Raw genomic sequence first — 123,989 nt, 5'->3', positions numbered from 1 at the left:
CACCAACCCATTGCCTTCTTCCCTTCCTCTGGCTCCGCAATGATTTGTACCCGTCAAGTTTTAGCAAGTTCTTGTCCACTAGAATTGAAGTTCCGTAATAATTGTCGACTGTCAAGTTCTTTTCATCTTCAACATCATTTCTAATACCAAAAGATGAGAACCGAATTTACATCTAAGGAATGAAGGGTGTTGATGATTTTCATAATGTTGTGATTCATTGATTTTTTGGGTGGGGACCAAAATATCTGTGTTGCTTTCGAAAGCAACCACGATTTATGTCCTTTGTCACCGGAAAATAGCCAGATCTATTAACCTGCAAACATGCCTTATTAAGGACCACAACTCAATGTGGTTGTCTCTTTAGAAAATTCACAATGTCCTGTTCTTGTCATCCTTTCAAATAATTAATATCAAGTGGGGAAACTGGAAGCATCATTCTTTCATAGTGAAACTGTGAGAGCTGAGAGGTCTATTACCTTTTCTTGACTCTTAACTAGAAAGAACATGATTGGTAACTCAATCCTTAATACTTTAGATTAGAAAGTGCTGACTTTCATAACACAAAATAAATGAGAGAGAGAAAGAGAGACCTTTTTTTTTATACCTAATATATTAAAGTTAGGAGTGAAAATATTGATTGTGAAGTGGCAACAAGTTTTTATGAATAAAAAATTGAACACTCAAAATGATGATGAGAGAAAATGGTGAATAGGGGCAAAAAGTCGTTATTTTTTTCTTAAATTTTTAAAGTTGGGGTGGGGAAAGATAAAGAAATTGTTTAGAAAAATAATAAAAGTAAGCAATTCAAACGAATAAAATTAAGATTCAGGGTTCACTTTGAAAAGGTAATAGTATTTGGAGAATCAAAGATTTTAATCAAATACATGAAGGAATGAATTTTTTTTTTTTTAAAGTATAAGATAGAAATTTTACTCTACTCTAGTCTAATCTAAGTGTATATGTATGTAAAATTCCCCTTTAGAGACCTGAACCCTGACTCTTGTCCCTACACTCCACAAGCACTTATACTTGTGGAGCGACCATCGCGCCAAGGGTGCATGATGGTATAAATATAAATTTATACTTGCGAACACAAATTTATTGAAACTTAAAAAACAGCCATGAGTAATTACATTTTCACACACACATATATATATATATATATATATAAAAGATTGTGGGAATATTTTAAATAAAGTGTGACGAGTGAAGGTACGATATATTTATTATAAAGTAGATAGATATGCTAATGTTTTAGCAATAGATCAGTAGCTCAAATAAACAAGCATGTATTTTTTACCCTTGAGCGGTTGTGCCCTTTTTGTAGTTTTTTTTTTTTTGCAAATAAAAATAAATAAAATTAAAGAAACTGAATCAAAAGCATCAAAATTAGAGGGTGTATTTTGTAATCTAACAAAAAATAATAATAAATGTGGGGCCAGAGAACTTATGACCCGGCCCACTTTCCACTAAGGCCCAGGGCCCGTGCTGAGGAGGGTACTTGTCGAGGACGAGTAGGAAAAGACCAAATAGCCTAGAGACGCAACCGAGGATGACCCTATCCTCGGCATCCCAAGACTTCGAAGGGAAGAGTGACATATCATCAAAGGCAGCCTCCAAAAGGCCCCTAGGAGAAGAGGAGAGTAGAATGGGACCCACGTGGGGGTACGATGTGGAGGTGGTTCAAGGTAAATACGTCCCCTCCGCATTGAATGCATCCACAAACGTCCTAACCATATTAATGAGAAAAGACGCCTGAACAGTGTGGCTTCGATTATTGCAACTAACAAAAAGCAAGGGGAGGCAGTTGACGGGACAGGTACTCGAATAGGCACCTGCCTGATCAACAGGTGGAGGGCTAGGATCAGCCAAGAAGGGTTATATAATGTGAAGACTAATGCGCCAAAAAGGGGCTGGGAAAAAAGGCCAAGAGCCAGAGCCTCCCAGACCGTATCGAGGAGAATGAATCCTCGAGCGAACATGGCTTACTTTTGTATGAACACCACGACTAACCACTGTCCGGTGACCAAGGCCTAGCCTTTCAAACCCACGCTCTACAAATTATATTGTTTGGGCCGTTTTACATGCGAACCCAATATCATTTTGTGGTCGTTACAAATTGAGTCCTTACAATTGGCGCCGTCTGTGGGAAAGACTTGTGTGTTGGCACAGGCGGTAGGTTAAGGAAGTCCCCTTGTCACTTCCAGTAACCCGTTGTAGTGCTTCAACACAAAGTTCCATTAGGGGCTACGCTCTGAAGCGTCAGTAGCGCGGATGGTTCTAGGGGCTTGGCCGAGGGGCTAATCCCCCCAAACCAATGGCCCACGGCTTAGCCGAGGGGCTAATCCCCCCCACTTTAAATCTAAGTTTTGGACAGAACCAAGGTATTGCATGGTCCTCAGACTCAAACCTATGGGGAAACCAAATACTTAAAGGAAATCTGGATACCAAGTTGGACCTAACAACACACGGGACATCTCGGATGATGCCTATATCTCCACTGAAGGAGGTTCAGACACGAGTTCAATGCTTTATAGGTGCGGGTGAGCTAGCATTCCGAAACATGATTCTAAATATATCATATGCATAACTATATATACTTATTAAGATAACTAGTTCAAAAGTCATAAGGTTCGTAACAATAGTAAGTATCGATGAGGGCAACTAACATGTAATCAAAAGGAAAGAGGAAGAAAATAATTTCATATATGTGTTCAACAGGTTCAACTGCAAGCAAACTATAAAGTTTCCAAAATAAAAGAGAAACTAGTTAATCATTAAACTAAAAAATAAATGCGGAGGCTGGCCGGGGTTTCTACTTTTTCAATTCTTTGTCGGCCACATCCTGGGAAGGTAGAACAAGACTAGCTTCGACGCCCTGGAGGACAGTCCCTTCTGAGGAAGGCTGAACAAGATCGGTGTCAGTGCTCTTGGGGACCTTGACAAGGAGAATTGCCTGCAGGGGCTGAGCAAGAATGGCTGGCTCCTCGGCAACAGGAATTTGAGCTCCAACCGCAGGCTCGACAACCTCCTTGGGCATCTCGAGATTAATACCTCCAGGCGCTTCTATCGCATCATGAGGCTCTTCCCCTTCAAGCGACTCGCCAAGAGGGACGTTGATCTGTGCAGCTTCTGACTGAGTAACCCCTGCCTCGTGTTGATCGCTCATAGCCTCGGAGCTGGCGGAGGCGGCCTCACGGATGGCAGGAGGGTAAAATATGCTCTTCGCCTTCCACAAATCAGACGACGCATCCACCCCAGCCTGTTTTAAGGCCTCTTCCCAAACCTGGGAGCAGTATAGCCTGCACACTCCGGGAATTTGGGCTTTAAGGGAGGCTTGGGTTTCAGCTACCCCCGTATTGTAACCCTCATCCTCGGCCTTATCCCTAGCAGTTTCAGCCTCGTTTCTGGCAAACTCAGCCTCCTGCTTGGCCCTCATGGCTTCATCCCGGGCAAACTTCGCCACGCCCTTAGCATTCTCTGCCATGATCAGTTTTTTCTTCAAATTATTGATCTGCTCCTTGGCTATCTGCAATTGATCCTCAGCTTCGAGTAGACGTTTTATCTATTCCTCAGTCTATTTTTGGGTGCCATTTAAACCCGCCGAGTCACTATCCCTCTCTTGGATAGCCTCCTTTAAGGCTTCCTTAGCCTTTGCGAGGTAGTCCTCGGAAGCTTTAAGGGTCCGCGCGGCGTCTATGCGTTTGGTATGTTCATTCTCGGCGGCCTTACTCTGCTTGTTAACCTCCTCTTCCATCCTATAGGTAGTCTGGAAAGCCTGTCAAGTGAGATAAATGCACCGTGAGTGAAAGTTCGGGAGCAAGAGTTAATAAAATTTTTGGGTTTCCAGAATCTTACCATGCCCAAATATCTCTTTGCACTGAGGAAAACCTCTTACATCCTCATGTTCTTTAACTCGTCCACATCGGTGGGAAGCAGCATGGTTCTCCCTAATGCATCGGCCACATAACCGCCCTCGCCATCTCCAAGGTCCCTCATGGACGCGGTTTCCAACAGTGGCCCCCCGTGGAGCATTGGGGCGGGAAGCCAGGCGCTTGGCAAGGATTGGGCTTCGATCCCCTTCCCCTTACTTTGGGCGAATTGGGTTTCGGTTTCTTTACCCTTACTTTGGTGCCCAATCTTTAATTGTTTCACACGTGGGGCTTCATCCCTCTCCTTAGAAGATTGGGATCTTCCCTCGTCCATAGGTTCCTTACCCTTGGGACTCCTCTTTCTCTTTGAGTCAGTGGGCTCCAGCCAAGGAGGCAGAGCTGATTGAGGAGGAGCAGGAAGTTTGGGGCGGGGAGATTGTGGCTGCGACTTGGTGGAGGATGACCTGGTCTGGATGGTCTAGGGCTGAAGTGGTGGAGGTGGAACACTGGACTGCGGTGTTCCTTGCGCACCCTTCCTCGGTTGACCCTCGAGGAGGTCGAGTAAGCTAGTCGGGGGCTTTCTCTTAAGTCCCATCTCGGCTCAAGAGGATGTACCTACTGACAATAGCTCCGCTTCGGACAAGTCTGGGTCCCCTAAATCGCCAGAAGGATCCTCGGATGGGTCAGCTTGATCAAATGCCCCAAAACCCTCCTCGGACGGATCCAAATTATCTTCATCCTTCGCTGCCCGATGAAGCAACGAAGAGCCCACCAATAGGATGCCCTCTGGGACAGGAGATCCTTCGGAGATCAAAAACCCTTGTTCAACTACGGTAATTTTTGGAAGCCGAGGACGGTTAGCGCTAATCACGTGCTTTGGGTCGGCAAACGATTTCTGAAGAGGAGCGTACCCTAAGATTTTGTGAGCGGCTCTGACTTGACCATCATTGTCATTTACAAAAACTGCAGCTTGAAGAACAGTCTCCAAGTCCACTCGGTTAACTAGGTGAAAGTGCCGATGAAAGGCGTTGGGATCTGTAAGAAAAAGACATGCACATGGTTAGTAACCGAACCACATCAAATTGAAATGGCGCAAAGGATCAGCGCCCTTCCACTCTCTATACCCCACCTGGTTCTCCCTCCACCATTGGGCATGGAACGCCGTCGTGCCATTCCCCAGATACAATAAGAAAGTCTTTGTTCAACCCCTTACTGGAGTCGGAGAGGCACTGAATTAGCCGAACCCTTTCGTCTCTGGTCTTCATATAATAGATCTTGCCCTTTCATTTTTGGAGATTGTAGCACCAATTCTCATCATGATGGGTTAGTCTTAACCCCATTTTCTCATTTAGGGCATCCACACAACCCAGAATCCTAAACATATTGGCAGCGCACTAGGTGGGAGCTAACCGGAAATGCCTAAGGTAATTCTTCATTACTGGCCCCATGGGGATTCTCATACCCCCCTCTACGAAGGCGAGAACAGGGATTACCACCTCGCCTGTATTTCTCAGAATATGCCACTCCCCCATCTTACAGTGCCTCAAACTCACGTTGGGGGGAATTCTATAATCGGCGATGAACTTTTCCATCGCCTCTTCGGTCTCAATCAATTTCCTCAGTCTCATTTTAACCATCTCTAAGAACTACTAAACAGACTCAACCAACTACAGGAGAAGGAAGGGAACAAGAGAAAAATAAACCCAAAAAAGAAAAAGCACGAGTTAATGAAGGCAGAGAACTTACAAAAAAGAGGAATAGTGCCTCGGACAGGCTTTTTGTGCTGGAGGTAGACTTGAGTTAGGACGAAAGTTCAGATGAACCCAAGGTATATGCGCTAGAACTCTTAAGTGCAAAATTGAAGAGACAAATCAGTTCCAAAAATCATTTATGCCTCCCATCGAAAGTAACTGCACGAATTTTCCCGCCCATAAAGGCAAGGAAATCTCCACTGTTAGATCTCCATCACGCTGTTGAACGTGGGAAGCATAGAGCCGCCTGCATTTAATAAGGACACGTTTCACCTTCCAAAGGCTCTAAGAACGTGTCTCGGGCAGGCGAAAAGTCTCGAGAACCGATAGGTGACAAGGATTGACAAGCATTGACAGACGTCTGATGTCATCAAAACCCTCCTATCCGTCCGAGGAGCCGGATAGCAGGATTTTGAGGGGCTATTGTAGGGCCAGAGAACTTACGACCCGACCCATTTTCCACTAGGGCCCAGGGCCCGTGTCGAGGAGGGTAGTTGCCGAGGACGAGTAGGAAAAGACCAAATAGCCTAGAGACGCAGCCGAGGATGACCCTGTCCTCGACATCCCAAGACTTCGAAGGGAAGAGTGACATATCATCAAAGGCAGCCTCCAAAAGGCCCCTAGGAGAAGAGGCGAGTAAAATGGGACCCACGTGGGGATATGGTGTGGAGGTGGTTCAAGGTAAATACGTCCCCTCTGCATTGAATGCGTCCACAAACGTCCTAACCATATTAATGAGAAAAGACGCCTGAACAGTGTGGCTTCGGTTATTGCAACTAACAAAAAGCAAGGGGAGGCGACTGACGGGACAGGTACTCGAATAGGCACCTGCTTGATCAACAGGTGGAGGGCCAGGATCAACCAAGAAGGGCTATATAATGTGAAGACTGATGCGCCGAAAGGGGGCTGGGAAAAAAGGCTAAGAGCCAGAGCCTCCCAGACCGTATCGAGGAGAATGACTCCTCGAGCGAACATGTCTTACTTTTGTATGAACACCACGACTAACCACCGTCCGGTGACCAAGGCCTAGCTTTTCAAACCCACGCTCTACAAATTATATTGTTTGGGCCGTTTTACATACGAATCCAATATCATTTTGTGGTCGTTACAAATTGAGTCTTTATAATAAATTATACATTTTTCTTGTAAATAAAGAGGAATCTTAGAAGCAGCTATAAAATTGTTAAAAAATGTGAAGCGGCAGAGAAAAGAGTAAAATGCCTATTGGTTTTATGAAAAGGTTCACTTTTTTTTTTGGTGAAGAAATGAAAAGGTTCACTTAAAGAATGGAAAGGCATTCAGCAAGAAATAAATAAATAAAGAATGGAAAGGAAAACTTAGGGAAAAAAAAAAAAGGCAATGTACATCGAGAATATGGAAGAGTTGATCCTTTATTTATTTATTTATTATTATTCAAAGTAGATCTTATTCCCAAATCAGGGCAGAGGTTCAGCCAATTGTACACTGAAGGAAAACGACTTGGAGGTGTACTCTTTCTTGTCATTTTTAAAAAGTAAACAAGCTCAAAAAGACATTAAAGAGCCATTAATATCTTATAACAAAATTATTGGAAAGTCAAAATCAAGTATTTTGGGCGGAATATTGTAGAAAATAGAATTTATTTGTAATATGAGTACTGTTCAAAGTTATTTGAAAAATTGAAAAGAAGTAAATTTTGGCAACCCTGTTACCAAAATTCTAACAAAAAAAGGATGAGCGAGGAGAGAGAAATGATGTGATAGTGGAGTGAGAAAAGAATTGAATTTCGGTAATGAGGTTACCGAAATTCCTTTTACCCGAATTCGATTACCCAGATTAATGAAGTGCTCGAAAGAGAAGTGCATGAGTAGTACTGTACAAGAGCAGCAATATTGGAATTTACATATGTATATATATATATATATATATATATATATATATAATTATAGTGAATTTTGTTGACCTTGCCAGCATTTTTAGAAATGAGGTGCAGGGGTCCCACCAAAGTGAGTGTTGAGGAGCAAAGTACCACTTTCTTTTTTTTTTTTTTTTTCCTCTTATTTTCGGCAACTTGGTTGCCACAAATTTTTTTTTTTCATCCCATTTTTTTTCTCTCTCCCCTTAAATTTTGGCAACTTGGTTGCCACAATCCTTATTTTCTCCCTCCTCACTCCTCTTGAATTTCGGCAACTTGGTTGTGACAATTGGTTTTTTCTTGAGCACTTCTCCTTTGGGCACTTCATGGACATCAATTTAGGTAGTAGAAATCGGGCAGAAGGAATTTCGGTATCCTCATTACCGAAATTCAATTCTTTTCTCACTCCATTGTCACATCATTTCTCTCTCATCTCTCATCTCTCATTCTTTTTTGTTAGAATTTCGGCAACGGAGTTGATGAAATTTGCTTTTCTCCTCAATTTCCCAAATAACTTTGAACAATACTCATATTACAAATAAACTCAATTTTCTGCAATATTCAGCCAAAAGACTCCAAAATCAAGAGGTTGGAAAATTATAGCATAATAGAGAAAGGTTGTTTAGTTTTCTAGATTTTTTTTTTTTTTTTTGAGAAAGTAGATTGTGATATTGTTTACTAAAAAAAAGGAAAATGTTAAAGTTATTACTGATTTTATTATAAAATAACGTACAAATTGACATTGTAATGATTTTTATTGGTATCAAGAAAACCACATATTATATAAATTTCTTAATTATATTTTGTCTAAAAATTATATCACCAATTTGTAAGGCCAATTTAATAAGATTGTAAGTATTCTAGTATCTTAAAAAAAAGGTCCATATGGCTCGTTTGGTAATGTTGTTTTAGTAACGCTGTTTGTATTTTTTGGAAATATGTGTGAGTGAAAAAGTGTATAGAAATACGTGTAATGTTTTTTTTTTTAAATACGTGTAATATTATTTAAAAACTGAAAAATTGTTGTTTAAAATGCTATACCAAATGGCCCCTAAGAACGCATGGGATGTATAGTTCATTTTAAAAAGAACATAGTTGAAGACAATCTCAAAGGATTAATTTGCAAAAACAATAAAGATTTTCTGTTTTGGCCTGATAAAACAAAATTGAACTTTTTTCTAAAAAATGAATGAAAAACAAAACCCATACCAAGGCAAAGTTCACAACATAATGTGTCACGTGATAATAGAAAGTTGGAAAATGCTGAGACCACCAAAAATGGCAAGTTGTAATTGGTGAAGGTATGTCCCCACATGACCTACAAACACTCCTTCACCAGTCACAACTCGCCATGTGGTGAGTTGTGGCACAAAATTGTGCCATTTTTGGTGATCCTAACATAACTCTAGAAAGTTTCGCATGAAAGAAAAGACGTCTGAGCAGAAACTAGTTAGTGCACTTATTGTAAGTGCAACAAGCCAACAAGTCCTTCATAGTAAATGAATGCCTTATCCCATGAAGCTCTCTTGGTTTTTTTTTTTTTTTTTTTTTTGGTAAACTGGAGAATGCATTCAACTAGGAAACAAAAGGAGCTACATTAGGAGCAGGACAAAGCCTAAAATGATAAAGACCATACAGATCCGAAAGAAAAAAGTTTTTCCTTTCCTTTTCTCTCTTGGTTTATCTCATGGTATTTCAATGAGGAAAATTTATCTTACATCGATGTGCAAGCAAACAATGTCTCACAGTTGGTGGAGACCATACACTCAAGAGACTTCATTCACATGTTATGTGTAGGGACTCTGACCTCCCAACATTGTAGATATATTAAGGCCTAATTCAAATTGAACTTAAGGAAAATAAAACTTGGCTCCCCTCCCTCCAAAATTTTGCCCCCTCTTCACCGATCAGTCCAATCGACTCCACAAATCAGCCCCAAAAGTATCACAAATTAGCTCAAACAACCACATATTAGCCCAAACAAGCACAATCCACAGATGATCAGCTCTAAAAATTTAACAAAAAAAAAAAAAAATTGACAACCAATTATTAGCCCATATTAAAAAAAAAAAAAAAAAAATTCAAGTGGTACCTGATTGGGCAATTGAGTCGGCGAACGCATGGGTGTAATTTGTCAAAAAGAAAAGAAAAAAAAGAAAGAAAGAAGAAATATCTAAGTAAGAAAAGAGAGATGACGAATGAGAGCCACGTCAAGAAAAGCTTTTAAGTTGATAATTTGGGCAACAAAAAAAGAGCTTTTTGGGGTACTCCAAGAGAGAGAGAGAGAGAGAGTGTGGCTGTATCTGTAACTTGCTATAAAAAGCGAACGTAATCTTCGGCATGTGAGCTCAGAAATAACTTTCCCACCCACACCCACACCCTGTTAGAAAGAAAGAAAGAAAGAGAAGAAGATAAGACTAAACAACACAAGGCCTCTTTGTATTCAGGTTCTCTCTCAGTTTCTTTAGCTCTAATTCTCATTCAGAATGTTAATTAGAACAAATCAAAAAAAAAAATTTGTTAATTAGAAATTATTATTATTATAAATATATATATATATATATATATATTTGCATGCATGTTTACGTTTCAGAGGCTCAATTCCTTCCATTTGTTTTGTTTTCATCTTTTTTCTGATCCGTTAATTTCTCTCACGTTTTGACTTAGTTCTCTGCTTCTTTACCATCACCAAACAAAAACTAAACGAGGTAATAATATTAAGGAAATGTTTTTTCTTTTATTTATTTTTATTAAATAAAATAGTTCTTCTCTCTCTCTCTGTTTGGTTACCAGAGAGTGAATATTGAACTATGTTGTGTTGAGGTTTTTGTTTTTTTATTTCTTTTCGAATTTTGTATTTTGTGAGACTCTGGAAATTATAGATCGATTTTTTTTACAGGGACTGTAATTAAGAGTTGAGCTGTCTACTAGACATGTTTATTAGGAAAAGTAATAACATTTTTATACTTTCTGGTTCTGCACCAATTTCTTTTCAATATATATATATATATATTAATTGTTACGTTTAGGACTCTCTGATACAGAGCCAAAAGCAAAATCTCTTTCTATAATTTTTTATTTTTTAAGTTTTATTCGTGCACAAAGCTATTTAGGGAGTCTAGTAAAGGTAATTGGTAGACAACCTTATTGTTTTTGGAGAGACTTATTCTCGGACTCGTGACATCTTGCTTTGGGTGGAAGGCACTTGCCATAACACTAAAGTTCGAACTTTTGTACTTATCAAGAAAAATAAAATAAAAAATAAAAAAAATAAAAAAAAATCTTATTAATTTATTATCATATTAAAAAGAAGAAGAAAAAGAACTAACAATGTTAAGAATCGTGTCAACAGAAGTTCAGCAAATTCAATTATGAAAGCATAAAGCAAGAAAATAAGATTGTAAATGTATAATTTTTCCTTCTGATTACAAGTTATAACTCTGTTATTTAGTGATAGACAAATGGGGTCAAGGCTTCTAACAATCGCTTCTCCTAGACCCTGCAAAAAGTGGGAGCTTTGTGCATTGTGTATGACCTTTTAACTCACTTCTCCTAGATTGTAATCTTTTTTATACTCTGTTCAGATCAACAACCTAGAGATGGCATCAGTGCATGCTAGCTTGACATCAGTTGTGTGCCAAAATGGCAACCATGCTTCTCCAGCAAAGTTCCCCAGTACTGCCTTCTTGCCTGGGTTTGAAGCCGTTGGGCGTGTCTCAAGTGCATCGTCTAAGAAGGAAATGTTTGCTGCTGCGGCTGTTAGCTCGGGCACTAGAGCCACATTAACCTTTGATCCCCCGACAACTGATTCGGATAAAACCAAACAAAGGAAGCATACAATTGATCCTGCTTCTCCTGATTTTCTGCCACTTCCATCCTTTGAACAATGCTTTCCAAAGAGCACAAAAGAATATAAGTACATCTCTTGGTCTTCTTCCATTGTGTTTTATGATTAATTTTGTTTTCATTTTGAGAAGTTTGGTTCCCTAAATCTTGTCTGCACTCAGATATGTTTTGTGTTTTGTTTGCAATGAATTGATGCATGATCTGCCATACAGGGAAGTTACTCATGAACAATCCGGTCATGTACTCAAAGTTCCCTTTCGAAGAGTCCACCTGGCTGGGGATGAACCAAACTTTGACACCTACGACACCAGTGGTCCTCAAAACATCAACCCTCGCATTGGTATGCATATTGAGTTTTAACTTCTATATATCCATTCTTTGAAGTCTTTGGTTCTGTTTTTCATTTATTTTTTGGTTGTTAATGAGGGCTTTAAAAAAATTCTTACATCTTCCATCTTCATATGGACCCTAGTATCTTCCAAGTAATCAATGCTATTTTATTCTGTTGAATCCAGTTGGTACGGTTCAGTCAAAATTACCTGAAGTCTTCAAATGTTCTTTGATAACTTTCTTCTATTGACAATAGCTTTGGAAAACATTAAACTGTGAGGAACAGTACCATATCAACTTTTTCAGATGTTCATAGTTTTATCTTCTTTGTATGGATATTTCCTGACTTCTGTCGGAAATGGATTGAAACAATCCAGATTGATAATTTCAATGAAGTAGTTCACTTTATTAATTTTTGTGTCAGTTCAGTGTCTTCTAATTCAGCCTTTTAGGTGTTAATTATCATTCATTACTTGGCTACTTTTGAATTGACATTGCTAGTTAAACAGGACTTCCAAAACTGCGCAAGGACTGGATTGACGGGCGTGAGAAATTAGGTGCTCCTAGATACACGCAGATGTACTATGCTAAGCAGGGAATTATAACTGAGGAAATGTTGTACTGTGCCACTCGCGAGAGGCTTGACCCAGAATTTGTGAGGTCAGAGGTTGCTCGTGGGCGGGCAATCATTCCTTCCAATAAGAAGCACCTGGAGCTGGAGCCAATGATAGTTGGAAGAAATTTTTTGGTCAAAGTGAATGCAAATATTGGAAATTCTGCTGTTGCAAGCTCCATCGAAGAAGAAGTTTATAAGGTTCAATGGGCAACCATGTGGGGTGGTGACACTGTCATGGATCTCTCTACAGGTCGCCACATCCATGAGACCCGCGAGTGGATCCTACGTAATTCTGCTGTACCAGTAGGGACTGTACCCATCTATCAAGCACTTGAAAAGGTGGATGGGATTGCAGAAAATCTTAACTGGGAAGTTTTCAGGGACACCCTGATTGAACAAGCTGAGCAGGGTGTGGATTACTTCACTATCCATGCTGGGGTTCTACTACGATACATCCCACTAACAGCAAAGCGCATGACAGGAATTGTTTCACGTGGAGGATCCATTCATGCAAAGTGGTGCTTAGCTTACCATAAGGAAAATTTTGCTTATGAGCACTGGGATGACATACTTGACATCTGTAATCAGTATGATGTAGCCCTGTCAATAGGAGATGGGCTGAGACCTGGGTCCATTTATGATGCCAACGACACTGCTCAGTTTGCAGAGCTGCTAACTCAGGGAGAACTGACCCGCAGAGCATGGGAGAAGGATGTCCAGGTAATGACATTTCAAAATTTTACTGTGGCCTAGTGCATATAAAAATATAACAATATGAGGAAACTTTGCTGCATGTTAAGCTATATGTTGCCCCCGTGATGTTTACATTTACCTAGTAATCGTACTTCTTTCAAGTGCTATCCTTAAGTATAATCAGGTCTGTACACTATCCCCGTTATATTGTGTTTTTCATAGAGTGTAGTGTTCTCCAGGGCCTACTTTTTTATGAGCATTATAAAATCAGGTAGACACAGACTACAAGTCCATTGAATTATACTGCTAATTAATGGGGATAGTGTAGCACCTGTAATTAAACTTGGTTGAATTAGCCATGGAGGCATTAATTAATGGAGTTACTAGTTTAATTTGACTTTTTTTAAAAAAACTGTGAAACTAAACATTTTTTTTAAAGAAGTGTACAGTGATTCAATGTATTTATCGCAACTGCTTTCCTCCCCCCTCCCTCCCCCCCACCCCAGTAATTGCTTTTGATTTAACATTATATCATTATGACCTAAAATATGACATTATGCACTTTCAGGTCATGAATGAAGGGCCTGGACATATTCCAATGCACAAGATTCCTGAGAACATGCAAAAACAACTGGAATGGTGTAATGAAGCACCGTTCTACACCCTTGGTCCTTTAACAACTGATATTGCTCCTGGATATGATCACATCACCTCTGCAATTGGTGCTGCCAATATTGGGGCTCTAGGCACTGCTCTTCTATGTTATGTAACTCCAAAAGAACACCTTGGGTTGCCAAATCGGGATGATGTAAAGGCTGGAGTTATAGCATATAAGATAGCTGCTCATGCAGCTGATTTAGCCAAAGGTCACCCATACGCTCAAGCCTGGGATGACGCATTAAGCAAGGCAAGATTTGAGTTCCGGTGGATGGACCAGTTTGCTTTGTCATTGGACCCTATGACTGCCATGTCCTTCCATGATGAAACCCTGCCAGCAGAAGGTGCTAAGGTGGCCCATTTTTGCTCTATGTGTGGACCTAAATTCTGCTCAATGAAGATAACTGAGGATGTGAGGAAGTATGCTGAGGAGCATGGCTATGGAAGTGCTGAGGAAGCTGTGCAGCATGGGATGGATGCTATGAGTGCTGAGTTTCTGGCTGCTAGGAAAACTGTCAGTGGAGAACAACATGGTGAAATAGGGGGGGAAATCTACTTGCCTGCAAGTTATGTAAGCTCCACAGAGAGGTGAAGGTCAGTGCATTTTGCAATATTGATATATTATCCTTTATGAAATGCATTCTCTTGGCTTTGTTTTGTCCGAGTATGATCCACACTGTTCAATATATGGATAGTGACCTAGAAATTGCAGCCTCCTAATATTACTAAACTAAGATAAAAACATGTAAATACACTTGAACTTTAAGACTTCATAGATTTATTATCTGGATGCCAAAATGATGAACACATGATCATATAGGGATCTTAAACACCCTCCCAGGTGGTAGCTGATAGGGATTGCTGAATATGATGCCTCTTTCCTTACAACAGAGTGCAATTAGAGCATGACTATTTTTCTCCTCATGCTAGAAACGAGGATGGTTATAGATGTCATACTATAACTTTATATTAGGAAAAGCAAGATCTGGCCAAATGTTCATTAATTTACAGTAGACATGCTATGATGTGTTTTATGTGAAGTTAGAACCATATCAAATGAACTTTAACCATGTTCATTCTTCATATAACCATAGTGAGTTGAATATGCTAATATTTCTCACAAATCATCTCTAGATTTATTTATTTTTCGTTGCAAGTTAAAAATGAACAATGTCTTACGGCATGTATTTGGCAGGATCATATAAATGAGGAGAATCAGTTTGGAAATCATGAAGACTTGGTGCATGTTTGACTTATCAAGAACACTATTGGGAAGTTCAAAGTTTAGTTTATTAAAGCTTTGAAGACATATCTATCTTTATTCTGTTTGTTTCGTGTGCCCCAGTAATAAAATGCCTTTGTTTCATGTTTAATTTTACATCATGATTTCTTTTGCTGTCGAATTAACATAAGAGATGCACCAGGGGTGCCTTTATCTGCTTGAGCTCTAGCTTTTTGGCTAGGCTTTCAGCGGGTCAGGCTGAGATAGTCCCTTTGAACCTGAACAGGATAATGCCTGCGTAGGGAGCGTGCATTTTCTTTTCCTGTTTTTTTCTGTGCTTGCACAGGGCGGAAGCTTCTATTCATGGTTCGGGCTAGCTGATCCATGTGAGGCAGATTCAATGTCATGGCCAGGTTAATTAGTCATGTGGCTGGGAAGTAGCTGAAACTGTCTGTTCTGTCTTTTTCCTGTGCTTTATTATGAAGTCACATTGATTCTACTGGCCATATATACCTGAATGTTGCTCGACCTCTGAAAATATAAAATACACATTACCATGTAAAACCTAATAATATACTATGGAATGGTAATAAAATATTCGTACTTAAATATGATTGTAGAATGCTATTATGCTAATGAGGGCAACATTAGAGCATTAACATCGGCTTAGATAAAGTTTTGGGCTAATTTGATCTTAAGAAGCTTTTTTTCTCTTTATTTAAATTTTAGAATCAACCTTAAAAGAACTTTATTCAATCTGGGTCAAATGGCCAATGTAAACACTTTGAATATCTGGTGAAATATCCTTCATCCAGACTCATCCAGACTAAAAGAGGAGAAGAAGATCTAGCTCATCTATCTAATGCATGGGCTACTCTTCCCCTGTCTACCAACATGGGTGAAAGATGTCTGCTGAAAAGCTTTAACACAAGTCTGTGTCTTCAATGGTATGACTGAAGTGGGAAACTTGAGAACTACTTCCCCTAAATTCCATGATAATGATCTCCAAATCACCTTCAAAAAACACGTTGTCGATCACCAGCTCCTGTGCAAATTCCACGGGTCATCTACTCATCTTGCAGCCAAAGCCTTTTACCATCTCTACCATTTGATCTTAAGAAGTTATTTTGCATTTTTCGTACTCACTTTCAAATGCATCTCACATTGGATTATTTATGTATCTTTTTTTTGATTCCTGCATTCTATTAATTTAAAAAAAAAAAAAAAAAAAAAATTCTCTTTTTCTTCTCTCTCCTTCACCGCGTCAATACAATCCATTTCTCCCCATTTCTTCCTCCCTTTTTCATTCTCACTACCAACTCATTGATCCAACTTAGAATTGTCCCCAATTGGCGCTGTAGAGCACCATTGAAGGCCAAGTTGAGCACTGCCATCGTACACCATCACCATCACAAAACCTTAACTCAGCCACTTAAGTCATCCCACCTCAAGATCCAGTTGTTCACGAAATCCACGTTGAAAACAAATTTGCGACGCCTCGTGGAGAGAGAGGGAGATCAAAAGAGGGTGAGGCTCAAGGATGGAGGGAAAAAATCTTAAAATATTTCATTGTCTAGACATGTTTAGTGGCTAGTCCATTGCTAATGCTCTTACTAGCAATATGAATACTATTATGCTAACTGGGTTAAATTATTGAATTACATAAATGAATCATGGTAGGTACAAATTTAAAAAACCTCATAATTTAGCCAACACACCTTTTCTAATTTTTGCAAGAACTCGGGGGAAAAATCATTTATAATTCTATAGTTACAACAATAGAGAAAGAGGATTCAAACCTTGGTTCTCCTCATAAATGTTACTGAACTGTAAGATTCTTGGCTTAAAAAATACCTTTTTGGTATGATGGTTTCTTTAAAAACCCCCCTAAAAAATCTAACCATAAAGTTGGTATCTAGTAGACATGTTAATGCCATGAAAGGTAACTTTAATGCCTAAAAGTTTCATTGACTTTTTAGTTGTTACTTGTTATAAACTTAGCAACTAGGAACAAGACCAAAATCTAATTGAGTCGTCAATTGGTTTAAGCCTAAACTAGATTTCACTAGCAAACCAGATAAACGTAGAAAAACTCCGTTCTTATAACTCAAAACTCTTAACTCATATCTCATATCTAATTCTCTATTTCTCTCTTAACTAACTCCCAATTTGTTTGGCTAAAAAGTTGACTTCAAATTTCATCACCAAACTCGACGTTAACTTTAACAGGTGGAGCTCACATGTCAAATTGGATCAAAAGCTTCAGACTTTCCAACCTTATTACATTTTCTTATCTGTGTGAACTCTCTCCCCCACTCCTCTTTTTTTCTCTCCCACATTCCTCTTCCTCCTCTTTCATTTCTCTCAAAACCCAGTCATCAGAAAAAGATATACTTCAAATTCCTGGGTGTAAGTAGGCGAAGAAGAAGAAATTAAAAAATGAAAGGCAAAGAAGAAATAAGGGTGTCAATAGGCAAAGAAGATGAAAGAAGAAAGAAGAAAGAAAAAGAGTTAAGGCCAACTGAAAGAATCGTTAGGAGTAAGTGTAGTTTTTTGGTAACTCGTAACTCATCATTTAAAAAAAAAAAAAAAAATTGTTCTTAGTTTCCACAACTCAAACTCAGTTTTTTGAGTATTAAGATATGGAAACCAAACCAAACAAAGCAATTTCAGGTGTGACCCACACAATTTAGAAAATGAGTTATGAAAACCAAGTATTGGGTGATGGAAACTAGCAAACCAAACATAGCCTTAATTTTCTAATGGTGGACTGCAGAAGCAAAGAGAGACAACTGGGAGATAGAAACAGAGAGCAGTGAAATGCAAAGAAAGTGAACTATTGTAGTATACTATCCAACAAAGAAGAGAAATTTAAGAGCAACCATACAACCACAAAGAACTTAAATGACACGAAGAGAGACATTTTCTTGGAAGAGGATATATTAAAGGATACATGGAGAGCAGCAAAGCAGCATCCAAGATTGGTTACTACTCCTTGGGCAGTCTGGAATCACAGGAACCGGGTTTTTTTTAATGATAAAATACAAATATAGGAAAAGTGTGCTCAACACAAGCAAAATTCTTTTTTACAGATACACTACAGCCTTTCAAGATCTAAAGTTAAAGTTAAGTCGAGCTAACCTGAGTAGAAAAGAGAAACACCAAAGAATATGCAAAGGGAACCAAGATGGTGCATAATACTACTTGTAGAAGGGGTGTGGAGCAAAAACAGAAAATTGGGAAGGATATACGATGGTGGCAAAGTCAAGGGAAGGAAAGAAAATTTGTGTTGGATCATTTAGTGAAACGGTGCAGGAATTATTGGTGGTGAGATGTTTAGCAATCAGAGAAGCTCTACTGAAAGCAATTCACCTAAACATCAATTCAACTTCATCTTGATTGAACAAGGAATAGAACAAATGATTAAAGGCAACAGATGCATCAAATGGAAAGCAGAGTCCTTCGTTGAAAACGTTCAAAGAATCTTGGCACGGAAGATCAGTGCTTCTATTTATGCCGCTCATCAAGCCGTGCTGCAAGAATCCCAACAATTAGCCAATCTTGCCTAGTTTCATGAACATATATTGGGTTTGTACTCAGTAATGACTATAGTGGTGGTTAGAACTTAATGTTATTATCTTCCCTTGAACCTTTTCTTTTTGTTGTATGAAAGTTTTTTTTTTTAAGACAATCCGTTATGAATGAAAAAGTCTAAAGATACGACAAAATCTTGCAACATTTTCACAACATCTTTGTTTTTTGTTGTGGTGAATCCCAGTATAATTTTTTCTTTTTTTTTAATTACATTTTATTTTTATCTATAATAGATTGACGCCTCACTTGTAATGAAAATGTTTTGTGAAATTTTGTCATGGTTGTAGAACAACTCTTATCAAACATATATACATCCAAATTCTACATAAAATCAGAATATACTTGATCCCCAAGGAAGTCCGAACCATATTACCTGACAGCATGTCCAAAATCCATTAGCAAAGATATCCAGGAGTTCATAAAAATGACAAGTTGCCGATAGCTAGGGAAGTGAACATAGTGAACCAGAGTGGAGAACTCACACAACTTAGGCAAATAAAGCTTTGGTACCTTTTGACATAACTAACAGAATTCATAAACCAAAATCACTTTGAAACCTCATGCGTGACATAGCATGAATTTCGTTTGCTATATCAATATTTTCCACCATTAAATGATGATAGGACCTTTCATTTCCATGTAAATATCTTGCGGGGATGATTTAGCAATATTTTGTTCATTAATTAATAATGATTCTTTCATATCCATGTAAAGATCATTTCCTTCACGAGTATACTCCGCCAAATACAGATACATCTCCATGATCTCTGACAATGTTGTTAATCAATTTTAAAATGAGTACTATTTTATTATCCACTCCAACTCCAGCTTGCCATTTAACTTTTTGGATTCAAGAAATCTTTCATCTAGCTAGAAGTAATGACAACATAGAGAATGTGATAAGAGATTTTCCTGCAACCTGATCCTATAACCTTTGGATTGAAAACATCAAACTTCTAGAAGGAGAGGGTGGGCAGGGGGGGAGGCGTTACAAAGACTCTGATACGGGGTATTATATGGAGTATTCATTACAGTGAAACAACAATGTGCAACCCTAATAAGGTACAGAAAAAATTCACAAAAGGTAAGAACCACAAAATCCAAACCAGAACAATAGCCCAAGAGTGTACCCGTAGATTATATATCCTACCAAGGGAGGAGAGTTGAGCCAGGAAGCAACATTCTGGAGATACAGCAAGGTACAAGATCCAAATAGACACAATTGTATTAAAGGAATGTGGAAATTAATACAAAAATCATGCACAGAAAATTTACCAAAATCAGCCAGCAATATGATAACTGATAAGATGGCAACTGCAACATAAAGGGCAGAATCCCCCTTCAGGGTTAGCCGGATTGATATGGGATTGGTCCTAGGTCAATCAAGGAATAAGCGGGTCATGCATTAGTATTTTCATCTGCCTCTGTTCCTGTATGCCAAATTGATAAAAGAAATATAATCAGTGGAAGAATAGCATGAATAATAGATCCACTACCAGTCTTATAACTCTTATAAGAAACAGCAAAGGAAATTCCCAGGTTACATTACTCATACTCAGCTAGAATGAAGTACCAATCCATGACCGCCATAGAAGCAAACCGGAAAAAATTACCTTGCTAAGACTAACAAATATTAACAAACATGGGTGTAACAAAAAGGCACCACCAAAAAAAACCTTTCTCAGAGGCCTGGCAAGAGTAACACGAAAATGGATGCACATTGCCAAGAGTGAAACTAGATAGACTCTCCAATGAGAATGCCCATTTGTGGCAGCAAAAAGCATAGTGGCAATCCTCAACAAAGCATAATTAAGAGTGTATAAACTTCAATCATATAACAATATCTGGCATTTGCTCAAGTAGCATAGGTTATTAATCCATAACCACCAACATCATCCAATATATACAATTCCCTTATTCATGTTATCCAATGGTCATCCACTATGAAGCCATATTTCAAGCCCGAAGCTACAGATATCACTCTCAAACTTAAAATTACACCACATCTTCTTCTTACTTGAGAAAAAGAAAAACAGCTTGAATACAATGTTGGTCTTTAAAGTTTAGTCCATGATCGATTTTAGTATATACATGGAGTTTAAAGTGATATGTCTAAACTAAAACCTGATTCGTCATCACTTCATTAGACATATTATGGACTAAAAATGATTACTTTAACTTCTTTGTATCACTGATATGATAAGTGGCACTGATATGATCATGACTAAAAATCACTAATGAACTAAAGATTAGGAACTACATTGTATTTTCACACCCAAAAATACAAGTACATAAATGACTAACCTTGTCCTTCTTCTCCTTCTCCTTCTCCTTCATACTCTTCTTGTTCTTCTTCTTCTTCTTCCTCATCATCATCATCATAGGCACTATTATTAACACCATATCTGGCATTCAAATACTCCACCGCCGCAGGCGTCAACACAAGCTTATCCGCATTCAAAATGTCGAACAAATTCAAAGTCCTCGGCGTCAACATCTTCAGCGTCCCGATATTCCGGCTCGAAAGCCTCACATTATCCGAAACCTCCTCTTCTCCCATCAAAAACAGCGACTTCTCCTTCGGATCAAGCCCCCACCTCCTCATTGCCGCAATAAACTCCTTCGTCTTCGGCTTCCCCTCGAACTTGTTCATGAAATCCTCCACCACAATCGTGTTGATTAAAGCGCTTGCGATCGCGGTCGATATCGCTAACCTCTTCTCCTTCCTGTTGATTTTGATGGTCCAGTCTCTGGGCTTAGGCCCAAATACCACGCCTCCGCCGGGCCTGAGCGGGGTCCGGGTCGAACCGCGGCGGGCCCGGCCCGTCTTTTTTTGTGGGTAGGGCTTTTTGCCGCCGCCTCGGACTTCGGCGCGGGTGAGGGTGGAGGCGGTGCCGCGGCGCTTGTTCTGGAGGTCAGTGATGATGCCTCGGTGAACGACGGCGCGGGCGGTGTCGGGTGGGGCGGCCTTGATTTCGAGTTGGGTCTCTCCGATTTTGTCGCCGGTGAAGGAGAGGACTGGGATGGTGGCGAGCTCAGAGGTGACTGAGAGGGGTTTGGTTTGGGTTTTGAGGGAATTGGGTCTGAAGGTTAAAGAAGAAGAAGAAGAAAGTTTTGGAAGGAAGATGGAGGAGGAGAAGAATGAGAGAGATGAGGGTGGTATTGTGGTTGTGAACGTTGCCATTTTTACAGAGACAGAGAGTGGGAGTGAGAGTTGAGCTGGGACTGACTGTTATCCACTCGTGACTCGTGACTTGTCTATCTTCCGTTGGGTTTAAGAAGCTTTTCCCTGGAAATGATAAATCAAAATAAAAATGGAACTGATAAAAAAAAAAATGAAAAATTACATTTTTAAACTCTAAAATTTAATGGTTTAATAATAAATTAAACCTTATGTTTTCAAAGCAATAAATTATATTTTCAATTTATATTAAAATTCTAGATCTAATTTCATTATCTTAAATAGATTAAAATTAAATTAAACTTGTTACTTTTGGAATTATAAAGTTTAATTACACCTTAACTTATAAAGTTTAAAATTTAAATTTTTTTTAAATAATTGTAATAATATTTTTTTTGAGAAACTAATAATAATTATTATATTATAGCATAAATTTTTTACTTTTTATTTATTTATTCTAATATTACCATATAACCTTTTCAAAAATCCGTATATATTTTTAGGGAAAACACACAAAACCCTCATAGAACTCTTTGATATTTTGAGTGTAACAACTAATTCCTTTAATTAAAAATAATAATAATAATATTAATTAAACACGAAACAACTAGCGTAGTATTGTTTTATGTGTGATAAATTTTTAATTGTGTAAGGCAACCCCTTGGCATTGGTTTTTTTTGTAAAAAATTGTATATTTGTATGAACACATTCATACTACAACCACTATTTATTTTCACAAATGTTTAACAGTTTTGTACATAAAACAATACATTCAAAAGTTCAAAGGGTTTCGTATTTTAACCACCTCACACACACGAAAGTCATACCACTACTTTGTTCACAGGGTTTACCAAACCTCCCTACTTCCATTATTATCATTGTGAGACTACCATTTATAATATGATTAGTGCAACTTCTTATTCTTCTATCCAATGTGAGATTTTAAAATCAATAAGAAACTCTCTAAAAATTTCATATCATGAAAGGTTCTTTATCTTTCCATCACTAACAGCGTCTTTATAAGATTATCCTAATTTATTCCCTACCATGAACAACAACCTAACAACCTCATATGCATCTATCTCATATTTGATAACAATACAATTTTAGCGATTGCAACCACATTCAAGGACACATTCAATTTTAGTTATTGATCTATTGGCTTCTTACATTTTGGTTGTCTACATAAAGGGGGGCAAGGGCTCACTTGTACAAGTGATAGAATATGTATCAATGCGTAGTGTTGTAGAGAATAACACATAAAGAAACATCTCTCCCTCTTTCTCATCAATTTCATCAAAGCATTTATGTTGTGGATATTATGTTTTTTTTTTTTTTTTTTTGTGTGTAAAAACACCATCATTCAAGTCTAAATTCGTGAGAGATTTTTTTATACACTTTTGATCTGTAGAGTGTGATCTACATAGTGTCTCAACATTAAAGCCTCAATCATTGCATGCATTCAACCTTTGTTTTAGCATGTTATGTATGCTTCATTTAATTTGATCTAGTCTGGTCCACTTCAGATCCAATTCAATCCTTCTATTTGGGGTGTAAACAATGTAATATTAATCTTGTTTTTTAAATGCAAGTAATCTTAATTATATGTAATTCAAATAGTATAAGCCTAATTATTTTATTATTATTATAGGATTTAGTCTATTAAATAATGTTAGGTTTGTTCTAATTCAAAGATTTTAATAGTAAAAATGTAATTATTAAGGACTTTTCATTGTAAATGTAGGATTATTAGGCCGAATCACTTTAAATGTTTGTATTCTCATTATTTTTATTATAATTATTATTATTATTATTACTATTATTGTTGTTGTAAGAACCAAGTACAAGAACTCTGGGCCTTAGGTCCCTTGGGCTCACAATTTATTTGTAGTGGGTTTAAGGATTTCCTACAACGGGTCGTTCTCGGCAGAGAGACTCAAAGCAGCATTCAGTTGAAAGGCCCTCTCCTTGACTATTTTCTCTCCATTTTTCTGAACCCCCTCTTCTCCCAACTTTCTTCTATTTATAGTCAAGGCTAGTGGGGAGATCATGATTACAATCACCGTTAGTGCTACTAAGGGTCCAGTATTATCTGGTTAAAGTGGCCGTTTAGGTGGAAGGGCGGTGCAGCATTTATGATCTTGGAACTTGTTTCCACTTGCGCCGATTATGTTCGGCAACTCGCGTCCCCGTTCATATCGTGTCCTTCCCGGTCATGACTCAAGCGCTCTTCCGAGAAGGAATAACCGGAAAAACTCCGGGAACATTGTGCTCAAAACCTGTTTTTACCTTAAGGCAGTTTCAAGAAGGGTCCGGGCCCAAGGACAGTACGGGCTTTGGAAGCTCGGCACCGGGCCTGCATCCAGGGCCGGTATGGGCTTGGGCCCGGGGCCCAGACGGATCTGGGCCCAAGGGAAGTATGGACTTTGGGAGCTCGGTGCCGTACAATAGCCCCCCCTTGATTCATACTCGGTTGCCGAGGAGAATCAAGGTGCTGTCTAGGGCCTTTTGATCCCAGGAGTCTTCTAGCCTTGGGCTTCTGGCTGTCACTTCTAATTAACATTCATCTCAAAAGACGCGCCGTTTCGCGGCGCCAGGCTCAGTCATCATTATTGCCTGACGGTTCGCAAACCGAAGCGGCGCGCACGTCAGTTACGCTTGGCATTCGTTGGGTCGCTCGTAGGCTGTGCCCATTTATTGCTTGATAAAGCGTTTCCTCTCCCCCCGTTTCTTTTGGCTCTATAAATAGTCCTTCTCCACACATCATTCCATTTTTCCTTCGCCTCTGATCTTTAGCGTTTACTCTCTGCCGACCATAGTTCTGTGTGCTTGCTCGCTCAGCGCTCTTTTCCTCCTTAGAACCCACAGTAAGTCTTCCTTCCCCTTCCTTTTCCTTCAGCTTTGCTTTTTTGAGTTTATTCTTATAGTTTTAGGCTTTATAGATGGGTTATTCTTACCTCCTAGATACCCCGGCTGCGTTGGCCACCTTTAGGAGTAAATTTAGCATTCCCAGTGACGTGGACGTGGCCTACTGTCACGAGAGTGATATGGAATTCCACCGAGGGCAGGGTACAGCCTTCTTTCCTTTGATGTCCATCTTAGAAGGTGGGGTTAGGTTCCCGGTAGATCCCCTCCTGATAAACACACTCATCTACTATGGGTTGTGCCCCGACCAGCTTCCCCCCAATTTTTACCGGGTAGTTAGTTGTGTTAGCCAATTGAACCGAACCTTTAACTTACAATTAGACCAACATGATATTAACCAAATGTACAGCCTCTGTGGGAGCAAGTCCACAAATTATTATTTAAAGACGAGGGATGCTCGGGTACGGCTGATATCTTGCCTACCCGATTCGAACAGGAACTCCGCCGGGGAGTTCGTCAGGGTGCGCGGCAATTGGTTTGCCGGGGAGATCCCTTGCCCTCTCACACGCCGTGAAGTGGGTTCGTACCCTCCCCTTCTTATAGTTGTTTGAGTAAAAAAAAATTTGTTTGTTAAAGGCTAACGCGTTATCTGTTCTTTCGCAGACGGCAAAGTTTTTGCTCAGGATCTCAGAGCAGTCCACGTCAGGGACCTAAACTTCGTCCTTCGTTCCGAGATCTTTGTGCATTGGGACGGGCAACTCCGGGCCTCCCACTTGATCCTTGGCGTGGAACCGGTTTACTCTACCTGGCAGCCTTTCAAGCAGGCGTTGATAGTAGACAGCCCCCTGCTATCGTACATAGACGTCCGGTACGTGAACTTCTTGCCGCCGAAGCTTACAACCGGGGAAGCGAGGGAATTTGGTCGGCGGTTCACTACCGCGGACGAACTAGCCCCCCTACGAGACGATTCCGCGGAACAGGTATCCCGGCGCCTTAGAGAGAGAGCTCACGAAGCCATACAACAAGGGGACCAAGCCCAAGAGCAGCCCCATCCCGAGGATCGACCTGCCGAGCACCATCAGCAAGTGACAGACGCGGCTAACCTGCTAGCTGAAGCGATCCAGCCCGGAGTAAGAATGGTGGCAAGGAGAGCAATGACCCTTGACAGGTTCGTGCCTGGTGCCCGGCCGACCAACCAGCCCCCGCCTACTCAGGGTCGGGGTCCAGTTTCTCAACCTCCTCCCCCCTCGCAGTCCGGACGTGCCCGGAAGAAACAGAAAGTTACCGAGCAACATTCCACGGGTCCGGGGGACGCCGTAGTTCAGACTCCTCCCCGTCCAACCGGCGGGATCGTTATCCGCGAGCCGCCAACCGAGGCTGGCACGGGGGGCGCGTCTTCCTCCCAAGTGGCTCCAGCTTGGGAGCCTAAGTTCCTTTTGGACGGCAAGCCATTGCCCTCAACCGCCTCCATCCGGATGTGGGATAAGGGCGAGGGCGGTCGTATCGCCCATACTTTGGCTGGAGCTCTCCAACTCCCCGAGGACGTGCATGCTTTCGAGGATGGGTCCGAGGAGTCTGTGGGGCGCCGGTTAGAGTGGCACGCCATTGCGGTAATTCTTTTATCTCTTCACTTTCGTATATATATATATAGATTTCCCCGGATTTCCTTGTTAACCCCCGTGCTTGCTAGGCCGCTCAACTGGCTCATATCGTGGCTGCCCGGGCTCGGGAGCTTGATGAGGAGAATGAGCGTGAGAAGGAGGCGCGGGAGACAGCAATGAAAACTGCTAAGGAAAAGGCGAAGATTGCTGATTCTGCCGAGAAGAAGGCTGCAGCCGCGGAGAAGTTCCGAGCATCGGCTGAAAAAAGGTGTGCCGAACTCCTGGCCCGGCAAAATGAGACAGAACTTAAGCTGGCCGAAGCCCTCAGCCTCAACACTTCTCATGCTGATGAGATAGCCGATCTCAGGGCCGGCTTGGCGGCCGCGGAGCAGAAGTGGTACGATGTAGGTTTCGCAGATGCCGAGAACTCTGCAGAGCCGGTGGTTACTGGGGCTCGGCGTATGGGTTTTGAGGCCGGATGGTTTGCTGCTCTTCAGGCACTGGGAGTTCCTGAGGATTCACCGCTGAGGGACCCCAGCCAAGTCCCATTCCCGAACCCTGAACCTGCCGGCCAGGATGCCCCGGCCGCTCTTGACGAGGAGGAGACGGCTAGTATGAGGGAGTTGGTTGAACAAATCGACTCCCATGCTGAGCCCGAGGAACTGGAGGCGACGAGCATACCTACCGTGCAGGAACTTCTTGACGAGGCCCGGCCTCTCACCCTGACCATCCAGCAGGAAGTGCCCCCGCCGACTCAACCCCTTAGTTGACTTTATTTTCTTTTTATTTCATTTTTTATTTGCCTATGTCACCGGGATGTGGTGACCGAACCGTTGCACTATTTTATTGGTTTTATTTTGCCCATGTCACCGGGATGTGGTGATTGAACAATTTGTTTTTACTTGTTTAATTGGTAGTCCGTTCCCTTTTCCTGTTTCAATTTGTTGAGTGAAATTACTTCCGTTTGTGCTTTGCTTGAATTATACCTGTGCTATGGCCGTTTGACAGAATGTTACCCCGGAGAGCCTGTAGTTTTGAGAGCGCTATTTGGACTTAATTTTTGTAAAAAGGCATAGGTTTTTATTAGGTTTTGGTTTGACCGAGAATGGAGTTTTCGTTATCCGAGTATTTGTTTTCAAGGTCTTCGTTTGTCCGAGTATTCGATTTTAACCGGGAACTAGTTTTGTATATTTAATTCGCAAGTTTCACACATGCTCGGTGATTTTGACTGGGCCGAGGGTCAGGTGTATGCCCTTAAGATTTATTCGTCAGATTTTCACATGCTCGGCGATATTGATCTAGCCGAGAGTCAGGTTTCTGTTCTTAGGATCTTGTTCGTAAGGTTTTCACCTGCTCGGCGATATTGACCGAGCCGAGAGTCAGGTTTCTGTCCTTAGGATCTTGTTTGCAAGGTTTTCACCTGCTCGGCGATATTGATCGAGCCGAGTGTCAGGTTTCTGTCCTTAGGATTTTGTTTGTAAGGTTTTCACCTGCTCGGCGATATTGATCGAGCCGAGTGTCAGGTTTCTGTCCTTAGTATTTTGTTTGTAAGGTTTTCACCTGCTCGGCGATATTGATCGAGCCGAGTGTCAGGTTTCTGTCCTTAGTATTTTGTTTGTAAGGTTTTCACCTGCTCGGCGATATTGATCGAGCCGAGTGTCAGGTTTCTGTCCTTAGTATTTTGTTTGTAAGGTTTTCACCTGCTCGGCGATATTGATCGAGCCGAGTGTCAGGTTTCTGTCCTTAGTATTTTGTTTGTAAGGTTTTCACCTGCTCGGCGATATTGATCGAGCCGAGTGTCAGGTTTCTGTCCTTAGTATTTTGTTTGTAAGGTTTTCACCTGCTCGGCGATATTGATCGAGCCGAGTGTCAGGTTTCTGTCCTTAGGATCTTGTTCGGTTTTCACATGCTCGGCGATTCTCTTAATGCGCGGCTACTGGTTCAAAAACAGCAATGACAAAAAGGTTCATCATACTCTTAATCTTCACAGAATACAAGTTTTGACTTACATCGAGGGTTACGCGTAGAATTTCTTCAGGTTGTTGGCGTTCCATGATCGGGGGAGCGGCCTCTCGTCCAGGTCCTCCAAGTAGTAAGCTCCTGCCCCTGCGATGGCTGTGACTCTGTATGGTCCCTCCCAACTTTGAGCAAGCTTCCCTGCAGCCACGTCCCGCATGTTCCCTACTACCCTTCTTAACACCAATTCCCCAGCGCTGAATTCCCTGGTCCTCACATTTCGGTTGTACCTTTGCGCCAGCTTCTGTTGATACTCGGCAAGACGTACGGTCGCGGCCTCCCTGCATTCTTCTAGCCAGTCCAACTGCTCCATCATAAGGTCGGCGTTCTGCACGGGGTCGAACCCGGCAACCCGCGCGCTGCACAAGCTCACCTCGGTTGGTATTACCGCTTCTGCTCCGTATGCCAGAGAAAATGGGGTTTCCCCCGTGGATCTCCTGGGGGTCGTTCGGTAGGCCCACAAAACACTGGGTAGCTCTTCTGCCCACCTTCCTTTCGCTCCATCCAACCTTCTCTTGAGCCCGTTCAAAATAGTCTTGTTCACTGCTTCAGCTTGGCCGTTGCTCTGGGGGTATGCCGGGGTCGAATACTTGTTCTTGATGCCGAGCTCGCTGCAAAATGTCCGAAAAGCGTTGCTGTCGAACTGTAGCCCGTTGTCTGTCACTAGGGAATTCGGCACCCCAAACCTTGTAACTATGTTTTTCCACACAAATTTTTTCACGTCGGTATCCCGGATATTGGCTAAGGCTTCAGCTTCAGCCCACTTTGTGAAGTAATCTACGGCCACCAGAACAAAACGGCGGTTCCCCGTTGCTCGGGGAAATGGCCCGAGGATGTCGAGCCCCCATTGTGCAAATGGCCACGGACTGCTGACAGGGTTTAGATGTCCGGCAGGCTGATGGATCATTGGGGCGTGCCTTTGACATTGTTCGCAACTTCGAACATATTCGGCGGCGTCCTTCTGCATCTGTGGCCACCAAAACCCCTGCGTCATTGCTCTGTGTGCTAAAGATCGTCCCCCGGCATGCCCGCCGCATACTCCTTCATGCAGCTCGGTTAGAAGTTCCTGGATTTTTTCAGGATGCAGGCACAAGAGGTAAGGGCCAGCGAAGGACCTTCTGTACAACTTTCGGTCCGAAGACAACCAATACCTGGGAGCCATTCGTCGAATCTTATTGGCCTCGGCCTCATCCTCTGGAACTTTATCTTCGGAAAGAAAGTCTATGATTGGATTCATCCAGCATGATCCGGGCACCGCCACTTGCGCAACCCCTACTCCAGCTTGGTCGAGGGCAGTCTTCACACAGATGCTCGGTTCCCTTACCAGTTCAATCGTGATAAGCCTTGGTGTGTCCTCGGTAGCCGATGAGGCTAAAGTGGCAAGAGAGTCAGCATGCTTGTTTTGCGACCGGGCTACCTGGGATATTTTTACCGTTCCAAACCGACCGATAATCTGCTTTGCCGTACTCAGATAAGCTTTCATCCGGGGATCCCGAGCCTCGAAGTCACCAGTGATCTGATATACAACCAGCCGAGAGTCCGAGTAGACTTCCACGTCCCTGGCGCCCAGATGCAATACTGCCCTCAGTCCGGCCAACAAGGCCTCATATTCGGCTTCGTTGTTCGAGGCTTTGAACCCCAATCTGAAGGAATGTTCCAGTCGCATACCCTCAGGGGTGATTATGACAATACCGGCCCCGGCCCCCATAGCGTTTGCTGCGCCGTCCACAAATAACCTCCATGGGCGAATCTCCGCACTACAGATTACCTGGCCTTCGTTCTTAGGTGTAAATTCGGCGATGAAATCAGCGAGAATCTGCCCTTTCACCGAGCTTTTAGGTCGGTATCTTATGTCGAACGATCCCAACCGAGTTCCCCATTTAGCAATCCGTCCTGTGAAATCGGACCTCTTCAACAGTGACTGTAATGGATGCTCGGTGAGGACGAACACTGTGTGTGCCTGGAAGTAGTGTGGTAACTTCCTCGTGGCGTGTACCAAGGCCAAAACCAACTTTTCAAGCGGCAGGTACCTTGTCTCGGCATCGACCAAAGTTTTGCTTACGTAATACACCGGTATTTGCACTCCCCGGTCCCTTAGTAATACAGCGCTTACGGCATGATTGGTTACTGCAAGGTACATAAACAGATCCTCCCCGGGCTCTGGGGCCGTCAACCTCGGCGCCTTTGCCAAATACTCCTTTAGTTCTCGAAAAGCTTCATCGCAGCTCTCGTCCCACTGAAACCCCTTCCACTTCTTCAAAAGTTGATAGAATGGCCGGCAGCGATCGGCAAATTTGGAGATGAACCGGTTCAGGGCGGCCAACATCCCGGTGAGCACCTGCACCTCCTTAGGGTTGCTCGGGGGTTTTAGGCGATTGATTGCCTCTATTTGATCGGGGTTAGCCTCTATTCCCCGAATGGAGATCAGATAGCCTAGGAACTTGCCAGCCCCCACGCCGAAAGTGCACTTTTCGGCATTGAGGCGCAGCCCGTGTCGTCGTAGTATCTCGAATATTCCCCGAAGGTCTTCAATATGCTGCGACTCTTTTCTGCTCTTTACTACCATGTCGTCGATATAAACCTCAACCGTGCAGCCAATTTTTTCCCGGAACATCCTTGTCATCATACGCTGGTAAGTGGCCCCGGCATTCTTCAATCCAAACGGCATGACCTCATAGTGATAGTTCGCGTTCGGGGATATAAATGCTGTCTTCTCTCGGTCCTCGGGTGCTAAGGCAATCTGGTGATACCCTTGAAAGGCGTCCAGGAAACTCATTCTCGGGTGCCCGTACGTGGCATCCACCAACTGATCAATCTTGGGCATCGGGAACGGATCCTTGGGACATGCTCTGTTTAAATCGGTGAAGTCCACACAGACTCTCCATTTACCGCTCTTCTTCTTTACTACGACAGTGTTTGCTAGCCATCTTGGGAAGAATATTTCTTTTATGACCCCGGCTTCTTTCAGTCGCTGGACCTCCAGGTTTACTGCATCGACGTGCTCCTTTGATGCTCTTCTCGGCTTCTGCTTTTTCGGAGGAAATGATGGGTCCACATTGAGTTTGTGAACAATGAACTCGGGGTCTACGCCGGGAACTTCATACGGGTTCCATGCGAAGACATCTATGCTCTGCAACAGGAACAACAACACCTCTACCCTTTCCCGGTCACCCATGCTTGTACCTATCTGGAAGAATTTGTCACTATCTGGGAGAATTCTTACCTTCAGCACCTCCTCGGCAACGTCCGCCCCCTTTTCCTGGGGTATCTGTAATTGCTATGCTGTCTCCTTCTCGGCGTGCTCAGCTTGGCCGAGCTGTTCCTTTTCCCACTGGACCGCGGCTACGAGGCATTGCTTCGCCACCTTCTGACTCCCCCTTACCTCTGCAACCCCGTACTCAGTAGGAAATTTTACTTTTACGTGAAGGGTGGACGGAACAGCCCCCATGGCGTGAATCCACGGCCTCCCCAGGATCGCGGTGTAGGGTGCGAACGATCGGACTACTATGAACGTAACCACAACTTCCTTGCCCTCCATGTCCACTGGGAGTGAGATTTGCCCCTCGGGAATCACAATTCTCCCGTCAAACGAGACCAATGGCGTGTTATACGTCGCCAAATCCTGGGTTTTTAACCCGAGCCCTTCGAAGAGATCCGGGTACATGACGTCAGCCCCGCTACCCTGATCAATCATCACCCTCTTCACCAAGAATCCGCCTATCCGGGCTGTGACCACCAAAGCGTCGTCGTGAGGTTGGATGGTTCCTTCGAAATCATCTTCTCCGAACGAGATGTCCGGTCGTCCAACTCTCTTTTGTTTCTTGGATGATTCTCCCCCCGCGCAAGCCATTGTCATCACCATCTTCGCCGCTGCTGTCCCTCTCGGTGCGGCATGAATGACGTTGATCACTCCTCGGGGTGGTGGGGGGGGATTCCTTCTCTGTGGGACGCCCTGCTCGGTCTCCCGGTCAGCGGAATCTGCTACAAACTCTTTCAGGTGCCCTGCCTTCACTAACTGCCCGAGATGATCTCTCAATACCCTACACTGCTCGGTGGTGTGCCCCTTGTCTCTGTGATAAGTGCAGTACAGGCTTTGGTTCCTCCGAGATGGATCGCCCCCCATTTTGTTCGGCCATCTGAAGAATGGCTCGTTCCTTATCCGTTCCAGTATCTTGTGCACGGGCTCTTTAAATAACACATTAACCCCTTCGAACTGCACCTCTGGTTCCTGCATTCTGAAGTCCCTTTTCGGCTTTGGCGGCAAGATGTTTTGCCGAGATCTCCCCGAAAAAGGAGCTTTCCCCCTGCTTTGCAGCTGGTCATCCTCCAAGCGTTTGTACTCCTCTATGCGTCTCATCAGTTGCCTCATGTTCTCCGGGGGTCTTCTTGTCAACGACTCCCGTAGTTCAGAATCCTCGGGGAGCCCCATCCTGAAGGTGCTAGCCGCAATCTTCTCGTTTCCCTCACCAATCTCATTGTAGAGTTCCCAGTATCGGCTGGCATAACTCCGAAGGGTTTCCCCGACCCTCATTTTCATGGAAAGCAACGCGTCGACCGGTTGTTGCACTCGGCTGCATGTTACGAACCTGCTGCCGAACTCCTGAATCAGTTCGGCGAAGCTGTGTATAGAACCTTTCTGCAACCCATTGAACCACCTCAGTGCGGTAGAGCCGAGACTGGAAGGGAATACTTTACACATCAATGCGTCGTTGTGCGCATGCAACGACATCATGTGGATGTAATGACTGACATGCTCCACGGGGTCTGTCCTCCCCTCATAGGAATTGAATGGTGGGCGCGCGAATCTGCTCGGCATGGGTGCCCGTTCAATCTCATCCGAGAATGGAGACCGGGCCGCCATCCGCAAGGCCCTGCTCATGGCATCCATTGCGGCGTTGTGGTGCTGCTGCTCCTCTGGCGACTCTGACCCTTGGTTATCATACCCATGTGACCGGGAACGGTCCCGTCTACGACGAATATCCCGGGGGTGACGACGTGACTCTTGAGAATGGGATCGGTCTCGGCGTTGTTGCGTGACAGGTCGGCTGGAACCTTCCTCGCCACGGTTCCTCCTATGTTGGGGGTTGTGGTACCTTTCCTGGCGCCGACCCCTTGCCTCCAGCTCCAAGTCCATTACCAATCTGCGCAACCGCTCCAGCTCCCGGTCTCTATCATCAGGTTGCCGATGTGCTGAGACGTTTGAAATCGTCCGGTGCGTTTGGTCCGATCCTTCTCCCAGTCCGGACCCTTCCTCTCCTCTTGAATGCTCCCTATCCTCCAGCCGCTTCTGCCTTCTCTCCCTCCACGTCGATCCCCGGGAAGATCCTGCGGAATTGCTCGGAACGTGCCCTCTTGAACGCTCCTCAGACATCTTCTTGCTTGAGTCTCACTCGAACCACAGCTTCGTAGGATGGCCCCACGGTGGGCGCCAATTGTAAGAACCAAGTACAAGAACTCTGGGCCTTAGGTCCCTTGGGCTCACAATTTATTTGTAGTGGGTTTAAGGATTTCCTACAACGGGTCGTTCTCGGCAGAGAGACTCAAAGCAGCATTCAGTTGAAAGGCCCTCTCCTTGACTATTTTCTCTCCATTTTTCTGAACCCCCTCTTCTCCCAACTTTCTTCTATTTATAGTCAAGGCTAGTGGGGAGATCATGATTACAATCACCGTTAGTGCTACTAAGGGTCCAGTATTATCTGGTTAAAGTGGCCGTTTAGGTGGAAGGGCGGTGCAGCATTTATGATCTTGGAACTTGTTTCCACTTGCGCCGATTATGTTCGGCAACTCGCGTCCCCGTTCATATCGTGTCCTTCCCGGTCATGACTCAAGCGCTCTTCCGAGAAGGAATAACCGGAAAAACTCCGGGAACATTGTGCTCAAAACCTGTTTTTACCTTAAGGCAGTTTCAAGAAGGGTCCGGGCCCAAGGACAGTACGGGCTTTGGAAGCTCGGCACCGGGCCTGCATCCAGGGCCGGTATGGGCTTGGGCCCGGGGCCCAGACGGATCTGGGCCCAAGGGAAGTATGGACTTTGGGAGCTCGGTGCCGTACAGTTGTTGTTTTTTTTTTTAATGGGAATTGTTGTTGTTGTTGTTGTCGTCATATATATTAAGATTGAGACAATGAGAACTCAAAAAAAAATTATGTGTGTGTGTGTGTGAGAGAGAGAGAGAGAGATTGAGACCATGAGGAAATTGATAAAAGTATAAAACCCGTCCCCTTGCCACCCCCAAAGATTTATTAATGGATTAAACCCATTGATATAGAACTCAAAGATTAGAAGTATGGCAATAATATTATATCTAATTTGATTACTTGATTTTATAATTAAGTCACTAGAATTACATCTATAATAGGTAATGAACTTGTTCGCATTTAAAGGGATTGGAATGCGGAATGGCTTATAGGTGGAGTGGAATCTGTTTGAAGGGAAATGTTAAGAGCAATGACTTATTCAAGCTAAGCAGTAAGCACCCTATAAGAAGAAGAAGAACGAGGAATTAGGAAGGGAGCCTAAAAGAGAATTTGAGAAAAAAAAAATGCATCAACTTTCATAATGACCTTTGTTAACTACTACTTTTAACTAACCAGCCATTTTCCAACAAACTCTTCTTAGTCTTGTCTTGTAGGAGCTCTTGAACTTTATAAATTCACATGCTTTATCTTCTGCACATGTATCATGTATGGATGTGTTGTTGGGCTGAATGTTGGGCTTGATGCAGTTTAGGCTCATTACATAATAATACCAAAAAAAAAAAAAAAGTGGTTTTCTTCTTATTTTAGTCACATAAAGAAAGATCAATCAATCGTTGCTCACATTTTTCTCATAAAAAAAAAAAAAAATCGTTGCTCATTTCGCAGTTGACAATTGTCCTTTTTATTACACATTTATTTCGATTGATAAGAGGGGATAGGCTTGGGGCAATGGCCGATACTACGTTGTTTTTGGCATCTTTTTTGATACTTTTGGTGATCATTTCCTCCTTTAACCCACAGGAACCGACCAACTAACTAACTAACTATAACTACTGCGTCTCATCTAATATGTATATGTTGTAGAAATTTCTTTATATGACACCAATTTCATTTTATTATTATCTCTGTAACTGTTAATTTTGTTGTCATGTACCCTTTTTGATTGAGTGATTTTATTTATAAAAAGAATGATCCAAGTTAGTTTACTAAACTACACTAAACAATTTACTTTCTGGGAAGTTCCTCTTTATTTATTCTATGGGTTTATTGTTGAAAAACAATATTAATCTGCTTTTGGGATGTGAAGTGTAGACAGTATTTTTAAACTAAAATCTTTTACTAATATATTGTATACAACTTTCTATATATTGTTTCATCATAATGATAAGACTCTATTCAAGTTCTACTGTTTATTGTTTTTCAACCTGATTTTGACAAAAACTCGATAACAAATAGACTAGTATAAGTTTTCTGGTTTTTATTTTTATTAAGATGTGATAGATTTGAACATATGGCATCCAACAAGTATAAGATTTTAGTATAAAAATATTGTCATTTTTAATAAGTATCAACAAGTATCAGAGTTCAAGTGAATCTGCCAAGATCAGTAGCAAGAGCAGAAGCGAAGTCAAGAATGCAGAGGATCAAAACACTGAACATACAGATGCTAATTCTGTAACAGAGCATAAACGGCAGGTCAATGCAAGAGGAAAATAATACACATACGACTTGTAGCTTAATGTGTATGGATATTTACTTAAGTGTTAGTACGTGAGAGTGTTAGTTAGTTTTTGTAGCTTGCACGTGTGTTAGTTTGTTAATTCTGTTAGTCTATTAGTTTGTGTGTTCACACCTGTACAGATCAATATATATACAGCTCATGTAATCAATTCAATTCATTAATGGAAATACAGATTTTCTATTCTTCAATTCGTAATATGGTATCAGAGCAAATTCCCAAATTCCTGTAGGGTTTTGCATTTTCTTTCTCTCTCAAATTTTCCCAAGAAAATCTCTCTGTTCTTGAGAAATTTAATTCTTAGGAATCTTATTCTTCATTCTCGCCATCTATGGCTTCTGCTACGAATGAAAATGGTTCAACAGATGCTTCCACACCTGTGAATCCATCTCCTTCATCTTCACAAGAATCTCCAATGGATGACCCTCTGTTCTTGCATCACGCAGAGAATCCAAGCTTAGTTCTTGTCACACAACCATTGATAGGTGGTGAAAATTACTCAGCCTGGGCTCGTGCAGTGAGAAAAGCTTTACTTACCAAGAATAAGCTAGGGTTCATTGATGGAACCTTGACTCTCTCATCACCATTGGTATCAACTCCTTCGAATGTGCAGGCCTGGATAAGATGTGACAACATGGTTGGGACATGGTTAACCAATTCAGTCTCACCAAAGCTCCAAGCAAGCATCATTTATGAAGATACTGCCTTAGAAATCTGGAATGATTTGAAGAATCGATTTGCCCAAACAAATGGACCTAGAGTTTTCAATCTTCAAAAGGACATAGCAGAGCTTCATCAAGGAGAAATGTCTATCACTGACTTCTTCACTCAGTTGAAGGTATTTTGGGATCAATTACAAAACCTTAGTCCATTTCCTTCTTGCACTTGTGGTAAATGTATTTGCAATATTAACAAGAGGCTTACTGATCTGCAAGTAAGAGAATCTGTCATGAAATTTTTAATGGGATTGAATGATTCTTTCTCCCAAGTTCGATCTCAAGTCTTGCTTATGGATCCTATTCCATCTCTTAGCAAAGTCTACTCATTGCTAATCCAAGAGGAGACTCAAAGATCAGTACCTAACACATCCTTTGCTAAGGTTGATTCCACTGCTTTGGCTGCTAAGTTGTCCAATGAACATCTTGATTCATTTCTTGGTAATGCTGGTAAAGGGAAGGAAAGACCAACTTGCACACATTGTGGCAAAACTGGTCACATAGTGAAGAAATGCTATAAAAAGCATGGCTTTCCACCAGGTTTTAAGTTCAAGAATAAGCCATTTATGGCTCATCAAGTATCTTCAGATGCATCACCCATTGCTGCTTCACCAATGCACCATCAGACTGCCTTTACTCCGGAGCAGTATCAACAGCTTTTTGCACTATTTGGAGCTTCTGCTTCATCCATTATACCTTCTGCTTCAGTCAAAGAAGTTTCCATGGCCAATATAGCATCATCTTCTACACCTGCTAGTGCTCCAATGTCAGGTATTGACCTCTCTCACAGTGTTTTCTCTGCACAAGTAGTAAATAGAAGAGTTTATGATAAGTGGACATGGGTTTTGGATACTGGAGCTACAGACCACTTTGTTTGTTCAGTTGATCTATTGACTTCAATTACTGCTACTATACAGTCTTTGGTTCACTTGCCTAATGGGGAATCAGCTCAAGTCACTCATATAGGCACTGTTGTCCTTTCCCCTTCACTCACCCTCACTAATGTTCTTCGTGTTCCTTCATTTAGCTTCAATCTGCTCTCTGTCAGTACACTCACTTTATCCCAGCCTTATTGCCTTGTTTTCCTTTCAACTTATTGTTTTATCCAGGACCTTTTACCTTGGAAAACGATTGGGATGGGCAAGGCTGTTGATGGGCTGTACTTGCTGCAGTGTGATAGTCTACAACACATTTCTCACTCTTCACTTGCTGATTACTTAAGCAATCACAAGTTCAATGATTCTTTTCTTCCTTTCTCTGCAACCACCACTGCAAGTTCTGCATCTTCTTTTCTTTGGCATGCAAGACTAGGACATCCTTCAGATATGAAGCTTAAAGTTTTAGGTTCCAATATTCCATCTTTGCAATCCTTTTGTAATAAGACTTGTCAAGTTTGTCCTATGGCCAAGCTTAAAAGATTACCTTTTCCTTTCAACAATAACATTTGTGCTTGTCCTTTTGATTTAGTTCATATGGATGTTTGGGGACCTTATTTTATCCCTACTTTGGATGGCTATAAATATTTTTTGACCATTGTGGATGATGCTACCCGAGCCACTTGGCTTTTCTTAATGAAATCCAAATCTGATGTTAGGCCCCTCTTTCAATCCTTTTATACTATGGTTGCTACACAATTTGGTCAACATATTAAATCCATTAGGACTGACAATGCCAAAGAATTTGCCATGACTGATTTTCTCAATTCCCATGGCATTATCCATCAAACAAGCTGTGTTTATACTCCACAACAAAACTCTGTTGTGGAGAGAAAACACCAACACTTACTTTCCATTGCTAGGGCTTTACAAATTCAATCTCAAGTTCCTTTGCAATTTTGGGGTGATTGTGTCTTGACTGCTGCCTATCTAATCAATAGACTTCCTTCCCCCTTATTGAATGACAAAACACCCTTTGAGCTTCTATTTCATAAGCCTCCTGAGTATGCTCACCTCAAAGTCTTTGGTTGCCTGTGTTTTGCCTCTACTATTGCTCATCATAGAAGTAAATTCTCCCCAAGGGCAAGAAAATGTATCTTCCTTGGCTACCCATGTAATGTCAAAGGTTATAAGCTCTATGATCTTGCCACTCATGCTGTTTTTGTCTCTAGGGATGTTGTTTTCCATGAGTCTATCTTCCCTTATGTTCATTCCTCCAATGCATCTATTCCTCTGACTTCATTACCTTTACCATGTGTTTCTCCTATTTCTCACTTACATGATGATCCTTTTCTGTCCAAAACTCTTGCCCTAACTCCTCAATCTATCATCCAAGTACATCATACTATTGATGATGATCTACTTGATGAAGTTCCAGACACATCTCTTGATCCTATTGCAGCTCCTGTCCCTCTTAGAAGGTCCACTAGATCTATTACAAAACCTTCTTATTTACAGGACTTCCATTGCAATTATGCTACTTCTGCCCAGCCTTTATCTTCTTCCCAATTAGGTACTGCTCATCCCCTTTCTTCTCATGTCTCATATCACCATCTTTCTTCCTCATATAAAACCTATTGTTGTGCCATTTCTTCCCTTGTTGAGCCTCAATTTTACCATCAAGCCGTGTCTGATCCCCAATGGCAGGCTGCCATGGCTGCTGAAATAGCAGCTCTTGAAGCTAATAACACCTAGACATTGGCACCCTTGCCTGCTGGTAAGAGCTCCATTGGCTGCAAATGGGTCTACAAAATCAAGTATAAAGCTGATGGTTCTATTGAGAGATATAAAGCCAGATTAGTGGCTAAGGGTTTCACACAAAAGGAGGGCATTGATTACTTTGAAACCTTTTCCCCTGTGGCTAAAATGGTCTCTGTCAAGATTGTTCTTGCTGTTGCTGCCATTAAGGGTTGGTTTCTTAGCCAATTGGATGTAAATAATGCTTTTCTTCATGGTGACTTGGATGAAGAAGTGTATATGGCTCTTCCACAGGGGTTTCACAGCCAGGGGGAGGTTGTTTGTAAGCTCAATAAGTCTATCTATGGCCTCAAGCAAGCTTCTAGGCAATGGTTTGCCAAATTCTCAAGCACCTTGATTCAGCTTGGTTTCATCCAATCCAAAGCTGATTATTCCTTGTTTACCAGAAGACATGATGACATCTTCATGATCCTTTTGGTCTATGTAGATGATGTTCTAATAGCTTGCAATGACAAGGCTGAAGTGGACAAATTTAAAGTCATGCTGGATGATAAGTTCAAGCTTAAGGATTTGGGTGATTTGAAATATTTCCTTGGTTTGGAGGTTGCAAGATCAGACAAAGGTATTGCTCTCTGTCAAAGGAAGTACACCCTTGAACTAATCAGTGATGCTGGATTGCTTGGCTGTAAGTGTGCTAAGACTCCCATGGAGCATAACTTAAAGCTGAGCAAGTTTGAAGGAGAAGAGCTTAAGGATCCTAGTCATTATAGAAGGCTTGTGGGTAGGCTCTTGTACTTAACAATCACAAGACCTGACATCACTTTTGCTGTCCATAAACTCAGTCAGTTCATGTCCAAACCAAGAAGACCACATCTGAGTGCAACACAAAGAGTGTTGCAGTATTTGAAAGGTGAACCAGGCAAAGGACTCATGTTCTCTTCTAGCACAGATCTGCACCTGAAAGGATTTGCTGATGCAGATTGGGCTGCATGTCCTGACACTAGAAGATCAGTGACTGGCTATAGCATCTTCATTGGTGATTCTTTAGTGTCTTGGAAGTCCAAGAAGCAATCCACAGTATCAAGATCCTCAGCTGAAGCTGAGTACAGATCCATGGCAGTAGCAACATGTGAGTTAGTGTGGATTCTATACTTTCTCAAGGACATTGGAGTGAATCATGAGAAGGAGGCTCTGCTGTTTTGTGACAGTCAAGCTGCTTTGCATATTGGCTCCAATCCAGTCTTCCATGAGAGGACAAAGCATATAGAAATAGATTGTCATGTGGTTAGGGATAAGGTGTTAGAAAAGGTGATTAAGTTGAATCATGTTAGATCAAACTGTCAGTTAGCTGACCTGCTTACCAAAGCTTTGAATTACAATCAATTCTCAACTCTTACTTGTAAAATGGGAATGCTTAATATACATGCCCCTACTGCTCTTGAGGGGGAGTATCAGAGTTCAAGTGAATCTGCCAAGATCAGTAGCAAGAGCAGAAGCGAAGTCAAGAATGCAGAGGATCAAAACACTGAACATACAGATGCTAATTCTGTAACAGAGCATAAACGGCAGGTCAATGCAAGAGGAAAATAATACACATACGACTTGTAGCTTAATGTGTATGGATATTTACTTAAGTGTTAGTACGTGAGAGTGTTAGTTAGTTTTTGTAGCTTGCACGTGTGTTAGTTTGTTAATTCTGTTAGTCTGTTAGTTTGTGTGTTCACACCTGTACAGATCAATATATATACAGCTCATGTAATCAATTCAATTCATTAATGGAAATACAGATTTTCTATTCTTCAATTCGTAATAACAAGGGAAGAAAAGGATTGGGATTTTCGGTTTGCCAAATTATTTTATTTGAAAGGTAAGTGTACCACATGGTTCACCAGGGTATGTAGTAGCGTATGATGTTAACTCTAAGCTCATATATAGAGTTGGACAATGGGAATATTATGTTGTCTTCATCCAAGTCTATCATCATTAGTTATGCTTTCAAGTGATTTATTGTTTTTCTTTATGTTTAAGTTTTGAAATCACTGTGTGAACATCTTAGTGCTGTTGATAGCAGGTGGTTGCAGTCAAAACAGTTCCCAGTCTCAAACTTAATTCTCATATCCTTCAGGTACTTTACTTACTTGCAGAAAGTCTCTTTGGTAAGTAATGAGAGTTTTATTATCAAATTAATGAAAAAATTTATAACTTCCAATATTCTTGGAGCTTCCCTTGGGACTTGGGAGCTCTTCGAAATAAAATAGCTGCTAAATTACCATTTTATTTGTAAAAGTATGGTGTTAATAACATTCTTTTTACCTATTTCATTGTGAATTTTAGACATAAGTACTGATTCAGCACTTTGCTTTGGGTGGAAGTCAAAATGATTTAAGTTTTGGCTTTCACATGGCCATTGCAGGAATCAATCATTAAACAAGTTAACAATGACCCTAATGCTGGATAGGAAGCTGCCATGAATCCTCGATTATCTAATTATACAATGAGTCTACAAATGGCAGAAACATTTTATGATTACCTTTTTTCCCTTTTACTTGCTTGACACATCAAGTGATGGTTTTGTTATATGCTTTCTGTAAGCAAGTGCTTCTTCTGATGCACAGGTTGGGCAATTTAAGCACCTTCTTGGAGTCAAACCAACACCTCGAAAGGATTTGATGAGTATCCCTCTTATAACTCATCCAAAATCATTTAAGTTGCCAAGTGGTTTTGATGCAAGAACTGCTTGGCCAGAGTGTAGCACAATTGAAAGAATACTAGGTTAGTTACTTGCTTGGTTTATACTTTGTCATTAAAAGATACTTTCAGAATTCCTGATGGTAAGCTTTTTTATGTGTCAAATGCTGGCCCAATTTCACTACTGGAGACCAGGTAATTCTATATCTATACCTTGCATTATCTCCTTATAGAGAAGAATTCTAAAAATTCTTAGAACTTCTTGGTTTTGATGATTCAGGGTCACTGTGGTTCTTGTTGGGCGTTTGGTGCTGTGGAAGCACTATCAGATCGTTTTTAAATCTATTTTGGCATGGTAACTGAATTGTCATTTATGAAAAGAATTGAATTATCTTGCCCAATATAAATGCATATCTCAATATATTTTTTTATTGGGGGGCATTTTATTCCCTATTTTGTTTATTGCAGAACATATCTCTGTTTGTAAATGATCTTGTAGCATGTTGTGGCTTTATGTGTGGTGCTGGTTGTGATGAGGGGCATTCAATTTATGCATGGCAATACTTGGTCCACCATGATGTTGTCACTGAAGAGGTAACAAGTTTTTTCTTTTGCCTGTAACTATGATTCTGTAGGATATCTCTCTCTCTCTCTCTCTCTCTCTCTCTCACACACACAATTTTGCCGGATCAATTTTCTCTGTTACATTGGCATTGTGTGTGTGTGTTTTTTTTTTTTTTTTTTGGTATTGTATGCTTAAAATGAACTCATTTTTCATCTGGCAGTGTGACCCATACTTCGATGATACTGGTTGTTCCCACCCTGGATGTGAGCCTGCATATCCTACTCCCAAGTGCGTTAAAAAGTGTGTAAATAAGAACTAGCTTTGGAAGAAGTCTAAGCACTATGCTGTTAGTGCATATAGAATCAGTTCTGATCCATACAGTATTATGGCAGAAATTTATAAGAACGGACCAATTGAGGTCTCCTTCACTATTTATGAGGTAAACTAAAGTTTCTTGGCTTCTTGCTTTATGCTTTCATAATTAAATTTGCTGAACTTCTTTCGACATAAGTCTTAATTGTTAGTTGTTTCTCTTCTCCTTTTTAATATGATAATAAGATAAATTTATCTTTAATTTTGTTGATAAGAATAACAAGAGAATTTTATTAGACAAACAATATGCAAGTGTATCAAGACATAGCTACAAAGAGTCATATCAAAGCTTATGGAGTTTAAGAGAAAACAATGGCCCAGTTGCCAGAACTACTCTAGTATTACTAATTCATATAGGGCCTGGATTTCTATCTCATTCCACATATGGTTTATGCCAGCTGACCATGCCACTTTCATGCGCACCATAGTGAACTCCTATGCAGAATATTTTTATCCTAAGCAGACTTCACATTCCAATCACCCACACCTCTGGAATAAGGGCTCTTTCTCACAACGCTGACTAAAACAAAGTTTGAGAAAGTACATTCAAAGATCACCTGATCCCTACCGTATCTCCCCTGCAAATGCATTGCATGTTATGTCCGCCTAATCTATCTGGCCATATTAAATATTACTAGTTTGATGGGCCTGTTGGGTTCAGCCAGTAGTGCCGCCAGAATCTGGATTGTCCCCATCTTAAAGGCAGGATGAGTGGTGCATTGTGGAGTGTTAGTAAAGAAAGCAAGCGTAGCTGGAGCTCGGGCATTGTAATATTTGTAAATGCATTTATTACAAACCCTTTCATGCACCATGAAGCTAGCTTGTTCAAACAGTTGAGCGAATGTTCCACAATCCCCTTCTAGCACTATTGTCCCTGACAAACATGAAAAGACATATTGCATATAATTATATATCCTAGAGTTAACACCTATACTGCTACTCATAGCAGAAACGAATTTGAATTTCAGCCAAGCTTGTAAACTAACATGAGTAAGATAATATATCAATCACACACATGCACAACATAAGAATTTATATTTTTTATTTTTAATGTGGAAAACCCAAACCCAAAAAAATAAATAAAAACCACAGTTCCTAGTCGGCTAGTCCACACAAAGAGATGCACTATAAATTCCAACTAAAATCCCATGAGTCCCTAATCGTTTCACCAGCTATCCACGTCCTCCCTGAATATCCAGACCCTCTGTAAATCCTCACACAACACAAGCTAAACCTGAGCTCTGTCTACAAAATGTTACAGATGAAAGATTGAAACTACCAATACCAATCATTCACGGATCAGAGGTTGAAAGTTTCTCTAGAAACTGCACAATATAGAACCTATAATGTTATCAAACTCACATGGTCACATTAAAGTGTTTAGGATGTGGGTTTGGACCTCTCAAAGGTTTTCTTGCTCAAAGAATCATGAAGAATACAAATAACTAGTACGGACACAGAATTCTCACAAAACATAGACATTGAATCTAAAGATTACTCTAAAAGAAATAGATTGCTCACAAAGGAATTATAGGCTTTTGAAGAACTGGGCACTCTTGCTTTTTTGTGCAAAAGGGTGCTTAGATAGAAGCTAAAACGTGTGGCACACGCTCCTAGAAAAAACAATGATTTGTCTTTCTAATAGACCAGTTTTGCAAAATGAGCCTTCTCGATCAGTCAATTGAAGAAGTCATTCAATTGACTGAGTTTTCAAAGGCAATCAAGCCCGTAAAGTTGGCTCACTTGAACTACAAGGAAGATTGTAGGAACGACTAGAATGAGTTTCTCTCATAAGAAGGTTGTCATAATTTATTTGAACAACCAAGGTGAAAACTCAATTTCAATTGTTTTGCAAAATGTAAAGGTTAGGGCTTTCAATAACTTGTTTTGTGAAAAATGTAGGACCAAAAATAGAGAATAAACCCTAAGGTGTGGTTTTTAGTAACTAGATCACTTACCATTTGATGTAGCTTTGAGTGACACCTTAAACTAATAATCAAAAAGGATTTCAAACTATTGCCACTTTTTAGAGGATGCCACATCGGTTGTCAATTGAACTTGGAAGAAAAAAATTTAAATTCTTTCCCACCTTTTCTTCTATCTATTCTTCTGAGCATTGCTGATGGCCTTGCTGATGGCCTTGCTGCAGGCATGAGCTATAACATGTCACCATACCACTTACCTTTTTAAGGTTAGCTCCTTTTGTCTTATTTTGTGACCTCCCCTTAAACTAAAATCGAAGAAGTATTTCAAAATCTGGGAGCTCATGCATTTCATTATCTGTTTGGACTGTCTCGAACATAATGATTTAAGGTTGTTTTATCCACAACCCTTGTTCTTTGAACGTTTTGCATTTTACTACGAATCAAAAAACATATTTTGTTATTTTTGAGTTAAGTAATATACTTATTTGATCATTATAGTTCATTCAAACAAATGAGCATCAGAATATCTAGTCATAGCCTTTATTCTTTCAGCATTCTACATTTTTACAACCACTTGCACGGAAATGTCCTTTTTTTTTAGTGTTTAGAGATGAACTTATCTGATCATTGTAGGTTCCGTCAACCATTTTACAGGATTTTGCTCACTACAAATCTGGAGTTTACAAACACGTTGCTGGTGATGTAATGGGAGATCATGCTGCAAAGTTAATTGGGTGGGGAACAAGTGATTCTGGGGAGGACTATTAGGTATATTGATATTTCCTAGTTACCACCTTCAAATTTTATAATTACAAAGATTTGGGAAGATCATATGCTATTTTTCTCTGCTGCAGCTTCTTGCGAATCAGTGAAATTGAGGCTGGGGTGATGTATGTTTCCACCAAATTGTTCTCTTGAAATTGCGCCTTCTCAAATTCTCACTTAGTAATTGATTTTGATGGCAGGATGATTACTTCATGATCAAAAGAGGGATAAACGAGTGTGGTATCAAAGACAATGTGCTTGCAGGTTTGCCTTCAACCAAAAATCTTGTTAGAGAGTTTGCAATTGTGGATGCTGTTGCAGATGTGTCAGTTTGACAGTAAATTATTCATCCCATGAGAACTTTTATTCATGAAAGTTGTGAGCTGGAAGTGGTAAAATATGGATAACTAGGCCATCCAGGCATCAAATGTTACCAACTGAATGCTAGTTGTGTGTGAGTACCAATGAGACTAATTGATTCTGTACAAATAATCTTGTTGAGACTGGAGCATTGGATCTATATGTACAAAAGAATAAGGTCCTATTGATGCAATCATGATATTTGCAAAAGCAAAGAATCGTTTTGTGTCCTGGGTTGGGATTGCTTATGCGTTTCAACGCTGGGACACCATTATTCAAGTTCAAATTTTGAGATATTATAAGATCTTGCCAGCGGTATAAGTGTATAACACTACTACGGGATATCATTAGAAGAGAAATTAAAGAAACCAACTTCTATCAATGTAGTAAATTTGGGAGGATTGTGGAATTGTATGACATTGACAAAGTGATTGTTTAGGGATTAGGATTCGGTGCAATATCCCTTTACTCCATTCCCCTCTCACAAAAAGTTTTTACCACTCTTATTTTTTTAACTTTTTCTCACTATTTTTATTTAATGTTAAGATTGAAAGTTGCTTTTTTTTTTCAACTCTCAATATTAGCCATTAAAAGCTATTGCATCAGATGCAATATCACCTGATCTCAATCCAATGTTTAGGATTTTTTTTTTCAAGTTTTGTTTTTTTTAAATAATTTTTTTTTCAGTTAAATTACATATTATACCTTCTAATTGTGTCTAAAATTTAATGTGATCATGTAACTTTAATTTCCATTCACTTTAATTTTCCAACTTTTAACTTTACTTAAATTAGTCTTTTCATCCACATTCGTGAGGGAATTGCCATTAATAAGTATCTTATAACAATGTCATTTTTCTTTTCTATAAAATTTTTAAATAAAAATAAAAAAGCTAATAAAAAATACCATTTAAAAAAAATTTTTTAAAAAAAAATATATATATATATATATATATTTTAAAGATCTTCTCCTCTAATTAATATATATAGTAAATTTCTTAAGGTTCAGTGCTCTATGGATTGGACTAAGGCTTTGCCTTCTTGAACTCCATACTCAATATTTCTATAAAAAGAATAAAATAAAATAATCCAAAATTTCAACGGCCAACAACAAAAGGGTTGTTACATACGTGTGAATCCACACATTGCTCAAAATGCATTGAACTAACTATTGGGGACATTTTTTATGGGCCCAAAATACGAGAACAAGCCAAATCTCCCTTTGGGTTCTTTCGAAATGATTATTTGTGAAGAGTCAAGCCCAAAATTCACAATGTATAGCAAACAAAGGCTAATGGTGCTTTGACAAGAGAAAAATCAAAATGTCAATAACAAAAAATGCAGAGAAATGCATAAAAACATAACAAGTCCGAAATTTCGACCCACAGTCAGCGAGAAGAGGAAATTAAGAGAGGTTGTGAGGACGAGAGGGAAGGTTCTCCTGTACCCTTATTTCCACCCTCAAGCTTTAGAATTATGAGAATATTTCTTGACTAAGTGGGCTTTTGCTCTCAAGTTTCAGCTATATGGGAAAAACACGGTTGGCCTGTTTTAAATCTGATTTTGAAATTTTATATTGAGTTTTGGGTGCTCTTAATGACTGGTTTTTGGTCAATAGAAAAGATTTTGGACCCCAAGGTGTTAAGCAAATAGTAATTTTTAGGTTTGCTTTTGTTTGGATAAAATGAAGGCTTACTTTTATCATCATTAAGGGAAAGGTTTGACCAAACCCCCATTAGCTCCCCCTTTTTAGTTGTTTCATATCATTGGGAGGCTCACCTATGTGAAGGCTAGTAGCTGGAGTTGGCCGATGAGAGCCACAATCAACCAGAGAATAGAAGCTCTTTTAAGGTGAAAATTTTGGGTGCAAGACCTCCTCTATGAGCTTGAGGTGCTACCAGTGTCCCTTACCCACTTGTAGCACACATGGCCTAAGCTTATGCAAAAGGTCCAAAAGAAACTAACACATACCCTCCAAACCACACTTACTCAATTTCTCCAACATGTTGCATGGGCTTAGATCGTGCTTAAAAGAATATAATACATGAATTGAGCCCACAAGGAAGTCGGCTTTTGTTGAATCAGGCTTGTAAAAAAGTGTCACGAAAATGAGTATCAATACTTACTAATCATTTACAAACTCTTCTTAGTTTAATCTTTGTCTTGTATTAGCTCTACCAAGACTCATAAAGCTCAATTACAAACAACAGTGATGTTTATGGTCCATTTAAAATTATCCGAAAAATCTTAGTACGTGCTCTTGATCCTTATTGACACACGTGAATGGATATGTTGTTGGGCTGGCTGTTGGGCTAGGATAGGATAACATAAGATGAAGTATGAGCTCATTACATAATAGTCAGTCGAAATGTCGATTTCCTTCTTCTTTAGTCACACGCATCAAATATCGATAATAGGAGACGCAACCAATAGTTGATCATTTCGAAATTAGCACGCCACCCAACAACCTTTCCCTTATCTTGTTCCTTCTTCAAAGTTAAAAAGTTCATTCTCGATCAACACGAGGGAGAAGAGGCTGGGGACAATGGCCAATACTCCGTTTTACTGTGCATCTCTTTTGTTACTTTTGGGTGCCATTTCAGCCTTTCACCAACAGGTATTAACTAAACTAACTACCTACTTCATATATGTTTCATATGACACCAATTTCACTTTTATTGTTATCTCTGTTTGTAACTGTTAGTTTTATTGTAATAACAACCTTAAATTCAGCTAGATGTTATACCCTTTTTGATTCAGTGATTTATTTTAAAAAAGAATGATCCAAAGTTCCTATTCATGACCTCTTACTATTACTAAACTAAACAATTTACTCTCTGGGATTTTTTTTTTTTAATGGGTATATTGTTGTGAACAATATTGATCTGCTATTGGGATGAGAAGTGTATAAATATTTTATACAAAATAATGATAATACTGTATTCAAGTTCTAATTTTTATAGTTTTAGCCTGATTTTCACAAAAAACTTGCTATCATAAAGACTAGTATAAGATTTTTTTTTTTGATTGATATGATAGATTTGACCCTATGGCATCTGGCAAGTATAAGATTTCAGTATTCAAAATAGTCGTCTCTTAAGGAAGAAAAGGATCGTGATTTTTGGTTTGCCAAATTTTTTAATTTGTAAACAAAGTGTACTACATCGTTCACCAGGTTCTAGTTTATTATGTTAACTCTTAACTTTGAGCTCATATATAGAGTTGGACAATGGGAACCTTATGTTGTCTTCATCCAAGTCTATCATCATTAGTTCTACTTTCAAGTGAATTTTTTGTTTCTCTTAATGTTTTAAGGTTTGAAATCTCTATGTGAACATCTTATCGTTGTTGTCTGCAGGTAGTTGCAGTCAAACCAGTTCCCAGTCTCAAACTTAACTCTCATATCCTTCAGGTACTTTCCTTACTTGTTGAAAGACTCTCTCTCTGGTAAGTAATGAGAATTTTATTACCAAATTAATGGAAACTTTTATAACTTCCAATATCCTTGGAATGGATATTCGGAGCTTCCTTTGGGAGCTCTTCAAAATAAAATAACTGCCATATTACCATTTTACTTGTGAAGGTATGGTGTAAATAACATTCTTTTTACCTATTTCATTGTGAATTTTTTTACATAAGTACTGCTTCAGCACTTTGCTTTGGGTGGAAGTCAAAATTATTTAAGTTTTGGTTCTCACATGGCCATTGCAGGAGTCAATCACTAAACAGGTAAACGATGACCCTAATGCTGGATGGGAAGCTACCATGAATCCTCGATTCGCTAATTATACCGTGAGTATTCAATTGGCAGTAACATCTTATGATTACTTCTTACCCCTTTTACATGCTTGACAAGATGCTTCTTATTATGCACAGGTTGGGCAATTTAAGCACATTCTTGGAGTCAAACCAACACCTCAAAAGGATTTGGAGAGTATCCCTCTTATAACTCATCCAAAATTATCTAAGTTGCCAACTAGTTTTGATGCAAGAACTGCTTGGCCACAGTGTAGCACAATTGGAAGAATTCTAGGTAAGTTGCTTGATTGGTTTATATTTTTTCATTAAAAGATTCTTTCAGAAGTCCTAATGGTTAGCTTGTTTATATGTCAAATGCTGGACCCAATTTCACTATTGAAGATCAGGTAATTCTACTTCTATACCTCATATTATCTCCTGATAGAGAAGAGTTATAAAAACTCTCAAAACTTCTTGGTTTTGATGTTTCAGGGTCACTGTGGTTCTTGTTGGGCGTTTGGTGCTGTTGAAGCACTATCAGATCGTTTTTGCATCCATTTTGGCATGGTAACTGAATTGTCATATAGGAAACAGATTGCATTGTCTTGAACAATATTAATGCATATCCTTTTTTTTTTTTTTTTTGGTTGGGGGCATTTTATTCCCTATATGATTTATTGCAGAACATATCTCTCTCTGCTAACGATCTCGTAGCATGCTGTGGCTTTATGTGTGGCTCTGGTTGTGATGGGGGGTATCCAATTTATGCATGGCGATACTTTGTCCACCATGGTGTTGTCACTGAAGAGGTAACAACTCGCTCTCCCTCTCTCTCAATTTTGCGTGATCAAGTTGCTCTGTTACATTGGTGTTGCATTTTTCTTTTTTTGGGTGGTGTATGCTTAATGAACTCTTTTTTCATTTGGCAGTGTGACCCATACTTTGATGATATTGGCTGTTCCCACCCTGGTTGTGAGCCTGCATATCCTACTCCCAAGTGCGTTAGGAAGTGTGTAAACAAGAACCAGCTATGGAGGAATTCAAAGCACTATGGTGTTAGTGCATATAGAATCAGTTCTGATCCAGACAGTATCATGGCAGAAATTTATAAGAATGGACCAGTTGAGGTCGCCTTCACCGTTTATGAGGTAAACGAAAGTTTCTTGGCTTCTTGATTTATGCTTTTATAATTGAATTTGCTGAATTTCCTTCGACATGATTTATTAATATCATTAGTTCTTTTTCTTCTTCTTTTTAATATTTTTTTTGATAAGTAATGGATTTTTTATTGCTATAAAACAATAGTCACCCAAGTATACAGCTGGGGACTATATTAATAAGGGAAATTTTCTTTTTTTTTTCTTCATAAGTATAATAACAAGAAAATTTAATTAGACAAAAAATTGTTATGCAAGTGGATCAAGACATAGATACAACAGTCATATCAAAGCTGATGGAGTTTAAGAGAAAACAATCCATCCAGTGGCCAGAACTATACTAGTATTACCAATTTCTGTGGGGCCTGGATTTCTCTGTTATTCCATATTTAATTTATGCTGGCTGACCATGCCACTTTCATATGCACCAAAGCGAACTCCTATTCAGAATACTTCTATCCTAAGCAGACTCCACATTCCAATCACCCACACCTCTGGAATAAGGGCTCTTTCCCACAATGACCAAATTTTGAGAAAGTACATTCAAAGATCACTTGATCTCTACCGTATTTCCCTTGTAGATGCATTGCATGTTATGTCCACCTAAGCTGCCTGGCCTCTTTCATCAGTTTGGTTGGCATCTTCAAATATGACTTGTTGAAGGGAGATCCAGCAGAACCCCGGTTTTATTTTGCAATTTTTGGTCCTTGATTAATTTTGATTTGGTTGGTCTTTACTCTCATCAGTCAACTGTGGGATGCAATCTGCCCGCCATTGGATTTCACTAATGTGATGGGACCGTAGGGTTCAGGTGGCAAAGCCACCAGAATCTTGATTGTCCCCATCTAAAGGCAGGATGAGTGGTACATTGTGGAGTGTTAGTAAAGAAAGCAAGCATAGCTGGAGCTTGGGCATTGTAATTTCTAGGTTTTAACTCTAGCTTGTTCAAACAGTTGAGTAAATGATCCACAGTCTCCTAAGACCTTCTAGCACTATTTCCCTTGATAAACATGAAAAGGTGTGGTGCGTGTAAACATATATCCCTAGAGTTAACACCTATGCTGTTACTCATAGTGGAAATGAATTTAGAGTTCAACCAAGCTTGTAAATTAACATAACAAGATAATTAATCAATCACACACAGATGCTTGGCATAAGATTTTTAATGTGGAAAACCCAACCCGAAAAAGGCCACAGGACCTAGTCTGCACAAAGAGATAATGATGCAGGACAACCAGACTCCCGCATCCGATAAACTATAAACAAAGATTACATTTAGTTACCAACAATGAGTTTCCAACTCAAATCCATGAGTCCCCAATTGTCAAACTGACTATCCGCGTCCTCCTTGAATATCCAGGCCCTCTGTAAATCTTCATGCAATACAAGCTAAAACCTGAGCTTTTTCTTCAACATGTGTATTCTTCAATACCAACCTTTTATAGATGAAAGATTGAAACTACCAATACCAATCTTTCCCAGGCCAAAGGTTGAAAATTTCTCTGGAAAGCACACAATATAAAGTCTATAGTGTTATCAAACTCACTGTAACAAAGTGTTAAAGGATGCAGTTTGGACCTCTCAGAGGTTTTCTTTTTTTTCTTTTTTTTAATCGTGAAAAATACAAAGAAATGGAGAGAACACAAAGAATTCTCACAAAACATAGACTTTGAATCAAAAGATAACTCAAAAAAGAGAGATTGCTCCCAAAGGAATTTTTGGCTTTTGAAGAACTGATCACGCTTGTTTTTTCTAGCAGAAGGGTCCTTATATAGAGGGAAAAATTTGTTGCTCAAGCACCTAGAGAAAACAAGGATTCCTAATTCTAATAGACAAAATTTGCAAAAAAAGCCTTCCTGATAAATCGCTTGAAGAGGTCATTCAATTGTCCGAGATTTCAAAGGCTGTCAAGCCCATAAAGTTGCCTCATTTGATCTACAAGGAAGATTGTTTGAATGACTAAAATGTGTTTTCTCTTATAAGGTCATTAGAATTTATTCGAGCAACCAATGCAAAACTCAATTTTTAATTGTTTTGCAAAATGTAAAGGTTAGGGCTTTTGAAAACTTGTTTTGTGAAAAATGTGGGACTATAAACAAAGAATAAACCCTAAGATGTGGTTTTTGATGATCACTTACCATTTGAAGTAGCTTTGATTGACACCTTAAACTAAAACTGAAAAAGGATTTCAGACCCTTGCCACTTTGTAGAGGATGCCAACTGGGTCGTCAATTCCTTTTCTTCTATCTATTCTTCAGAGCATTGCAGATGGCCTTGTTGCGGACATGAGCTATAACATGTCACTGTACACTTACCTTTCTAACTTTAAGGTTAGCTTGTGAGCTCCCCTTAAACTAAAAACGAAGAAGGATTTCAAACCCTTGGCGCTCATGCGTTGCATTATCCAAATGATTGAAAAAATGACATTTTGTTATTATCAAGTTAAATAATATACTCACTTGGTCATTATAGTTCTTTCAACAAAATGAGTATCAGATTAATTTATTCATAGCCTTTATTCTTTTGTCATTTTACATTTTTACAACCATTTGCAAGGAAATGACTTCTTCTTCTTCTTCTTAGGTTTTGTTCCCTTTCTTTTTTCTGTTAGATATGAACTTATCTGATCATTGTAGTTTCTGTTAACCATTTTACAGGATTTTGCTCACTACAAATCTGGGGTTTACAAACATGTTACTGGTGATGTAATGGGAGGTCATGCTGTAAAGCTAATTGGGTGGGGGACAAGTGATTCTGGGGAGGACTATTGGGTATGTTGATATTTTCTTGTTATTGCCTTAAAATTTTATAGTTACAAGATTTGGGAAGATAATATGCCGTTTTTCTCTGTTGCAGCTTCTTGCGAATCAGTGGAATAGAGGCTGGGGTGATGTATGTTTCCACCAAATTGTTCTCCACTTTAAAATTGTACCTTCCCAAATTCTAATTTAGTACTTGATTTTGATGACAGGATGGTTACTTCATGATCAGAAGAGGGACAAATGAGTGTGGTATTGAAGACGATGTGGTTGCAGGGTTGCCTTCAACCAAAAATCTTGTAAGAGAGGTTGCAATTGCTGATACTGCTGCAGATGCGTCAGTTTGACTGTAAATTATTCATCATATAAGGAGTTTTATTTATGACTTTTGTGACTGGAAGTGGTAAAATATAGGTAACTATGCCATCAAGGCATGGAATGGTACCAACCAAATGTTGGTTGTGTCGTGTGTGAGTACCGATGAGACTATAATTGATTCTGTACAATAACTCTTATTGAGATTGGGGTATTGGATCCATCTATACAAAAGAATAAGGTCCTATTGATGCAATCATGATATTAGCAAAATCCGTGTAAATTCTCAAAATTTATGGCATTTTTCACATGAACTCCCAATTAACTTATACCTTCACTAGTTTCTCAAAAAAAAAAACCTTATACCTTCACTCTGCCTAACTAACTTACACCTTCTCTTTATGAATACCCTCTCAGACCTCAGACATACAAGCTTCAGTCCACAAAAAGTGTAAAGAAAAGCTTGTAAAGCAATAGCCCCCAAACACCCCACCACACCCCCCCCCCCCCCCCCCCAAAAGAAAAAAAATCCTTTAAAGCAAAGCCAAAACATCAAGCCTGGAACTAAAATATGAAAACTCAAGACCTCTTGTAGCTCAACTAGTTGACACTTATTAATGTTTCCAATAAAAATATTTAAGATTCAAATATCTCTTCTACGAATTATTGAACTATAAAAAAGTAGCAATTGTGAGCATCCACTAGCTTGGACTCTCCACAAGGTAAGATCTGCCATTAGTTTGTCTCTTCGTTTTATTTCACTTCCTCAGCTCTCTTTTATACAATAGGACGGTCATCCTAGTTATAATCTAAGAAAAGTTACATGACATTGACACCTAATTACATTCCTAAAAAATGTAAAATTATATAGAAAAGCACAATCTTGAACCCCAGCTCTAAGATCAAAGCTAAGTTACTAGATGAGAATGTCCTAGGCACCCATTTCACTTAACCTAAATTGATCTTTTAGATATTTAATGGTCTTTTATATACAATCCATTCAACATGTGATTTTAACCATAATAAACATAAATTTAGTAAAATTTAAAAATAAAAAATAAAAATAAAAAACCACAAAACTTGTTTGATGAATAAATTTTGTTTAAGCAAATTGATGATAGATTAATTTTTCACATTTATATAATTATTGGAAAGTATTATCATACTTTTTTATGTTAATTCATGCATTTTATATTTGGTTTTTAATTAATTAATTTTGTGCATAAAATAAATTATAATGCATGAATATGTCTTTTGTGGGATAATTAAATTAGTTCTAGCAATATTTATTAAAAAAGGCACTAGCAAATTTGTGTAAAGAAGAAGGCTAATAAACTAAATTTGGGTGAATTATGAGTTTGGTCCCTCATATTTGCACCATGAGTCAATTTGGTTTTTAACGTTTCAAATGTATCAATTTAATCTTTTCTTTTCTTTTTAATGGGAGAGTCCTCAACATTTTAATATTGTTTCAAAATAGTCTCTAACTCTCTGCTATTAAGTAGTGGATGAAAAATGATAACATTAAGTAGTGGATGAAAAATGATAACATGGTTATTAAATTTTTTTTTTTTACCAATTAGAAGTGTGCTGACACATGTCCTTAATTAAAAACAAAAACAAAAAACATGCAACCCAGAAATGGTAAAACAAACGGAAAAGGCAAAGCTACAGAGGTCGTGTCTTACAAAAAGCAAGCTATAGATTTGAATTAATAAAATAAAATTTAAATATTTATATATATATATATATATATAAATCCTTCAATTAAAATTGCATCAACAGTCTTTGAATTATTTCAAATCTTCATAAAGAAACTACTTAGAAAAGGAAACAGCCCCATCAAAAAAAAAAAAGAAGAAAAGGAAACAGCAAAGTTGGAAATTTTTTCTCTTGAGAGCAATGCCGCCGGACAAAAACCCAATTTGAAATTACTTAAATCTCCATCTCTCTCTTTTTCAAGTTTTTCTCCCCAATGTGTTCAAAAAAAAAAAATTTACATACCAAGATTCAGTTTCCAAATTAATCTTCTCTCTCAATCTCAAGTGATACATCTTGTATTTAGTTTGCTGAACGTGTCCTTTTATTTAACACGTGCCAATTCAATTGGAAAAAAATAAAATTTAATAACTCCATTATCCATAGTCATTATTTTTCATCCCCTACTTAACAGCAGACACTATTTTGATATAATACTAAAATGTTAGGAACTAAACTGACACATTTAAAACTTTAGAAATCAAATTAACATGTAATGCAAACGTTAGAGACCAAACTTGTAATTTACTCACTAAATTTTGACGAGGGCAATAATGAAGCAAATAAGATCAATCCAATTAAATTTAAGTCAATTGGAATAGCGAATCAAAGTAAATTCGCACTAAATCCAAGTACAGTGCAAGATAAGATTTCAGCATGTACAAGCTTTACTATTTTTCATCATCTTTCACATTCTCTTCTTTTTTTCTTTTTTTCTTTTTCCTTTCTTTGAGTCTGGTTATTCCTTATCCTGGGTTTGGGTTCCATTTGTGTATAGAGTATATATGTAATAAACAATTTTAAAAAAAAAATCAGGCCAGGTAGGGTTCAAGTACCCGCAGGTCAACGAGTCTGTGTATGGAATGGGGCAGGTGGGGTTCGAGTATAAGGTCGGGCTCATTTTAGGTTTAGGTCGATCAGACCCACACCCGGCCTGTGGCCGTCCCTAAAACACAAGTGTAGATGGTAGCTCATGAGTTGGCTAGATGGTCTTGAGAACTTTTGTTATTTTGGTAGTTTTGGCATGGGTCACCTACACGCTCTGTAATTCAGGTATCGTTAACGAGGCTGGGCCTTTTGATCCTCTGTATTCCTGCTTCTTTGGGCAATAACAGTTTTCCAAATTATCAAAAAAAATAAAAATAAATCTCAAAATTTGAAAGGTTGTGGTCCACTAGTGCACCCTGATAACGGGCTCGCCCGCAGCTTATCTTTGCCAAGAACGATAATAGTTTTCCAGATAATCAAAAAAATAAAGAATCTCAAAATTTGAAAGGTTGAGGTGCACTAGTGCACCCTGATAATTGGTGCGCTGCAGCTTATCTTTGCCGAGAACGATAATTTTTGCCTTATCAAATGAAAGTAATAGTTAACTCACAGAGATGGCATTCTCTTCCATTTCCCAAATTCCACCATAAATTCAGCACATTTTGCTCACGTTTGGTTGTTCGCATGTTATGCTTAGTACCACTATATGTAATCACATCAGTTTTAACAAGATTATTTTAAGTACAACTCTGTCCAACAATAATTCATGAATTGAATATTAAAGCCCATTTGCATTAGTTCATAACTTGAAATTTCCAGCCATGCAGCAAAAGAAATATATTACAAGGGAAAAAGACAATGAATTTTGCATTGCACAACTAGAACAAAGAACGACAATGTACAGCAGCAAATTCCTAGCATCAGCAGTACAGCTTTTCCATCCTCTCACTAGGCCAGGTCACAAGCTTTCCTTCAGGCACAAAGTTACAGGGCTCCAAGGAACACTAATGGGGTAGTTAGACAGTATGCACATACTATACAAAATCCCTAGGCTGGTTAGTCATCATCTGATAAACAAACAATGTCAGGGCTTCCACCTGTACGGACAGCATTGACCCGTGTACTACTTGTGCCGAATTCTGAGATGTTTAGGGAGTCAAAGTTTGAGCATAACTCAGGTTGTCGGCGCAACTTTACACCAGATTGACTGTCAACGTCCATAAGCAACTCCAGAGCAGATGGCAACCCACCAGAAGTTTCAAGCCGCTGGCCCCTACTGTAAGGACCAGGTTGGTATGTAGGTGCTGCTGCTCGGGGTTGCTGATGGGAAAGTGAGGTAGACATTGCAGTGGAGTTGCAAGGTGCCTGCTGACTAGGCAGCCCACGCTGAAGAGAAGGGAGACTGATTGGAGACACGGATGTAGGTCTAAAAGGCTGCAGGTGTGGAGCTGGGGCACGAATTTCACTGCCAACCTGGAGATTTCCTGTGGGAGGGGAGATGGGGCTGATGTTGGGAGGTCTTGTTGGAATACTCGGGAAAACTGAAGATGAATGGTTAAAAGTCTGCACAGTTGGGTTTGTAATATGAGGACTAGCTGCAGGTGGTATGGTCTGAAGGCTAGTTGCAGGTGGTATGGTCTGAAGGCTAGCTGCAGGTAAACTGGTATTCTGCAGACTAGCTCCAGACGGGCTGGCTGAAGATGGACTGGCCATAAGAGGTCTTTGTGCATTTTGCTGCATCGATAGCTGAAACAGCTGCTGCACGAAACTTAAATTCACATCTGCTAGGAAAAATAAGAAATAGAGCATGATGAGAGAAAACTGGCATATAAGTAATTTCAATATGCATTCAGCATATTTTGTATGTGCATGCATAATAAATATACATGAGTTCACATCCAATGAGAGGAAAGTAAATATACAGGGAAACTTGAGATGCATGCACATACATATACACACAGCTCAAGCACTTGAGTAAATATGACCCTCTTTAGCCATTTTATGATGAAATTTGTAACCGGATATTCCATAATGTTTGATTGCCTTTGCAGGGAAGGGGGGCAATAATACAAAGGTATAATTGTCATCTGCCAATTAAACACTCATGTAGTCTCTACCTCTCTCTTTCGATATCCTGAATTCTCTCAACCACTTCCATAGTCCTCATAATTCATCTCTCTCTCTCTCTCTCTCTCTCTCTCTCTCTCCCCCCTCAAAATTTTCTTCTACATTTTTTGTACTAATTTCATATTTTTGTTTCCACTCTCTCTTCCAAAACACATCAATGCCAAAACTATCAATCAAAACTATGAGAGTGCACACTTTCTTAAACTATTAAATAGGGATGGGGGTGCAAAGTATTATACAGGTAATAGTTTATAGAGGGGGTAAGTGTGCACTCATAGTTTAGGGGGGACAAGGGTTACGCGGATAATAGTTTAAGAGGGCTCAGTGTGCATTCTCATAGTTTAGTAAGTGTAAAAAGGGGTATAGTTTAAGGGGGTAAAGTATAATTTCTCCCAATTTCTAATTTTGACCTTATTTCCTCTCATATGAGGCCGTTAATATATTTAATGAACTATATTGTTATGAAAGCTCACTACCATAAGTGGGAAAGAAAAATGAGGTGCCATCAACCTTGATAGGGTCTGAACTATCATTGATTATCTCTTAACTACATTTGTATCAAGGAAAATCCTGCTGTACCTCCCTTTGACTAAGAGCTGGCAACATATGCCAACAGTCTCAGTACAAATAAGTTATGGTTGGTTTCTGAGACTGACTCAATTTCTTTGGACTCAATGAGCTATTGTTTATTAAATAGACATCTCTTCGATTTAATAAAATGTTCTGGCACCTTTCATTATTTCCAAATTATTAATTATTAGAACAAATTACGTGAAAATTTATGTGTCCAAAATTAACCTCAGCCAGTACTGAGTCTACACTTATAATAGAGATCAGCTTTGTATTGCCAGAAGTCAACCCATTATGACACAATCTATGTGAAAGAAGTGTCAACCTTGAACGGTTGAACCTCAGAGCATGAATCCACATTTGGATTGTGGATGCAGAAACAAACTCACTACCCTATTTTATAGGTTATCACTAATAAAAATTCATATTCACTGAACCATTTATTTTTTGTTTATAAGCATCAAATTCATTGAAACCATAAGTGCCCATTTGGAACAACTTTTTGAAAATGGGGTTGTTTGTAAAAACTATAACTAGAAAAAAGTGAAGTTTAAAATGTTGTAGTTTGAAAAGACAGACACTAAGTGTACCATATTTTATATGAATACTGTTGGAAATTACCTTGATTTCCTATTTAGATTTGATATATTGGTGTATGAGGAAAAAGTTTCCCGCATTGAAGAAGTAGTTGGGTATTCCTTGTTTACCAAGGAATAAAATTGGAACTTTATAAAAAAAGGCGTTGTAAAAGGTTTGGTGTGTTTAGCCCCAAGTGGGAGCTCTATCCAAAGCAGTCCTCTTGTGTGAAGAATGGTGCGTTAGTGCTTTTGCAGTTGAAAGATACCCATATGTTTGAGTTATTGAGTTTTTTTCCCCCCTTTTTGTATGAGCGTGCAACAGGTATTGAGTATATTGGGGCTTTGGGATTATGAGTTTGTGTGGGAGGTTTGTGAGTTTCTGTGTGCTTCTGAGAGTTGTGTTTACGATTGTGTTTGTTAGAGTCTAGTTTGTGAGGTTTAAATGAGTGGTTGTAATCCAAATTGTTGATAGTGGATGTTGGTTGGCATTATCCGGATGTTGGCTTAAAGTTAGCTGACCCACAATCAATATTTTCAACCTTTTTTTCAATTGTTAGTGTGAACATGCTTTTGCAAGCCCCAAATCCCAACAGATTAGTAGAGTTTTCATTGTTTCAACAAACACAAGCAAGCAGGGATATCAATTGACCCAATTTCCAACATTCAGCCAAAATTTTCCAATGGTTCTAATCAAACAGTCAAACCAAGCTAATGTAGGTAGGACAAATTGAGTAACACCAAATCAGGTCTGGCAATTCCTGGACAAGTTGGATATGAAAAATTAGGGTTAGGGTTGGGTGGGAAAAGGCTGGAAATAGTAAGCATATAGCGTTTCTAATGATGAAAAGGAATAGTAGAATTTGGTGATGAAATAAAAGGGAAAACCAAGATCTGGGTTTTGCTATTCTAGGGCTGTAAACAGTAACCATGAACAATAATTGGGCTGTTTGTGAGTTATTTGGGACTATTTGATGGATGCGTGGTTTAGGATTCTGAAGTTTTGAATTTTAAGCTCTAAAGGTGACAAATTGTGTGGTTGCAAGGTTTCAGATTGCTGGAAATTTAAGAAGAAAAAAAAAAAAAAAAGAGAATAAATAAACTTCAACCTAGGATTTCCTTCGCATCAAACCTTGAAGAAGGTTGGATCACACAAACCTCAAAAAACCTTTATAGCTTTAGAAACTCTAGAAAACTTATTCTTTTTGCCCCCCTAATAAAAAGTAATACATCCAAATAAATAGCCTTGTCCAGAAACTAGAAGATTGCATAATTGCCCTCACAAAGCTTGCGTCACAAGCATCCTACACAAGTTATATCTTCTATTCAAAATTGTTTACATAAAGCTTTAAACATAATCATGATTTGCAACTGCTACCCTATGTTGAAAATCAAACAACAAAAAGTAATCAATTTTTAACCCAAAAAAAAAAAAAAAAATTTTGATGAAAGCCATATACATTATAGATTCACCAAATATAAAAACCTTTTGAACAAGGTCATTTGTCTGACAACTAATTTGAGCAGTGAACTAAAGAAAAGCACTAAAAATTCAAAAGCTGTTGAGATGTCACATACCTCGCGGCATTCCTGATGGACCAGGTACCCTAAGATCCATGCATTTAGACCTAAAAGCCTCGGCCAAGATCTTATTCATTAGAACTTTGTTACGATTTGCATCCAGTTCCTTCTTTTTAAGCAGAAATTCAGATTCCATCTCCTGAATTTTCATGTCATACTTCCTACGAATTTGGGCAGTAAGCTCCTCAATCTCCTTCTCACAATCAGACTTGAGCTGCAACTTCTGCTCCAAGGAAAAACAAAGGCAGTTAGATAATAAAAAGTGTAATTATAACTAACCAAGCAACTAAATAAATTGGAAACTGACTGCATCTTTATGGGAGTTCTCGGCTTGGTCTGTTTCTTTACGTATTCTTTCGAACTCATATTGAAGTGGGTCAGGATACAAAAGCAAAGACATGCTGGATGCCACAGGGGCTGCATTTGGAATAGGAGGATTACTAATTTCTGTAGTGGGCATCATCCTGGTGTCTGATAAATGTGTTCCCAAGCCAACCATAGGTGCATCAATGGGCAAATGTGATGCATAAGATGTTGAAGGTTGCGAAACAGCTTGATTTGAAAGCTCAACAGGATTCTCAACTGCTTGTGTAGGAGTCTGAGCAAGTTGGTTGGATGTATGGCCTCCAGAGCTTAGCTGAGGTTCGATTCCACCAGTTGAAGGTAAATCAACATTATTGCCAGTGTGTGAATCTGCAGGTGATAACAGCTGTATTTGCGTCAAAGGCTCTGTTGTGGCCGCTTCATGATTCAATCGATTGGAAGGCACAGCTTCATCTTGATTAGATACTGAAGATTCAACTTGATGTGAAGTATTCTGCATCTCATTAGCTGGTGCATCTCTAACTGGAAAACGGGCAGATGTGGAGATTGGTGTGCCTTCATCTTGGAGTGCCTGGAAACAGATTCATCAATAAGAATTGGATAGCTAAGGACAATCTCTATTTTTAATTTTTCAACAGATATTATCGATGCAGAAAATGGACCAAAAACATGGGCAAGATGATATCACAAGAAGAGTCAAACAAGAGTGCTGCAACACACCTCTAAATATATTCAGAAACAATCCTCTGGAATTTCCAACACAGAATACATAGTCCACTACTAAGGAAATCACAATATTAAATTGGTTTGATATAATGCCATATGATACCAACAGTGTGATTATGATACAGATTGACACTAAAATACACTACCTGTTCAAATGGCAAAGGACTTCCTTGATCCAAGGTTGTCATGGGCTGCACTGAAGGTGAATTTACCAGAGAGAGCATCTGAGAATGAGAGTTTTGATTGATAGTATTATCCACTCCATCCTGCTGGTCAACTCTAATAAAATGATCTGAGGCCACAGCATATGATCCATCATTGTGGTTGTTGGTGTTATTAAACTCCACCACTTTACTGGCAGCACTTTCCAATTGAACTTCTCCATTAGGCATGCTTGATGAAGCTCTGTCAAGAATTTGTTCATCAGATGAAAGCGGAGTCACAGAAAGAAAATTCTCCAGACCATCATTGGAACTAACAGTCTCAGGAACTCCAAATGGAACCCCTTCAGTTGGTAGACTGGATCCATCAACAGAGACAACATTTTGCAGACCATCATTGGAATTGTGAGTTTCAGGAACTTTCAACAGAACCTCTGTGCCAGGCACACTTAATGTAGCCTCATCAGGAATCTGCTCAGTAGAAGACAAATTCAACGAGAGTACCTTCTCTGGAAACTCAGTTGAACTATCACGAATTCCCATTGGAACTTCTCCATGAGGCACACTTAATGTGTCTCTCCCTTCTTCAGATGAAGATGGGACCACTTTCTTGGTACCATCACTGGAACTGACAGTTTCAGGCACTTCCAGTAGAACCTCATCATCTGGCTTACTAGAAGTGGCTCCATCACAATTACACTCTTTGGTACAAGGATTAATAGAGCCAATTTTCACTTGAACATCACCTGAAGTGCCAGTTCCATTGCAGTTCACAAATCCAGTAACTGAGACACTCTCAGAACTGATGGTATTTGATTCATCATTCGCAGTATCAGGCCTATGCAGGGAAGCCAGTGTTTCAACGGCACCACTGCATGCAACAGCTTTGTCAGGCACATTTTCTGGTAATTCAATAAATCCCAATCCATGGCCTGGTAAACTAGGTGCAGTTTCGCGAGGAATACACTCTTCTGATAGATGACCAGAAACAGGTGCAACATTCTTAGGACCAGCATGAACTGTAACTTGTTCAGTTGTCTGCAAGCATTTCACTCCACACTCAGGCCCATTTGAACATGTCTTGCCCATTAATTCAACTTGAGCCCAGGACTTTACATCTTCCACCCAGCGGGCCTCCCTCTCAGCCAACTTGTTTCTTGCAGCTTGATGCATATCCTCTAGAGTTTTTAGGCGCATTTCTAGCTGCTGTGCCAGTACTTCAAGTTTGTTTACATATTCGTTATCCAGTCTCTTAAGCTTATCTGCTCTCAAAGAAATATTACTTTGCAAACAAGTACGGAATATAGTTGATTCCATTCTGTGCTTTTTCTCAAGAAGTGACTTTTCTTCCTCATAAGTTCGCTTAATCTCATTCTTTTCTTCCTCTTGCTTCTGACTAACTTTCATCAACTGCTTGTTACACTTCTTCTGAATTGCTTTGATACTTTTTGTGACATCTTTCAGTGCTAATCTAAATTCAGGCACTGATCCTAGCTGGGAAAGGACCTGTTTATCAGAGAATTCTTGATGCAATGACAGAGTTTCAACCTCTCCATTCACCTTTTGTGGGCTAGATGTCATTGAACGTGAAAGCCTTGCACGTGAATGGTCATCTGTAACACCTTTACTTGACAATTCGCAAACATTTGGATAATCTGAAACTTTGAAAATCCCTGTACGGCATAAAAACATTTTCTTCAGGCACCGCAACAATGAGTAAACATAGTCCACCTCTTCTTTCTTGCAGTCAAAATTTAGATGCTGTTTCGCAAGTGCAAGCGACTCTTTGTGGTCAATTTTGTGCTTTAACAATGAAGCTGCAGTCCAACACTGAAATTTAAACAGTACAACAGTGGTCATTAGAAGCGCCAAAGTAGTATTATAAAAAGGGAAAATAAAAAATAATTGCATGCATGCAGGCAAACGCCAAGTGGAATTGTAAAATATATAATGACATCTTTAAATATTGCTATTTTTATTATCGAGATACACACACAGGCATGTATCGCACCCAAGCAAAACCAAAGGGAACCCCCACATAATTAAAAAGTATCAACAGTGGGTTTTCTATGTCTAACCAGCCACGTCACATTTTTAGATTGTGCTTTAGTTTTAGTTGAGTGCAACAATAAGCAGCAAGTGATGCAGCCATTTTAATTTAATTTGTTACTATTTCGCAAATTCATCTATTCATTCAATGTTGTCAATACATACCATCAAGTACAAATATCCCCTGAAACATAACGAATAAAATACTGGCCAGTACCGATTGTACCAGTGATTTGTAAGGTGTTTCAGCCAGTACAAGAAGAAAAAAAAATAGTTATAAAATATGCTAGTTGGCTAATATATAGGGGTTATAAAATGTGGATTTAGTTTCTATGCTTATAAAAATATAAGTAAATAAATACACACAAAATAGTGGTAACCCTGAAATGGTACAAGGATATTAACCAGTACCAAAATATTTCGTTCCCTCTAACCAAACTACTAGTACAGAGTCACTAAAGTATTGAGTCTATTGACAACTTAGGATTTATTTTACGGTGCCCATGTGTGAAGTACAATTGATGTAAAAGTTGTGAGGTTTTAAAGGTCTAGTTATTTGTCCTACAGAACTAAAACAGTTTTTGATTTGGATGTCATTTAAGCTATGGTTAATTTTGTATTTAGCAGAAAAACTGTACTTTCTACAATCCCTTCAAATTAAGGATATTTTGGTAATTTAGTTGAGTTTAGAATTTTAACTTTGCCTATGTCGGCATTTAGTGCCATATATTTTGTTCACGGTCAATCCCTAAGAAACTTTGGGAGAGGGTGATTGAACATAGGTTGAGACCATAACAACAATGTTGGAGAATCAATTTGATTTTATGCAAAGGTGATCAACCACGGAATCTATTTTCTTCGTAAAAGCCTAATAGAAAAATACAGAGACCCACAAAGATCTTCGTATGGTATTTATTGACCTCGAGAAAGCATATGGAATCCCTAGTGAGGTTATGTGGTGGGTTTTGGAAAAGAAAGAAGTTCCTCTAAAGATATTAAGTTGATTTTAAGGATATATATATATATATATATATATATATATATATATATAACGGAGTTGTAACTAGTCCATATCTCTTCGCAATAGTGATGGATGAGCTCACTGAATCAATTCAAGAGAGAGTCCCTTGATGTATGCTTTTTACAAATGATATAATTTTAAAGGATGAAACTAGATATGAAGTTAAGGGCAAGTTAGAAATTTGGCAGGCTGCTTTAGAATCTAGAGTCTTTCGGGACTAAAATGGAATACATAGAATGTAAGTTTAGTAAAGATAGAAACAAAGATGAAGAGCTTTAAGACTTAATGGCCAAGAGATACCAAAGAGCTAGAGCTTTTGATATCTTGGATCAATTATTCCTAAAGATGGAGAAATTGAAGAGGATGTGAATCATAGGATAAGAGCAAGGTGGATGAAGTGGAGAAATGCATAAGAAATATTATGTGATCATAAAATATTTGTTAAGTTAAAGGGAAAAATATATAACAGTGCGACGCCCAAGGGAGATTTCTTTGTGTGGACTGCAGCATGGAGGAGGATTCAAACAAATGATAACCTTAGAAAAGGGGTACCAAGTTAATGGATTGGTGCAGTAAGGATTAGGGAGCGGAGGTATCATCTTTTACTGCATTGTGAAATTATTCATGCACTGGGGCTAGGATTCAGTCTCTTTGGAGTAAGTAAATTGTGAGTTTACTGGTGCACTGGGGCTATGTTTCAGTCTCTTTGGAGTAAGTAAATTGGGTGATGCGGAGTAGAGTGACAGATTTACTAATTGGTTAGTGGAATTGGTTAGGTGAAAAGTTTCAGTTTTTTGTTGAGAGAAACTGGAGAGACAAATTGTTTCCCTTTCCTGGGGAACCACCAGCTCCCACACTGAACCTCCTCCGCTGCTGGCTGGCAGCAACCTTTGGAGGTCCATATTGGTAGTAGAGGTGATAGTCACTCAGGCGTTTAGCATATCGAGACTATAACACAGCATCATGTGAGGCACACGAAGATTTTTTATCGAAAACAAAGCGTTGAAGATCACAATGGAAGAACGGGGTTAGTACTTCCGACTCCAAATTTACGAGAGAGGAAATGACTTCTTGAGGTCAGTTTTCCTAGGGAAGAGAAGTGCACAATGGCTGTCATCCATCCTGTAAGTTGGTTAGGACCAACAAGGTAAAGGGGTTTAAAAGAACATCAAGAGATGGAGACAAAAGTGTTTATGATACAGACAAGGAAAAGGAGTCTAAAAGAATATCAAGAGAGGGAGACAAAAGTGTTCATGATACAGCAACCGTCCAACTCTAGGGGTATGTTTTTGACAACTACAGAGTTCTGCAGTGGCAAATGGAAGGGTTTGATCATTATTCCAGGGGAACAGAATTGTAATGGGTAGAAAGATTTTGGGCTGGAAGTAAGGAGAACCCTGGAACTTTGTGCAATCCCAAATCAGAGGGCTGAAACAAGGAAATCAGCAGTAACAGAAACTGTAGATAAATTATAGCAGCATCCAAGGCCGGCAATCTAAACAGCTGCACTGAAAGGGGTTGAGCGGCGGAGCACTAAGGGCACTTTTAATATCCTGTAATAGATCCCATAATGGAATGGTTATTCATGTGAAGGTAGACGGCCCAAGATTTACCATCAGACCTAGGCCATCTATATGCGCATACTTACAAGTAATCAGGTGACTTGTGCTGAGCTCAGGAAGGAGACAATATTCTCAAAGAAAGAAAGCTAGAGTCAGAGAGAGAGGAAGGAGCTCTCTCGACCAAAGAAGAGCATCAAAATTTGGCCCAATGCACAACTCCATGGATGTTACTTGCTACGGGAAGGAGAAAATTAAGTGTGGAGCACCATCACCCTAATACAGTTGCTGCGAGGGTTACAGTGTAAGCTTTGGCTTACCAGCGGTGGTTTCAAGGAAGTAATGGATCCAAAGAGCGCAGGCATCAAGGTGTAGGAGAGTAGTTGGAGCCACATGATGGATTCCTGGCTCAGAGGAGCCATGGTTTCAAGTCCAGATTCAAGAAGGGAAAGGGCATTACAATATTGGTAGAAGCACACTTAAAGCTAGGGGTAAATGGGGTTAACATGTGATGTAGGGGATAGTAATCATGTGATGTTTTGGCATGACAAGTTCAAAGTGTTATAACCAGAGAGTTTTTTGGAAGAGTGCTCCATTTTTGAAAGAGTGGTGTCAGTACATCGACAGAATTTTTTTATTCAAGGTGTGTTAAACTGGATATTGCCTAAAAGAAAACATTGCTATTTCATTGTAAGTGGTAAGCATCCCAAACGAAAAGGGGGCCTAGATGATGAAGTGGCTACTAATATTTATAGGGACAGGACAAAATCAACAGGCTAATAATGACTACTGAACTGAAATAAATAAATCAAAAATATTCATAAATAATAACGACTTCTTAATTTATACAACTAACCATACATCTAACCAATTTCTAATATTCATATACAAAAATGCCATTGCTTAGATTTCGTTCAGAAAATGACAGATACTTCCAAAAACAAACAGATGACAGAGCAGCAAGTATAATGGAAGGAAAAAAAAAATTTCCCAGAAAAAAGCAAATGAGGGAGACATTTCTGACCAGAGATATCTGAAAAGCCTGCAATATTGTCTCTGGTTCTCCATTGACATGATGATTAGTCATTACATATTCAAGAAACTTTTCAACCATGTCCTTGACATCCTCCTGATTAAGGGAATGTGTATGAATATCATTGTAGTAAACAAAACGGATAAGAATAATTGCCAAAGAAAAGAACAATAGCAGCTCAACAAGTGACACATAAAATTTTATCAGGAGAGGAATGAGATTCATACTGTGAGTTGTAGGATTTGGCATAGTTGTTTTATCTGTGGCTTCAAATGTGCATCATGCAATTTTCTCCGTTCCTCAGACTCACTCATGTTACCTTCTGGTAATTCTGAAATACTATTGGCCAACCAAGGTGAGGTAGGAGCATGATTTGCATCAAGGTTATCATTCACAAGAGCAGTTGACCCACGGACAGATTGAGACACAATATGCTCACCTACATAAGAGATGCTTTAGAAAGTTATATTTGGGAATAAATTAAGTCTACAATCCTTTCCTACAAATATTGAATCTTCAATCCACCAACAAAAGCCCTATCGAATAATGAATTATGTCCCCCCAAAAAGTTAAATCAGTCATATTTACCTTCCTTGTCCCCTGCATTTGTTCTTTCCTCTGGTCTACATTTAAGAAAGGGTGGATCAACATTACTGTTGACCACCTTCTTGCGTTTCTTTACAACTTCTTCACTGTCAACTTCTGATCTCCTTGGCAACTCATCAATATGTTGAACCCTTTTCCGATTCCTCTGAGATGAACCAACACAATATTTCCATGGAGGATTCTTTCCCTCCAACAATTTTGCCCAAAAAATGTGGGGTTGTGATTCATCTGATGGAGGAACTATAAGCTCACCAGGCAATGGAGAACTCATGCTGTAAGATCCTCCTACTTGTTGAACTTTCAAAATTATAGACAAGTTACTTGTGTCAGTGGCTTCACCATTCTGAAGTATGGACAAGAACTCCCGGACTATATCTTTCATACGTGATTGTTCAGACACATTACTTGCACTAGAGGCTGGAGTATTGCCACAATGGAACTTATCCAAATTATCAAATAAATGAGTTACCCCCAACATGAGCAGCATATGACTAGTACTCCGGGTAATGTTCTGTAAGCTTTCAAATATCTTTTTTTGCTTTGCAAGGATTAGAACATTTTCTTCCACAGTAAAAGATGAATATAAACGGAATATTTTTATCTGCTCAGGCTGTGAGTCAAGTGTTATCCTTTGCAGAGCTCTTAAATTATTCATAGGAGTCCAATCACTATCAAATATTAGTACAGTATCAACCGATGACAGCTTCACACTTGGAAGACAAGCACGGTATTCTAATAAAAACACAAACCTCCCACACTCCTTGTTGTTGAACATATTCATAGCAGCTTCCTTCTTAGAACGTATAACACCCATTTCAACACGTTCATAAGATTCTGCACCAAATCTTTGACGCAGGAAGTCATCCAAAATATCTCCAATAGTATCTCTTCCAGAACCACCAATCGCCTGTCAATAAAAAAAAATGTTTAGATAAGAACCGTTACAGTTGCAAACATATGCTGTGCATTTTCCAAAACATACACAAACACTGTACACAGATTAAGTCCCAGTTTCTTGGGTCTTGTTGGACATCTACGGATGGAAGTAGACCTTCCAACATGCATGCTTTTTAAATCCCTTGTATTTTGCATCTCTTTTGGGGAACTTTTAGGTATATAGCTAGTATATTCTATCATTCTCCTTTTTTATTATTGTATATTGATTTGTTATAAGTACTTTTACTTCTCAACCAAAAGAAAATCATCAAATCAAATGCAGTAAAATGTAAAAGAATTAGAGAGTTGGCAATGGAGATCAATCCTTCCCTTGGAAGAGCATATGGAAATCAAAGGTTCTTTCTAGAGTTGCCTTATTTATTTGGACTGCAGCTTTGGATGAAATCTTGACGATTGACAATTAACGGAAAAAGATGAGGCTTCTAGATTGGTGTTAAATGTGTATATGTATATGTAATGGGGAATCAGTTAGTCATCTCTTACTTCACTGAGAATGGTATTCATGGTGGTGGGTTGTGGCTTGTGGGTAGTATTTTATTCTTTAATAATTATTTTAAGGCCAAAATGCAAAACTCACCCTCTAAGTTTCACCACTTTTCATTTCAGTCCTCTAAGTTTAAGTTTTGTCATTTCAATCTTTTAAATTTCATTCATCCTCAATTAAGTCCTCCGTTAACCATTTGTTAGTTGCTGCAGTTATCTACCCAAAAGATACCATTTTTGCCCTTTATTTAATTTTTAATTTTATATTTATTTATTAATTTAAAAAAAAAAACGTTAACTTCAAATAAATAAATTAAAAAATAAAATAAAAAATAAAAAACTAAAAGAATCAACGTTGTCCCTCCATCTGAAGCCTATCTTGATACTAACAATTTCTTTCCTTAGTTTTCTTTTTTCTATCCAACCAAATCCTAAGTTGGTAACAAAGCAGTGGGTCATTATAGAGTTATGGTGGTGGAAAGCAACAAATTCCCTAGAAACTTTTGATGGGGGATTTCCTCCTCCAGAGCTTTTCTTTCAGATTTGCTAAGGTGCAGAGTATGAGGAGAATCCAGGTCAAACATGTCAACTCATCTAGCAACTCAAGTGGAAGATTACTTAATGCCTTGGGAAGCCTATGAGCCCAAGGTATTTACATTTTCTGGGAACCATAAGACTGAAAGGGAAGACTTTGGGCGGCTTTGCTCTGATCGGACTGTACAGATTCAGTGGTTCTAGTTCCCTGTTCTCCCTCTCGATCTCTCTTTCGCTCTCCTTCTCCCTCTCAATGTCTCTCTCTCCCTCTCAGTATTGGGCTGGGCTGGGGTATCAGGTGGGTGGGATTGCAATTGTGTTCTTTCAGATGGTAGGGATGACACTGATTAATTTTTTTTTTTTTTTAAATTAACGTTTTTAAAAAAAATTAATTAATTAAAAAAATAAATAAAGGGCAAAAACGGTGTTGTTTGGGTGGGATAACGGCAACAACTAACAGATTGTTAACAAGGGACTTAATTGAGGATGAATGGAACTTAAAGGACTGAAATGACAAAACTTAAACTTAAAAGACTGAAATGAAAAGTGGTGAAACTTAGAGGGTGAGTTTTGCATTTTAGCCTTATTTTAAACAATTTTTTTTATATAAAAACAATTTCTCTACTTTTTAAGATTTTGAAACATATAAAAAAAATATATATATATATACTAATCTGTTTTAGGAGACTTAATGGTAGCCACTTGACAGATCTAGAAGGAACATGCCCCAATACTTGTCTGATCCATTGCCAACATGCTACCAAACCCAACCAAGAAAGCTTGAGACAGCGATTCTAGTGTTGCGTACGAATTCTCAATGCCCAGGCTCAGCTGCTTAGGAGAGTCATTGAACCAGCCGATTTAGACACCCAAAAATCTGTCATGAGGTCCCAATCCACACCATCTCAAAATGCAAAAAACAAACCACTCCAAATCAAAACCTCAGGCGCCACCCAAACCCATTCCATCTCACCAATAACTGGAGTGTATCCGTCCCCAAAAACTCTGCCTCAGACCAACCAGTCACCCCAAAGCCTTAAACCACCACCACCATGCCCAAACACTCAAGCACTGGTCACCAATACACAAAAACTTTATGCCCAAATTCTTGATCTGAAATATTGGCAATATTCAAATGTGAAGAATCACAAATTCTCAACTAGCTATTGTTGCCATGAAGAGGCAAAGAGAAAGAATGAGCAAAAGGGGTAAGATGATTCAATAAAGACAAGAAGGAGAGCAAGGGTTTTTGCAATTTTTTTTTTTATTACATATTTTAAAAGTGAATTCAAAACAATAACATTTTAGGAGACTTAACTGCAGCCCACTGGGCTAAATTGGATGAAAGGACCACATTGAACATGAAATGGAACTTTATGGACCCACTTGGCAAAAGTGGATGAAAGGACCACATTGAACATGAAATGGAACTTGATGGACTAAATTGAAAAATCATTAGAGACAAAATTGAAAACAGACCAAACTTAGAGGGTATAGTTCATAGCATAAAAAATTGTTTAAAAAAAGACTAACTAAAAAACAAAGAAGAACAGAAATAAATGCGAAATTACATAAGACCCATTATAAGACCTAGGGGCCACTATAATCTATGTCCAGCAAGTCCACAAATTACTAGTGCGTGTATGTATACATACTAACTCCTTAATTTGAATAAAAATAACTTTAAACAAGCTACAAGCTTCCTAATGCACAAACATGAAACTAAGACTCAATTACCAATGTCTTTTTTTTCCATTTTTGGGTTTCACAACTCTCTAAGTTTTTCTGGTTGATTCTTTGTAATTCTTTTGATACTTTGTGCTCATCATCGTGAACATGAAGTAATTCTCTTTTCTCAACAAAAATTGTTTGTTTAAATCGTAACTCTAAGCAATGTTACACTACATAATAACTTGATATTGAATTCAAATTTTGAAACTCTCACTATTGGATTAGATTACATGTTCTATATGTTCTTAATATGCATTGCCAATTTTCATGCCAATTGGATGTTATTAACTATTCAATCCATAAACTCATATTTTATGCATTATTTTAAACTACAAAAATTTGCATTTAAACAATTAATTAATAAAATGGCTATTGATCTTTGATCACCTAGAAATTTTGCAAGCATGGAAAATATATGAAGATAATGCAATCCAACGGTAGATTTGTTAAAATTCACATTCAATTAAAATATATTGAGTGGTGTAACATTGCCAAAAGTTACACCAAGCATAACTTGAGAGAGAGAGAGAGAGAGAGAGTTGGGTTCAAGTTACACTTGATATATCTCTAAACAATGTTATATTATCTAATAACTTTTTATTAGATTTATATTTCAAAAATCTCATCACTGAATTACATGTATTTTTTATAGGCCGTATTAAGAGCAATGTTGGTAAAAGCATTTTATAGGTAAGAAAACTTATATGAAGAGCAAAGTTGGTAAAGGGCATAGTTTTCAAATATAATATCTCATAACTTCTAGTAGAAATATTAGTAACATATAATTAAAAATAATAATAACTTCAAAATTTATATGTTTCACCTATTAGGTAAGTGCAATTGTATAATATTTGTAAGTGCAAATCTTACCTAAGTTATTTCAATTCTTAAAAATTTTATATAGTAAATTGAAAACAATTATCAAGGGTCAATACCCTTATAATCTAGTCATAGAAGTTCAAACATAATATTTTATATAATTCTATTGTACTATATAAAAGTGTAAATAGCCATGATAGTTATGATCAAATGATATATAAAAGATGTATATGATTCAATCAACATACATCTAAAAGTCAAAGACCAAAAAGCACAAGAATTGTGAATTAACCTTGTTTGTATCTTATGAGTTATGACATGTAAATAATAAAAAATATTGTGTAAGACAACACCCCAAGGATAGTGGTTGTGTAGTAAATCATTGGTCATTGTCATTTCTTTCAAGCTCAAGCAATTAATTTTGATGATCCGTATCTTTTTTAGCAAAAAAATAAAAATGTGTGCCTAGGCAAGCTTTGTGCTTAATGTGCATATTCAAAAAGCTCCAAAAAACTGTGCCTAAAGTGTGCTTCATTAAATGTTCTTTTTTTTTGGCCTAGCAAAGTGATGAGAGTTTGGGGCTTCAAGCTTTAAGCTTAAGCGTGCCTAAAGCGCACTTTTAACAACACTAATTAAGAGAATACTACTTCATTAGAAAAATGAAATAGCCATAAATATATATATATATATATATAGACACACAAACAACATAAAAGGAAAAAAAGAATTATGTACAAGAAGAAAGGGAATCTAAAAATAACGAAATGGATTCCTTAAAAGTAAAACCCCACAAACGAGACCAATCAAACAAGGTCCCTACATATAAAGCTAAGAACTGATCCCCGGTAAGCTGCATATCTTCAAAAAGACAACCATTGTGCTCCCTCCAAATAATCCACATCACACAATGTGGTACCAAATTCCAAATATTTGAAGAGTGCTTTCCCAACCAGTTTATCCATACTGCCAATAAATCAATAACCTTCTTGGGTAAAACTCAAGCAACACCAAACAATCTAAGAGCAAGCCTCCATAACTGAGAAACTTCCTCACAATGCAACAAGAGGTTATCAACACTCTCCATAACTGAGAAATGGAACACCCCTTCTCCTTAAATAATCACCTGTTAGAATCTTTCTCCACGCAGCTGTCCAACAAAGAAAGACACTCGACATGAGGCCTTCACACCCCAAATGCTTTTCCATGAAAAAGAAGTAGAGTTAGATCCCCTCAAAGCACCATAAAAAGACTTTCAAAATCCCCCTTCAACTTCAACCCCCACCTCATCCTAACCCCTTCCTCATTTGGAGGATTCAGTGACTCCAAGGCAGGGCCCCACCAATTCCATTTCCCAATCATTAAAACCATGTTAAAACCGTACATTCCAACTCCACCCTTCCTCCACCGTATGACTCAATAACAAATCAACATAGATGCCTCCTTATAAGTAGCAATCTCAAAATAAATGAACTTACTAAAACTCTCCCACCCCATCCATATACCTCGCCATAAACCACACTCATGCGAACCCCTTTGCAACTTGGAGTACCAACCCCCCCAACCGTTGGATTACATGTTCTCTATGTTCCTAACACCCATAACAAGTTTCGTGTCAATCGGATGTTATTTACTATTCGATCTAGAAACACATCTTTTGTGCACAATTATAAATAGAAAAACTTGAAATTTAAAAATTTGAACAATAACATAGTTATTGACTTTAGATTATCTTGGAATTTTGCAACCATGTATAGTATAAGAAAATCTAATCCAATGGTAAATTTGTTAAAATTTGCATTCAAAAAACCAAAACCAGAATTAACAATTTTCTTGGTCTTTAGACCTATTTTTTCAAGAGCCTCTTGCATCCTGCTTTAGATATCGATATCTCCATGTAATTGAAACCCCAAATGAAAATCTGATTATCATTATTTTTTCCCTCAGTCACTGAATATCATGCAAAACTCAGATTGTCTGTTTGAAATAAGAAATTGATTCCTCAATCAAAGAATGAATAACTATTTTTTCAAGGTTTTGTCAAATGAGATCAACATTTGACATCTTCAGGCAAAATGACAACATGTTGGTACACAACAGTAATCAAGTGCATATCAGTAACACTAGTACCAACAACACTAAAGCAGATAAGAATTACTTGAAGGGACAGAGGAGAATAACAAGTAACAAAGGCACAAGTCAGTCAATAAAATGTGTACCTGAAAAAGAATAAGTGCTCTTAAACCTCGTTTTTTTATCTCCATAAGCATCAAGTCAAGAAGTTGTAGCTTGCCACTTGCATTTATTCCAACATCTAAATACTCAACTGGTTGAAGGCCTGTAGTTAGTAACTCTTGGAGGGATGGATCCGCAACATAGGGATGATCAGAACACTGCCAAGAAATACAATTTAAACAAAATTGAAGAAAACGTAAAAATCATTAAGGGCTATCATTTTTCTGACTAGACTGCAAACAAATACTGCATAACTCAGCTTTCAGGGATATAGACAATATTTTCTCATAACTTTCATTCAAAAGCATAGAGGAGCACCACTTCAGATTTAAAAATGCAAAGAACATTAGAAATATCAAACTCAGATTTATAAGGTTACAGATGAACAATTAAATAAAAATTCATGATTGAAGAACTTTTTTGGAACCAACTTACCACAACAACTTTAAAATTCAAATTACCAATAGCAAAAGATAGAATCAAATTCCACCTTTAGATATTCCCTATAATATGTATTTTCACTGGATTTGATAGTAAAACACCAGTTATGATGCAGATCTATAGCCAGACCCATGCAATATTGACATATATAAAAATACAAAACTTGATAAGTTTGTGATATAATCTTGGGACTGTACAAAGAAAAAGAAACACCTAAATTGTTGGACTACAAAGTTATAATGGAATAACATCTAGATCTCGTGCAACCACAGGATTAACACAACAAGTTCAACAAGCCAACCTTCCGGGTAGTAATAAGAATATCACGGAGAGCCTCAACAGAGTCATTCTTTGAAAATGAGCGAAGTGCCATGGACTTTGAGAGTAGAGTAGCACAATACAGCTCAAGCTGCACATTAGTTAACTGTGCTGGTACCCAGTACTCTAGAAACCTAGAAGAGTCTGACATGCATCCATATGCAATATACTTTGACAACCTTTCCTTCAATTTATAGACATTTTCATTGGAACTAGCTATTGAAACATCATCAGTATTCAAATCACCCGGAGAGTCAAGCACAGAAAGCAACTTAAGATATTCATCTTTGCTATCCTGCAAAATCCAGTAGCATTGCATGAGCAAACCTATGAGATTATATGTGCAAGAGTGTGCCTTATATCCACTAAAAACCAAATACAAGAAACAAACCTTTAATTGACCATTGACAAGAAGAAGCCTCCTATCAGTATGCAACATCTTAATATGTTCAAAATGTGAAGAAATTACAGAACGTTGGCACTCATCAACTACTATTGCTTCCCAACGTATGCATTCTAACATATCACGATCCTGCAAAACAAAGGAGGTCAACAAGACATGCTCATGGATAGGTTTTTTTTTTTTTTTTTAATAAGTAAAAATCATGAAACAAACTGTTTAGTAGAACCATTAATGATCTCTATGTAGTTTTTTTTTTTTTTTTTTTAGATAGTTACAATATGCTACTAACCCGCAGCTCAAACTCTTTCCACCCTAAATCCCTAAAAGCACTTTGTGCATGGGGAGGTGCCAATCAAACTACATGGCTCTTGGCTGATATGCTCATGGATAGAGAAAATTGAAAAACCTGAGGCTGTGGCATGTTTTCCTTGATGAATCAAGGAAAACTTATTATCCTGGTGACTTTCTAGAAAGTAGCACCAGCTACAACAACTTTGGATGTCCATTTATCAGAACAGGAAGGGTGTAAACAGCATGCATATTTAAAAAAATAAATAAATAGAATCTATGAATCCGTATTAACTTCTTTTTTATATGCTTAAGTAACCAGGTTCACATTAACTAATGGGAGAACTAATTCTTAGGACAACTTGTCACTCCTGAAGTCCAGTACAATTTTTCAAAGCTATGCACTCAAGCAAGCTGTAAAGATTTACCGTCATTATAACTTCTGGTGAGGTTATAAGTACGTGAAACAATAGGCAACCGCTATCCTCATAGAACTCTAGTGTCCTGATAAATTTCCGCATATCTTTGTTTCCATTGTAAACCACAACATAGAGAGATGGTGCCAAACGCAAGAACTCATGATCCCAAGAATAAAGTGCTGTGGAAGTTGAGATGATGAGAAACGGCTGATGGGCATCAGGCTGCAAAGATAACATAAACGCAATCACCTTCACAATGCGTTCCTGCAAAAACAGAATTATCAGAACCAATGCACATGAAAATTCATCTATAAAACCAAAAAAAAAAAATATATATATATATATATATATGAAATCAAGACAAATTATTCAATGAAATAACAAATTTAGCATAAACAAATTTGTATTGCAAGGAACAGAAGAAAGACAGGCAGTGAGAGCTGAGTGACGCAGGACAAAACTAAAACTGATGCAACTCTGAAAATTAAAGAGCAGAAAAATAAAATAGCCTAGGAATTAGGACCTAGGCTTGTCTGGTATTGACACCAAACAAGAAAGAACAACCTAGGAATCAACACCTATGGTTTGCTTGCAGTAACACCAGAAAGTTTTAACGGAAATTTTATTAATCAAGCATACCAACTTACCTGTAAAGTGTGTCTAGTGAAGTACAATAGTGTGCTTATATAGACTACTATAACTTAACCAAAATTTTAAGGGACTGTTTGTTTTTTTTTTTTTCCATCACTCATCACTCCTCACTCAATTTTCATCACTCATCACTTAAAATACCCTAATTCCCTAAACCCCACACGTTTGGCACCCATCACTCAGTTATGTTTTCAACCAAAAAACTAAAAAAACTGGGACCCACACACTGACCCAATGTCATAAAGCTTCTCTCTCCTTTTTTTTTTTTTTCCTTTTTCCCCTGACTCTCATCTTTCTCTGCCTCTCCCCTTCATTTTTCTCTGCTTTTCTCTTCGTTTTTCCCCTGCCGCCGCTACAACCCACAGTGACAGACGACGACATTCCGCCCCTTAAAAACTCCAAAACCCACCACAGCCACAACAGCAGCAACAGCAACAGCAACATCAACAGCAGCGAAAAGGAGAAAGGCAAAAAAAAAAAAAAAAAAAAGAACTGATGCATGCAGCAAAGAACAGAGAAAGAAAAGTTTGTTTCTTGATTTTTTTTTTTTTTTTTTTTTTTTTTTGGTCTGAGATGAGAAAGGTGAAAAAAAAAAAAAAAAAAAAAAAAAAAAAAAAAAAAAAAGAAAGAAAGAACTGATGCTTGCAGCTCATGTCCAGGTTCGGTCAGGTTCAAATTAAGCACATTTGTCGCCAAGCAAATCGCTGTGCAGACGCTCTTGCAAAGATGGGTGCTGAGCAGGATATTAGCTTTTTATCTTTTACATGTCCGCCTATGGACATTTGGATTTTGATGTATCTGGGTTGTTTTCGGTCAGGCATGGTCCTGAGCTGAACTCTGTTTCTTAGTTTTTAATGAATTCATCTTTTAACCAAAATAAAAATAAAAAAAAGAACAGAGAAAGAAGAGAGACAAAAAGAAAGAAAAGTGGAGAAGAAAGAAAAAAAAGAGAAGAGGAGAGTGAAGTCAAAAGTTGCGGCTGGTAGGTCCCTCAATGTGTGTGTATTTACAAGATTGCCATCATAACTCTTTTTCCATAACTTGAAAATATCTAAAATGTGTTTTCAGTTTCCATAACTCATCACTCAAAAATCAGAGAATTGAGTGATGGAAACAAAACTTGAAAACAAATCCAAACAAGCTTTCTCTCCATGGGTCCCACCATTTTTGAGTTATGAGTGATGGAAACAGAGTTATGGGTGATGAAAACACAAAAACCAAACACCCCTAATTGACTTATGAAATCCAATTATTGAATTTTAAAAAAAAAAAAGTTAACTTTGGGAAAGTAATAAAATACTAATAATCTAACAATTAATATGACCTAAAATAAATCCAATAGACTAATAGTAAAAAAAATACAATTGACTTCTAAATTAAACAAAACTAAATTAATACCCGCATCACTAATGAGGCAGAAGAAGTCCTTGTACCTCATAAAACTAAGCACATTCTAATGCACAAAATTTTCAAGGCCTTCTAAAGGAACAGAACAGTTGCAAAACCACCCAACAACATTATCAAAAAAGTGCATAAGAAAACATTCATCACACGTGCAAGGAAGAATATGAATCATATGATGCTATCCAATATATATTATTCTAGCCAATATTCATGACATCATACATCATATTTCTATATATACTAAAAAAAATTATATTCATCACAAGTTCCATCAGGTTGATATCATATCAGAATAACCCATACATTCAAATCAAATCCTGTGACTAACAGAAGAATCATATTTGGAAAATTATCAGGTCACCAGATTGCATACCTCTTAAAAAATCCAAAACATCTGACCAAAATCAGATTTGGAACAGTATTATTGATTAACTCACCTGATCATCAATAACAACTGCATTCTGGCATTTGTTCCAAAATTCACGTAGCTTGCTAACGTAGTCTAGATAATTATTGTCAAATGCAGGTGAACCTCCAGCTGTCATCTGCAACAATTTATCTGAGGAACTTCTTTCTCTCTGTGCCATCTGCAGGTAGTTGATTATAATCAACAAGAAAAGTTAGATGGAAAGGACAAGAAACACCAAAGGAATAAATTCAAATTAATAAGTAAGAGGCAATTTCTAATTTGAAATTCTCATTCGTTTATATTGGGATTTTGTTATAAGTAGAAATCCCAATGCAGTAACTAAACAGGGGTTCTAGAGTCTATTAAGTGCTCCTTAAACTTGAAGGAATCAGCATTTGGTTGGTCAGAATCTGATTAATTTTCGTCATATATATGCTCCACTGTACTCAAACAAAACCAGACTTTGACCAATAAACTTTGACAATGAGAAATTGAGTTTTTTTTTTTTTTAATTATTGATAAGTTACATGCAAACCCAATGGATCTTGAACCCACAACCTCACCCTCCACATGGCACTTAAATGGGGAGGAGGTCCCAATTGAGCTAGACCTCATTGGCAGTATTTTGGTTAGCTACTAGTTGCACAGGTTGATTATTTCCTTTCTTTATTTCTTCTACAGGTTGATAGTTCTCCTCCTTGTCTTCCTTGGTTGACTCCACTTTCTCCTGCTACCACTAGTTTAGAGAATCTACAAGTGTATCAGTGTTTACGACTGCCTCCCACTGAGACTACCGACTCCTTCCCTATCATAGATGCACTTCAACACCTTCTCCTCCTGTCTCCGATATTGTTCCTTATTTTTATCCTCTTTTTTTATAAGTAATAAAAAAATTTATTGATAAAAAGTACTCTATGTTCACAATGATGTTCAAACCTTGTCTAGTGCTCAACTAGATCATAATTCTCTTTGAATTGTCAAGCGTAAAGGTAATGGCCTGTTTGGAAGTTTAGAGAGGGAGGAGAGTAGTGGGGAATGATTCCCCTCCACCTTGTTTGGATGTTTTTAAAATTAGTAAGGGGGAAGGGAGTGGAGGAGAGTAGAGGGGAATGATTCCCCTCCACCTTGTTTGGATGTTTTTAAAATTAGTAAGGGGGAAGGGAGTAATTAGCCCTTTCCCTTGTTTGGATGTTTTAAAAATTAGGATGGAGAGGAGATAAAATGATTAAAAAAGACAAATTTACCCCTATTTGAAAATGGACTTACAACATTGGTCTATTATTAATTTAGAAAGGGTAAATTGGGAAGTTTATCTAGTCAATAATTTATCTACTCTACTCTCCCTCCAAATCTCTCCAATTTGGGGGAATTAAAAATGAGGGGTTAGAGGTGGTTAAAACCCCTCCAAACTCCTCCCCCTCCTTCCTTAAAAAACTTCCAAATAAGGTAATTGAATTACTCTCCCTTCCTCTACTCTACTCCCCCTCCTTTTTTTAACTTCCAAACAAGCCATAAACATAGTTGTGTTTCTCACCCTATCTCCTAATTTGTTTCATACACACACTTGTCTCCATCCTTTCATATTTTTTCTACTTCTGTTTCTTCTATAGTTATCCTAAAGTCTATCCAAGAGACTCCTATTCCAAGCTGGAAAACAGATATGGAAGACGACAGAGGGAGTCTAAAAATGGTGCTTAGACTGCGAAAAGTACTATATGGCCTTAGGCAATCTTCCCGGCTTGGTTTGGTAATTCAGTGAAGCAGTTATCAGATTTTGGGGTGCATTGTTGCCAATTACTCATTCTTATCTTCTAAATATAAGAGAAGGAAAATTTTATTGATAGTTTATGTTGATGGCATCCTTATTACTGGTGATGAACATAAGGAATTGTTGAGTTAAAGGCAATTCTTGAAACCAATTTTTGGACCAAAGATATAGAAAGTTATGTTGCTTGTTGGTTATTGAGGTAACACAACCTAAGGAATTAATTTTTCATAGAGCAAACATGTGTTGGATATGTTGGAAGAAACAAGTTTATTAGGTTCAAACCTTGTAGCAACCCCCCCAAAGATCCTAATTTTAAACTACATACAAATCAGAGTGAGTTGTTAACAAATCCTGAGAGATATCATCAATTGGTTGCTAAGTTAAACCATCTCACCATTACTCACCTGGATATATCCTTTGCAATTAGTGTTATGCTCTCCTAGATATATTCTTACAATTAGTGCTAAGTCAGTACTCAATAGGACCTCATCTTCCACTTTAAGAGGTTGTCCAAATTGTGAGATATCTTAAGGCTGATCTAGGACATGGATGTATAAATAGAGTCAATGGTCATTTGTGTGTAGAAGTCTTTATAGTCTTAGACTAGGCAGGATCACCCTCAGATAGGAGATCTTCCACAACATATTGCTCTTTCCTATTAGTGTTATGAGTCAGTACTCAATAGGACCTTGTCTTCCACTTTAAGAGGTTGCCCGAATTGTGAGATGTCTTAAGGCTGATCTAGGACGTGGATGTATAAATAGAGTCAATGTTCATTTGTGTGTAGAAGTCTTTATAGTCTTCGACTAGGCAGGATCACCCTCAGACAGGAGATCTACTACAAGATATTGCTCTTTCCTTGGGGAAAACCGAAAACTTGATCACTTAGAAAAGTAAGAAGCGAATTATTATGTCCAGATCTAGCGGAGAGGCCAAGTGTAGAACTATGGCTCACACATAATGTGAACTTGTAAAATTAAGCATCTTGTAAAGGAATTAAGGTTTGATGTGCAACTGCCTTAGATTATGTTCTGTGACAACCATGCAACAATCCACATTGTTTCCAATCCAGTATTTCATGAACGGACCAAACTTGAAGAGGTAGATTGCCTTCTTGTTTAAATAAAGTGGAGTGGTGTAACTGTTACTCCATATGTTACCACATGAATTATCATTCTCAAAAACAATAAGTTGAGCTGTCAATAGGAAGCTCAACCCCATCAAAAGTCTTTCTTCTTGTCTCATGCCATATACTCCACAAAGACAATGTCAGTACATTCTCAAAAACAAAAGGTTGAGCATGTCAATAGGAAGCTCAACTCCTTCAAAAGTCCGTCTTCCTGCCTCATAACATATACTCCACACAAGACAACGTCACTACATCCCACACCTCACTTCAAAATATTCTTGGCTTCCAACTCCAACAATCAATTCAAGAAAACATTGTCATTGGCATAACCCATTTGACACCAAATAGCGTAACTATGAGCAACCACAGGTCCACGTCCCCTACAAGTGGGCAATTAAGCAATAGATGATCTGCAATTTCACCATTTGAAAACACACACAACACCATTCCACTATAATCCTCTTCCTCAAACATATTAGCTAAGAATTTTCCCAAAGTTGAAGGCAACATAGAAAGCTACTTTCAATTAAATAGTCTTCCAAAAGAATGCTATGCTATAGAAATAGGACTCCAATGCACTATCTGTCCTGTTATCCCCATGGATGACGCTTCCAAGGTGTTTCTATCTGCGGCTACCAGGAAATGGAAATTAGATATTGTATTCATCTACACATCACATGCCATGGCAGGAACAAACTCATCTCCCATCACCAATTGGAAATCTGACAGATCGTGAAAATATCTTAATTTTCTTTCATAAACCCACAACATGACTGCATCCTACTAAAGCAGATGTCCATTTACCCCAATCTTCAACATAATTAACTTTCACTAGACTCCAAAGTTGATCTCATTCCTGGGCATACACCATCACCAATTTCCTAGAAAGCTTGGCTGAAAACACTCAATTTTTCTAATTCCCAAACCTCCTGTCTTAAGTGATAAACAAGTTATTTTCTAATTCCCAAACCCCGTCTAAAGTGATAAACAAGTAATTTTCAACCAAAAGTTATTTTGCTCATTCCCAATACCTCCCCAAATCCCATTTCTACAATCTATTAGCCAGCTTAACAGGAAAAGTAAACAATATAGGAAGGCATATTAGAGAGAACTATTAATGAAAATAAGTCCCCTGGATCTGTATCTTCTTCCACCTTGCTAATCCACGTTCATTCCTTCCATTAACACATTTGAAACTAACCTAGACTTAAAGAGAACCATAGTAGCAATTCCAGCTAAGTGATAGATGAGGAACACACCTTACAACCCAAGAATCTGCTTGGTGTCCCTCTCTACTATTGATTTATTTAAAAGGAGGTTAGGCTTTTTTTTGTATTTTTATTTTTTGATAATTAGGTGGTTAGGATATATTTTGCTGCTAATAATTTAAGACCAAAAAAAAAAAAAAAAAAGACTTAGGACAGAGTAGGTCCTTGGGGTCATATATTCATGAATAAAAACAGTAGCCAAAGAACAACTTTAATGCATACATATTCAAAGATAGGCATCTATAAATATAAATGTTAAATAAATTTCATGAAGATAAAGCATCAACAAAAAATAAGATAATTTAAATGTAGTCTTGTTTCTGGGGGCACCTTATCTACTCTAGAAGTTGACCTTGCTGTTCTGCGACGATTTTCATAATCTCTAATAAGGCCCAGACCTTCAGGTGAACATAAAAATGAAGCATTCTCCAATTCCCATGTAGCATGCTCATAGTCTAGACTGCGCCATTTCACAAGCCATTCGTAATGGCAACCTAGATTATCACCAGCAGGCCCCTTATGATATTTATCACACTCTCTGGGAGACAATATCAATCTTTTTTGCAGCAAACGATGTGGCAATGTCCATACTTGCTTCCACTTCACAACCTGAAGAACAAACACATATGATGGAATCAATTATCCAATTTGTTCCCACTTATCAATATCAGATTTTGTGTGTGTGTTTGTGGGGGGGGGGGGGGGGGTGGTTTAAGAGAGTGAAAAAGACAACAAAAATCATATACTATTCATATACCATATAATAAAATTTGGGTCTTCAAAGCCGTGGCTGTTCCATGTGGCTATCTTCTCTCTATGACAAGTGGTTACACTCTCATTATTTATTAAGATAATTCGGTACAAATGAAGCTCTATTACCAAAAGAGCAAGTGATGATTTAATTGTTAGAATAGTTTGTTCCAACTAAAACTCATTTACATAAGTTCCAAGAAATTTTAAATTCTGCTCCAACTAAAATTCCATTACCAAAATTTTAAGAAATTTAATATATAATTTAATATTATAATAGTTTATTCCAAGTAAAACTCTATAAACTAAGTTTCAAAACGTTTAAAATTATACTCCACCTAAAATTCTATCATAAAAATTTCAAAAAATCATATCATATTCTATATAATAAAAGTTTGGTCTCAGAAACTGTGGTTGCACGAAATGGCTAACTTCTCCCCATGACAGGTAGCATCACTAGAATGGTAAATTGTGGATGGCTGCCCCACACTACATGATGTGGTGTCTATGGAGGAAGATGAACAACCGGAGCTTCGAAGATACAGAGAAAACTACGCCTGATCTCAAATTATTTTTCCTTAGAACTTTGATAGATTGAATGTTAGTTTTGCATAGTTAGTCTTTTTGGTCTATAATTGATTTGATAGATTCATGTAATTTGCATGATTGATTGATAGTCCCCATTTTATACTCCATGTATACTTTGGTGAACATTTTTTTGATATCTATAAAATTTCCATTACTTATCAAAAATAAAAATACACGTTTTTTTTTAATATGTAAATTGAATAGTTTATTAGAAGGAATGAATACTCAAATTCAAGCGCCCCTAAAGAATTACATACAAACACTAATGTGGTCCAAAAAATCAACAATGGAAATACATGGCATTCCCCCAATGAGCCCAACCGAAGTACAATATGCAAAGATCTCAAAAACTAGCCTTAATCTCTTGCATAAATTGCTCTCCATTCTCAAACGTCCGGGGGTTCCTCTCCCTACATATAGTGCACACAATGCAATGCCGATTAGCTTGCTACACAAGATTATTTCAGTGAAGCCCAAACAACCTCTCCAAAGGGTCAACAAATATATCACTTGGCTTGGCATCACCCAAATGACTCCAAAGGTCGTAAGTGCAAAAGACCAAAGTTATCTAACTGTAGGACAGTGCAGTAACAAGTGCTCAACTGTTTCTTTTTCTTTGCTTTTTTTTTTTTTTTTTGATAGGTAATAGATTTATTCATTAATAAAAAAGTACATCATATTCACGATGATGAACAAACTGTACTTGAAACAAATACAAACAAATCAAAGAGAAACAGAAACAGATTGCAGGAAATCAAATACAGAAATACACTGCATAAAACCCAAATACGAGACCATCCAAACAATGTCCCAACTAGCAAAGACTTCAAAAATTATATATCTAATGACAACCATTAGCTTTCGTTTAATTAGGTTGTCCATGGTCAATATGGGAATTCCGTTGCTGTTGATACGAAGAAAGCTACCTTATGTGGAACCTTACCAACCCAGACACCTTTACAAGGGATTGTAGATGTGGGTGCATGTCTCAAACATGCATAACAAGATCTAACACTAAACTGGCCTTTACCATCTGGGTTCCAAACAACACAATCCTCATTCCTTTCTACAATCAGCTTAGAGTAAATCAAATATATCATTGGTGTTACATGTGCAAATGTAATGGTGAATTAGTTGACCATCTCTTTCTTCATTGTCTGGTTGTTATGGATTTGTGGTCTATAATTTTGGGTTTATCTGGAGTAAGCTGGGTTATGCCGCAATCCGTTTTGGGTCTCCAAGCGTGTTGGAAAGGCAAGTTTGGTCATCATCAAAATGGTTATATTTGGTTAATTGTTCCCCATTGCTTAATGTGGTGTCTTTGGAAGGAGAGAAATAGTAGGTGTTTTGAGGATAATAAGAGATCCATACTAGACCTCAAGTTACTTTTCTTTAGAACTTTATTGGATTGGTTGGTTGCCATGCAAAACCAATCATTCCCTTCTTTTATTGATTTTCTTGATTCTTGTAATTTTTGTACTTGATTTGTTGACCCCTTGTACACTCCCTGTACTAGGGTATTCCTTTTTTGATATCAATAAAACTTATTACTTATCAAAAATATATATATATCAAGCCATTCACCCCTTGAATGTTCCAATCAAAAAAGGGGAACAATTAACCAAATATAACAATCAAAATATATATATATATATATATATTCCAACGTCTTCAGGCTTTTGGTATTCATTGGGTTATGCAAGGATCAGTGGCAGGATTGTTATCTTGTTGGTATCAGTGGCTTGGGAAGCATATCTCGAATATTTGGAATTTGATTCCAAGGTGCTTAATGTGGATAGTCTGGTTAGAACGAAATCGTCGCTCCTTTGAGAACAAGGAGAAGACGTTGGATGAGTTAAAGGTTTTATGCCAACGTAGTCTTTTTGAGTGGTCTCATTGTTGGAGCTTTACTAATTCTTCGTCTCTTTCAGAGTTTATGTTTTCCCTTAGATTATCTTTCTGATCTCCCTCTCTATTGTTTTGTTGTTTGTTTTATTTGTTTCTTGTTGTTCATCATCATGAACAACTTGTACTTGTCTTTTTTTTCTCATTAATAATAGTTCTCGTATTACCTATCATAAAAAATAAATATTTCAATACCAACTACTGTCAACCTCTCCAAACATAATGAATGAATGCACTGAAGCATCCTTATCCACTGCAATAGAATATAACTAAGGGTGCAAGACCTTCAAAGACAAATCTCTGCACCAGACATCATGCCAAAACCTAATCCTTTTTCCATTCCCCAGCCTAAAAGATGCAAAAGCAGAAAATCTATCCAACCAACTTGAATGCCTTTCCACAAACTACAACTATGAGGTCTCCACACTACTGCCGTAGACCAATCACCCCAATGTTCCCCATATTTTGGGTTAATGACACCACGCCAAAGTTGCTCACAACTCCATATCTCTATAACCACTTACCCAGCAAGACTTGATGAAAGGTGGTAACTCGTCAAACCCCTAAACCCCATATTCAATAGGAGAGCACACATTATCCCAGCATAGTAAATGAAATACTGCATAACCATCCTCCCCAACCCACAAGAAGTTGCATTGGATCCCTCTCAATCCTATTAGACAAGTATAATGAAATATTGAATAGAGGTGAGAAATAAGTAGGTAAACTAGCTAAAGTACGTCTGAGAAGCATAAAGTGGCCTCCTTTAGACAAATACAATCTCTTTCACCCAACCAACTCCTTCTCTGATCTTTCTTTTTTATAAGCAACTGCTTCTCTAATATTTCTAACACAACATTCCAAACCACAATAGATACATATGTGGGATATACAGTTCTCTTGGGACTTTAATGATTGAGAGGTGGATTTGGTGGCTGATTTTCTTCATCTATTGAGTTATCATTTCCCTTGGACTACAGGTAGATATGGGGGAAGATTCTTACTTGAGACAATCTTACAAGGGGAGGATATACTATAATGGAACGGTTACAAGGAGAGGATATACTATAATGGAACGGTGTTGCATTTGTTAGTGTAGTGGGGAGGGGTTGGATCATCTTTTGATTTATTGCACGGAAGATTATCAATTGTGGTATTTTGTATTTAGATCTTACGGTATCTCCTAGGTCTTACCGGAGGTGCGTGAAAGATCTTTTGTTTGGTTAGAGGAATTAATTTGGAAAACACTAGGAAGGAAATCACTAGATGTGAGTCTTCAAGCTCGAGACCAATCAAATAGATTGCCAACAATAGAGGCTAGGAGTAGGTCCTCTGAGCTCTCCACATCCTCAAACATAAGATTGTTGTGCTCCCTCCAAATGCACCACATCAAACATGGTAGCGCCAAATTCCAAATAGCTCGACAAATGCTTTCCTAACTAATTTGTTCACCCAAACAAGAGGTCTATCACTCTCTCTGGCAAAACCAAAGAGACTCCAAACGATCTAAAAATAAAACTCCACGGCTGATAGGCCTCCCCGCAATGGATCAAATAGTGATCTACTGTCTCCCCACTACATCGGCACATGCAACAACAATTTACAGTATAGCCTCTTCATCTCAAATTACCACTAGTAAGCACCCTCCCCCACCAACCAATTATTCACCCACGTGGCCAAAAAATTTGATTCTCTTTTTCTTTCTTTAATTCTTTCATTTTACTTTTTAAAGTTAATTCGAGAGTGAGAGGATAAAGCCCATCGGCAAACTTCCAAGCATACCCCAAAAACAGTATCCTAACTCCTAAGGTAGTTTAAGCAGCTATATACTATCACTCATCCTTCCTCCTTCATAACGCAAGGTTCATCCAAAAGGCCTAAGTTTGTTAGAGAAATAGAAAGATGATTTTATGGGTTGTACTCTTGTGTTGTATAGGTGGTACTCTTCTAGAAAGGGTAATTAAGTTTCTAGTGGTGATGTGTCCCTACCAGCTATCCCATTCAAGAATATTCATTTTCTTATTGCAACCACCGTTAACTATATAAGAAATGAATAGCAAGAGAGTTGGAATCAAGAATTTCCAAACCCTTTTCCCATTCATAACAAAGTTTACTTTCTTTTTTTCTTTTTTTGGGTATGTTTTGCTAAGTTATTTTGAGGATAGAAGAGAGAATAAAGCCAATAAGTGAACTCCCAAGCCCATCCGAAGAGAGAATAAAGCCAATAAGTGAACTCCCAAGCCCATCCGAAAAGTAGTATTCTAACTCCTAAGGTAGCTCAAGTACTTAGAAATCATCCTCCATCCTACCTCCTTACCAAATTCACCCACATAGCCCAAAGGTTTTTTTTTTTTTTTTTTTTGATAAGTAATAAGATATATTGATATAAAGGGGACACCCTAGTGCACAGGGAGTGTACAAGGGAAAAGAAATCAAATACAAAAATTGCAAGAGTCTAGGAAATCAATAAAAGAGGGGAAAGATTTATCTTGCAAAGCAAACAACCAATCCCTTAAAGTTCTAAAAAAGAGAAGCTTGAGGTCAGGAATAGATTTCTCAGTATCTTCAAAACATCTACTATTCCTCTCCCTCCAAAGACACCACAATAAGCAATGAAGAATGATGGACCAAATATAACCATTTCGATGACGACCAAAGCTGCCTTGCCAACACCAGCCACATGGCCCAAAGGTTTTCTTTTCTATCTTTCTTTTTTTCTCTTTTTCTCATTTTCTCATTTTTACATTTTAAATTTAAGAAGGGGAGGATGGAAGGATGAAGCCCAGGAGCTTTAAAGTATTAATTAATTAATTTTATTTATAAAAAATTAATTAATTAAATTATAAATTTTAATAATAAAAAATATAATAAAATTAAAAATTAAAAATTAAATAAAATAAAATAAACCAACAACAACAACAACTTTAATGATTAAACAAGACCAATATTGCATCTAAAGATATAAGAAACCTGGTGTTTTCGGTTGAATTTCGTAACAAGAGATGGAGCTTCAAGAATGAGTTGACTTTCTGGCACCCAACGATTATGAACATGAGCCAGACCTTTGTATTTAACAAAAAACTGCTTCTGCTTTTGCAAACCTAAAACCAAGTACCATAAGGCCAATCAACATTATCAGAAACCATCATGACCACCCACAGCAGTATGAATGCAGAGCATGACTAGAACTTTAAGAAAATGATTCAAAATCAATTAACAAGATTTTGGAGCACATGTTAAAGATTAAGCAAACTGTTAACAAGAAAGCCTGAGTTATCTAGTATTTTGCCCATACCATCAACATCTAACACCTCCACTTCTCTTTCATCCCAGATTGACTCCACACCCTCTGACACTGAATGTACACCTGCTTCTATCTTCTTCCTCACACATACAGGACAGTGCCAAACTCCAAGGGGAACATCTTCCAAAGGAGGATCTAGACAAGAAAGATGGTAACTTCTTCTGCAGCCTCTTCCTTCACAGCACCTGAAAATTAACTTAAAAGATAAGATTACAACAAAAAGTATGTACATCACATTTGCGTAAGTGTGTACATAGCTACATTAACAAGAAAACATCTATTAAATTGGCAGAGGCATCAGGCATGGAAATAGAAAAACAACAGGCATAGAGTCCAATCATAATGATATATAAACCAATTGAAAAAGGTTACCCACAATAGCTTCCCGCCAAGCTTGCAAGAAAGGCATATATTTTGGTCACTTTCTCTTTGAAGATCTACAGAAGATTCCTTTTGCTGCAAATAATCGTTGCGCTTTCCAGAATAACCAACTGTAACATTGTCTCCAGGTTTCCCTCTATCCTAATGCAATACATTTAGAAAAATGATATTCATAACAAGATCAATGACTCATCTGGGGAACATGTAAAAAAATCATCCAGTAAATTCATAAGTAAATTGTGACAACATATCCCACCTATTTGATAAGTAAAAATAAGTAAAAATAATTCAGCAAGATCTGAAATAAGTAGATCAAAGAGGAAAACTAGGACTTTAATTATGGTGAAAAGAAAAAAAGAATACTTCCTAAAATAAAGATAAGAAGATAAAGGATCATCCGCTATTTTGGTTTTTTTCTTCTTTTTTTTATGGTTTTTTTTTTTTGGGGGGGGGGGGGGGGGGGCCGCTACATTGATGAGCAATTTCAGTGCTAGGTATCAATAGCTTTATAGGTAAATTTATATTGATGCGCTCACAGACATGTTCAGATCAGCTTGATCCCCATAAGCAATCAAAACTACCACAGCAGTAAAAACAGCAACAAATCTGGCAATTATCCTTATTTAAAATTGTACAATACAATACTATTTCTTAGAGGCTTCAAAACAACTAGAGAAGACAAATGCATATAAATTCACCATATCAGATCTGTAACTCACTTTTTTAAACCTCTAGGGAACCAAGAGTAACCAATCACTGAGCACTAGACAAGTGACACAGCCATGAATGGCAATTTGTTACAACTTCGCAAATTTGTCCATTCAAGAGTTCTTTTATGGGGCCCATGTGTGAACTGTGAAGTCCAATTGAAGTCAAAGTCACATGGTTTTACAGGTCTAGTCACATGTGCCTCATGGTTTCATGGGTCTTGCCAAGGTCAATTGCAAATACTCTCTTTGGTTGATGGAATTGATTTGGAAAGCACTCATCTAGCATTTGAAATTTAGTTCCATTGTGTTTAACGTGATGTATTTGGAGGGAGCGAAATTGGCAGACATTTGAGGACATGGAAAGCTCCAATGACCAATTGCTTGCTTCTTTCAGTGGCTCCCTTTTTGACTGGTCTAGGGCTTGGGGACTCACCTCTAGTGATTCTCTCCCTTTGTTCCTTAGTTCTCTCCTTTGTAATTAGCTTTTTCTTTGTTTTTTCATTTCTCTTTTTGTAATCTTTGGTCTGCCTTACGCTCCTTTTGCATGAGGTAGCTTTCTAAATATATATCTTTCATACTTATCAAAAAAAAAAAAAAAAAATCAACTTGTAGTGTGGTTTTTCATTTAACAAGTTATGGTCAGTTTTGTATTCAAGGGCAAACTATAATTTTGGTAGTTAGTCAAGTATACAATTTTCAAGGAGATCCTAAGTATCTTATATTTTCTTTTCTTTTTCTTTTTATAGATACAGTAAGGTTTCAACAAAAAATCAAATATTTTCCCTTTTTTAGTGAACCCATATACATTATTGAACCCTAACCCTTCTCAAACCTTATACCACCACAAGCAGATGATAAAATTCACCAATTTTTCCTACGTCAATAAAAAGATGAGTGCCTCCATCATTTCATCAAAAACAAGGGAAACAATTCAATCAGCTGCTTTTTTGACAATAAGATGGAAGCATCTGTCCCTAAAATAAAATGACATATACAACTCATCTTGAAAGAAGGACAATGATACACATGCTTATTTATCTAAGGGAGATTGTATGTATCTAAGGGGGGATAAGCTAACTCTTATTAAAAGTACTCTCTGCAGTTTGCCTACTTATTTCCTCTTTCTTCTCCCTATTCTAGTGAAGGTGGCTAAACGTATGGAGATATTACAGAGAGATTTCCTTTCGAGTGGTATTGGTGACAACCCAAAAACACCTCCAATGAAATGGTCTAAGCTTTGCAAGCCAGTGCAGCATGGCAGGTTAGGTATTCGGTGTTTAAGAAGGTCTAATTCAGCTTTGTTAAGCAAATGGTTGTGGAGATATGGAACGGAGAGAGATGCCCTGTGGAGGAGGGGTATAGACGCAAAATATGGGAATGAATGGGGTGGTTGGTGCATATTGCAGTTCTTGATTGGTGCTATATGTGTAAGAGGTATGGGCAATCAGTACCATCTTCTTCTTCACTGCCCTATAGCCTATGAGTTGTTTGGCATTCATTGGGCTATGCCACACAGGGTTATTGAGTTTTAGCTTCATGGCGACGAAAGTTCAGTCAGTATCAAAATCTAGCTATCTAGAGGTTCGTACCACACTGTTTGATGTGGTGGATTTCAAGGGAGCAGAATGCTAGATGTTTTGAAGGCTGTGAACAGTCTATTCTCCAGATTTAGTCTGCTTTCTTTTTTACCCTCCTTGAATGGAGTTTAGTATTGCCAACATATTCATGTTGTTCCCCTCCTGTTTTAATTTATTTTTGTAATCTGGGTTCTTGAGTCTTGCCCCTTTAGTACATTTCCAATGTATTGGGTTGGCTTTTTTATTAATAAAAGTTTTTGTTATCTATCAAAAAAAAAAAAAAAAAAAAAGATACACATACTAATCACCAGGAAAAGAGATGCAAGGACAAAGAAGTGCCATATCAAAGCATAGGCAGAAAAGGAGCAAAAGTTTCATATTTGAGTACATTTAGTTTTAATCTATAAAGCCAGGGCAACAAAGAGATATATAGAGTTTATAATAATCATTTCTATCTTCCATATAAGGGGAAGGCCAAGGGAATCTGGAAAAAAAAGAACTGGAAGTACAGTGAAAAGAACAGGAAAATAAAGAAAAATAAACAGAAGTTTTCCTTCTTTTTTCTGTAAATGAAAATAAACCAACCTTAGTAATGGAAATGTCACGCAACCCCTGGCTCAACTTCTTGTTGCAAGGGCAGAACTCTGGCTTCGTCGAATCATGATCCACTCTGCAAAATATGCAAGATAAATGAAAAGCAAAAACATACAGGGATGTATGTATTTTAAGGAATGGCATAAAATCGCCTGGATAACCACTTGTTTGCCACCTGACTTGAGCAAATCTGTAGCAATATATTCCAGAACAAGCATACACAATTATATCACAATTTATAGGCATCAATATAAAATGCCAATTTTACAGTTCTGTTTCAATTATACACTAACAATTCTTTTATTGGTAAGTTACACACACTCAGGGGGTCTTCTGTCCATGACCTAACCCTCCACCTTGCCCTTACAAAGGAAGGAGGTGCCATTCAAGCTAAAGCTCAATGGCTCAATTATACACTAACAATGAAACTAATGATTAAAGATTTTTGGTATCAGACAACTTCCACAAGTTGTCCGAAGTAGAAGGCAGTGAGCATCAGTCAACTTCCACAAGTTTCAAAATTCTCACAAAATAATATCTCATGCTGAATGCGATGCCAATGACGAATGGAATTCAAAATCCACACATCTTACATATAGTAATAGCAAACATATATACAAATAAACACAGTGATTGTCATAATTAACAGTAAGAATTTTGCGAACTGCCACCCATAGAAAAAATGGATAACAGATAAGCACCTTTGCCTCTTAAAACATGTGCCACATGTCTCAACAAGATCATTTCTTTCACACGCAGGTGGCATTGAAGAGATGGCATCAGCTATTGGGGTGCAGGTATCTTTTCTTGCAATTATAGCAGAAGTATCAGAACCCATTTCCACTGACTTTCTTTTTCTATTATTTACAGGTACGACTTCCTGACACTTTCCTGAGTCACCATCAAGTGACCCTCCTTTCAGTGTGGAATCTATCAAATCGGGTGTCTGTAAATTTTCCTTTACAAAACAATCTGCCTGTACCCTTTCAGGACCATCACTCATTGCTTTGGCCATGGCATTATTAAATGACGAAGAATCACCACTCTGAGAAACTTCCATGCCATCTCCATCATCAGACCTGCAACTTTCAGCAGAAGAGATATGCCTCTGGCTTGGGTGGGACAATTCCACTCCACTTTTATCTTCTAATTTTCCCTTTGCAAATTTGTGTACACTAGAATCCAATCCCACCAAAGTTTCCTCTGCCGGTTCCTCCTCCTGCCTTCTACTACATTCGCCACCCCCACGATTGCTGCTACCTCCCTGGGAGAACTTATCCAGCCTATTCTGCTCCTCGTGATGCGCTACAACTCAAGCAAAAAAGAATACAAATGAGCAAGTTAACCTATTCAGCATTTTAATTATAACAATACAGTTTTACACAAGCAAACAATACAGAAGTTTCTGGTGCTTTCACTACACTAATGCCTAGTACTAACAATAAGCTACTTACTTACTCCCCATAAATGAACACGGACAAAAGAGAAAACTCATTTTACCTGCAGCATTGACCCTCTTTGGTTGTTTTTTGAACAATGCCCTATAAGCCCGAGCATCCATTCGCTTTTTTTTCACCGGTTCAGCAACAGATTCATCCTCTTCTACACTTTTCCCTAACTCTTTAGTTTCCATTGTCAACTCCTTCACACTCTTCTCCTTCTTTTCCTTCTTCGGCTTCGCCACAGGTGAGCTTGAGCTCTTCCCAGATTTCTTTGATCCAGAAGAACTCGACTTGGTAATCTTCTTACTCTTAACAGATCTCCTAAGAGAACTCAGCGTTTCCCTCTTCTCAATCCTCTCAGATTTCCTCTGAATCGGCGTACGCTTCTCCTCAAGCCGCTCAGATTTCCGAATAGTCGGCGGACTAGGGCTCGGAACCTTCGTCCTCTTCGACGATGAAGTTTCTCTAACAGACCTTCTTAACCCAGACGTTGCCGCAGAGCCAGCAGAGGTAGTCGATTCTTTACCACTGCTCTGCCTCACTTTCGAATTGTTACTCTCATCGTCTTTAACACTTCGACTAGGTCGAGTCTCGTTTGCCATGCCTTCAACTCTGTGAAAACATTTCGTTTCAGATTGACATTGTCAGATGCTCAAAACCCTAAATCACGCACAAACAACACCAGAAAACACTCAATACTCACGCACATTACGCAATCACAGAGAATTCAAACCGAAACCCTAATTCACAAAAAAGAACGAAATTTCAAGCACATACAGTTCCATCTTTAGAGAAAATCAAGCATAAGAAACACGTGAAAGTGTGACTAACCTGCATGCAAATGCGGATATTGAATTATTTTCCAGGGAAAATAATAATCCAGATTTTTAGTTTTTGATTTTCCGAGAAAAAGAAGAGAAAGTTTATAAGTTAGGTTGAGTGTTTGTTTGGTGCTGGGAAAATTAGAATATAAACGCTGTTGTCAAGGTTGATGAGAGAAGTAGAGAACTTACTGAAACTGAGAACCTTATTTGTTTCGTGACTATTTTGCCCTTGTTTAAATGACCAAAGCGTCCTTAAATGATAAGAAGTTGTCTACCGCACGGCGGGGGTTGAATCGGGTGATATCGAAATTCTAGTTTTCAAGCTTCCCGCCGTACGAGGCATGGAATTTGGCAGGTGCTTCTTAAATTCATATCATTTGCTATAGGTAGAGAAACAAATTGCTATTGATTGTTAGATTAGATAGACTATTATTGATGTTTTTCTTTTCATGATTTTGATTAATAAAAGTTTTTCAATTAAATAATTATAAATATACTTAATAATTGGATCTTATTAGATTAATTGCATATATATACTTCTTCTTTTTTAAGAAGAAATTTCTTATATGCTTCTTCTTCTTCTTTTTTAAGAAGAAAAGCAAATATACTTGATTGATAAGTTATAGGTAATATCAGTAATTAACTGATCATGAGGAAAATGTAGTCAGATCAACTCAACTCATCGTGCCAACTTGGTCATTACAGTTAAGCCCACATTTGTCACCATAATTTTGCTCGAAATTATGGGCAAAGGTGAATCACTAGTCCAAAGAGTTTTTCTAAAGTGCTAGAATCAATCTCCGGCTCTTTTACCGTCACTCGAGACATTTACTTTGGAACTGAGTGCCCAATCACTCTGTCAATCCCACTGGGTTATTAACTATCATTCAACTCTTATAACTTACTGATTCTCAAAAAATAAACTCTTATTAACTATCATTCATAATTTTGGTGTTACAACTCATACTCAAATAATTTCTCTTCCCTTTTCTTTATAATAATAGGATAATATTCTAATGAGCTTGGCTCAAATCATTTTGTGACTGGTCTAATTGAAAGTAATTCAATAAAAAAAATCAAAATAATGAGATTATGAAGTTAATTGAATACTATGTATCCGTTTGGATACACATCCACGTCCACATTTTCAACTCTAGCGCGTTTTCAGGCTTTTTTTTTTTTTTTTTTTTTTTAAGCCGTAATTGTTGACCAATTCTCTCGTGAACAGTGCACCCATGCACTATTAATGGAATCCACAAACTTCACTTTTCAGCAACTTTTTCATTTAAAATTAGTCCAACGGTACTTTTCACACATTTAAAAATTATTTTGCTATAGTGTTTTCAATTTTCAGTTTCAGCAAAATAAGTTTTATCTAAACGGACCCTATATGAATAAGTAGTCAATCACATAAGTTATTCCACAAAATCTTGCAATCAAAGGGAGGCAAAGTATTTAAAGAGCCATCTGATGTGGTAAGCAATGAAAATTCCTCCAAAAACAAGTGTTGTTGGTAACTTTTTGTCTCACTCCTTTCCTTTGATGCTCTCATTGCCCTTTATAATGTTACTTAAAGTATACTTTTGCAAGATATCATTGGTTGTTACTATCTTAGTTTTTTTTTTTTTTTTTGGTTGTCCCTGCGAGATATCATTGGTTGTTACTCCCAAAAAATTCCACTCGCACAAATAAATAAGTAATTTGCAGAACATATCCTTAGAATTACGGGATTATTTTTGTTCTATTTTACTTCTTTTTTTATGCATTCAGGACTAATGTTTTTATGTGTTGAGAACTATTAGATAGTATGAACAAATGATTGATAACCAATGTATGGGTAAATTTGAATCAAAATTAAATAAAAATATAATAATTAAAATTCTAAAAGTGGATGCCAACGCATTGTTAAGAATGAGTAGCAAACTTAACCAATTCATAATATAAAAAAATGTTTCAATTAAATTTTTAAAATTTTGTAATGACTAATTGATTTAGGGACATTTAGCACATTGAATGGAGACTACACTATAAATATTAATATTTATTAATATGAACAAAATAGTGGGTTTTAGTTAACTTAACTGGTAAAGCCTCTGATGATTAAATAAGATATCTGGGATTCAATCCCCGTCTACACTAAAAATTAATTGGTGTCTTGGTCTAATGATAAAGATAAAAAATTATAGAAGCGGACGCTATAGATTAAAACTCTATCAAAAAAATATATGAACAAAATATGTTGTAGAAATAACTATTCATATTCTTAAGTTTGGTTGCTATATATGAAAACCCTGAAAAAGATGATACATAATAACTATTCACATTTTTAAGTTTGGTTGCTATATATGAAAAGCTTGAGAAAGATGATATATAAAGAAAATTACTGATTATGGGATTTCTATGTAAACTGATTTTTTTTTTTTTATACAAGATAGAATTCTACTCTAACTTAATCTAAATGTATAAGTGTGTGAAACTCCCTCTTGGAGACTTGAACCACGGCCCTTACCCCATAAACTCCATAAGTACTTATACTTGTGAAGTGATCATTGCACTAAAGGTGTGCAGTAGTGTAAACTGAAAATTGGTGTGATATTTGACTTGATATACATTCATGTAAACTGAATTAATTATGGGATTTCTATGACTAGGTCAATTAGGCTTAATTGGTGATTACCTCCCTTCCTTAACAAAGCAAATTGCATTTGATTTTTATAATTTAATCTTGTTTTCTTTGAAGATATATTTGGACCTTGTGCGATTGGTTAAGTTAGCTAGATTGACATAAATCAACTAAACTTTTATAACTAAGATAATTTTCCATAGTTAGTTTGATTTTAGTAATTGACATTATTGATTTTATTTGGTTTGATTTGATTCAATTTGCCATTTAGTTTTGAATTTCAATTCCAAACGTGTTTACTTTGTGTTATAATATGGTTATTGAAATGAAATATTTCCTTATGCAAGTTATTTATTGTATTCAATGCAAATATTGTATGATCAGGAATAACGATCTACCTTCATCCAAAAAAAATAAAAATAAAATAAGGATCTACCCTAGTAAAATCCTTAATTAAATAATAACACAAATGAAGGTCAGTCCGAGGTTTTGTGCATAACAGATGTGAATAGTGATTCAAAATAGTAAGTTAGGAACGGTTTGAAAGATTTAAGAAAAGTAACATCTTGAGTTTTATAAACTCGAGATCCATATTAGAACCCGAGTACGAAAGACTCGCGTCGCAAGTGTGAAAATACCACATAGATCTCGAGTCTTTAAGACTCGAGTTTCATGCAAAAAAAATTTCACCTATAGTGGCGTTTTTAAACCTTACAGTGACGTTTTAAAACCCTATAGCGGCATTTTCCTGCCAAAAAAAAAAATTTATAAGTACCAAGTTTAGGGAGCCCTATAGTGGCGTTTTTAAGCCCTATAGTGACGTTTTAAAGCCCTATAGCGGCGTTTTTCTGCAATTTATGGAAATCGAGTCTTTAAAACTCGATTTTCACGTCAATTTTTTTCTCACTTTGAACCCATCCTCTTACAAATCGAGACTTAAAAACTCGAGTTTTATCTTAGAACTCGAGTTTTAGACACTCGAGATGCTAGTTTTCAACATTATTTTGAAACGTGACAACTAACTAAATTTTTTAATATTTATTGTTATTTAGAAAAAAAATTCAGGTCGGTCCATTTCATCATGAAGGCTTGAGTGTTTGACACTTTCCCAATCTTGTATCCTGACTTTCAACCTAATGCTAAATGTATTTTTAAGTTGGACCCTTGCATAGGGGTCAAAATCGGCTATTGGACCTAAAATAAAGCAGTGACTCTATGACCCACCATAACTTCTGAGTTAGTGGTTTAGTCTCGAGCCTATAGCTAGGATGGGCCCATATTGAACAAATGCGAAGAGAGCCATTAATATAACGAATGTGATGACATTCATAGGCAATAGGTATTTATAGGCGTATACCCCTTATGAAAATATATACCTATTATGTTCCAATAGTCACAACTTTACCCAAAATACTATTTAATTAATACTTTTCTACGTAAACAAATCTCATGTATATGAATCAACATTATCCACCAAGTGAGTAGTTATTGCATGTATGAAGGTGTAGCATATTATGACGTGATCACTCATCACAATTGTACACTAACACGGGATCTTTTTAATTACACTTTCTTCGGTCTATAAATTAGTTTCTTAGTCAATTCTCCAATTACCTATTTTAGCTGAGTAATCCTTTATTCACTTGTAGAGAAATAGTGCCAAAAATTGTATACATCCCATGTTGCAACCCTTTTCATTATATATATTTTCATTATTTTAACTTTTTTTTAGCATTAAGTGTAAAAAAAGTAAAATTTGCATGAGTGTAAATTCAAAAAAATGGCATTGACCCTAAAATTAATATCTCGAGTGGTTATGGAGCAATTAAGGGCAAATTGGTATTTTTTTTATGTTAAAACAATGCCCAAATCATTGTTTTATAAGGCCTTAAATTTGATTGGTTGATCCATGATCTAACTGGGGACACGCACTCATAAGATTATCCTATGTTAATTTTGTTTGGTCCTAAAATGATCAATTAAACTCTAGTCAGGGAAATCGAGGAAGGCGGCCCGCTCGAAGAGGTCGAGGATTAGACACTCCTCGGGAGACTGGAGACAAACCACCAAGGCCATAAGGTTGAAGTTCGAGAAATAAAGTAGAGACGTGCAAGCAAGAGAAGGGGGAAGCTTCTAGATAAAGCACCCATCACCTCCACATTAAATGCACTATACCAACCCAGTTATCACATTAATGGCAGAATGACCCCTGAATAGTGCCCCCACAACCTACATTCTACTCTACCACCTCCACCACCAGTAAAGCAACGATGTGATAAGTATCCAAGGAGGAATCGATGACCATCCAAGTGGAGGGCTTGAATGCAACCCTAGTAGTTATATATAGGAAGGAAGATCCTCCTAAAAGGTAGATCGAGAAAATCAAAAAAGGAATAAGTAGAAAATAGAGAGAGAAATTAAGAATTGTGAAACCAAGAAGTGTATATCCCAAAGAACTGTCGATCCTTGGCCAACTCAAGGAAGAACTTGAATAAGAATCTTCATCTTTCTTTTTGTTATTCTCTACTTAAACTGTTGTCTTAGCCAACTTTTTTTCTTTAAATTACTAAGTAAAGCTACTATTAAGGCTTGAAGGGTTGGCCTTGATAATCTACCACTACAAATTAATTGTATTGAGCCTTCATCCTAGCCCACCCTTAACTAGTTTGGGCCAAATCGTTGGATCACACCCCTTACAAATACAATTACAATGAATACATGCTCAATAGTACATATAATATATAATTTCATAGACAAACACAATAAATGTCTATTAATGACGGCTATAATAGTCAAAATTAATATTTAGACAATAGATATAAAAGAGAGAAACAAATCATATTATGTTAAACTTTCATGTGCATTGCACAATTACTAACTAGTTTTTTGAGTTTGGTGAGAGAGTGTAATTAAACATGTTTGTGTGTTTAGCAATTAGTTTGTTTTTCAAAAATATATATATATAAAAAAAAAAAAAGTCCCAAGGACCATGGATGACCCTGGGGCTCCAAAACATCACTTTGTGTAGTCTTAGGAATCCCTATAACTAGTTCACCAACCCCACTGTAAAACCAAATTTTTTAACAGTTTATGCATTTTTTTCATTACACATCACTCCTCACAACATACATGGATTCATCAGAGCATACCGATCCACATAGAAATTTCTAGGATTTATTTGCATTCATCATCATTCAACTTAGTAAAGATCTGTCAACAAGCATCAATCTTTTGGAGAATCTGTATAACATGGTTAAGATTTAAAGGTGGCAATATGTGATCAAGGCAAACCATACGAGCATGAAGGGTCGACAGTCCATCCGGTAGCCATCAATTGTTCAAATACCAAGAACGCATGTAGTTTATTTTCAAATTCTTTGCTGATAACTCTAATTTTCCCATAGCATGTTTAGTTAGGGTTTTTGTTATGTTTTGATAGTATGAACAAAAAAAAAAACCAAAAAAATGTTTTATTATAGATCTCTTTTATACTTTGATTTCCATCATGATAGTTCTTAGATTTTGGCATCTCATGTTGATTTCCATGATCATGCACTCACATATTACGTGAACTAATTCTTAGGATAGTAAATCCTTTGATTATTTGAATTCATATGTCGTACATATAATCATGTAGATTAATATAAGCATGTCATTCACATTATTTAAAATTATCATACTACGATTTCATCCATCAAATAGTAGTTGTGATGGGACTGACGAAATCAACTGCAGACGAACCCAATAAGACAGACGAGGTCATTCTCTTAGACGAGCTCAAACCAGTGCCCACGTCACCGATAAGGATAGCAGGACCATTTAATACTGCCAATAATGTCTCGGATGGTTACAAAACCAGTTGTACAGACCGTTGAGAGCATATTGAAGCCCAATTACTAAGCAGGAGGCGTTACCAAAAAAGACATTAACACCACAATATCAACCACAACGGCTAGAATACAAGGCAACATATATAAAGTCCTCACATTGCCAACACAAGGTACATAGACACTTTGAGAAATACTCATTGTTATCCTGCTATTCTGTTTCATTTTACAAAGTATTTTCTTGTTCTGACTTGGGCATCGGAGACGTTGTGGCAGGCACCACACCGGTGACCACCTTGAAAGGAGCAGTCATTTCATTTACACAGGTATCCAGGCGAGAGTTTGGATCCATCCGGACACGTTCAATTAGACTGACGAAGTCACGCTTCATCAGATTGGTGCCGTCTGTGGGAAAAGAACATTTTCGTATTCAAATTCGAAAACGTAGTTTCCGATCAACTATAACATCCAAATGGAGTCTAATCAAGATTCCGCAGCCTTGGCTCAGCAAGTCCAAGCCCTAGCGGCCACCGTTGAAGAGCTTACTAGACAAAATCAGGAAATGAAGCTACGGCTTCAACAGGAGGAAAATCGATCCAAATGCAACTTGGAGGACGAAGGAGATAGCCATAGAAGAAGTGACCATCGAAGACCTACAACTCTAAATGAACAGAGTTCAGATCTTCTTTGAGAGATGAGGAAGGAGATGGATAAACTGAGAAACACAATCAAGGAGAAAACAAACCAGAATGTGGATAGAATGGTCAGGGCAACAAACTCACCCTTCACTACAAAAGTCCTGGAGCGTCCAGTGTTGTTGAAATTTCGACTATCCCAACTTGAACCGTTTGACAGGCTTAAAGACCCCCAGGACCACCTCAACACCTTCAAAACGACGCTAAGCCTTCAACAGCCACCTGATGAGATACTGTGCCATTCTTTTCCTACAACCCTCAAAGGTGCGGCAAGAGAATGGTTCACCAAGTTGCCAACATCGTTCGTCGATAGCTTCGAGTAGCTGAGTAACACCTTTTTACGCCGCTTCATTGGAGGACAACACCCTAAGAGGCCGGCGGACCATTTACTCACCATTAGATAAGGAGAGAAAGAAACCTTAAGGTCGTATGTACAACGCTTCACTCGAGAGACCTTGGAGGTAGACGAAGCTGATGACAAGGTGCAGCTGACGACCTTCAAAGCGGGACTGAGTTCCAGAGAGTTCGTGGCTTTACTCATGAAGAATCCTCCAAAGACAATGGCAGAGACACTCTTGAAAGCACAGAAGTATATGAATGTTGAAGATGCATTAGCAGCCATAAAGGATGCAGAGAGGCTAAGAGACAAGGGAAAGAAAGAAGACGGTTGTAAAGGACAAAAGAGGGAACGCCCAGATCGTCGGAGCAATGATGAAGGAAAAATGAAAGACGATAAAACTCCTCGAACGGTAAAATTTACCCCTCTAGTTATGCCTGTTGACAAAATTCTAATACAGATTAAGGATGAGCACTACCTCAAATGGCCGAGGCCATTACATTCGTCCCCCAACATCTGAGATAAGAATAAATACTGCCGGTTTCACAAGGATCATGACCACTACACAGAAGATTGTCGGGACCTAAAGGAGCAGATAGAGGAGTTGATACGGAAAGGGAAACTGCAACAGTATGTGAAGAAAGGAGAGTCTAGCAGGTTTAGGGATGGTAACAAAAACCAGCATGACTCCTCGTCAAGAGACAAACATAACACGTCCTAGCCCCCACAGAATGTAATTAGGGAGATAAAGACAATTGCAGGAGGACCATTCACAAGCGGGTCATTCAGATCCCTCAAGAAAGCATGTCAGCGGCAGGTGAACAACGTCTACATGATACCCCCGTTCAAGCAGAAACAAACAGACCAATACACGTCTTTCAACGAAGAAGATGCTAGGGGAGTGAAGCAGCCTCATAACAACCCCTTGGTCATAATGCTCACGATAGAAGGATTCAATACCAAGAGAATCCTTGTAGACAACAGTAGCTCCGCATACATCATCTACGTCCCCGCCTTCCAGCAACTGAAGCTAGATCTAGGAAGACTACACCCATTTGACTCCCCCTTCATTGGCTATGTTGTTTTGTTGTGTTAAGTACTAGCCAATTGTTTTGTTGTATTAAGTTTAAGTACCATTTGTCATCAAGGAAGTAGCAAGCTCAACTCTGTTTAATTCAATGGGTTTTCTATGTTAGTTAATGCTATTGGATATGAGTTATGTGTATAAGTTTCCTATGGACTACATTGGTAGTTTAGTTCAATTGAAACAACATCAACTTGACAGATTGGCTTTTAGATTGCATTTATAAATATGTTTTTGGCTTTTGATATGAGTCATGACAGGTTCAACGGTTTTTTTTTTTTTTTTTTTTAAGGTTGACAGGTTTTGAGTTTTTTTTTTTTTTTTTTTTTTTTTAAAGGTGACAGGTTCTAAGTTTTTTATTTTTATTTTTATGGATTTTTAAAAATATGATAGGTTCAATTGAAAGGTTCTAAGTCTTGACAAGTTCAATTGACAGGTTCTTAAATTGACAGGTTCTAAGTCTTGATAGGTTCAATTGAAAAAATACTTGTTAAGAAAATATGGATTTAAAAAAATATGTCAGTTAGAATAAGAGGATTATTTGAGAATGTTACCATTAGAATAAGAATATTTGAAAATATGATTATTAGGAACAAATAATAAAGAAAGAATAAAATAAGAATTAAAAAATAATATTTAAATGAAATGATAAAAAAAAAAACATTTAATAAATAGTGTATTGTAAAGTAATGTGTTAAAATAGTAAAAATAACTTTTTGACGTGTTAAAATAATATTATTTTACAACGCGGGTTGTTAATGCTCTCATTTGTACACAAAGTAATAAGGCAAAATATAATATTATTTTATTCAAAATAAATTAGTGGATGTCAGACACACAAAACAATAAAGCAAAATATAAGATTATTTTATTCAAAATAAATTAATAAAGAGGCTGAAGTTGGAGAAATTATTAGTTCCTCCGGGAGGACCACATCAGTGGTCCTCCCTGCTCCTGTCAACCAATTAAAAAGTGCCATGTGGCCATTTTTCTTATTCAGCTCCACATCAGCAACAACTCATTTCCTTAACTCTTGTTAACGAAACCAAACCAAGGTCAAAACTAAAACAACCTCAGCATCCTAAACCTTCTCACCGTATTTCAAACCTTCTCACCGTATTTCTCCTTTCTCTGCTCTTTTCCCTCTGCCTTTCAGCTACCCAAAAAAACAAAAAACTCTCTTTCTTCAGATCTTTCTCTACCCAAAATTCAAAAACTCTCTCACACCATTGTTCAATCCCCATGGCTACAGCTAGCAGCCACTGCGTCCCACACCTCCACTACCGGCGGAGTTCCGATATGTTCCTGTTTCTCTCCTTCGGCCACTAGTGGCCGTCGGGTCCTCCTCTCTTTCTCTTTATTGTCTTTTCTCTTTTATTTTTCTTTTTGTTTCTCTTTTTATTTGTCTTTTAGAAGTGACTAAATCCCTAGAATTTTGTTTAGTGACTGGGTTTCCTTTTGGGTATAAAGCTTGATGATCTGCTTTGGGTTTGAAAAATTGGGGCTTTTGGGTACAGCCGAATGTGTTTTGATTATGTATCTGCCTGTAGTTGTTGTGTGGTGTTGTCTTTGACATCAGTCCAAAAATTATGTTGCTTGGTCATGAGCTCATGATGTATGCTAAAAATCATTATGAAATTTCTCTTATTCTTTTTTCCTAATTTTTTTAGGTATCTGTTCCTTTTCTAAATTTGGATTGACTATGAAGATGGGTATTTTGCTGGTGGATAATAAATTTTGTTTTTTATAGTTCATTTTAAAGATATAAACTGTGGCTCTTGATAGGTAATGAGGTACGGTGTTTGTGAGCTTAGAATAATAATTCTTGATTTGTTATGCACAACTGGTTTTCTAAGCTATATTGCTACTCACGCTCTTATTTGCTTATCAAAAAGTTTTTTCCCTCCTTTCTTGATTTCTTTGCCAAAGATTTCCTTCTTTAATTTTTTTTTTTTTTTTTTCAGTTTTTGCTATAAATAATTTCTTGTGTAATTTTTTGAATTTTTTGCTTTCCTTGATTTCTTGTTTTTGTCCAGCACAAAAGCTTTAAACAGTTAAGCATATTGTGAATTTAATTGGCTTGTCTTGAAATCAAATTCATACCAAAAAATTTTCACCTGCATTTGCCACTAAATACCTTGAAGCTTGCCTTGGTCCCCTTTTCAGTTAGTGGAGTGTAATTTTGCTTCGGCGCCTCTTTTTTTAGTAGGTGAATATCTCATCTTTGCTTCTCCTTAATGCAAAATACATTTGTTATTGTCTGATTGCCCCCATTAAATTTGGGCTATGCAACTATTATATTTTGTCATTGATGACAAAGAAATTAAAAATATCTCTTGAACATTCAGACTATATGATCTACTTTGTATTTCATGGTTTCACTTTTAATTTTGGTCCTTTAGCTGAGTTCTTAATATGGAAGTTCCTAAGCTAAACCCTCAACAAATTTACATATTTAGTAGTAATAGTGATCTTATAGCTTCACCTGTGCCTGCTGTTAGTTTGAAATTTTGATGTATATTTATCATTGAAATCACTCTTTATTATTTTGTTAGGTTGAATGGCATGATTAAATGGATGCTATACCCAATATGGGAAGCTGCTTCCGTTGATGAATGGTTATACAATGGCGGTCCATATGAGCTAATTGTTCTACCACCAAGAGCAAGAAAAGGCAGCTGCTGGAGGTGGAGGGGGATTAGTGCTAAATTTTAGATTGTTTTTTGTTAGTGTAGACCACATGTTCTCACTCTTGTATAAGTTCTTTATACAAGTTCTACCATTCTGGTGAAATCTTGTAGAAAAATATATGTTTTGGATATATGAAAAAACTTTGTTAAGGTACTGTGTGTGCTGTGCTTAGTAGTGTGTGGGTGGTGCCTAGTAGTGTGATGAGGTGTGCCTGTTGTGGTGATAAAGGGTGCGTGTACTTGGCTATATTGAGGCATGTGCAGTGTAAGTGCATGATGTGAAGCTTAGTAAGTGATCAGATAGTGAGAGTTAGTTAGGCAGTTGTTAGTGGTAGTTACATTTGGTATTGCTGAGATTGTAATTGTATATACCCCCAATTTTGGGAAGATAATAAACAAGTTTGGAATCAATTCAGTTACTCTCCTTTATCTTTCTTGTTCTTACTCTGTTGGAGGTGGTTACCCTCAAAGTAACCAACATCTCATTCTTTCCATTCTTCAATTCTTGCCATTACTTTCTTCAACAGTCAAGCTCTTAACAAACTTCAACACTTACCTTTAGTAGCCACTTGTATGATTCAAAAATTGTTTTGAATGGAAGTATTTTGCTTAGGCATAATCTTATTCATTACACTTCAACTTCAACTTGCATCCTTGTAGAATTTGTGAATATAATTTTTAGGTTCCATGAATGTGCATGTTTTTAGGTTCTTTTTTGAGTGAAATAATAGCCTTGTAATCAAAGTGTATATTTTAATAAAGCTTTGTTTATTTTTGGATCAAACTCTTCCATCAATTTGTGACCGTACAGGCATCATCAAAATTGTTCAATTTGAAGCATTACAAGAAATTAGAAATAAAAGGCACACAATCAATTACATTTTATTACATTCTCAAACCAATATCAATAAAAGAATAACTATATTTTATTACATTCTTCTTGGTTTGTACTCTAAATCCACGTCAAAGTTTTTGTAAACGAACATGAAAACTAAGTGTCAAAACTAAAGAATACATTCAGTGTTCCATTGATACTGAAAATTAGCCTATTGACAGCAAGATACATGGCTTCAATGCTTCATGGAATGCTTCAAAACATTTTTCTGGCAAGATACATTGAACTTCATTGCAGCAGAGGCTAATATTTTATCCTGTTAATAAGAAAACAAGAGACATAGTTATTAGTTATTACTCCATGTAACCTTTTTCGACAATAAATGGAAAATAAAAAAGAGCAGAAACAAACTCTTGTTCATAAGCTCAATTGTACCCAAATCCAACTGCAATTTCTGCTTTATTGTCTAAATTAGTACCATATTTGTATAACATAGAAATGCCCAAGTAGAATTAAAGTTAATAAATGAATACCATATCTATATAACATAGAAATGCCCAAGAAGAATTAAAGTTCAACTAGAAATATTTGACAAAGAAGAATCATTATTCTAAGCTCACAAACATTGTACCTCATTACCTATCAAGAGACACAGTTTATATCTTTAAAATGAACTACAAAAAACAAAATTTATTATCCACCAGCAAAATACCCATCTTCATAGTCAATCCAAATTTAGAAAAGGAACAAATACCTAAAAAAAATTAAGAAAAAAGAAGAGAAATTTCATAATGATTTTTAGCATACATCGTGAGCTCATGACCAAGCAACATAATTTTTGGACTGATGTCAAAGACAACACCACACAACAACTACAGGCAGATACATAATCAAAACACATTCGGCTGTACCCAAAAGCCCCAATTTTTCAAACCCAAAGCAGATCATCAAGCTTTATACTCAAAAGGAAACCCAGTCACTAAACAAAATTCTAGGGATTCAGTCACTTCTAAAGGGCAAATAAAAAGAGAAACAAAAAGAAAAATAAAAGAGAAAAGACAATAAAGAGAAAGAGAGGAGGACCCGGCGGCCACCAATGGCCAAAGGAGAGAAATAGGAACATACCGGAACTCCGCTGGTAGTGGAGGTGTGGGACGCAGTGGCTATTAGCTGTAGCCATGGGGATTGAGCAATGTTGTGAGAGAGTTTTTGAATTTTGGGTAGAGAAAGATATGAAGAAAGAGAGTTTTTTGTTTTTTTGGGTAGCTGAAAGGCAGAGGGAAAAGAGCAAAGAAAGGAGAAATACGGTGAGAAGGTTTGAAATACGGTGAGAAGGTTTAGGATGCTGAGGTTGTTTTAGTTTTAACCTTGGTTTGGTTTTGTTAACAAGAGTTAAGGAAATGGGTTGCTGCTGATGTGGAGCTGAATCAGAAAAATGGCCACATGGCACCTTTTAATTGGTTGGCAGGAGCAGGGAGGACCACTGATGTGGTCCTCCCGGAGGAACTAATAATTTCTCCTGAAGTTGGGAGACTCTATGGAGGCCGGGGACCACTTCAGTCGAAATTCAGACCCTTTTTTTACAATAATAATGTAATGAAAATCCATGGCTGCGCTAGTACACTCCACTTTATGGCACGTGCATATGAAATTTATAGTTGTAACCTTCACTTGTCTTCTAAGCACAAAAAAAAAAAATGGGTATCTGGGTTTTACTTTTTGACCAGAACAAAGGCTGAGTTCATGGCATGCGACACTGCTATGACTTTCAAGTTATCAGATCAAAGCACACATGTGAAATTGCATAATAATTAAGTAATAAGCAACAACTCCTTTAAAGGAGTAGTTGCTTATTACTTTAAAGGAGTAGTTGCATAATAATTAAGTAATACCAACTACTCCTTTCGTTATTACTATATATATATATTTACAAGTGTCGTATTTTTTTTTTTTTTACCTTGTAGATTATAAGGTGTTCTTCTCTGCTATTAAATTGAATCAGTAATACCTATACTAATGGCACATCCTGTTTCGGACATGAATTCCATCAAAGCTAAACCAACCACGCAGTGCCACGTGGTGGCCATGCCTTCTCCAGGCCGTGGCCACATCAACCCCATGATGAACCTCTGCAAGATACTAGCTTCCAAAAACAGCAATATCCTCGTCACTTTCGTTGTCACCGAAGAATGGCTTGGTTTCATCGGCTCCGATCCTAAGCCCGACAGCATTCGCTTCGGCACCATTCCTAACGTTGTCCCATCAGAGCTAGTCCGCGCAGCTGACATTTCCTCCTTCACCGAAGCTGTCATGACGAAGTTGGAAGCTCCATTTGTGCGGCTCCTTGATCAGCTTGAGCCTCCGGTTACAGTTATCATGGCTGATACTTTTCTTTTCTGGGCAGTTGGAGTTGGGAACCGAAGGAATATTCCGGTGGCATCGTTTTGGCCTATGTCGCCGTCCATGTTCACCATCATCCAACATGTGGATCTTTTAGTCAAAAATGGTCATTTCCCATCTGACTCAGGTGAGTATGTATTAGATTATTAATGCAAATTCTTTTTACTTATCTCTCCTCCTACTTCTTCTTTTTCTTAGTAAATAATAAATAAAATATTTCAATTTTTTTTTTTAACATGTGACTATGTGAGTTGGAAAAAAAAAAAACATTATTGGAAAACAAAAAACCCAATAATAAAATAACCCTCCTTGTCATTTTATGGTATGGAAACAGTCCAAGCAAAGATTTAGTTTTTAATAGTCATTCATTATGATTTATTTATATATGAAACCATAAATTCTAGAATTTGAAGAAATATGATTGGCTAAGAATCTAATAGTGGGTTTAAATATGAAATAAAATTTAAATTTAATATATATATGAAAATAATGATGTGTAAAATTGTAAGGTCTCAAAAGTTTAGGTAATACAATATTATATGTTCAACGAAAAATCAAACTGCTTTGGTTTTATATATATTAAAAATTATTGATTAAAATTTAGTTACCAATCTTTGCAATGCATACAAAAGTAACAAAATATTATCTTCTCTATTTTTTTATAATAAAAATAAATAAATATGGACTTTGATAGTTATTGAAAGATATTCATAATATATGATTGAGTTTGTTAATGGGATTGAATCTATTATATTATTTAAAGAAAATATAATACAACAATTCTAATGTAGGCGATAAATATAAGAGCTTTTATGGTGAATTCTTATAGAATTTAAACTCAACGAAAAAATACAAATTAGAATAATGACATGAAAAAAAAAAGTGTTTTAAAAGTTTATGTGGCAATAATAGAAGAAGTTAACATAAAGTCATTTTTATTTTATTTTATATTGCATATAGATTTGGATTATAGATATATAAAATAATTTAACATTTGAATCCAAAATTATAGCATGGCTTCCAAATAAGTAATAAAATTTAACTTAAAGGGACCCATAAAATATAATAGACAATGATCCGTACTTGTGGCTCCCTCCCAAAAAACCAAAAAAAAAAAAAAAAAAAAACTTTTACTTTTAACAAATCCTTAAAAGTTAGCTCATAACCTATGGCCTTAAGTTAGTTCATCCTTTGAGGACAACCACACCAACAATCAATGATCTTGATGTCCTCAAGTGCTTCTACCAAGAAGAGCAACCACCGCAAAGATTAATGTTTTTGAGTTTATTTTATTTTATTTTACTTTTTAATGTGGCAATACTATTTTAATTAATTTTCTTTTAGAAGAATACTAGACACATAATAACGTAATAAATATGACTTCTATTTAATTTGTATATTATGAGAAATCTAACTATAATATTTGACTTTTTCAAAAGAAAAAAAAATGCAAATAATTAAAAAGCCAATATCGATAATGTAGTATAGTTAGTAAGTACGCATATTGTACCGTGCGTAACAATTAAAATTACTCGCGTCTTGTGTATTGTGTGCAAACATACAGAATTAAACGCATTATTATGAGGCTAGACGTACATTAATACATCACACGTTAGTTACAGTCAAGTCGGCAAGTTATACAGATTGTTAAAAGATATTCATAATATGTGATTATGTTTGTTAATGGAATTGAATCTATTATATTATTTAAAGAAAATATAATATGACAAAATTCTAATATAGACAATAAATATAAGAACTTGTACAGTGAATCCTTATAGAATTTAAACTCAACAAAAAAATACATATTAAAATAATGACGTGAAAAAAAAAATGTTTAAAATTTTAAGTGACAATAATGGAAGAAATTAATAGAAATTCATTTTTATTTTATTTTATATTACATATAGATATAGATTATTGATATATAAAATAATTTAAAGTTTGAATCCAAAATTATAGCGTGGCTTCCTAATAAGTAATAAAATTTAACTTAAAGGGACCCATAAAATATAATAGACAAATAATCCATACTTGTGGCTCCCTTCTAAAAAACAAATATTATTTGCTTTTATCTATAAAAAATATATATGGTAAATGTTTTCCATATTTTTGTTACTATATTTTTTTTAAATAAGCGTAACATACCCATACAATACAAGTCTGTTTGAATACCGCTTATTTGCTGAAAACTGAAAACTTATTGTTAAAAACACTATAGCAAAATATTTTTTTAAATGCAAAATACTATTCACGAACACTATTCATGTGTTTTTGTACTTTGGCTGGTCCATGAATAGTGCCACGGGACCAGCTAAAAAAACGCAGCTTAAACGCAGCTTCAGTGCTAGGCAAATGCACACTACATGTACTGTTTTTTATTTGATTCCATATGTGGGGCCCAATAGTTCATGGGCCAGGCCCACTTGCTCATGGGAAGCCCAAAGGCCCAAGCCGAAAAAGGTTATGGCCCAAGCTCAAAAATATAAGGCAAAAAATGGCCCCAAGAAAAAGGGGGGATTCCCATCCCACCTCCAGGAGAAAGACTCCATGGATGAAAACATCTTAATAACTCATGCACATGACAGAAAAAACCCACCGTTGGGTAACCGGGGTAAGACCTTAATGATCCTCGGACCAAGTCCGAGGAGACCAACCCCGCAGGATACGACGCTATAAGGTTTAAATGCTCAAACCCAACTCCTTTTTCTGCATGAATTCCTCTAAAATCAAGACCGGACCATCGCCCTGTGATCAAAGGCAAGCCTTTCAAGCCCACTCTCTACAAATCATATTGTGAGGGATTTTTCATGCACGAGCCCAACATCATTATTGGGCCGTTAAAAAATCTTGTCCCTACAATTGGCGCCGTCTGTGGGAAAGGCTTGCGCGTTGGCACGGGTGGCGTTCGAGTCAACTCTCTAGCAAGCAGAGATTCGCGGGTTTTCCCCCATCTCCGGCGACATGCAGTTGTTATTCCGACATAAATTTGTGCCAGGGCTTACATCCTGTAGCGCCAACGGCACGGGCAGCTCTAGGGGCTTCCGACCCCAAGTCAGCTCTCCCCGCCATGGTCAAGGGGCTGACCTGCGAAAAAGCAAATAAGTACAAAAAAGTACTCAAAAAGTTTTGGACAGAACCAAGGCCTTGCATGGTCCTCGGACTCAAGCCTATGGGGAAACCAAATACTCAAAAAGTTCTGGATAGAACTAAGGCCTTGCATGGTCCTCGGACTCAAGCCTATGGGGAAACCAAGTACTCAAAAGTTCTGGACAGAACCAAGGCCTTGCATGGTCCTCGGACTCAAGCCTATGGGGAAACCAAGTACTCAAAAGTTTTGGACAGAACCAAGGCCTTGCATGGTCCTCGGACTCAAGCCTATGGGGAAACCAAGTACTCAAAAAGTTTTGGACAGAACCAAGGCCTTGCATGGTCCTCGGACTCAAGCCTATGGGGAAACCAAGTACTCAAAAAGTTTTGGACAGAACCAAGGCCTTGCATGGTCCTCGGACTCAAGCCTATGGGGAAACCAAGTACTCAAAAGTTTTGGACAGAACCAAGGCCTTGCATGGTCCTCGGACTCAAGCCTATGGGGAAACCAAGTACTCAAAAGTTTTGGACAGAACCAAGGCCTTGCATGGTCCTCGGACTCAGACCTATGGGGAAACCAAGTACTCAAAAGTTTTGGACAGAACCAAGGCCTGCATGGTCCTCGGACTCAAGCCTATGGGGAAACCAAGTACTCAAAAAGTTTTGGACAGAACCAAGGCCTTGCATGGTCCTCGGACTCAGGCCTATGGGGAAACCAAGTACTCAAAAGTTTTGGACAGAACCAAGGCCTTGCATGGTCCTCGGACTCAGGCCTATGGGGAAACCAAGTAATCAAAAAGTTCTGGACAGAACCAAGGCCTTGCATGGTCCTCGAACTCAGGCCTATGGGGAAACCAAGTACTTAAAAAGTTCTGGACAGAACCAAGGCCTTGCATGGTCCTCGGACTCAGGCCTATGGGGAAACCAAGTACTCAAAAAGTTTTGGACAGAACCAAGGCCTTGCATGGTCCTCGGACCCAAGCCTCTGGGAAAACCAACTACTTAAAAGGAAAAACTACGTTACGTGGACCTTAGAATCTCCCCGAGAAAAACTCTCCATTAACAATTGGGTTAATTCCTGAACTACATGGATTCTCTAGTTTGCCCTCGGATCCTCAACACCAAAGGGACCAGTACGGAATGGAGCAACATGTTTCCAAAAGCATAATCGAAGTCATTCAATGCTCGGTCACCCCCTCGGATGAATTATTTAGAATTTATCGTTCCCGGACAGTATTCTCGCACTTATTACAGAACGTTCAACCGTTATCTCGGTTAGTTTCCTAAGTTTAACTTACTATGAATTGTTATTATTATGCCTGGTAGTGTCGGTAAATTAGAATTAGTTGAATTGTGTTTCAAGGGTTCTTACTCTAAATATCGCTGAGGAGAAACACACACATGGAGCACACCCATTCACAAAGTGGTGTTGCCAAAAGAACAGTGTTCAAAACAAGTAAATAAATTTCCATTTTTACTAAAACAAAGAAATAGTACAGCGTACAATGAAAAGCTGGAATCAGCTTATGTCAAAGCTCACTACATAATTGAAAAGGAAGATACAAGAGAATAAGACAAAGCTGAAGAGGCAGTACAGACGAGAGGTTGGCTTCTAAAGCTAACCACATAACCAAAAAGAAAGATACAAGAGAATAAGATAAAGCCGAGGAAGTGGCACAGAGGAGAGGTTGGCTACTGCTCCAAGACCTTGTTCTTCCTCAATGCTTTTACACGCCCATAACTCAGGCAGCAAAAGAAACCCAACTTGAGCCTCACACCGCTGAAGGAAAGGTGCAGGGAGCCGGAAGTTGAGGAGCCTTCACCAAAAATTTGCCTGTGACAGGGCAGAGGCGATGATGGCGGAGAATCTTTCTTCTGACACACCAAAATTCTGGCATGAACAGAACCTGCTTCGGATTTTTACTAAAAGAGGGAGAAACACCTTTTCCCCTCTGTCGAAGCGGAATATTCTCTTGAATTTATGCTTCTTTTGCCCGTACCTCGCTATTCTGAGTCTCAGGAGGACACGGCGCCTTTGTGGCGGAGAGAGTTCCTTCTCCCCAACTCTCGCCTCAAACATGTTATGCTAAGGGGGGATAGCACTGGATATGGGAGTCGTGATTTGGGAGGAAACTGAAGGATTGGTGCGTAGGTGAAGCAACTTTCTCTCCTATTTATTTAAAAAAGATAAGATGGTGGCATTTAATTCACGCAGCGTCCCAAGGAACGCTACAGACAAAATGGCTCCGGCTCAATCTCCAACGCCACCTGCAACCATGGGATTAAAGGAGTCTCGGGAAGGTGCACCTCGAACACTGGGACGCTAAAAAGTACCGCGTGACCAAAGACTACAGAAATACCTCTTAACTTGTGGGCCTAGTGAATTCGCGGCCCAGGCCCGTTCTGCATGGGGGCTCAGGGACAACGGCCCACGCCGAGGAATAGCCGTTGCCGAGGACAACCTCCTGCTCGGCACCTCGTGAAATACCTGAGGAAAGGGAGAAACTGAACTCAAAAAGTTTTGGACAGAACCAAGGCCTTGCATGGTCCTCGGACTCAAGCCTATGGGGAAACCAAGTACTCAAAAAGTTTTGGACAGAACCAAGGCCTTGCATGGTCCTCGGACTCAAGCCTATGGGGAAACCAATTACTTGGATGACAAAATTAGGTGTTGGACAGAGCCAAGGCGTTGCGAAGTCTTTGGACTCAAGCCTATTGGGACGCCAACTACTCGGATGGGGAAAGTCCTCGGCTCAAATACTGTAAAATGTTAAGGCCAATAAAAGTGTTAGGATGATGGCGAGACGCCCCACTATTCGGTAGCCTAAGGGGGCTGTTCATTTTTGTGGGTGATATGTCTTCGGATGATTACTTCTTACACCGCATAGAGCATCCAGTTCTAATCTCGGCGTTGTTTTGGGTAAGTATCGTTATTCACAGGTAGGCATTGCTGTGTCAAACCATTCTATTAAAGTTATAATGATATCTTTTTGTTAGCAAGTATTTTGGCCTTTGTTATCATTGATTCAAATGTTATACTATTATGCCGAGCAGCGTTTGCAAATTTGTAAAAACATAGAGACAGAACATGCGAAGTAAGATAACAACAATTTTTATTAATATGAAAAATTATTACAACGTACAAAAAGGGGCTTAAACAAGCCTATACAAAAGGTGAACTGCCGAAACAACAATAACATCCGCAATACAGTTAAGTAAACAGTCAGGTGTCTTTTAAACTCGTCTTCAAATTCTCTCCAATCTCTGCCTCAGTGTTGCTCATATTGAGAGAAGAACCTTCTTTAGAAAAAGATGAAGGAGAAGGAAGAAGGAGATGAAGGAGAAGGAAGAAGAGGATGGAAGAGATGAATAAGGAAGATGGAGGAGATGAATGAGGAAGATGGAGGACATGAGTAAAAGAAGGAGGAGAAGAAGAGGGAAAAGATGAGAAGGAAGAAAGAGAAGCAAAAGAAGGCGCCAGTGAACGAAGAGAGGAAGAAGCAGGGGCACTTAGTCCCTGCCCCAGTCCTGACTCTTAACACACTGGAGCCATATTAGATATGCTCATGAGAGAGCGGGTAGTACTGATGATGTGTGTCCTCGGCTCAGTCACGTCGAAAGTGTGACGTGACGAGTCCCTGCTTCGGATTTTGGCTGAAAGAAAGGCGAGACATATCTTAAGTCTCCGCCATCCTTACCCTGACCGAGCCATTTCGAGCTTCGTTAGAACATGGTGTTTCTGGGAGGGGAATGGTTTTTTCATTGCTTATTACTACGGTGAGTGTATTTCAGGTTAAGGTATAACCGGACGGTAAAAGTAAACTCCGAAAGGAATCTAAGGGTTTCAAATTTTGGGGGGATTAAAGGGATTCATCTGTGGAAGAAACAACTCTTGTTTCTTCTCTTTATATAGGGGACGAAGAGGAGAGTACTTAATGCGTTCAGATCTCCAAGGAAATCTGCAAACAAGAATACGTCCGTTTCATTCCCCCACGCCATAAAAAACCGTTGAATCTGGGAGGTCTCGTAAAGGGAAGATATTAAAGACGCGCTTCGGATAACCAAACGGCATAAACGCATCGTGCGCAAATTAAGGGGAACATCTTGTGGACCGGTACACTCCCTGGGCAGGTGAAGAGGCGCTGACGTCAGTCAAGGGCTGAATTAAATAAGCCATAATGAAGGCTCGGTATTACCAAAACCCCCCTCTCCAACCATGATGTTGGACAGCAGGGTTTTGAGGGGCTATTGTGGGGCCCAATAGTTCATGGGCCAGGCCCACTTGCTCATGGGAAGCCCAAAGACCCAAGCCGAAAAAAGTTATGACCCAAGCTCAAAAATATAAGGCAAAAAATGGCCCCAAGAAAAAGGGGGGACTCCCATCCCACCTCCAGGAGAAAGACTTCATGGATGAAAATATCTTAATAACTCATGCACATGACAGAAAAAACCCACCGTTGGGTAACCGGGGTAAGACCTTAATGATCCTCGGACCAAGTCCGAGGAGACCAACCCCGCAGGATACGACGCTATAAGGTTGAAATGCTTAAACCCAACTCCTTTTTCTGCATGAATTCCTCTAAAATCAAGACCGGACCATCGCCCCGTGATCAAAGGCAAGCCTTTCAAGCCCACTCTCTACAAATCATATTGTGAGGGATCTTTCATGCACGAGCCCAACATCATTATTGGGCCGTTAAAAAATCGTGTCCCTACACCATATTTTTACGTTGAATTTTTGAAATGTACTTTTTTAAAGATGCCAAAATATACCCGCCTGTATATTTACCGTATTATACTTGTGCCATATCCTTGGTCAAGTTTTTAGTTTCTCACATAAATCATTTTTTTCCCCTGGGAATTGGGGGGGGGGGGGTGCTTTTTCTTTCTTTGCTTTGAAAGATTACCAAAGAGATTGATTTGGTAGTGCAAAATGAAGCTATAACTGCTGAACAAAGGCAATGAAATTATGAAAATGGAGAGAACACCTTGACAAATTAGAGGACGGATTACTTTTTGGATAAAATTTGGCTACAATCAACAATAGGAAAATGTCTTGTGTTTACTAACTAAATCACACTTAAGTGATTGTATACAATCAATTTTAGATACATTGCATATGACAAGGACACATATAATTTTCCTATTGTTGGTGGTAGCCCTATGTTATAACCAAGTTTGTAACCAAATTTTGTTCTTACATTTTTTTTGTTTTAGATTTATTTTTGCTTATTAATTTTTTGCCTATGAGATTTAACCCTTATAGCTACCTTAGACAAAAGAACCAATTCAACAATAAGTCAACTTTATTTTCATAGCAACTCAAACAGAACTTCAAAACAGCTAGAAAAATAATTGAACTAATTACCAATTAACGTAGTTTCTTCATTGTCATACTTTTACTAGGATTATGTCTATCCAATTTTGGATTTCTATTGATACCATTGGTTTTTTTTTTTTTTTTTCTTTTTTATGTCAACAAAATCTGAGGAGCATGTAGATTACATCCCTGGAATTTCCTCCACACAACTAATGAATATTCCTTTTGATGGGAGAAACCAACAAACGACGAAATGGATTCTCGAAGCTTTTTCATGGGTAAACAAAGCACAATATCTCTTATTAACTTCCATTTATGAGTTCGAATCCAAAGTATTTGATGTTCTAGAAGCAAAATTCTCATTCCCGGTATATGCTATGGATCAAATTGTACCTAACTTTGATTTTGGAGAAAACACAAACCACAGTGACAACAACTATCTACATTAGTTAGACTGCCAACCTAGAAGTTCCGTTTTATATATTTCAATGGGAAGTTTTCTTTCATTTTCTAGTGCCCAAATGGATGAAATTGCAGTTGGTTTGTGTGATAGTGGTGTTAGATTCTTTTGGGTGGCACGTGACGAGACTAGCAGATTGAAAGATGTTTGTGGTCATAGAGGATTAGTAGTGCCTTGGTGCGATCAATTGATGGTCTTATCTCATTCTTCTATAGGGGGCTTTTGGTCACACTGTGGGTGGAGTTCCACTCGAGAAGGAATGTTATGTGGTCTTCCTTTTCTTACCTTTCCCATAATCTTTGATCAAATTCTAAATAGTAAGTTAATTGTCGAAGATTGGATGGAGGGTGAAGCAAGATGTGGGAATGAACAATTTGGTGTCAAGAGTGGAAATTTCAAGGCTAGTGCAGAAATTTATGAATTTTGAAAATGATGAAGTGAAAGAAATTTGGACAAGAGCAAGTGAATTTCAACAGATTTGTCAACGTGCAATTATAAAAGGAGGATCATCTGAAACCAACATCAATGCCTTCATCCAAGACCTTTCACATAGCATGGCTATTGAGTAGAAAGTAACTTTTTTGTTCGACATGACCATAAAATGTCATGCCTTCTTTGCAGTTATTTATGAAGTTTCAAGACCTTAACCTTGATAACACTACAAGCCAAAAAAAAAAAAAAAAACCTTGATAACAATGAATAATAAAAAAATAAAAATAATAATAATAATAACAAGCCAATAGTTTGGACTTGCAACTACTTGTTATTATTATATAATGTACTTTCTTCAACAAGATAATCTATTGAAGGTCTTTGTAATAATAATCTTTATTTTATAAATTGCATTAACTTACTCTCTTTTTTTTTCCAAGTGTGTTAATGTGTTGTCCATTTGAAGAATCTCTAGCAAGTGACTACATCTTGTATATCATGCTTCATGATGTCATAATAGAGTTTTTTTTTTTTTTTTTTTGAGAATACTTAAGTATTTTTTAATTATTGTGTTATTGGATAGAGTAACGGTTATTGTTTATTAACTTTTTTTTTTTTTTGCTGAATATTGTTAAATAAATTTTAGTGGCATTTCACATGAACGTTGTATGTTGTAGATTAGTTTCCTTCTTTTCTTGAAAATTTTCTAATTAACAATATTTGTGTCTTGCAAAACTAAGTGCTTGTTTGGATAGAGGGGAAGGGGGGAGTAGAGTAGAGTTGGCCGGAAATTAATTTCTACTCTTAATTTTTGGCCAACTCTACTATACTCCACATCCCTCTCCCTCAATCCAAATAAGCCCTAAATGTTTATGCCTTACTTTTCAACACAAATTGGGCTTCATAAAAAAACATCTTCATGAACAATAATTGATGATAACAATATTCTTTAATTATGGTAAATTAATAAGAAGATTTTATTAGGATAAAATAGTTTTTACAATGTTTGGATGAAATTTGTCATTCACCACCGTTTCGATGATACCACCATTGTTGGCAGTGTCATGAGAAAAAGGGAGAGTAATCAACCACTATAGATCTAGTGAGAAAGTAGAGGAGAGAGGGTACAAGAGAGGAGAGAGTACCAAAAAGTTAATAAATAAAGAATATAATTTTTTTACAAGAGCTACAATTCTATTGTATATTTAGAAGAGGACCATAGCTTTTGCAAAATTTTGTACAGTAAAGATATTTAAAATTTTTACAAGAGCTAAAGATTCTCGTGTATATTTAGAAGAGAATTTCAGCTTTTGCAAATTTTTTTATAGTGAAGATATTTAAACTTTTTACAAGATTCTCGTGTGATATTTAAACTTTTGCAAATTTTTGTATAGTGATGCTAAGGGGTGTTTTTGTGTAATTAGTATATATGATGCAGATCTATTTTAGATTTTTAGGTGTTTTATAACAGTGGATGTGAATGTATTGTCACATTAAGTCTTTTAAGATGAAGTATTGCATTTGGTCAATTCTCTTTTAGGGTGTGTTTGAATTGGGTGAAAACTGTTTCCAGAAATCATTTTCCGTAAAACCGGAGTGTTTGGCTGTCACGGAAAATATCATTTTCAGGAAAATGACTTCCGGTTGACCAATATTTTCACCTTTGACCCGGAAATCATTTTCTCCCTCATTTTCACTTCAAGTCACTTCCGGAAAAAGAGAGAGAGAGAGAGAGAGAGAGAAGAGAGCCCAGATCAGAGAGAGAGAGCCCAGGTCGCGCCGTGCCGTGCCGACGAGCGGTGCAGTGCACGATCGCGATCGATGAGATCGCGCTGTGCGATCGTCGATCGAGCGGCGCGATCGACAAGCAGTGTGTGTCCGACGAGTGCGCTCATCGATCGATGAGCGGCGCGATCGTCCGACGAGAGACGCGATCGCGATCGTCGATCGCGCCGCTCGTCAGACGAGCGTTTTGCCGGATTTGATGCATTTTCTGGTAAAATGTTTAAATGAACCAAACACCAAAATTAATTTTCCGTAAAATGAATTTTGTGACAGCCAAACACATGAAAACGTTTTCCTTTCCGGAAAATAGCATTTCCGGAAAATAGAATATTTTCCGGAAATTGTTTTACGCGAACCAAACACAGCCTTAATGTCATTCTTTGCATATGAAGTACCTTGCATTTGATAAACTCAATTTTTACAATTCCCATTACTTAGTGATTATCATAGGTGTATATTATCAATTGAAATTCATAACAACTTTTATATTAATGGTATGGTAGTTACAGGGAATTATGCATCTTTTTTAAAATAACAATTTTAATTATTTCAGGCTAAATTTGATCTAATTGCCCAAACATTTTTTTTTTTTTTTAACTTAAAACATGCAACATTGATAAAAGAAAAAAAAAAGTGCAACTCAAACTAGAATTAAAAAGTGTGAAGAGCCTTTAGGGGTGTTAGGCTTTTTTTGGTTCTTTTTTAAACTTAACTAATGCCCCATACCTGGCAAACAGGCCGAGTCAATCTAGTTTGGGTTAGATTTGGTTTAGCTGTTTAGGTCAGTGACTAATCAACCAACAAGTTTTAAAACCTATGAGTTTTACATTTTCATCTCTCCACTACTATCTACCTTAATATTACTTTTCCTATATCCTTTTATTTTCCTTTTCTTTTTGGCTTTTCTTTTTACCCTCCTCTTACTATAAATTTACAATTATCTATTTCATTTTATATGTAGTTTTCCCACGCACAAAAGGTTATTTCTCACTTAGGCTTAAGCTCTCTGAACCTCATTACATTAGCTCACAACCTATGCTATTACCTATAAAGAATTATGAGTACGTTAAAAGGCTGGTCCGCCAACCCATTAAGGGTTCACTCTATATGGATTGGAGAATGAGTTTCCCTAGTCATAGGTGACCTTTTGAAGGATGAGGAGAATGAGACATTGTTATCCTTACCCACAAATAGAAAACCTTAGAACCCAACTTGTAGGGTTAACCCAATTGTATGTGTGTTTGCTTTGTTTGTTGGGATGACATGTGGCATTAGCCAATTGTATTTGTATTGTTTATTAGGCCTACCAAAAAAGGTCAACCACTAAAAAAAATTATACATTTTTTTTTTCAAAATTTCTTTTCAAATAAATTCTCAAATAAGTTTTCAAAAAAGACAAAAGAAATTTTCAAAATCTTTTAAATTCTCAAAGAAGTTTTATAGATTTCCAATGAAGTAAAAAAAAAAAAATGAATATTTTCAAAAAAGAAAAATCTGAATTTTTTTTTAGCAACCAATTTTTCCCCACAAATTCAAATGGAGTTTCCACCAAAAAAAAAAAAAAAATCCCCTATAAAAAAATCTTTAAAGATGTTCTCAAAATATTTTTAGAGGTTGACTCAATCTTGCGTCCTAATTTGTTTGATGATTCAAGTCTTTCTTTTTTGATTTTGTGATTTTGTCTAGGGGCTTCAAGCCCATATTTTTTATTCAACTTTTATTTAGGCTTAGCCAATATTTGTCTTGTCTAGGACATTAAGTCCATTTTGTCCTTGATCAAGAGGTTTTAGGTCCATCTTTGTTTTGTCTTGGTGCTAATTAGCCCATCATTATTTTGTTTAAGGGAATTAGTCCCATCCTTGTTCTTTGTTTGTGACTTAGGTTCATTCCTATTTTGTTTAGGTAGCTTAGACACATCTAGTTTTGTCTTTTATCCTTAGGTACATCCTTGTCTCTCTTAGGAATGGCAAAATTTGTCTAGCCCACTAGTACTCGACCCAATCGGACCCTAATGGGGCGGGTTCGGGTTAGGTGTGGGTATTATACATACCCACCCCAAACCCAACTCGTATACATATATAATTTTAAAAAATTTTAAAAACCCTAACTCCCTAAGTATAAATATCTTAACTTTCTCTCCATTTTCATTTTTCCTAACCCTAACTTAGCTGCCCTCTCCCTCTTCATCTCTCAGCTCTCTCACTCACAAGGCCACAAGCACAACTCTTTGACTCTCTCATCTCTGGTTCTCCCTTGCCCATCTCACATAACCCTCTCATCTCCCTCGCCCATCTCGTACAACCCATATGGTCATATCCTTTACCCATCTCGCATCAATACCTGCCAGTCAGCCACTCACTCACGGCCTCACTTAGCCGCCC

The 123,989-nt window shown here is 38.0% G+C and overlaps 5 protein-coding genes, 1 long non-coding RNA gene and 1 pseudogene across 11 annotated transcripts; 4 read left to right on the top strand and 3 right to left on the bottom strand.

Moving 5' to 3' along the window:
* Positions 1–9,771: 9,771 nt before the first annotated feature.
* On the top strand, positions 9,772–15,037 carry LOC126727747 (phosphomethylpyrimidine synthase, chloroplastic). 3 transcript variants are annotated; one of them, XM_050433676.1, is made up of 7 exons: positions 9,850–9,964; positions 10,185–10,225; positions 11,102–11,433; positions 11,576–11,703; positions 12,203–13,029; positions 13,571–14,247; positions 14,855–15,037. In XM_050433676.1, the coding sequence occupies exons 3-7, from the start codon at positions 11,117–11,119 to the stop codon at positions 14,862–14,864; spliced, it is 1,959 nt and encodes a 652-aa protein (XP_050289633.1). In that variant the 5' UTR covers positions 9,850–9,964; positions 10,185–10,225; positions 11,102–11,116; the 3' UTR covers positions 14,865–15,037. The 3 variants fall into 3 exon arrangements, with proteins under 3 accessions (XP_050289624.1, XP_050289630.1, XP_050289633.1); XM_050433667.1 differs by lacking the exon at positions 10,185–10,225 and having other exon boundaries at positions 9,772–9,964; XM_050433673.1 differs by lacking the exon at positions 10,185–10,225 and having other exon boundaries at positions 9,773–9,964; positions 13,571–14,253.
* A 4,552-nt stretch (positions 15,038–19,589) lies between these two features.
* On the bottom strand, positions 19,590–21,750 carry LOC126727761 (50S ribosomal protein L4, chloroplastic). Its single transcript, XM_050433682.1, has 2 exons — positions 20,780–21,750; positions 19,590–19,905 (listed from the first exon to the last, which is right to left on the bottom strand). The coding sequence occupies exons 1-2, from the start codon at positions 21,657–21,659 to the stop codon at positions 19,874–19,876; spliced, it is 912 nt and encodes a 303-aa protein (XP_050289639.1). The 5' UTR covers positions 21,660–21,750; the 3' UTR covers positions 19,590–19,873.
* Positions 21,751–41,571: 19,821 nt separating this feature from the next.
* Positions 41,572–46,068, top strand: LOC126727722 (cathepsin B-like protease 1). 2 transcript variants are annotated; one of them, XM_050433645.1, is made up of 5 exons: positions 41,572–42,083; positions 42,169–42,243; positions 42,388–42,482; positions 45,405–45,518; positions 45,716–46,068. In XM_050433645.1, the coding sequence occupies exons 1-4, from the start codon at positions 42,029–42,031 to the stop codon at positions 45,516–45,518; spliced, it is 339 nt and encodes a 112-aa protein (XP_050289602.1). In that variant the 5' UTR covers positions 41,572–42,028; the 3' UTR covers positions 45,716–46,068. The 2 variants fall into 2 exon arrangements, 1 of the variants encoding a protein (XP_050289602.1); XR_007656391.1 differs by lacking the exon at positions 41,572–42,083 and adding an exon at positions 45,605–45,640 and having other exon boundaries at positions 42,230–42,243; positions 42,357–42,482.
* Positions 46,069–48,229: 2,161 nt separating this feature from the next.
* Positions 48,230–54,099, top strand: LOC126727731 (cathepsin B-like protease 3). The gene is made up of 10 exons (XM_050433652.1): positions 48,230–48,491; positions 49,233–49,286; positions 49,586–49,666; positions 49,751–49,923; positions 50,065–50,179; positions 50,296–50,421; positions 50,542–50,760; positions 53,427–53,540; positions 53,626–53,661; positions 53,741–54,099. The coding sequence occupies exons 1-10, from the start codon at positions 48,420–48,422 to the stop codon at positions 53,873–53,875; spliced, it is 1,125 nt and encodes a 374-aa protein (XP_050289609.1). The 5' UTR covers positions 48,230–48,419; the 3' UTR covers positions 53,876–54,099.
* A 3,020-nt stretch (positions 54,100–57,119) lies between these two features.
* On the bottom strand, positions 57,120–96,201 carry LOC126727705 (helicase protein MOM1-like). Of its 3 annotated transcripts, none has more exons than XM_050433636.1 (20): positions 96,038–96,201; positions 95,265–95,818; positions 94,466–95,069; positions 93,756–93,840; positions 90,879–91,024; positions 90,494–90,687; positions 90,169–90,299; positions 84,286–84,564; positions 79,819–79,968; positions 77,336–77,590; positions 76,608–76,748; positions 76,200–76,511; positions 75,442–75,615; positions 68,684–69,608; positions 68,323–68,534; positions 68,087–68,191; positions 62,419–64,263; positions 61,530–62,117; positions 61,220–61,445; positions 57,120–58,150 (listed from the first exon to the last, which is right to left on the bottom strand). In XM_050433636.1, the coding sequence occupies exons 2-20, from the start codon at positions 95,806–95,808 to the stop codon at positions 57,426–57,428; spliced, it is 7,641 nt and encodes a 2,546-aa protein (XP_050289593.1). In that variant the 5' UTR covers positions 95,809–95,818; positions 96,038–96,201; the 3' UTR covers positions 57,120–57,425. The 3 variants fall into 3 exon arrangements, with proteins under 3 accessions (XP_050289593.1, XP_050289588.1, XP_050289598.1); XM_050433631.1 differs by having other exon boundaries at positions 95,265–95,866; positions 96,038–96,196; XM_050433641.1 differs by lacking the exon at positions 96,038–96,201 and having other exon boundaries at positions 95,265–95,878.
* Positions 96,202–108,148: 11,947 nt separating this feature from the next.
* Positions 108,149–109,662, bottom strand: LOC126727701 (uncharacterized). Its single transcript, XR_007656390.1, has 2 exons — positions 109,247–109,662; positions 108,149–108,437 (listed from the first exon to the last, which is right to left on the bottom strand). It is a non-coding gene; the product is annotated as an uncharacterized LOC126727701 (long non-coding RNA).
* Positions 109,663–110,073: 411 nt separating this feature from the next.
* On the top strand, positions 110,074–120,052 carry LOC126727640 (UDP-glycosyltransferase 87A1-like; annotated as a pseudogene).
* Positions 120,053–123,989: the final 3,937 nt, after the last annotated feature.

Source organism: Quercus robur, chromosome 1, assembly GCF_932294415.1.
Source record: "Quercus robur chromosome 1, dhQueRobu3.1, whole genome shotgun sequence".
In the NCBI taxonomy this organism is placed as follows: Eukaryota; Viridiplantae; Streptophyta; class Magnoliopsida; order Fagales; family Fagaceae; genus Quercus; species Quercus robur.
The sequence above is the reverse complement of the archived record's forward strand: the minus strand, read 5'-3'. Positions and strand labels throughout refer to the sequence as shown.

Excerpts from the sequence above, each read along its gene's own strand:
- LOC126727731 (XM_050433652.1), top strand. The coding sequence starts at position 48,420 with ATGGCCAATACTCCGTTTTACTGTGCATCTCTTTTGTTACTTTTGGGT. Across the intron at positions 48,492-49,232 it reads TTTCAGCCTTTCACCAACAG|GTAGTTGCAGTCAAACCAGT; the intron begins GTATTAACTAAA and ends TGTTGTCTGCAG. Across the intron at positions 50,422-50,541 it reads ATGGTGTTGTCACTGAAGAG|TGTGACCCATACTTTGATGA; the intron begins GTAACAACTCGC and ends TTCATTTGGCAG.
- LOC126727747 (XM_050433667.1), top strand. The coding sequence starts at position 11,117 with ATGGCATCAGTGCATGCTAGCTTGACATCAGTTGTGTGCCAAAATGGC. Across the intron at positions 11,434-11,575 it reads AAGAGCACAAAAGAATATAA|GGAAGTTACTCATGAACAAT; the intron begins GTACATCTCTTG and ends TCTGCCATACAG. Across the intron at positions 13,030-13,570 it reads CATGGGAGAAGGATGTCCAG|GTCATGAATGAAGGGCCTGG; the intron begins GTAATGACATTT and ends ATGCACTTTCAG.
- LOC126727722 (XM_050433645.1), top strand. The coding sequence starts at position 42,029 with ATGGTAAGCTTTTTTATGTGTCAAATGCTGGCCCAATTTCACTACTGG. Across the intron at positions 42,084-42,168 it reads ATTTCACTACTGGAGACCAG|GGTCACTGTGGTTCTTGTTG; the intron begins GTAATTCTATAT and ends TTGATGATTCAG. Across the intron at positions 42,244-42,387 it reads TTTAAATCTATTTTGGCATG|CATGTTGTGGCTTTATGTGT; the intron begins GTAACTGAATTG and ends ATGATCTTGTAG.
- LOC126727705 (XM_050433636.1), bottom strand. The coding sequence starts at position 95,808 with ATGGCAAACGAGACTCGACCTAGTCGAAGTGTTAAAGACGATGAGAGT. Across the intron at positions 90,300-90,493 it reads GGAGGTGTTAGATGTTGATG|GTTTGCAAAAGCAGAAGCAG; the intron begins GTATGGGCAAAA and ends ACTTGGTTTTAG. Across the intron at positions 76,512-76,607 it reads TTGTCAATGGTCAATTAAAG|GATAGCAAAGATGAATATCT; the intron begins GTTTGTTTCTTG and ends TGGATTTTGCAG.
- LOC126727761 (XM_050433682.1), bottom strand. The coding sequence starts at position 21,659 with ATGGCAACGTTCACAACCACAATACCACCCTCATCTCTCTCATTCTTC. Across the intron at positions 19,906-20,779 it reads AGAAGGAGAAGAAGGACAAG|GAACAGAGGCAGATGAAAAT; the intron begins GTTAGTCATTTA and ends TTTGGCATACAG.